The sequence below is a fragment of the Carlito syrichta genome, unplaced genomic scaffold (genome assembly GCF_000164805.1).
Source record: "Carlito syrichta isolate Samal-C Ts95f unplaced genomic scaffold, Tarsius_syrichta-2.0.1 Scaffold73648, whole genome shotgun sequence".
In the NCBI taxonomy this organism is placed as follows: domain Eukaryota; kingdom Metazoa; phylum Chordata; class Mammalia; order Primates; family Tarsiidae; genus Carlito; species Carlito syrichta.
Window position 1 is genome coordinate 76,173 of NW_007017744.1, and position 144,179 is coordinate 220,351.

Here is a 144,179-nt window from a genome sequence, read left to right on the forward strand (position 1 = left end):
ATTTCTGTACCAGTACCATGCTGTCTTGGTTACAGTAGCTTTGTATTAAAGTCTGAAAGTGTGATGCCTCCAGCATGTTCCTTTTGCTGAGGATCACTTTGGCTATTTGTACTCTTTTTTGCTTCCGTATGAATTTCTATATTGTTGTTTCTACATCTGTGAAGATGATGTTAGCAATTTGATAGGTATTTCACTGAGTCTGTAGATTGTCTTGGGTAGAATGGACATCCTGACTTTATTGATTCTTCCAATCAATAACATGGGATGTTTTTCTTTTTGTGTGTATCATTCTGGATTTCTTTGAGCAGAATTTTGTAGTTCTCACTGAAAAGTTTTATTTATTTTTTATTTTATTTTATTTTCAGCTTGGTGGTTTCCTCTTTAATAATGGTGCCTCCTACCATCCTCCCCCAATTTCAGACCCTCCCAGCTACCCCCAAAAAATAAGGTAGCAAAAGGAAAAGACTGCTAGGGTTCTGAGCCTCTTGGGCAGTTAGAAAGGGAACAGAAACCAAAACAACCACTGAGATGGACAATCACTGAGATGGACAATCAAGAAGTCTAAAGCAGAGTGGGAAAGGTAGGCATAGAAAGGGGGGGAAAGGAGAAAGGAAAGGTACAAAATGCCATCTCCACCTTTGCCCCTCCTGCTAAGAGGAGCTAGAGAGAAGTCTCAAATATTAAGAAGTGCAGGTCCTGAAGAAAGGCAGTGGTGTTTGAGCCTGAAGGAGGAGAAGGAGGAGGAGCTCAAAGAAGGGGACCACCTCTCTCTTGGCCACCTCGGGGGCAGCAGCTTCACATACCGTAGGCACTTTCATCACTGTAGGCAATGTATAGAAAGAAGTCTTCTTCGCGGTGTTCCTAGTATAGTTGACCCGTTGTGGCACTGGTAGGTGAAATGACATTGTTGACAAAGAAAAACAAGGCATCCTCAGTTTGCAGATGAATTCACTTCTGGACCAAGAAGTAGAACTGACCAAATGTAAGATCAGAAGGAACCAGGTATTTCTTTTTGTCCAGGTCTCCTATCTGATCTTTGGGAGGCTTTTCTACTATCACTGGGACCCAGTCTGGGTATTACTTTCAGATCCTCTCGCCCTCAGAGTGGCGTTTCTTGAATGGATGTTCCTTTTGGTACACGAACTTTATCTTCCTGGGAACTGGGCTGGACAGGATTAGGCAAGATCTATTTATTTTTAAAGGTCTATTGCTTTATTGCAGTGGGAGGATCGATTGAACTCAGGAGACTGAGGCTGCAATGGACTATGGTTGCACTATTGCACTCCAGCCTGGACAACAGAGAAGACCCTGTCTTTTAAAAAAACGTGTAAAAAGGCATCCACCTACCTGAATGAGTTGTGATATATAATCAAATTTTTTTTTACCTTAAAGGTGTGGAAATGATCCGGTTTTAACCAATCCCGATCTGATTTAAGTAGATTGTTCTTTTCCTTAAGCATAATGCCAACCAAATGAAAGAAGACTCTTCATCTACCTAATTGTAACTACCCAAATTTAGTAACATGGTCTTGAATTTGAGTCTTAATGCTTTATACTTTTCTTGACACCTAATTTTTACTGTACCAACTAAATTAACTAAGTTCATTAAGTGATTATATGACTCTTCAAAATAGATTAATTTTCAAAGGGCTTCTTTTTGGTTGCAAACCAAATTTATCAAATTATCCCCAGTATCTGTACTTTCTCAAAACTTTTCTATTTCCCCTTTTGGTGCCACCAGTCTCTCAGTTACTTAAGGAATTCCTTGTTTTGCCCCTTTTCTTGCATTACAAGAGCAATGAACTACCAAGTCCAACCAATAGTACTAATGAAAGAGATCTACATTGAGCTGCACCTCTTTCTTCTCACTGTCACAAAAATACATTAGACTTTCATCATCTTCTGACTTGTACCTTTCAAAACCTTTGCTAGAGATTCTGTTTTATTTCCAGATTCTCTGTCTTGTTCCACTGGTCTACACTACCTCCAGATTGCAATTCCTAAAACATAATACCAAATTAATCACTTTCTGCCCATTCATTCACTCAAAACACTTGAATGACACCAATCTGACTCCTCAAGACACTTAAATGACAGCTAAATAAAAATTTAAGGCCCACAGTTAGCCAAATTCACTCTATATTTCCAGACTTTTTTCCATACCACTGCTCTTTTCTCACCTTAAAGTTGAGTACAACCAATTGCCCCACATGGCAACACGGTGCTTTCTCTCCTTTGCACCTCTGCTCTTATTCCTCCTTTGTTCTTCACCTTCCCTCACTAATTGAAATTCTTGTCATGCTTTAAAATTCAGCATAAACACTACAAAGGATTATCTTGTCTCTGGAGTTAGAAATAACATTGTCTTCCTCTGAGCTTCCATACTACACTGAATTTTACTTTCCAGACTCAATCATTCATTACAGTTATTTATGTGTACATGTCTATATTTTCCCATTATACATAGATACATTCTTCAGGGTCAACATATGTCCATTGGGAGATAATTCTCCATAAAAGGATGCTTCTGCATATCTTCCAAGCAGAAGTTCTGACTACATTTGTTTCAGACCATTTTTTCACAGATGTCTATAAAACAATGCTGGAAGATAGAGGTAGTGTTTCCCTTCAGAGCATGGGCAGATTTGCTTATGGTTCAGAGCAAATAATAAAGGTAATATCTCTTCTCAGGGTGCAGGTTAGGCATACTTACTGCTTTTAATAATAGATTTAAACTTTTTAATCTCAGAGTTCTTTCCCTACCACACACCCCACTGTATGTACATTTATCATCTGGCCCACTTTATATCACACTTTGAGAATTAGGGCTCAAGAAACAGGCATAAATGCTGATAATCTGGTTACTGCTATTGCTGTGGATAATAAAGTCTTTTGTCTCTGACCCAAGAGTTTCATGTCTTCTGCCAGTACTTATAAAACTGGGCAGACTGGCAAACAGACTTTAAAGAGATTCCATGATTTCCACTACCTAGTATTCACACTCTGTGTGAGTCACCTTTCCTTGAGAATGAAAAGAACCTTGACTTGCCACAGATTACAGCAAAGGTGGTAGAATGTATGTGACTATGTGCACATGATTATAGATGGTTGTAACATATGTCTTAAGAGAAGACTTTCTCTCTTGCTAACCTTGAGGAAGCAAGTAGCTATATTGGGAAGGTCAATGTGACAAGGACCTGAAGGTAGTTCCCATCCAAGAGCTGGCAAGAAACTGAGGCAGCAATCCATAGCCTATAAGAAACGGAATTCTACCAGCAAGTATGTGAGCTTGGAAGCAGATCCTTCCCTAGTCAAGCCCTAAATAAGAATCTAGTCCTGACTAACACCTTGATGGAAGCCTTGTATAACACCCAGGAAAGCTATGCCTGAACTCCTGACTTACAGAGACTGTGAAATAATAACATGAGTGTTAGTTAAACTGCTAAATTTTTAGTAATATGGTTACTAAACAATACATAATTAATACAGAGGCTAACTTGGTCGCTTACAAGCAGGGTAAAATCTCACACTCTTTTTTGTGGTTTTGGCAACAAAGTTGGGATGCTGACAGAGACATGGCTATTAGGAAGAGGAAGAATTAGAGTCTTGTGGGCTAATTGATAGAATCTGAGGAAAATACATAGGAATCATCAGTAAAACATGTTGGCCAAGTGATATGATTAACTGGGCAATAAGTGGTCCTCCATTTTATTGCCTGTTAATGAGGGGGAATTTCTTCTGATTCTCCAACTTAATGGGTTCAGGACAAGTCCCAAGAAGCAGGTTCAAAGACTGCTTGCGGAATATTGCCCTGGTGGTTTTTAATTCTCCTCTAAAAAGGATGACTTTCTCACCAAACTGGCAGCCAGTCTCAGGTCTTCTCCATGCTAACAACTAACACTAGATTCATCCTGGAGGGGTCAGAAGGTGCTAATTTTTTCAGACAACAGTTATAGAAACACTCATTTATATTGTGTATATAGGGTGGAAAATTTTTAACCATCATGGACAAAAACATATAGCATTGTGATCATACTTGAAAAATGGCAGTTATCTCTTTGGGGAAAATGTTATTCTTCACTCCATGGCCTGAGGCAAAGTTGCTGCTGCCTGATAGGACTCTTCACCTGGGCCTGGGCCTGGCTCATAGACAGTAGAGCTAAATTGAAGCCCAGTGGCATCAATTGAACTGCCTCAATGCCAGCTATGCAAAACCAAAAATTCACATTTTCTCTGATCAGTGGGCAGAGCTCAAGTACATTCTCACAGTTCTGTCCACTATCCCCTTTAGTGAACTATATTATATGTTTACTGGCTCTTGGACTAGAGTCAATGGTCTAAATGTTTGGTCTGCCACTTGGAAAACTGCAGACCAGCAAATCAAAGATACATTTATTTTGCTCCATGAAATGTGAAAACATAGCATGGCTGCTAAAGGGATCATTTGGATTACTCATACAGGTGTCTAGGGTAAGGCCTTATTATCTGATAGAACTAACTGGAATCAAATTGCTGATTAAAAGTCTGTACCATACAGATTGCCACTGGTGCTGCCAGAATCAATCCTCATACCAGACATGGTAACATATGCACCATTTTATACTAGATAAAATGTAAAAGACCCCATGTTTTTCGACGCCAGATTTCTGACTCTTGCCAAAAGTCAACCTATTTGTCTTATAGTGAGAGAGGCAACATTGCACAGGATGTGGTTTCCATTCATTTACGGGAAATCAACTAAGTCAGGTCTTTCATCTTTTCTTGGAGTTATCAGTGGTGCCTCACTGCTACTGACATTTTTGGGGTTATGATGTTACCTTTCTAGTGTGATCAGCAGAATTTACCCACAGTATCATGGCTATTGATACTAAAAGAAGTCATGTTTTTGGTTCTCTGGCTTATTTGTATTCTGATGTTTTATCATCAATGCTACTCAGAGAGCTAATAGTCAAGATATACAGGGCATTGCTGAAAAGAATAAAGCAATCATCTACCAATTAGTAGCCCTTAACAGCTGGATGTGGCCAAAGAAAGAGATCCTAAAAGAGAGGCCCAAACCACTGTCAGCCCAGGGTAACTGTGGGCATATCTAAGGCTGTGTTCACTGAGGAACAAGATCAGAGAGGCAATACTGCAGAGAGAAATAGATTGCACAAAAAACAATTCAGCCACTTAAAAAGTGAGCAAGAAAGTAACAAAACAAGCCCAGAAGGAGGGAGGGGGAAAATGGAGGACCAAATGGAGTTACTATATTATCTGAAATATTCAATTCCAACAACAACAAACACAAAATATGTAGAGAAACAATAAAGTATGACCTGTATACCAGGGGGGAAAAACAGACAGAAACAACCCGTGAGAGAAATTACATAACAAATCTAAAAGAAAAAATCTTCAAGCTAGCCATTATAGATATGTTTAATCAAAAGACTAAGGAAAACCATCATTCAAGAATTTTAAAAAGGCATGATAATAATGGACAATGTTCAATGAAATTGAAACTACCATTAAAGAGATAGAAATTATTTTTTACAGAAGGAATCAAATGGAAATTCTGGAATTAAAAGTACAATAACTGAAATTTAAAAATTCACTACAGAAGCTTAAGAGTAGATTTGAGTGTTACAAGAAAATATTTTAAATATAAAGATAGATCAATAGATAGCATGAAATCCAAAGAATGGAGAGAAATAAGAACTAAGAAAATAGAGACTCAGAGAGCTACAAAACACTATTAAGCACATCAGCATATTCATATTGGGAGTACCAGAGGAGAGAGAGAAAAAGTAAGAGAAAAAAATAATTGGGAAACTAATGACTGAAAATTTCCTAAATATATTGAAAAGCAATAGTCTACACATCTAGAAAACTCAACAAACTCCAAGTTGGAGAAACACAAAGAGATCCATAAACAGTCTCATAGTAAAAATACTGAACATTAAAGACAGGGAGAAACTCTTGAAAGCAGTAAGAAAAAACAAGTTGTCACTTATAAAGAAATCCCAATAATATTCAAACTGATTCATTGACAGAAGCAATGGAAATCAGAAAGCAGTAGGATGTTATATTCAAAATGTTCAAAAAAAAGAAAGCTGTCAATCAAAAATCCTATATCCAGAAAAGCTACCCTTCAAAACAGAAAGAAAACTAAAAGCATTCCAAGATAAACATATTTTTATCTTATAAAAAAATATTAAAAGAAGTTCTTTACACTTCAGTGTGACCCTGTATGGTATTTCAAATTCATGCAAAAACCAAAGAGCACTTATGTTACTATAAAAGAACTTTAAATACATATTTATTCTACTTTCTTCTCTTAACTTATTTATTAAATAATTGCATAAAACTATATGCTATATAATGTATTGTTGGGCTTATACCATATAGAATTGCAATATATTTGCCAATAACAGCACAAAGTAGATGAATAGGAGTAAAGATGCATTGGGTTAAGAAAATTAATCTATTGGTGACTCAAATCCAGAATAACAAGTGAATAGAATCAGAAATGATAAATAGGTTAATATAATAAAGGCTGTAAATATATACTTGCTTTCCTCTTATAGCATCTTTGAAAGACAAAATTATATAAAGAAATCATTACAAAAATGTCCTTTTATATTTGTAACTTTTATGGATTTAGTAATTATAACAATATCACAAAAAGGTGGGAAAGGAAAATAGATTTAATATATATAACAATGAAACCATAAAAAGGAGGAAAAAAATAACATCTCTATATCTCACTTGAATTAATTTAGTATAAATATGAAGCTGTTAGCCGGGCTCGGTGGCTCAGCCTGTAATCCCGCGCCTTTGGGAGGCTGAGGTGAGTGGATTGCCTGAGCCCGCGGGTTCGAGATCCGCCTGGGCAGCGAGAACTCATCTCTGCAATAAATCAAAAAATCAGCTGGGCTTGGTAGCGCACACCTGTAATTCTGGCTACTCGGAAGGCTGAGGCGGAAGGATCACCGGAGCCCAGCAGGCGAGGCTGCGGTGGCCGGGAGCGGCCACTGCACTCCAGTCTGGGCGACCGAGTGAGACTCCAACTCAAAAAAAAAAAAAAAATGAAACTATTTGTGACTAGTTGAGATCTATATGGTAAGCAAAAGTAATCACTAGAGAAATTTACAAAAATATATAGTAAAAAATTATTAAAGAAGTTAAAATGTTACATTGGAAAATATTCACTTAATGCCAAAAAGCAGTAAGGAGAAATAAAGCAAAAAGACATAAAACATATTTTTAAAAATGTAAAGTGGCAGACATAAATCTAACTGCAATTAAAAATAACATTAAACAATTCAATCTCAAGACAGAGATTATCAGAAGGTTTAAAAAAACACACACACGATCTAACTATATGCTGTCTACAGGAGACGTACTTTAGATTCAAAGGCACAGAAAGTAAAAGGATAAAGAAAGACTTACCACACAAACAGAAAAAGTAAGAAAGTTGGAGTGGCTATACTAATTTCAGAAAAAATACACTGTAAAGCACAAAATGTTGCTAGAGATAAAGAGGGACAATTTACAATAATAAAATGGTCAATTTATCCAGAAGGCATACAAATTATAAATATATCTGCATCTAATTAAAAAAAAAACCAAAATATATAAAACCAAAACTGACTGAAATAGAGGGAGAAATAACAATTCAACAATAATAGAGACTTCAATAGTCTACATCCACTAATTGATAGAACAACTTAGCAGATCAACAAGGAACTAGAAGACTTAAACAACTGTATAAACATTATAAACTAGTGAACTATAAACTAGATCTAGAAGACATCTATAGAAAATTTCACTCAACACAAGCAGAATCTACATTATTCTTAAATACTCATGTAACATTCTCCAGAAGAGGCCATCTGTTAGGTCAGAAACAAATCTCAATAACTTTAAAAGAATAAAAATAATACAAAGTATTTTTTTCTGATGACAACAGAATTAAATTAGAAAGTAATAACAAGAAAAAAAAACTGAGAAACTCACAAATATGGCAAAATTGAACAATACATTCTTAAATAACAAGTCAAAGAAAAAATTAAAAGACAAATTACAAAAAAAATTGAGATGAATAAAAATAAAGACATAATATGCCAAATATATGGGACAGAACAAAATAGGACAACTTAGAAAAAAATTTGTAACTGCAAATGACTATACTTCTGAAGGAGAAAGATCTTAAATTATAAACTTAAACTTCAAGAATATGAAAAAGAAGAACAAACCAAACCTAAAGAAAGCAGAAACAAAAAAACTTTTTAAAAAAAGATTAGAGCAGAAATTAATGAAATCAAGAATATAAAAATAATAAAGTAATGAAATAAAAAGCTGATGCCTTAAAAAAAATCAACAAAATTGATAAATCTTCAGCTAAATTGATCAATAAAAAAAGAGAGAATTGGGCGCAGTGGCTCAAGTCTGGTAATCCCAGCACTTTAGGAGGCCAAGGTGAGAGGATTGCCTGAGCCCAGGGGTCCGAGACCAGCCTGAGTAACTTGGAGAGACCTCGTCTCTAAAATAATTTTTTTAAAAATTAGCTGGGTGTAGTAGCACGCACCTGTAGTTCCAGCTACTTGGAAGGCTGAGGCAGAAGGATCACCTGAGCCCAGCAGGTCAAGACTGCAGTGGCCATTAGCGTGCCATTGCACTCCAACCTGGCAACAAGACTGAGACTCTGACTCAAAAACAAAAAGAGAAAGAGAAAGTTCAGCTTACTATGATCAGAAATAAAGGAACAACACTACTGACCTTATACAAGTAAAAAGAATTATAAGAGAATACAATGAACAATGATACGCTAAATTAGATAACTTCAATGAAATGACAAATTTCTACGAAGACACAAACTACCAAAACTGACTCAAGGAAATACACAATCTGAATAGATCTATAAAAAAACAATTGAATTATAGTCATGCATTGCTTAGGGATGGTGATATGTTGTGAGAAATGTGTTGTTGGGCAATTTTGTTGTGCAAGTTTTGTAGAGTGTACTTACACAAACCTGGATGGTATAACCTAAACACACCTAGGCTGTGAGGAATAGCCCATTGCTCCTAGGATAGAAACCTGACAACGTGTTACTATATTCAATATTGTAGGCAATTGAAATACAATGCAAATGACGAAAATACAATAGCAAGTATTTGTGTATCTAAACATGTCTAAACAAAAATAAAGGTACAGTAAAAATATAATATTTTAATCTTAAGAGACCACCATCATATATGTGATCCATGATTGACCAAACATTACTATGTGGTATATGACTGTCGTAATAATAATTTTAAAAACTACCCACAAAGAAAAACCCAGACCCGGATGGATTCATCACTGAATTCTACCAAACATTTAAAGAAGAATTAACGCCAATCTTCACAGACTTTACCAAAAGGAAACACTTCCAAATCATTTTATTAGGCCAGTTTTATCCTGATACCAAAACTGAGAAAGACATTACAAAACAAGAAAACTACAGACCAATCTGAATACAAAAGCTTCAACAAAATACTAACAAACCAAATCCAATGACATACAAAAAGAGCTATACATTATGATAAGTGGAATTTGTCCCCAGAAATGCAAGCTTGCTTAGCACTTGAAAATTAATGTAATATGCCCTATCAATAGAATAAAAAACAAAAACTATATAATTATCTCAATAGATGCACAAAAACATCAAATGAAAATCTAATAGCCTTTTATGATTAAAAACACTTAACAAGTTAGGAGTAGAAGAAAACTTCCTCAGTCTAATAAAGAACATCTATGAAAAAAAAAAAACCTGACATCATATTTAATGGTGAAAGAGTAGATGTATTCTCCTAAATAACAAAAAAGACAAGAAGTTCACTCCCATCCCTTGTATTTGACATGGTACTGGTGGTCTAACCAACGCAATTATGCAAGAAAAAGAACTAAAAAGCATCCAGACTGGAGAGGAAGACGTAAAAGTATCTGTATTCACAGATCACATAATCTTATATATAAAAAATTCTACAGAATCATCTTTAAAAATTATTAGAACTAATAAATGAGTTCAGAAGGTTACAGAATACATCAATACACAAAAATAAATCGTACATTTATGTGATTACAATTCAAAAATAAAATAGATGGACATTTCGAAAATAAAATTGAGAAAACAATTATTTTTAAAGCATCAAAATATATATATTTAAAAATAAATTTAACAAAAGTTTAAAAAAAAACTTAGGCTTTGAAAGTGGCAACACGTTGTTAAAAGAGAATTAAAGAAAATCTAAATAAATGGAAAACATAGCATGATCATGAATTAGAAAACTTAATATTGTTGATATGACAATACTCTCCAAAGTGATCTACAAAACCAATACAATTCCAGCCAATTGTTTATAGAAGTTGACAAGCTGATTCAAGAATTTATATGAAATTGCAACAAACCCAGAATAGTCAAAACAATCTTCATGAAAGAGGAAAATAGAAGGACCCACACTTCCAAATTTTAAAATTTACCAAGGCAATGGTGATCAGGATAGTGTCGTACTGGCATAATGATAAGCATATAGGTGACTGGAATAGAATTAATAGTCCAGGCCAGGCATGGTGGCTCATGCCTTGAATATCACTTCTTTGGAAAATATAGGCAGGAGGATCACTTAAAGTCAGGAGTCTGAGACCAGCCTGGGCAACATAACCAGACTTTATCTCTTAAAAAATAATAATAGCCGGGTTCAGTGGCTCAGCCTGTAATCCTGCGTCTTTGGGAGGCTGAGGTGAGTGAATTGCCTGAGCCCGTGGGTTCGAGACCCGCCTGGGCAGCGAGACCTCATCTCTACAATAAATCAAAAAATCAGCCAGGCGTGGTAGCGCGTGCCTGTAATTCCGGCTACTCGGAAGACTGAGGCGGAAGGATCTCCGGAGCCCAGCATGCAAGGCTGCGGTGGCCGGGAACGGCCACTGCACTCCAGTCTGGGCGACCGAGTGAGATTCCAACTCAAAATAATAATAATAATAATAATAATTTTTCAGAAAACAAGAATTAATAGTCCAGAAATAAATACTTGCACATATACTCAATTGATTTTAAACAGGGTGCTAAGGTTATTCAATGAATAATCAATAGTTCTTTCAACAAATACAAGGGGACCCCCCAAAATAGAATTTATTTATTTAAAAATTGTGTATTTATTCTTACATTTTAAACTTGAGTCACCTTCAAAGTGCTCTTCATACTTTGAACATCTATCACCACGCTTTTCCACTGCTCAAATCAGTTTTTGAACTCATCAATTTCGATGCCTTTTAGTGCTTCTGCCGTTTTTTGTTTCATCTCTTCCACACTGGCAAACCATTTCTGTTTGAGGACTTTTTTCATCTGGGTAAACAACAACAAAATCGCATGGGGTGAGAACCAGTGAATAGGGAGGGTGAGGGATGGGGCTCTTGCCGTTTGGGGTCCACAACTGCTGAACACTCAGCATGGTGTGAGCAGGTACATGGTCATGGTGGAAGAACCAGTCACCTGTTTGCCACAACTTGAGACACAACATCCACAAATCATGACGCAACCTTCTCAAAACCTCCAGGTAAAATCTTTGGTTGACCATTTGATCCAGAGGAACCAATTCTGAATGTACTACAAGGGGTCTTCCCTCCAAAAGATAATCCCTTTTTGGGGAGTTACCCCCTCATAATGCTGGGACAGCAGTGCCTGTAACCTGATCATCTTTGTGTGCTCCATTCCATTTATATATCCTAAATGAGCAAATAAATGAATTTGTATTTGAGTCATGTACAAACACCCCAAAATAGGCAGCCTGTCCACAGGTCAACTCCAGGCCTCTTATGAGATATACAGGGCAGGTATAGTATAAGGCATTAAATACATGATTGAATATGATCTATCAGAGAACCAAATATCACTTCCAATCTATATTTACCAAGATAAGTTCAAAACAGAGCAGGTCTAGTCATTTCAGCTACCTTGAAAATTTCCCTAATCCTCACAGCCAAATTGATTGTGTCTTGATCTTTATTAATCTCTAACAGTGCTAAAAATTAATTCATTAATGTCCAGCCAGCACAGTTCATCTTCTACACATCAAAAATTCCCATTGTCATTTATTATCTATCTCTCCGTCTCTCCTTGTATCGCTCTATCTTTATCTTTCTTTGTCTCTCCTACATAAACACACACACACACACACACACACACACACACACACACACACACACACCTTAATAGTGAAAAGTTTTTATTTATATTGTTAAGATTCACTGCACACTAAGAAAAATAGTAATAATAATGCTTGGATCCTGAGTTGAAGGTGTATCAGAATAATTCCAACAATAACGTAATTGAACATATACTAAACAAGTCACATTAAGAGTAAAAACATATTTCTTTATCCCATGTAAATATTTGCTTCCTAAGATAAAATACTTGTTGACTTCAACATATAGAAGAATTAGAAAGGTAATATGTTGTCTATTTTTAAGAAAACTTTTTTAAAGCTTTCATTTAAAAAGCAGTTATTAGTGGACCAAAATAGATTTAGAAAGATTCACCTCAGTTAAGCATCAGTCAGATAAGCATACTCGCTCCTGCCCCAGATCTGTGTGTTATGATTCAGTGTGAAATTACTTGAGTTAGGCTGGGCTAAGGGTACATACAGTCCATTGGGATATATCTGAAGGAGAGTCAGCAGGAAGCCATCAGTATGGGCAATTCGATGGTAGGATTTTTCCTTCTGCATTGAGGCTCAGCATCATCTGGGGGACCATGCCACTAGCTGTTATGCTGGATTCCATTTGTTGAGAAGACTAAAATAGGACCAAGATCCTTCTTCCCCTTTGCTCATCAATAAACCTTCTGGGCTTGGGCTGAGAAGAGAGATGTCTCCATAGCCAAATCGCTTCACTCCCTAGAGAAGCAGCCTGCATTCCTTTGGACATTCAGAAGATGTGGCCTTTTCTCTCTTTTCCCCATTCCCTTTCCTTTTATACCCCAATTGTCTTTGTCAAGAACCTGATAGCCAGGGTGGTAGCGCACGCCTGTAGTTCCAGCTACTGGGAAGGCTGAGGCGGAAGGATCGCCGGAGCCCAGCGGGTCGAGGCTGCGGTGGCCGGGAGAGGCCACTGCACTCCAGTCTGGGCGACCGAGTGAGACTCCAACTCAAAAAAAAAAAGTACCTGAGAACTATTCGGAAGAGTGAGTAGGATTGAAGAGCTTTTGCATTTCTTCCCAGAAGTGCTGAAATTACCCCCTTATCTGTCCTGTGGGGACACTGTGAAGCTTCCTTAATTAACGTTTGTCAGACTCTTTCAAAGGAAAGTTGCCAGGTGGTGATTACAGCAGCTTATCTTACTCTCTTTGGTTTGTAAATCAGTTTAGAATGTTCTCATGAAACTTGGGGTACCAAGCAACTCTTCTTAAAAAGAACTAGTCCCATTTTCAATGACTTCAAATTCTATGGTCTTTAGGAAACAGTTGCAATGAATACTATTAAATTTCATTTAACAGCAAAATAATATTATTAAATTTCGTTACAATGACATCATTTTTCACACTACAAAATCAAATTCCTTAATTAGGACCTGAAAATCGTTCCCACTTTCCTCACTGTTGCATTGTTTTTATTTGGACTATTCCCATTGCCACGAGCAATCCTGGCTCAAAAGAAAAACATACGTTGTGATTTGGCTTTTCAGTTTCGCCTTTAGGACAGGTATGCAAATACCTTGTTCTCGTTGTTAAATTTGCCAGGGAGGGTACTTTTCTTGCACGTGTTGATTTTACTAATGTGCATGAGGGCGCCTGTGAAATCATCATTCCGGCACCAACCATTTGCTACCAGAAAACTAGTCATCAAATCAGCAAGCGAATCACTGAGCCCCAGAGGCTTCCTTACTCTGTTGGGATAAGGATCATATCTCAAGTCCTTCTGAACTTGATTACAACAAGCAAGGACCTGAAAAGGGCTGGGGCCTAAAAGTCACCCTGAATAACTTTAAGAGTTCAAGGTGGTTCAGCATGGCTACCAATATGTTGCTGTTAACTCAGCGAATGGAAAAGGAAATGGAAGTTCGAGATCCCTTAGACTTGCAGAAATCTATACAAATCAGGCAAAAGAGCTAAGAAAAGAAAAACTTCTTTAGTGGCTCTGATCTCTGGCTGGAAGTTTTCAGTCAATGTAGTTAAGAGCAAAGAACAAGTCTTGGGCCCATCTGACCCTGACAAAAATTGATTTTCTGTCCAGTAACTGCCTGAATCCTAGGTTAGTTCATGCCTTGTCTGGCAAAGCGCCTTCCCTAAGTACAGTACAGTAGCCCATAGGGACGTTTTTTTAAAGTTTTCCCAAGAGTGACTTTTTCTTCCCTTCTATCTTCCCCAGAGTTTTCTTTTGTTTGAAACTGCAACCTCAGTTTTTATAATTCCATGAATGAAAAACCATGAATATTTATTTTAGAAAACATTCAGGTTCTAGAAGTGGCCACATTTGTTGATTTCTTAAATAAAGCTGAAGTTCTCTCTCCGTTACTGTATGGTAAGCCCTAGGGCTCAATTCAGATAAGTGTGCTGTGTTTCACTGCCAAAAACAACATCCTTTTTTTTCTGCAGTCACCATAAACCAGCCACCCTAGAAAAACCTGCTTTGTAGTCCTGAAGGAATTGTTCAGAATATTTTACGTGTAAGTGAAACCTGAGTGTTCTTCTTCCTTCCTTTTATAATTTGTCATTAAGAACTTCCATTTTTATTTATTCTTCCACATTTAGCACCTGAATACTTATGGGATCTGCAAAAGTACATATTGAAATATGCAAATAGTATATAGCATGTGAGTGTCAGATGCATGGAAATTAAATCAAATACAGGGGGAAAAAAACCAGAGTGCATTAAAGCTAACTTTATGGCCCCAAGCTGTAGATAAATTGTGGTCTGTGGTAGTTACACAACAGCTGTTCGAATTTAAAATAAAATTATGATAAGGATCCCCAGAAGATAGCACTTCTTGAGGTAATAGCATTTGCTTCAACGCATCTGTTGGCAAACGGCACTGACAAGAGCCTCCATGTGAAAGTTTATTCTGATTTTCCCCCTATGTCCCATCACTCCCATATCTGGTGGATGGCAATTCTTACCGAGTGAAATTTATGTTTAGGTTCCCAGCATGACCCTTTCTTCTGTGTCTAGGCAGGTGAATTTATGCTTCAGCTTGTTGTGGGCCTTCAGGACAAAGGAATGTGACCAAGTAGACAACATATTGTTGTTGTGAAGAAAAGAAAACAGAAAGTGGCCACTCTTTTAGCCGAGGTTCACACATTCAAACTCAGTTATCCCTATACTCCTGGTGCATAGTAGTCCTTTAAGAGCTTGACACCCAATAAAATTTAAACTTTTATATATTATTTTCTTCATTTATTGCACAAGAGTTTTATTGCAGACATGTAGGAAACCACCCAGAAGGAATGTCTAAGAGTGGTGACCGCCATTTCCATCAGCACCTCAGTTCTGTCTGTGCTCAACCTGAAGTCTATTTGCTTATTTTCTCTCTCCTGACCGCTTCCATCTCTTGTTCTTGTGAGCTCTTGGTCGTTGTTCTCGCCCGTCACCCTCATCACTGTCACATCGACCAAAGGGTGTGTCCTTAGCAAATAGACTGTATGCCAACAGATAAATCTCTCCACCCATACATGCTTCAGTAAACAAAATTTGCCCAAGTCAAGAGAATGCATACATTCCTAAATAATTTATATCTTATTTGAAACATGATATTAATTCAGATACTTTAAGACTTTTTAAGAAACCAAGTATGGGCATAACCCATTTTGGGGTCCCTCTCTTTTTCTAGAGAGTTTTGTTGCTTGATAAGTTCCTTCTTTCACTCAAAAAAAAGAAAAAAGAAAGAAATCAAGTTTGAACTGAAAACTTTCCCATAAAACTATACGTATATAGTGAGATAAAATCTACATGTAAAAAGCCTCTTTGAATTGTTCCAGTGTCAAGAAAAAATCTTAATGGAGGGTTTTTCAAAACAAATTGAATTTTTAAACACTTCACATTTTTTTTGTTTTTGAGTTGGAGTCTCACTCTGTTGCCCAGACTGGAGTGCAGTGGCCGTTCCCGGCCACCGCAGCCTCGACCTGCTGGGCTCCGGCGAGCCTTCCACCTCAGCCTTCCGAGTAGCCGGAATTACAGGCATTCGCTATCACGCCCCGCTGATTTTTTGATTTAGAGTAGAGATGAGGTCTCACCAAGTTGCCCAGGCGGGTCTCGAACCCGCGGGCTCAGGCAATCCACTCACCTCAGCTTCCCAAAGGCACTGGATTACAGGCTGAGTCAACGAGTCCAGCAACACTTCACATTTTTAAAGTAACCTAAAAACAGGAGTTAATAAGGAAAGATTATTGCTGTTAAAAATAATAGTGAAATTTTAAAACAAAATTAGTTTTGTAAAATCTGTCAGTGAGTTGAAATATTACAGTTTGGGATATTTTATGATTTCAGCATGTTTAAAAATATAAAAATTGTCTGTCAAGAATCTTACTATTTGCTCTTTAAGAACCAATGAACTGTTTTTGAGCCAGAGGAAAGTCCATCTTATAATAGCAGATTGGGTAACTTAATTGAAAATGTATTCTGCAAGAAACTTAATAAGAAAAACACATAAATGTCTTTCTATTTAGCTAACTGGCTAAAGAAACAACATGGAAAACTAATGCTCACACAAAAACCTGCACATGATGTTTATAGCAGCTTCATTCATAATTGCCAAAACTTGGAAGCAACCAAGTTGTTCTTCAGTAGGTAAGTGGTCAAACTGACACATCTAGATGATGGAATATCATTCAGTGCTAAAAATAAAGGAGCTACCAAACCGTGAAAAGACATAGAGGAAACTTAAATACATATTGTTAAGTAAAAGAAGCCAATCTGAAGACACACAAATGGCAATAAGTCTATGAAAAAAATGCTAAACATCACTAATCATTAGAGAAATGCAAATTAAAACCATAGTGAGATATCCTACACCAATCAGAATGACTATTATTTTAAAAGTCAAAAAATAACTGACATTGGTGAAGATGCAGAGAAAAAGAAAAGCTACACACTTTTAGTAAGAATATAAATTAGTACAACCTCTAAGGAAAAACAGTATGGAGATTTCTCAAAGAACTAAAAATCAAATTACCATTTTATCCAGCAATCCCACTACTGAGTATCTACCCAAAAGGAAAGAAATCATTTTATAGAAAAAGTACCTGCACCCATATGTTTCATGTTTTTATCACAGCACTAGTCACAACAGCAAAGATATGGAATCAACCTAAGTGTCCATCAACATGTGAATGAATAAAGAAAATGTAGTGTACACACACACACACACACACACACACACACACACACACACACAGGGGACCCCCAAAAAACTGCAATTTATTTATTAAAAATTGTGTATTTCTTCTCACACGTTTAAACTTCAGTTACCTTCAAAGTACTCTTCGTTTGATGCAATATGCTTTTTCACTGCTCAAATTCGTTTTTAAGGTCATCAATTTGGACGCCTTTTTTAGTGCTTCTGCGTTTTTTTGTTTCACCTCTTTCACATCAGCAAAACATTTCCCTTTGAGGAATTTTTTTCATCTGGGGAAACAAAAAAAGTCACTTGGGGCAAGATCGGATGAGTAAGGAGGGTAAGGCACAAGGATCATGCTGTTTGGGGTCAAAATTGCTGAACACTCAGAGCAGTGTGACCAGGTATGCTTATAAATCACCCATCAGGAAATGAACAAGTATGTTGAAAGAATCTCCCCCAAAAAATATTTCTCTGAAGGTGAATTTAGCCTCTCACAACAACACTAGCTGGTACGTGGATGCTGATGGGTTTCTAAAACACTTACCTAGTGGGGAAAAGCCTGTATTACAAGAGACCTGCATATATATACATACATGGAATACTAGAGTATACTAGTTTCTCTCTCTCTCTCTCTATATATATATATATGTATATGTATATGTATACATACATATTACATATAGAGAGAGAGAAAGACTCTATATATATGTATATCACACAATGGAATATTAGTCAGCCATAAAAAAAAATCATGTCTTTTGCAGGAACTTGGATCGAACAGGAGGCCATTATCTTAAGTGAAACAACTCAGAAACAGAAAGTCAAATACCACATGTTCTCACTTATACGTGAAAGCTAATTAATGTGCACACGGACATGGAGTGTGAAATGATAGATAATGGAGGCTCTGAAGGTGGTAGGGTTGAGGGGGATGAGGAATAAGAGATTACTTAATGACTTAAAGTATAATGTACATTATTGGGGTGATGGTTATACTAAAAGACCATACCACACCACTATGCAATATACCCATGTGACAAAACTGCCCTGTACCCCTTAAATTTATACAATTTTTTAAAGAAGCCAATTTGAAAAGGCCGCCACAGAAAATACAGCATCAAAAGTGAACTCTAACATAAAACATCAACTGTGGACTACGATGATAATGATGTGTCAGCGTAGTTTCATCAGTTGTAAAAAATGGACCACCCTGATGGGGGATATTGACAATGGGGATCTACCTGTGTGGTTGGAAGATGTTTATGGGAAATCTCTATACTTGCCTCTCAATTACGCTGTGAAGCTAAACTGCTTTTTTAAAAATTAACTATTTTTTTAAATTGAGAAACAATGGGAACTAAATACAAAGCTCGATCTAATATAAATTAGAAATGCTATTAATTCACATGTATTCATTAACTAATTGTGAACCTGTTTAAAATACCATTGTGAACTGCAATGTGTTTTAGATTCAAATAAATCCTCAGAATTACTCACAGTAAATATTAGCTAAACAACTGAACAAATAATCATTTATATCATGCAGAAAATCAAGTCATCCTGGTCACTGCTAGAAAACATAAAGCATTTAATTCACAAAAGAAATGCAGTTGTACTTTCAGCATGGTACTGGTACAAAAGTATAACCATAAACCAATGGAACAGGACAGAGAATTTGGAAATAAAACCACAGACCTTCAACGAAGTCATCATTGACAAAGCCTACAAAAACAAACATTGGGGAAAGGAAATCATATTTAGCAAATGGTGCTGGGAAAACTGGCTTACCACATGCAGAAAAATGAAACTTGACCCTCATATACAAAAACTAACTCAAAATGGATCAAGGACTTAAATGTGAAACCTCAAAGTATAAGAATCATAGAAGAAAATTTAGGGAACACTCTCCTGGACATTGGCTTAAGCAATGAATTCATGTTAAGTCCTCAAAAACAAATGCAGCAAAATCTAAAATTGACAGGAAGGATCTTATGAAGCTAAAAAGTTTTTGCGCAGCGAAAGAAACCATCAAGTGAGTAAAGAGACAACATGCAAAATGAGGAAAAAATATTTTCAAGCTATGCATCCAACAAAGGTCTAACATTCAGGACCTATAAGGAACTAAAATGCATTGACAGAAGAAAAAAATAACCCAAGTAAAAGGTAGGCAAAGGACATGAGTAGATATTTCTCAAAGGAAGACATACAAGGAGCCAACAGACATATGAAAAAATGCTCAGCTTCACTAATCATCAGAGAAATGCAAATCAAACTATCATGAGATACCACCTCACACTAGTAAGGATGACTATCATTAAAATGTCAAAAGACAACAGGTGTTGGCAAGGCTATGGAGAAAAGGAAATGCTTTTACATTGCTGGTGGGAAAGTAAGCTAGTCCAGCCTTTGTGGAAAGCAGTGTGCATTTTCTCAAAGAGCTCAAAATTGAACCATCATGTGACCCAGAAATCCCACTTTTGGGTATATACACAGAGGAACATAAAAATCGCTCTACCAAAAACATAACTGCACATGTATGTTTATTGCAGCAGTATTTACAGTAGCAAAACATAGAACAACCCCAGATACCCACTGAAAGTGAACTGGATAAAGAATATGTGTTACATATACACGATGGCATACTATGCAGCCATAAAGAACAAAATCATGTCCTTTGCAGCAACATGGATGCAGCTGGAGACCATCGTGCTATTAGTGAGCTATTACGGAGACAAAAAACTGAATGCCAGATGTTCTCATGCATAAGTGGGCCATAAACATTGGGCATGAATGCACAAAGGAAGGAACAACAAATGCTAGGTGTTGCTAAAGGAGAGAGGGAAGGAGGAGGGATAAGGGGCACACAACCATCCATCAGGCTCCATCTTCACTGCCACTCACTGGAAGCCCAAGCCTCACCCTCATGCAACTCACTTATGTAGCAAATCTGCACATGTACCTCACAACCCTAAAGTTCAAAAAATTTTAAAAAGTGAAATCCAGTTGTCCTTTAAAACAATAGGAAGATCTTTTGAACTACAGTTAATATTAAAGATATACATGTCATCCTTAAAAATAGTTTTCTAATGGCCAAATTATGCTTACAATAATTGTTATCCAGAGTTTACAACAGTCTAAATATTAAAACAACCAAGACAACAATTAGTTGGTTTTAAAGACACCTGCCAATTTATATACTAGAAAATAAACATTTCCAAATGAATGTTTTGCTCAGAATTTAAAACAGTATACTAGATAGCCTGCATAATAGCACGAGGAAAACACAAGTTTTACATATCAAAAGACACGTGAAAAGAGAAACCACAAACCAGAATGAAGATACATACCAACCTAATGGTTTTATATCTACAATACATAAAGAACTCTTACGAACCAATAAGAAAAAGAGAACCAGCTCAATAGAAAAACATGAATAGAAAATCCATGAATGGGAAAATTCAAATGATCAAAAAAAATTTTAATCTCAAGAATAATTAGAGATGCAAATAAAAATCATGAAATTTCACACCCATTAAACTAATTAAGATTTTCCAATTCCGACAATACATTGTTTCAGCAAGCATATAAAGTAATAGGAACTTGCATACACAGCTGAAGGGAGTATAAATTAGTACATTCAATTTGGAGAAAATTTCGGGCTATGTATAGCAAAGTTTAAACTACTCACAGCCTATGTCTTCGCAACTCCAAGCCTGAAGAAATCCTTGTTGATGCACTCAAGAGACATATTTAAGAATAATAAAAAACTGAAAACATGCTACATAAGCCCCATTGGCAATATAATGTATGACTGTGATGTCGTCATAAAAATTTTAAAGTAGCAGTTAAAACATACAAATTAGACATCTATCTACCATCTATCTATGTCCCTTTTAAGGACTACACCTTTATATAGATGTAAAATACATGCAAAAGAGCACCATCAATTGCTTATTAATGCAAACATATATTATCTCGTGGGGAGGGAGGAGAATAGGGCAAGGGTGTGGGGCTTTCATTGGACCTACATGGGTTGTTGTTGTTTTTTAAGCTGGGTGGTGAGTACTTGTATTCATTATATCATTATATCTCCAAATACAGAGTCCTTAACTTACAATCATTCAAAGATGTAATTTTTTAACTTTACAATGGTGTGAAAGCAAATGCACATTCAGCAGAAACCAGACTTTGAGTACCCACACCACCATTCTGGTTTTCACTTTCAATACAATATTCGATAAATTAAATGAGATATTCAGCACTTTGTTATAAATTAGGCTTTGTGTCTGATGATTTGCACAACTGTAGGCTAAAGTAAATCTTACCTGTGTTTATGGTAGCTAGACCAAGTTATGATGTTTGGTTAGCTAAGCATACGGAATGCATTGTTGACTTGACAATTTTTTTTTTTTTTTTTTTTTTTACTTACAAAGGGTTTATTGGGATATAATCCCATCACAAGTCAAGAAGCATCTGTATAGTCTCATTCTGAAGTACTGGGGGTTGGGATTTCAGCATAAGAATTTGGGAGAGGTCACAGTTTAGCCCATAACAATATTAAAATCTAACATCAGTAGACAATTGATTCCTAAAATCTAGAAGAAAATGACACTTTAAGGGTAATGGAGCCGATCTGAGAATAAATAGTCTCTAACTTGCCCATGTTTCACCTCGGGAAAAGGAATAGTGCTGCCCTATTCCCATCCTCCAAAGGTGGTGGGAAGACAATTCACCTCCCCATTGCCCAGTCTTACCTGACAACCAAGGTTCAGCCTTAGTATTTCAACAGCAATTCAATTAAGAATACCAAACTACTTTCTAAGCTGTATTTTGTTACCTGAAATAAGTAATACTCTATCTTTCTCTGAAACTTCAAGTTGATCATCTTTCCCTCTTATTGTGCAATATCTTTTCATAAGCCTCCCATTGGTGTTTTTCTGTTTGCTCATTCTTGTTACAAGACAACCTGGTCAGACAGAAATAGGATCTCATTCTAGCCCCCAAAGTGTAGCCTCTTCTGAAGTGATGAAGCACACGAAAAACTCCATTTCCCAGAATGCACTGTACTGTGTAAGGACTTCACCTCCCAGGATGCAATGCACCTCAGCAGGTCGTCCCAAATGTCTACACCATTTTTGTTTTGTTTTATTTTTCAGTTACATTTGCTAAATGGAGTTGCAAAGTGTAAAGGCAGAAAATGTCATCTGCAATGAATAAAAAATAAGGCTGTCTTCAGATTTCTTTCCTTCAGCCCTAAGTGCCAGAATACAGTGAAAAATTGTTTACAGAATTTTGAGACAAAAACAAAGAACCCTTGACTGTATAACCAGCCAAGTTTTATTTGATGAGTATAAAGCAACTGAAAGAACTTTCTATCATAAGGCCAGTTTATTGTCTTTACTAATTAAACAAAACCATAACTTAGCTTTTTCAATATACATTTCAAAGATGCAGGACAAAGCATTACCCAAGAATGCTGTTTTTAAATTGATCAGACCACTGAGGACAGATTTTCTCCACAATGCCTCACTCAACTGCTTCTTTTCTGCTTTTGATGCTACGAATTTCCCAGCATCAGAAATGCTTCTTGGGACACATCCTTCACTCACTGTTCTAAATACTTGACTTCTTTGATGACTTCTTAAAACAAGAAATTATGCTGTTGGTGCCAGCATTTACTAACAATGGCCAGACTTCACAGGGCTGATACAAAAAGTGCTCATTTTGTCCTCCACAACAGCAGAACTGCTGAGGCCCACATAAAGGTCATTTTCATTGCCAAGTTTCTTGGTTATTGATTTTCTTCTGCATCTTTAAAATGTATATTGAGAAATCTAAGTATAGTTTTATATAATTAGCAAAGACCAGTAAACTACCATATGATATATTTTATCTGACACAAATCCCTTTCTATTACTATCTTCCTTCTAAGACTTGAGAGTATTTCTCTTTTATCATGTTTTTAAAACAGTATATGCAATGATATTTGTCAGATTTAAGTTGCAAAGAACAAAATTCACTCCAGTTATTTTAGCACAAGCTGGGTTATTACAAGTTTTAAATGGATTACTGGACTATTAAGAAGGCTGAGGAAACAGCCTGTAGGTTAGGTTTCAGGAATGACCCCTAAAGTCACAAAGCCCAGCCACTGAAGAGGCTTTTTGTGAATTGGATGCCCCTTGCCAAACAGGAAAGCTGTCACCTCCTGAACCTCAACATCATCCGCCCCAATCAAGAAGGCTGCTGTAATTTGTACCAGCAAAATGCCCCCTGTCCCGTGTGCACGCACATGCGCGTGTGCACAAACACACACACACAAGATTGATGTTGCAACTCAACAACTGTTAAGACTTCTACTGATGCTGCAGCAGACCATCCAAGTTCCTACCCAACCCTGCTTGTTAGGAAAATCAAGCAGCAGACAGTCTCTGCCTCACTTTCACCTGCCAAATCTTACATGAGTGTATCTAATTCATGTACTTTTTGGAACTATACTCAGAACCTTAGATAAAAGGAAATCTGAGAAATGTACAGTAGCGCACACTAGAAAAAGGTCAGGAAGAATATCGAATCAATCATATTCACACTAATACTATCCTAATCATATTCTTGAACAGGGAAAAAAGGTTAAGGACACATCATAATCTAATGATCCATTAGAAGCATCTGGGGTGCCTGTTGTAACTGCAGATAAGGTTACAATAATAATATTAATAATAATACTATTCGTCACTAACATTTGATTTCACACTGTGTGCCAACCAACATTCTATTCTATGTACTTCATGAACATTATGCCATTTAATCCTTATAACAGCCCTGAGGTGTGTACTCTTTTCATCCTTAATTTACACCTGAGAGAACTGCAGCATAAAGAGGCAAAATAATTTGCTCAAGGCCACATACTGTTAAGTGATGGAACCGAGATTCTAACCCAGACAGTCCGACCCCGGAGACTGCTTCTCTGCTGGATATTTAATTCAGTAGGTCTGAGGTGGGGTCCAGGACACTGTGCTTTTAATAAGCTCTCCAGGGTAATTCTCGTGGACACAAAAGTTTATCTCCAGGATCTTTCCATTTTAGACATTCATCACGTATTAGTTTTATTATAAGAAAAATGCTCTAAAAATCGCATGGTATATAATTCTGTATATGTCATATGATCATTAATAACAGACATACTTCAAAAGGACTGAAAGCAAATATACTAGGGATTGTCATTGTATAGTGGGACTGAGAATGACATTCTACTGTCTTCTACTGTTTGTATTTTCTAAGGATTTCAATAAATACGTCTACATGTGCTCATGTTTCATCTGTCAGTTTACAAATGGTTGATGTTGGCATCCAAGCCTTAGAGATGTAATCTTTCACTTGCATTTTCTTTCCTTTCTTTTTTTCCCTTTCCCAATGCAATTTTATAATATAAAATTAAAAACAAGAATACTTGCTTAAAATTTCCTACTCTGTGATCCAGGTTAAGGCAAGAAAAACAAAATATGTGTCCTATAAACTCAATAAATAAAATACGAGTATTTTATTTTTCTTTTATACATACATTATTATTTTTTCTTTTATACTTCATAAAACAGTGGTTTGAGGCGTCAGTTCTGAACTTGTATATCAATACCTGTTGATCACTCCTTATCTTTCTAGGTTCCCTCTTTTTCTTACTATGTCCACTCCTCCTTGACTGTAAGTCCAAAGGGGAACTTTCTGTACTGTGAGCTTTCTGCCTTCTCAGGAGACTGACAGCTCGCACTGTTCCCTATGCCGGTCCAGCTTCTGCTCAGATGCAAACTGACCACACACTTGGCATCTGCCGCTTCGACAGGCCTAGCTTGGCAACCCTAATCCATCATCCAAGCAAACATTAATATTTTACCTCAGTTATCAAGTGTGCTCGTTCAAACTTTTATCTAAAACATTCTTTATCATCTTTTCATTAAGTTCTCAAGAGCTAATGGTTTCTGAGTTCCCCGGGTAAGGATGATGTTCTGAATAATGAAAGCTCATTATTTCTCCACAGAATGCTTGTTAATTCAAATGATGATATTAAAACTATAGTAGCCTTTAGCGCTGGGGTGATTTCTAGCATACTTTATCATGTATCAATATATACTCTGTTTGTCAAAACTGCCCAGGGCTGGGGCTGACATTCTCTCTGGAGGAGTCTAGTGCTTCAAAAGGCACTGAATACACCAAGGTGACAACTTGCAGGGTTTGCGCCTCTAGGAAATGGAAAGATGAAACTTGAAGTGCCACTGTCTCCCTTGATTTCCTTATTAGTATTCATAAAGAAACAGAGCCCTCCTCTTTCTATTCCTCACGGGTCTCCCTTTCGACGGAATAAAAGAAAATCAATATTTTGAGAAAGAAGCACACATAGGGAGGTTCTACACATGAAACGTTATTTATTTCCATTTAACTGATCCCCAAATAATCTGCACAAGAAAAAAAGACGGGTTTAGTTATTGCTTAGACACACACACATACACACACAGCCTACATTCAACTCAATGCTTAAAATGGTTGATAATATTCTTGGAGAAAAACTATTGGTTGCCAGGGTTATTTTTAACAAAGCATTATCTGGTTCGCTGAATTTGAGGTGTCTTTAAATACTTCTTAGTCTTATCTCAGCCCAGTTTTTACCACCAAGCAGATTCCTGCCGTTGCCACATTGCTGGAAGTTTCTTGAATAAGTCCCCTCTTCTCCACTTTCGACAGCAGGATACTTCAAATGTTGTCATCCCCACACTCCTCCCTTCTTCCTCACCTTTCGATTAAAAGAGTTTAAACAATTAAGCATACTGCAAGGAGGATCCCACTTAAAGTGTCTCTGGCCTATGACCTATGGAAACTATTCCGCTCCCAGGCAAGGGACGTCTCGTTTCCTTTCTCTCCTACTTAAGTCTTCGCCCTCCTGTTATTGAAAAGCGTGGCACAAAAATCTAAATTGCCTCCTTCTGACAGCTTTTCAAATTCCTCTATGTGTCCAGCATTTTCGAAGCACCTGGAATTCCAGTATCTCAGGAGGTCTCCAAGGAGAGGGCAGTGCTTCTAAATTAGGTTTTCTACTCCCTTGAAATGGCATAGATCTGAAGAATTCAATCCATGCTTCTCTCTAAAACCTGGCAGGAATTGTAATTGTGAAAACCAAGCCATTCTCTATGTTGCTTCAAGCTACAAGGTCAACACACAGGAGCTTTTGTGTGTGCTACAATATGCATGTCTGCACCATGGTCTCTTAATTGTCTCTCTTGTGGAAGACTAGCTGGCCTTCTGCCACAGGCTCTATCATACTACTGTGTTGAACTTTCTGCATCATAGTTGCACTTTTAGAATTGTAACAATCCAAAAAAAGGATCTACCCGCATTACTATAATTATATTAATTACGCTATTCAATATTTTCCGCATTTTACATTAATCATGTTAGGCAATAGAATGATGCTTCTTTAAAAGAAATAAAAATCATTCTGTTAATCCAGTACATGAATGATAAGGAGCATCTGAGGTAATTCATTACAGAGGAGCAAATGCATCCCCAGAATATTTCAGTCATCAGGTCAATTTAAGAAAAATGTGGCTTAAGAAAAATATATAGGTCATTTCCCATTGCAATCATGGTTTTAAATATTCTGACCCAATATTAGACTATGTGCCAGAACACTTTCAGGGAATACAAACATCTGAATTTGGGGTTCTGAAAATACGGTCACCATAGTATGCGGGTAACTACTTAAAACTCCTTTCATAGTTCAAATGGTGCTCCAGTCCTAATACAGATAACAATGCAGTAGACTTAGAAGAAACGTATTAATTGATCATTCCATTGGTCTAGAAGCCTGCTAAGTGCCCTCTTCCATTTAAGACCCCAGAAGCAAAAACTATATTAATTTTGCTCACTATTTCAGACCACACACTCACCCATCAAATCTTAAACTGAAGTTTTTTTGAGGATGAGTAAATTTAGGATAAATCAAGCATAAAACATTTGGGAAATTGACTTCTTGGTTTCTAAGACAAGCAAATTTATTTTCAAGAGAAAATGGTGCTTACAGCAATTGATCAAAAAGAGAGAGAAAGAGAGATAGGGGACAGAAAACTAAAGTAAAAAAATATTCTAGGTAGATTCCACTTTCAGTTTGTAAAGGACAAAAATCAAATGTAAATGTTTGCATGATAAATCCATGAACATCAATAATGAAAATGTGAAGGTAAAATTAATTTGGCTACACGCCCCAAAAGTAAACATAACTGAATGATATACATATGAAAATATATGTTTTTAAGGGTTGAGTTTTGGATTTGGTTCTATTTTTTTCTTTTTTCTTTCTTTTTTTTTTTTAAGAATCTCACTGTTGCCCAGGCTGGAGTGCAGTGGCACGCTCCCCGCCACTGCTGCTTGGACCTCTTGGGCTCAGGTGATCCTTTCGCCTCAGCCTTCCAAGTAGCTGGAACCACAGGCATGTGCCACCATGCCCGGCTAATTTTTTTTATTTATTGTAGAGATGAGGTCTCGCCATGTTGCTCAGGCTGGTTCCCAAAGTGTTGGGATTACACCTCTGCTTCCCAAAGTGTTGGGATTACAAGTGTGAGCCACCATGCCAAGCTTGGATTTTGTTTTCAATGAATACAAAATTTTTTTGATGAATCACAAGTCGGATTATGCATGTCATAATTAATTATTCAGAATATATTGTATTAGCCATCAGAAAGAAACCTACTTTGATGTAAGGATAGCCAGTTAAAGTTCTATAGATTCTGTTCAGCTAAAAATCTTTGCTGATCTGTGTTCAATAAGAATATATTTCTCCGTGGTCTGCAGATTATTTTTAAGAAAAAAATTCTATAGTCCTCTTTTCACCCTTTTTAGCAGTTTGCTATCTATAGCATAAAAGGAATGGACAATTTTTTTTAAAGGATCAGAGAATAAACATTTTAAGATTTTCAGGTCATGCAGTTACAACTTTGCCATTGTAGCTCAAGATTAGTCATAAACAATACACAAATAAATGAGTATGACTGTGTTCCAATAAAACTTTATTTATGAAAATAAGCAACAGATCATATTTTAGGTTCACAGACCATAGTTTGCTGACTTCTATAAATAAAAGTCTTAAAACCATTGCTTTACACATAGACTATGATAATTATTAAAAACTATTATGAATAATAAAATTATATTGCTTAATCATTTGTTATGAAGTCACTTAAAACTTGAAACTGACCTAGTCTGTTTCTTCCAGCACATAAATTACTCACTGGATGATGACTTTATCTTTAAAAAGCCACATAAATCAATCTAATGTCTCATGATCAATTGAACTCTTGACCCTATTAAAAGTCAATCTTCACATTTAAAAAATTAAAGCATACAAGGAAGAAAAATTTGAATATAGATAAAATTTTTTAAATCAACCACTTATACTAGTTATTGCAATCATATAAGAAAAATCCTGGCTAGGCTTGGTGGCTCAGCCTATAATCACAGCACTTTGGGCAGCCGAGGTGAGTGGATTGCCTGAGCCCACAGGTTCAAGACCAGCCCAGGCAACTTGGCAAGACCTCATCTCTACAATAAAATAAAAAATTAGCCGAGCATGGTAGCACACATCTGCAGTTCCAGCTACTTGGAAGGCTGAGGCAGAAGGATCACTGAAGCCCAGAAGGTCACTGCTGGGGTGGCAGTTAGCATGCCATTGCACTGCAGCATGGGCGACAGACAGAGTGAGACTCCAACTCAAAAAAAAGAAAAAGGAAAAGGAAAAATCCTTTAGGCCACAACAAGGCCTTTATATAATGAAAATAATGTCTTGAATTATCTGCCTGTGAACTGTAAATATTAGAACAACTTCAGAAGTCCTGTGGCTTTCTTCAATGATGGCATGTGTTCCATGGGAGGTCTGCTTCATGTGAAGTAGGTTAGTTCCTCTTATAAGCTGTAAAAGACACTGAAGAACAAGGCATGATTCATTCAAAAATGAATGCACAGATGGAACATCAACTAACTCACGATTTTTCTGTTGAAGGGGCCTCAAAATTTATTTAAACTGGGTGTCTTAACTTTGGGCCTATGATAGGACTTCAGTTGGGTTCCAGCAATTGCCAAAAGTTATAGGCAAGATTTAAATGTTTGACTCTGAAGGTGTTCATTTAATTTTTGGGGGGTGAGGGTGAAAGTCTATTACATCCATCAAGTAATTCTTAAGGAGGACATTATCCCTGATAGTGATTTAATAACCTAAATTGTAAATTATTGCCTATAAATACTTACTGTGAGATTTCAGAGATAAACTGAAAAAAGCTCAGTGTTATGAACTCAAAGTTTCAGAAGAGTTCTGAAATGTTCTGGCCCAACCTCTATTTTGAACTCAAATTATTTCTATATTTCTCAAGTAGTCATATAGCTTAGCTTAAATATTTCTGCCGACAGGGATCTCACCACCTTACAAAACAGCTCATTCCACCTTTTGATAACTTCGATTATTGTAAAGTTCTTCTTTTTTTGTTGTTGTTTCCATTTTTTTAAATTGTGGGGTACAATTCAGGATTAGGTGTACAAATATTCATCGTGCAGATACCCTTGTTGATGAGGTGTGTCCCCCCTTTCCTCAGGCAGTTTCCCACTATTGCCAATCCTATCTCCCCACCCCCGCAGTTTCCCGCTACTGTCAATTCTCTTCTTATAGTATTACAATAATTGTTCAAGGTTTGCTTATGAGTGAGAACATGTGGTACTCAGTTCTTTGTTTCTGTGAGAAGATCACTCAGTATTATGTAGACTCTAAGTCCATCCAGGTTGCTGTGAGGTTCATGATTTTGTTCTTCTTTATGACTGCATAATATTCCATTGTGTATATATATGTACCACATTTTTTTTATCCAGTCCTCTTTTTTTTTTTTTTTGAGTTGGAGTCTCACTCCAGCACCCTCACTGGAGTGCAGTGGCACGCTCCTGGCCACCGCAGCCTCGACCTGCTGGGCTCCAGCAATCCTTCTGCTTCAGCCTTCCAAGAAGCCAGAACTACAGGTGTGCAGTACCATTCCCAGTTAATTTTTTATTTACTGTAGAGATGAGGTCTCTCCATTTTGCCCAGGGAATCTCGAACCCTGAGAGCTCAGGCAATCCACTCACCTCAGCCTCCCAAAGCGCTGGGATTACAGGCTGAGCCACCGAGCCCCGCCTATCCAGTCCTCTTTTGATGGGCAGCACGGTTGGTTCCATGTTCTTGCTATTGTGAGCAATTCTTTTTATGGAACGATTTGAGTTCTTCCAGGTATATTCACAGTAGGGTGATTATGGGGTCATATGGAAGGTCGATTTTTAGAACTTTTAGGAATCACCACGCTGTTTTCCACAGAGGTTGTACTAGTTTACGTTCCCACCAACAGTGTAGAAGTGTTCCCTTTTTGCCACATCCTCTCCAGCATCTGTTATTTTTTGAGTTATTGATGATGGCCATTCTAAATGGAGTTAGGTGGTATCTCAGTGTAGTTTTACAAAGTTCTTCTTTATATTGAATTAAAACTTATCTATCCTATAGTTTTTATTCATTATTTACTCATTTACCCATTCGTTTACCCAATAGTTCTAAACTCATATGGAAGGCAGAACAAGTCTATTTCATCTTTTCCATGCTGGCTTTTGACTACTGCGGGTGTCAACAAACCTTTTCTGTAAAGGGTCAGAGAGTAAATATTTTGGAGTTTTCAGCCATATAGTCTCTATTGCAACTGCCCAACTCTGCCACTGTAACACAAAAACAGTCGTAGACAACAGATAAATTAATGAGGTGGCTGTGACTCAATAAAATGTTGCTTACAGACACTGAAATTTGAATATCATGTAATCTTCTTTTGATTTTTTTCAACTGTTTAACAATGGGAAGGCCATTCTTATCTCCCAGACCACACAAAAGCAGGGAGTGGGCCAGATTCAGCCCCTGACCTACCTGATAACAGATTTAGTGCTTTCCTCAACCTGAGATTTTTCCTTCTCCAATCTATACATTCCTAGTACCTTCATCCACTTCTTATAAGACATGGTAACACCTTTTCATCGTTGTGGCCTAAAACTGCATTTTGTTGTCTTTTTTTCTGTTTGTAGCATTACACCTGTATTGAATTATTTACCTGACAGTATTCTAATTTGTTTGAGATTTATTACCACTTGTAGTACCCTCACACCAATCCTTACAAGAAGGGTGTTATCAATTTATTTCTTTCCTTGTTCTAGAAGCTAGTATTATCCCTGTTTTATACATGTGGCAACTGAGGCTAACAGATAGCATATGACTTGCCCCAAATATGTGACTTAAAAGGGCAAGAAGAGGATTGAAAGATGATCTCCAAATTCCTTTCTACTATACCGTGTCCCCTGTATCTAGAGGTTTTATAATTCTGTAGAAGTGGAATGAAGTTCTTCTGACATGACTCATGTTTGGTCATCACTCTGTATACTTTTCTGTCATTCTTTCAATAGACAGATCTAGAATCTTCCCCAGAATTAGAATAAAAATCAACAGTTTGTAGGTTGCAAAACATCCCCTTGCCTCCTTTGAAGATATTCATAATCCCAAAGAAAGTGAAATTTGAGCAGAGTCAGGTTTAGAGAGAGAAAAGAGGACATTGGAGGAAGGCAGGATGGGATTAACAAAGCTACATGTCCGCAACATGCCTGAGAAAACTGAGAAACCGTCATAGGAAACAATTGCAAAGAGGTGTTTCAGAAATGATTTGCACAACTGTGTCATTGAAGGAATAAGCGTGTATCTTCTTCCTCACAAAGTAACCCCTGCCTAGGAAACAACCTCATGTGGATGCATACATTCTGAAGAATTTGTATAAAAATCACTTGTACCACTTTATAATCTTTGGAATATTTTATCAAGAGATCTTTCCATCCACTTTTTAACCAGATTTCCATTTTAGTCAAAATTTTTAAGGTGAATCAGTGTCTTGATGACTGCAGAAAAGTATTAAAACATTACATTGGTCCTTTTCAGTTTTAATATTGTTTTAAGACTGCTGACATTTCTTTTTAGGAGTTAAAATACTATCTTTCAATGTGGGTTTCAAGTATGAATAAAAAATATTCTGGGTTTAATAGAGTCTATCAATAACCCTGCAATTCCTAGACCATACAGATAATGGGGATGGCTGCCTTCCCTCCCTTGTCAGAATTCCAACAAGAAAAGGCTTTCTCTGAGGCAACAGGCTCAAGAAGCATTAGTTTATGCACACTGGCTTGGTTTTCAAAAATGACAATTCACTGTTGGCAGAGTATATGCCAGAGCCTGTTGTCAGACTGGCTCTATTTCATAAACACCCAAGTCTGACCCCTCAAACCCTCACAAATAGTGCCTGGCTCCCAGCTATCATGCCTTTACTTATAATAGCATGGCCCAGTCAACACTTATAAGAAAGCTATTTTTTAAAAAAAGCTTTGATGGTCCTAATTATTTGTTATAGTGAGAATCAATAGATTCCATTTACAAGGTTTTATCCAAACAAGAATTGTTGCAAATTTTAAATGCCATAATAAGGACCTAAATACTTTAAATTTTTCATGACAACCATGTGAAGACTCTAAGTTATTGACAAAGGAGTGTGTACCTTTCTATTATAGTAAATGTTATGTTATACTGTATCATAATCAACTTTTTACAAACATACGTTTTTTATTACTTGTTTCCCCCACCTAGAGTTAAAGCTCCACAAGGGCAGGGATTTTTGTCTTCTTGTTCACGGATACATCCCAGGCATCTGGAGCAGGGCCTGGCATGTAGTAGGTACTTAATATAGATTTATTTAATGGCAGGGTATATAGACAGCTAGATGGATGAAATCATATTCCCTACTCGATTGTAAGCACTTCAAATTAAAATTATGAAAAAGTAACACATACACATTGTTAAATAAAATTCTAACAAACAACCTATAAAAAATTATGAGACTAATTAGAGAAATTTAAACACTAGCTATTTGGTAACGTTAATGCAATGTTGTTTGTTTAGGTGTAGAATGTATTATGATTTATATATTCATATATTTAAAGATATAATGATGACTGGAATTTACTTCGAAACAAGTGGGCAGTAGGGAGGACACTGAGGGACACTGAGTTGACCATTGTTTTGGAGTTTATTATACTGTTGTCTCACTTTTGCATATGGTTGTATTTTTTCATAATAAAAATTTAAATATTCAAGCCTTACAAAATGGCAGAGTTAAAAGTAAGACTTTTTCCCATCTCTGAATTCTAGCCCCTAGCTTCCTCACTTCCAGTTCATTAATTTAAAGAAAAAAAAAAATTAAACTACAAGCACCTAAAATATACCAAGCACTGTTGTAGTTACTGGAGCTACAGCTGTAAGCAAGCACTTTCGTGCCAGTGACAGAAATAAACAATAAATAAGTTAATAAATTCATAAGACAATTTTAGAGAATAATCAGTGGTTTAAGAAAGCAAAACCAGTTCTTCCCAAAAGTAACCAGTGTTACCAGGTAATCTAGGCATTTACTAGCACAAGCATGCGTATGCACATGCACTCATACATGTATCACATATCCTTTACTATTCAAAAAGAGAGTCCACATTGTTCTGTACTTTGCAGCTTTCCCTGAATAACACATTCTGGAAGGTCAGTCTATGCCCAAATTGTGAGCTCTAGAGAACAAAGGTCACATGGAATTCACTTAGCATCCCCAGTGAGGTCAGACCTACAGCAAACGCCTGATGAATTGAATATCTGATTGAAAGTCTTTCTAATCAAAAAGTGGTCCAGCTTCTCATCCTTCCTGTATCCTTGTCTCTCCTATGCCAAAGGTGGAATCCAAGGGAGGTTTGCAGAGCTACGTGGTGTCTGGCACATGAAGGGCCTTCAATAAATGTGTGCTAGAGGAATTTGGAATGAGATGAGAATCACAACAAAGCAGAGTCTGTCAGACAAACTTCTCCTTAATGAGAGCTGGGCATCGGGTGTGCTGTGCCAGGAAGAAAATGTGTGCCGGGTCCCCAGTGTGGACAGGTGTTCTCTGGCATTTGGAAGCAAAGCGAAAGCTCAGTTTACTGTGCATGCCACATACCACATGGCCTGGGTTGGCTTTGGTTTTTTGCTTTTTGTTTTTTTGTTTCTTTGACCTGGTCTAGTGGCTAGAGCCTTTTGACAATACTGTGTTTGGCTCCAAGAATCACTCTTAATTCTTAGCAGACTCCATAGAGCTGATCACAAAATCACTGGGAGATCATTGATATCACGGTTTGCTTCCTGAAGCGTATGGATCTTGTGGGATCCAATAATGTCATGTTAAATTTAAAAAGCATATTGTTAGCAATCATATTGATGCCATTGTTATTTTGCAGGACAGTGTTAATAGCAGAAAGGCCACATGAGTTAAGTGGTCACCAGACTATTTGGACCCTGAACCTTGCTTAATCTTGAATGGCCTAAGAAGGTTAGAGATATTTAAATATGTCCTTTAAAAATAACTGAGTTATTAATAAATACAAAAACTGAAGAGAAAAAAATTATTATAAATTGGAACTTATTTACATATTTCTCAGCATTACTCGTTTTGAGATAATATCATATTTGTGTAAACAGAGCAGAGGAATATGAGGATATTCTTACTGCTACTACACCGAAGTCACTACATTGTGCCCCCTTTGCTAATCATGTTTGTTTAAAAGATGAAAAGGTCATTCTAACAAGTAGCTCCAGAGACCTTTCCTTCACAGCCCAGGATACTTGTTGTACTCTGTCTTTAATATACTACTAAAAGGTCTCATTTGATATAGTATTCAGATTTAGGTTGAGTGGCGCTCAGTTCTTCCTAGGAAAGTTGTGTGGGCTAGATGAGCTATGCAGGGTTATATGAAAAGGAGGGAATGAACATGAACACACAAGAACATAGCAAAAAAGGCTGGAGAATGCGTGCAGGTTTGAAATAGGAAGGGAAGATACCAGAAACATTTTTCAAGTGAACCATCAAAATTGTCAAAGAAATGAAGACTGGTCAAAATGCTTAAGGTCTGCACAGGCAACACACAGGTCTGAATCAGTTGGGCCTGCTATAACAAAATCGCACAGACATTTACTTTCCAAGATCAGGATGCCAGCAGATTATGTTCTGATGAGGGCTGTCTTCCTGGTTTGAAGATAGTCACCTTCCCACTGTGTCCTAATGTGGCCTTTCCTCGGTGCCTACTCATGGAAGGGAAGGAAGAGGAGGGAAGATGGGGGAAAGGGGAGGAGAAAGAGAGATCCAGCTCATGTCTTCCTCTTCTTATAAGGGTACTAATACACTCATGAGGACCCTATCCCTATGGCTTCATCTAACCCTAATTACCTCCCAAAGGCCTTACCTTCTAATATTCTAATACCATCCCACAGGGGTTTAGGGCTTCAATGTATAAATTAGGGATGTGGGGGGGGAAGCGAACACAAACATTCATTTCAAAAGAACACGAGTCATTTTAGCACTTTGTACCTGTATTTCATTTGGTGGTTGTGAGAATCTATATATAGAAGGATGCCCTTTTATGAGTTTGCTTTGGGTTGATTATGCAGTTGACATTCAAGAAATATTTAATATCATTTACCCTGTGCCTGGTGCAGTCAAGGGCCTTGGGGGACACAGCAGGAAAAAACAGACAAAGTCCCTGTCCTCAAGGAATTCGCGGTTTCATGAGAGAAGGAGAGAGACAATGAATAAATAAACAAAGAAAAAAGCAAATAAAAATAAGTCAACCACTTGTGATTTGACTTTGAAGAACAAAAATGATGTAGTCTAGAGAAGAGGATGGGGACATGGTGGTTAGAAAAGGCCTCTTTGAGAAGGTGACATTTAGGCGGAAGCCTGACAGATAAAAAGCTTGCCATGTGGAAAAAGGAAGAGCGTTCCAGCAGATGGAACAGCAGATGTAAAGACCTCCAGGCAGAAGGAAGTCTTGCACATTCTAGGAATCAGAAGAGGCCCGTGCCTGGAACACAGTGTGTGAGGGGAAAGCATCACAACATGCTGTTGGTGGGGATGGCAGGGCATATTGGCATGAGCCTTGTAGGCAAGGAAAGGCATTCGTTCTAGTCCAAGGACCACGGAAGCTGTCATTGAGCTTTAAGGTGGAAAAGAGGTGACGGTCCCTGTGATTTGTTCTCTCTCATCTGAAGCCGTCAGCGGATAAAGGTCAGGGAGGCAGGAAGAGACAAAGACGAACAGTTTGGGATCATAGAGCCAGAACCAACTTAGATATTCTGAGTCCATCGGGATCCTTCCAGCCTTTGTGATTCTAGAAAATTATTTGCAGACCTGGTGGTGTTTGAAAATTACTTTTCAGGTGATGAGGGACTGTGCATCCAGCAGATGTTTGCTGGGTGTCTATGCAGGTGTGCTAGGTGGTGACACAATGATGGCTAAGACAAAAATCTTGGTCACCAAGCGCACTTGGGCTAGTCAAGGATGCTGACAAGTACACAAAAGATGGTCACAGAACATGCAAAGAGCTCTGAAAAGGGAAAGCTAGAAGGAGGAGGACACAGAAGATTAAGACCTGCTGGGAAGAGCAGGCGGCAGGAAAGGTCTTGTTCACAAAGCAAGTGACACATGAGCAGACTCCTTAAGGAATGAGGAGGAGTTTTCCCAAGTGGATGGAGTGGGAAAGGCAGCTTGAGCGGAGGAGACAGCACGTTACAAATGTTGAGATGTGTGAGCAGCGCGTGTGAAAGCCACCACCACAGTTATGTAGACAGAGGACTAAGCCCTGAAAGGGGGTGGAGGGTGACATGGAGGTTCTTATGTGCCAATAAGAAGAGGGGGAAAGAGAAGAAGGCTATGGTGGAGCTCTTTCTTTAGAAACAAGAAGTGTGAAGAACAGTTTGAAAAGAGAATAAAGGCAGACTGAATCTGATGCAATAGCCCAGGCAACTAAGACAAGTCACATCTGAGGCAAGATGATAAGCCTTGTAAAGGTAAGACTGTATCAGAGGCATTTATTGTATTTCCAGAGCATCTATCCATTACAACATCCAACACACAATATTTTTTTAAAATTGTTGTTAAATTGGATTGAGTAAATATAATTCTATACTCTAATATACAAAATGTCCAGTTCTAGATTCAGCATAAGATATTATATTGCCACAGAAAGACAAAGAGCTAGGTGCTATTTTTACATATTTATAAGACCCAGACAGGTTAATACATATTTTTGACATCACAGATTTATTTCTATGTTAATTTACTTTCAGAAAGCATGTATAACCATAATATACATGGTGAGAAAGTAATTTTATTCATATGTTTGGACATAAAAAATATCATTATGCAGTCTAATAATCCCAGTTGACAGTTAGAATCATTTAAAAAAAAAAAAAAGCAGATATGTTAAGAAAGAATTCAGGAAAAGCAACTAGCGTGCTCTGGTCTGACTTCTCTGTTTTGCTGGGTGGCACTGATTGATACCAGCAAATACAGTCATTTGCAAGACCATTTCATGAGCAATGCCTAGCCGACTTTGCTTTGATACAGCGTTATGAAAAGTTGTCTCAGCACTTGAATTTGTGCAAGCACGCCTACTAAACAACTCTGACTGCCAATAATTTGCAAGCGAGAAAGCAATTTATAACTTTTTTCCCATTTAGTTTACATTTGTTTCCACCTTATGAGGACAGCAGGGTATTGGTCCATGCACAGATGCCACTAATATATACCACTTAAAAATCTAAACGAGATTATTTTAGATATGGATTCAGATCTTTCCCAGAGTAGAAAAGGGCATTTTAAAAAATTTCTTTTGAATGATTCAAATCTTTCCCAGAATAACAAGGGCATTTTTATTCTCTTCAGATGACTTTGAAATTTTTCTAAATCAATTTAATGTATAAGGGATGAAAGTCAATCAGGGAATTATCTCTGCTGCGGGCTCGGTTCACCCATCGAGCTGTGAGTAAATGCTGCTTCTTTCCCGATAACTTCATTCCTACATCTCCTTCCACCTCCACTGAATGGAGAGAAAATGCTTCCACCATTGGTAACCACAGATAATTGAGAGAACTTTCTAAGCTAGTTCTTCCTTCCTTTTTTCAGCCTCACCTTCTCTCTCCACCTAAATTTTAAACAAATGATACATCTCTGGCTTTCCCTGCAGTCCCCCTCCTCACCCCCTCCTTTTAAATAAGCCTCTGCTTCATGGCCTGGCATGCCTGAGAAACTGGTTCTACACACCCAGAGGGAAAATGACAGCTTTTCACCACAAGGCTCTCAGCTTATAAACAGCAAGGGGAATCGTCCACACACGTCCAGACCTGCCTCTTTCAAAATGCCTGTACAACCAGCATGGCAGGGAAATCTTCAGGGAACATTAGCAGTTCTTTACATAACTTTCTGTAAAGTAGCTTAGTAATGTTGACAACCTAAGCAGCCCACAGGTGACAGCTCTGCCATTCTAATGCCTACAAGTGAATGACCAGCTCACCTGGGAAGTTCTTTTTTCTTCCAGAGTGGCTCTGGGAGGCGGAGGGAGGGAGGAAGGGAGGCAGGGACTGACGGAATTGAGCAGGGAGGAAAGTTAGCTTAGTAAAGAATGAAGTGTCCAAAAACCTGGCAGAGGGCCTATGATTTTATGCCTTGAGGTAAGAAAGTCAACTGCTTTTCCTGGAACTTGTTCTAAATTTCACACCCGTTTGTGCAAATGTCTGCTATATGGTGAGTTGTGTGAGCTCATGGTCCAGAGTGACAAAGTAGGTACACAGCTGATATAATTTATTTATAAATGCATGAGTGCTGAAAGGAGTTAAATTCACGCAGGGTTTGTTTAGCTGTTGTGTTGTCCATGGAAAGTGTACTGCATACCAACAAAACACCCCAGATGCACATCTAAATTCTTTTAAAGGCCATATTGAAACCTGGAAAATACAAGTGAGTGTCTAAGTTAATCACATCAGTTTGGGCTTTAAAAATTAATATGTTATTATTTCCTTATGAGACTATGAGAGAAAAGTAAATATTAAAATGAAAATATTATGCTGTTCTTTTATATTAAAAACTACCAGGAAAAAAATAAAGAGCACTGGGGAAGTATAGGAAAAGAAAAAAATTGATAATTTCAGATTACGATTTTATTTCACTTTAGTAAGATTTTTAGGTGGTTATTGTTTTGTTTGGTTTTGTTTTTTGCAAGTCCAATAGCATAGCAATAGGGTCTAAAGATCTTTGGGTTTGCCATCATATGAGAGGAGTTATTAAGGGTCCAACCTGTTTTACGTATCATTTTTAATATACATTTCACAGCATTTACTGCAGAAGTCTCTTTGGGGAAATTAACAATGGAACAATTTCTATATTTAAGAACCCCAAGCTCCCATGTATGTTGAATTAACCTATTGTGTAACCATAATCCTAGGAGCAAGAAAGAAAATTTCATTAAAATAGAGGTATTGTGCCTTTTAATTTTTCTTGACAGTCAGTAGAGTCTTGGAAAACTCTGCCATAACCTTAACTTTATTTTCAAGCACAAAGAGATTACATGCTTTTTATATACTGGTTTTGCTTTTATTGATAAATAGCTTTCCTATAAGGAATGAACCATGAAAATCAGAAATTAGATCACTATAAACAAATTGTTTTCACTATTTTATGTAAAACAAATTGTTTTTACTATTTTATGTAAACATGAATATGAAGATACTTAACACAAAAATAACAAGTTATATCTTCCATGTATCAACACAAAATCAGTCAGATGGAGCAATTTTTCAAAAGTAAGAAACTTCTTTTTTATAAGGTATAAATCTTAAAATCCCCTAGCAAATGTATAATTTCATATTTTGAACAACATTAATATTTTGTTGTCAAAAATATCTACTTATATTAGTATGGTGATTTACATACAAGTCACGTCAGAAACAAAATATTTTTATTTGTATAGCAATGAAAAAAACAGAATAAATATGGAATTAAAGCTATTAAAGTCTTTAAAACAATTAAATGAAAAATTAAAGCATTTCTTCATCTACTACATATATTTTATACACTATATAATGTCTAACTCTTACACAAGTTGAGATTTTTGCACAGATCAATACTCGAACGCTACTTTCTAGGTACTCTGCTACCTAACGATTGTCTTTCAATGTTGCACCCCCACCCCCACTATGGGTTAAGCATTTCTGAGATCTTGAGAAAAGAACTTCCTGCTTCCTCCAAAAAGTACAGAAAGCTAAACCAAAGATAAAGAAGAAATAAGCATAACAATCTAATAGGAAAAAATGTAGGAGGCATAGTCACTTTGTTTTCAAATGAAGAGATAAACAAACTAATACCTCCCAGGAAAATCCATGCCACTTCTTATGCAAAACCCAAACCACTACTTGGACTTTGAGTTAGTTCAGTGTAGACATTATGCCAGACATAATATATTTGATAAAGCTTCTGGCTTTTTATCTTCAGACTTGGTTTGCTATATTAATTCAAGGGTCTCAGGAATATGAGAAACAATGGCAATAATTCAAAATTTTTCATTATCTGTTCTTGGATGTGTCTTCATTTGTCATAACTGTTGGGCTGTAATAAAGGAGCTGCTTCTGTCTTCTCAGATAGATTTGGGTTTATTCTTTCTCAGTACTAGTTTCAGTCCTGGACTACCCTGGCCTAGGAGAGGATCTGGGTTTCTTCTCAGCCAGGTACCCTCAAACTAATGTATTTACCACTCTCCACACCAAGACTGCCTTGGTTTCTGATCTTTCCAGCATTAGGAATCATCTTTTTATCTCAACTAGAATCACACCAATAGTGAAACTATTAAAAATTAAAACTGATCACAAATTCATAAAAATTCAAGGGCCAGGATTATGAAAAGCATGGTTCACAATGGAAGTCATTCCTATAAAAGGAACAAAAATCCTGTAACAATATTCACTATAAGTTTTTATTTCCAGAATTTCTATCATTAGCCTCTTGTGAATTTGTGTCCCTCTTCTTCCTAAAACCAAGGGATATACTAATTAGGATTTTTTTTAAAGGCCATAATCTTATCAGTCTTTGAAGCCTTTGTCAGCAGACTAATGTACCAAAGCTACAATTTAAGAGTTAGTCAATATGAGCAAGAAAAAGTACTGTGTGTCTTATACATATTTCACTCAAAAGGATGCAAATGGTTACCCCTGCTGCCCCCATATCCATCAAGGGGAAAACTAGAGTAGATTTATTGATGGTGAGTTCAAGCCCTGGAATAAAGGTTTAAAAGACCAAATGAGCTATGAGAAGTATGAGACAGAGATCAGAGCAATAGACACAACACCCGAATACCCAGGGAGGTAGCATCTGAGTGAACAGGTAATTCAGGGGCTTTTGTCTTGGCTGCTTCTCTTTCTATGGAAAACTCTTACTTTCTTCAAGTCTTTGCTAAAATGTGAACATTTCATTTAGAGGTCTACCTTCATCATGCTATTTAAAATTGCAAACAACCCTCCACTCATCCACTCTGGAGTCCCGATTTCTTTCTTTTACCTACTTATCACCTCCTAACTATATGCTCTATTACATTTGCTTTTTTTTTGTTACGTTTTCACTTGTTGCCTGTCTCCCCCCATTCATAAGAGGGCAGAAGATTTTGGACTGTTTTGTTCACCCATGATTCCTGATTCTCTCAAGCACCTGGCATAGAGCCTATAAATACCAGTGTAGTTAGGGGTTTACATTTAGCTTACTGTCACCTCAAAAGAAAGGCACCATGACAATAACATGAACAGGTCAGCCCTCTATCTTTGAGTCTCTTAGCTCAGAGCTTTCATGTTTATTAGAGTTTCCTCAGTTTCTACATTGCCACCAATAAAGGAGGTTTCTTTTTTCAGTTTAGAACAGTTATTGCTAATAAGTATCACAGGTGAACTATGCCCTATCAAGAAACAAACTTTATTGAAAAAAAGAAAGCCTTAGAAAAACAAAAATAAAAAGTCATCTCATCATGAATTACTGCCACCACATCAACAAAATAATAGTAATGAGAAGAGGAGAAGAAGAAAGGAAAGGAGAGAAGGAAAGAACAGATGTGCATATATTAACCAGTTGCATTGGAAAATGATCTTCTTAATTGTCCTTACCAGCATATGTACTATTTCTGGAAACTGTCAAACCTCATTTTTTTAAATTCCAAAGAAAAAAATGTGAGATTAAAAAAAAATGAAAACACATTGTGAGACGTGGGGAATTTGCGTCCCCAAATTATCAAACAGAATGGTCATTTTAGCTCTCAAAAATTTAAGACACTTTTTTACTTCCCCATGGAAAACAGAAAAGCTATTTTTTAATGCCTCTGAAAGCTAGAAGACATAATTATAGGAATTTCTTCATTATTAATTCTCCCCGTTAAATGTTCAGTTTTAGACATCTTTCTATAAATGCCATCAATATACCTTCTAGTATTTTGTCTGACACAGATATATTTTGTTAAATTCATTATAAGATAGTCAAAAATATCAGACTGATTTTGACAACTCAGGTTCTCAGTGAGACTTTGAAATTCATAAAGAAAAAGCATTTCCAATATTCCATTGCAGACCATATAAGTATTAAAAATGGAGTTTAAAATCTCGTGTCTGCGAACCTAGCCTCTGACCCTGTATAAACCATTTGGATTGTCCTGGTTCTCCTAATTCTGTGTTTGTTTATAAATACAACTGAAAGACTATTAATGTCTTCAGGCACAGATGAAGAAGATGATAAAGCTTCATCTTTAGGGAACTAGGGCAAAAGACGACACGCTAGAGCTGATGTCAACTAAAGTGAAGAAGTAAGAAATACCATTTGCTATTTAGAACTTGTTTAATTATTAGTAGATATTGTATGTGTAACTAAGATTGCAGACACAGGGCTAGAGAAAAGATGCAGGAAATATTAGCCCTGCAGGCCAAGGCTCCACAGAATGCATTGAACAATAATCAGTGAATGATTGAATGAATGAATGAATGAATCAGTCCATGAGAGACACAATATGCAAATATAGAAAATCAAATAATAAATAACTCTTTGAGATAGCACCTTAAAGTTTAAATAATAAAGTTTTCCCTGAAAACTAAAGTTATAGGAAAGTGACAGAGGAAATGGGGCATATATCGATATTTAAAGGAGTGTTATGTGTTTATTGTGGCAATTTTTATAATAACCAAAAATAATAAAGATTAGTTAATCAGATTATTCATAGAATACTGCACATCTCTAAAAATAAATGTTTTAAAGCATAAGAAGATATTTTCAATACATTATTTACAAATGAGTACTATACACACACACACACACACACACACACACACACATAATATATATACACATATGCAATAGTTATTTTGTGAATAAAATATATAACATATATAAATGCATAAGTTTATACATAGTTGTTAACCATGATGTCTCCATTAATAATTCTATTACATATACTTATAATGAATGTATAAGTGTTTTAATAAGAAAAAAATGTGTGTGTATATATATTTATGTTGACGTTGATGAGAAGGTAGGCAAAACAACAATTCTCCAAAGATGTCCACATCCTAGTCCACAAAAGCTGTGAATGTGGTGTGTTACATAGCAAGGCATAATTAAGCTTGTGGGTAGGACTGGGGTTGTTGATCAGCTGACCTTAAAATAGAGAGTTTACTCTGGGTTGTCTGAATAGGCCCAGTGTAATCACATGAGTTCTTAAAAAGGGGAGCAGTGGACAGAGGAGAGCGTCAAAGAGATATGACATGAGAAGGATTCATCTCCCATTGCTAGATTTGAAGGCAGAAGAAAAACTCAAGCTAACAAATGCAGTAGCCTCTAAAAGCTACTAATGGCCCTTGTTTACAGCCTGCAAGGAAATTGAAATGGGAACCTCAGTCCTACAACCACAAGGATCTGAATTCTGAAAAAAAAAACCCCAAACAAACAAACAAACAAATAAGCAGCAGATTCTCCCCTAGAACCTCTAGAAAGGAGCACAGTGACACCTTGATTTTAGTCCAGTGAGACACATCTCAGACTTCTGACCTGTAGAGCTGAGATGATAAATTTGTATTGACTTAGTCCGCTACATCTGTGATAAGTTGTCATGACAACAAAAGATGACTAACATAGTTGAGATGGATTTGGAAATGCAGAGAGGACAAGGAGAATTAATTGTACACGTGAGAAAGACTGGAGTAGAAATATTTATGTTTGGGAGACCCAGTAAAATCAAAGGTGAATGAAGGAAAGAGACAAATGTGGAAAGATCCGGATTAGAGAAAGATGGAGGTACAAACCTGGGTGACAGGTAAGTCAGAAAAGATGGAGAAGTGCATGTCAGTTTTCTTCTACCTTAGAAAGGTGCACCAGCAGGAGGCCACCTTCAGAAAGTGGAAGGGAGGCTAGTGAGGAAGGAAAAACAGAGGAAGGAACTTTCTAAAAGGTTTAAAACCATCCCTCACGGAGACTGGTAGTCTAGAAGACTAAGGAAAAATGAATTAAAAAGTGGTCAGTTGGCAGCAAAGCCCTAATGAAAGAGATCTGCGCTAGGCTGAGCCAACAGCATGATTGGCCCAAGAACCACTTGATGGAGTGACTCTCATCAACTGATGGGACTTGGTAAAAAGCTATAGTAAAATCTACATGGAATCATGATCTTAGGGGAAAAAAATTGATAAGCTAGTCCTCATACAGCCTCAACCTTCCAGTTCAGGATTAAGCAACGAGGAACTACTAAAACTGTTAAATCATTCCTTCAGAATGAGAGCCTCTGTTCTTCAAATTTACTCAGCCATAACAGGCAGTATATGTGTAAACAGCAACTTACTGGTCTTGCATGTAGCCAAGTCTAAAGACAGTGAATGACTGTACTGAATTTTATTTTTTTCCTTGTTTGTTGCTTCATTACATGGAGCTTGGATCAAAGCCTACGTTTAATATAAATAAATGTTGATCTGCTAAAATATTATGAAAAAGATCATTAAACCCCAGAAAAGTAGCCATTCCTAAAACCTGAAATTTTCTGTTTTTCTGATCGACTGCCAGCAGCTCTTTGTTTAGATTAGACTTAAATGTCTGCCAAATTGGAAACTGTAAAACTCAATCTCAAAAATTTTGTTTTGTTTTGATTTTTATAAGTTGAATGTAAGATTTTAAACAGCTCTTCTCAAATATTCACTCTAGTAAAAATGAATATTAAAATTCTGTGAATTTATAAGCCAGCTACTTCCCACAAAGCTGAGGGGATAGATGAACAGAAGACAGGCCCAATATAATCTTATTTTCTGATACAATTCCAGAGACTCAGAGGGTTCTATAACAAGGTGCCTTGTGGGGTGATAAAATTAGAAGTGATGGAGTTGCTACTCAGCTCAAGTATGGATAAGACAATCAGCCCAGCATACCTTTTGTAGTACAATGGATAAGGGCTTATCTCTCCCCAACCATGTAGTCTAAAGTAAACCTTCTTCAGTCCCTGGTTCTGTTTTATTTTCTTCATTACATCTACCTCTATCTTGAATTATTGAGTGTACTTGCTTGCTTCTGAGTTCCCAGAGGATACTTTATAAATACATACCAAGTGAATGAATGAACTTGCCCCCAAGAACCCACAGCTGTTGGGCCTGGGCTCAAATTTGAATTCAGCTCTATTCAATTCCAAACATATCTACATATTTAAAGACTTATTATTTTAAAAGAATTACTTGTGTACTTACTGATGGAATGATATAATGTCTGGGATGTGCTTCAAAATAATACAGAGGGTCAGAGGTGCATGTAAAAACAAATTGACCATGAGTTGGTAATTATTGAGGACAGGTGATGGGTACAAGCAGGTTTATTGCCACATTCTCTCTACTTTTGTATATGCTAGAAATCTTCTATAATAAAAAGTGTAATTTAAAAAATAAAAAGAATTTTAATATTCATTTTCCTTTTCTGTTCTTTCTTCTCCTGCTGTAATCTTTGTACTCTCCTCATTCTGTGCTACTTAAGTAATTTCTATTTCCCTCATTACCTTTTCTTCTCCATTTCTCCAATTTATGTACAGTACATAAAAATTTTTATTTTTTCCCCAAACACTTTTGCAAAGCAGAAATTTAATTCTAAAACTGTATATGTGCAAATCAGTGAGTTTATGTACAAGTTTAGCACACTTAATGGTTTTAAATAAAATTTAAAATTCATGTATGTAAAAAAATTGCTACACATGACATATTTGACTCACTGCTATTTAAACTATTAAACATAACTTATATCATTATTTCTTAAGTGCTCTCCTGAGATAAGTAGGCAAGCAGTAACACTCAAGGCAATTATGGGAAATAAGACAGGCTTTAAACACCAAATAAGAGAGACATATTGTTTTTGCTTTTATCCTTCTGATGCCCACCACCTTTCTAGAATTTTCATGGGGGTAAGCATTACTGATTTATCAAACTATTTTCATTTTCTGTTTCTTCCTTGTCACCTGAACCCAAATGTTGAAGCCGCAGTGTGTCCAGCTCCAGGTGATGTTCACTCTTATGCCATCTCTTACATCTCAGGATAGCTTTGTAAAAACTAATCTGGCCAATCAGATATACATGAAAGTTTACTTGTGCTCTAAGAAAATTTTAGCATTTGCTTATGAAAGGAGACAGAAATAGTTAGTATGTCCTTCCGCCACCACCACCAAGCATACACACATACACACACACTTTTTTGCACTTTGAATGTAGATGTGATGACTAGAACTACAGCAACTATCTTGCAGCCATAAACATGAAATCAAAAAAACACAGAATGACAGAGTGGAAGGAGGTAAGAAGCTCTGTCATCTAAAGACAATACAGAATGCCATTGAGTCAATGTCAGCAACCATCTGCTTCTGATCATCTGTTTGTATTCTTCGTCATGGTTTTCAGTACCTGCACCCAAATACATTCCTAACTGATATAGTCATCTCTGCTGAAAATCTTTACCTGCAGATTAGTATTGATGCAATTTAGAGCAAATGAGACTTGAAGATGAAAAGAGATGGTGAAGCAGGTGAACCTTACAGACATAGAAGATCATAGTTTTATTCACCTTGTGGAATTTACTCAGTGGTTTCTGTGGGTGTTTAAACACACAAGCCCCCATTTACTCAAAGGATTGTTTCATTCAGTAAAATGAGTACTAAACCTAAACAGTGCATGATACAAGCCATTCTATATTTTTCCATAAATTAAATTACATTGTGAAATAAAAGGTGTACAAAAATTTTTCCATATCTTCTCTTTGCCTCACCATATGCCTTATCAGTTTCACGACCTCCAAAAGTAATTCCAGGCTGATGATCTTCCCCTCTTCCCCTAAAGTCACAATTCTTTTTTTTTTTTAAAGCTTACCTTCTAGCTTCTCACTCTAATTCCTACTTGATAACACTTCATCTCTAATTTCTGGTTTCTTTCCCTCCCAGAAATAATTGTTGGACTTATTTAGCATCCATTACATGCAGTGTGGGATGCTGGCAGTGTTCTGGTGGGGACTCCTCTCTGGAGAATCTAATGGTCTAGAGCACCACAGATTCTCTCTTAAATGGCATCTCAGTGTAACTATTCATGCATTTAATCTTATGTTTGCATGGCTGAAACTAATGCATGTGGAAAAAAAATCACAAATTTAAAACGTTCTAAAACTTGATATTCCAGACTTGCTATTGCAAATGAATATTTTACCAGTGATATTTAGATTCTTTAATTAAGTGACAAACCTACTAGCATGAGAATAAAAATGGTTCTGTCAGTTTTGATAGGTACCTAATAGAAAAAAGCATTTGCGGTTTTCTTTCCCCCTCCTCTCCCCTCCCCCTCCCCTTCACCTCCACTCTCTGAGTCTCACTTCCTCACCCAGGCTGGAGTGCGCCACCCCAACATCAACCTCCTGGGATCCAGTGATCTTTCCACCTCAGGATTCCAAATAACCGGAACTATAGGCGCGCGCTACCACACCTGGCTAATTTTTTGATTTATTGTAGAGACGAAGTCTCACCAATTTGCTCGGGCTAGTCTTAAACCTGCGGGCTCAGGCATCCACTCACCTCAGCCTCCCAAAGTGCTGGGGTTACAGGCTGAGCCCAGCCTGCATTACTTTCAAAGGGTATCAGCAACTTAGGAAATGCCAGTTCTGGACCACATTTACAAACACACATGTATGTACATATGCACATGACTTTCTTTAAAATTATAGAATCTTACATTTAAAGCAACCTCAAACTCAAAGCCTACCTTTTGACATATTAGGAAACTAGATCCCAAAAAGGTTCAGTGATTTAGTTAAGATTACAAAGTTAGCATATGCACTAGATTCAATTATTTCATTCAGAGAGGACACTTTCGACAGCAGAAGTTAATTCAATTAGATAGTCGAAAAGAAGTCACCAAATCACAAGTGAAAACTAACTCTTTAACACTCTGTTGGACAGAGACAATTTTTTAAAAAAGAAAATAGAACTCAATCTATTACTGAGGTAACAGACTGGTATGATAGTTGGTTGGATCCACCAGAAGAATGAAGTTGAACAGAGCTGGGGCAATTACTGACTTTAGAGTTAAAACATTTAAGGAAGAAATTTTCATACTTTTTCTGATAGTGGAACATACCATGTTTTAAAGCCCTAGTTTAAAGGCGGAAGATAAAATTCCACTGCAGCTGTGGTTAAATAATCTTTGAATCTAGGAAGCAAATCTAGCTGATTTGTAACTTTCATGTAAGAAAATATCAGAGGTTTTATGGGAAAAGTGAGTTAGAAGAGTTGAGGCTAAAAAAGAGTTTATCAGTTTGTTCCGAGGTGGCATTTCTTGAAATCGGTCTCCATGAAGTCATCACTGTTTTGCAATCTGAAAGATGCCATTTACGAAGTTTCTCAAAATGGCATTTGTAGGTCTTTGGGGGAGTGTGTGGATGTACCGATGTCTACTCTAGGGAGAGAGGGTCTATCATTTTCTCAGGTTCTCAAAGAAGTCTCTGACCCAGAAAAGTTAAGGATTCTATTAATAAACTTTGTGACTCTGCATTTATCTCATGAACAGAAACATGCCCAGAGGATAAAGAAGGCCAATGCATGACTGGGCTTCTCCCACTTTCTCTCTTAAGGTGACAATAACGTATGCCAAGCTGGTAGAAAAGAAATGCAAATTTCACTGATTTTATTACCTTTTCCTAAGGGTTCGATTTTGTATTTACTTGTAATAGAGCAAATGTGTCGACAAAACGTAGTATAGAAAGTGCAGATACAATCATTATTTTATCCAGTACCAGCAGACTCCTCACACTACAATTTCTTGGCCTGGCCACAGTTGCCTAGGGTAATGTGAGGATGTGTGCAAAACCATGATTAATGGTTCTTACTTATCTCCTATTAAAATGCCTAGCGGCCTTTGAATATAGGTGCCTGAATGTTTCAAATTTATTAATTTATTTTTATTAGAATCAGTGTATCCTAACGCTAAATTGCTTTAGTACTTTGCAAAAATTCTATGAAACTAATTTATGAAGTAAGTTTTTCTGGCTATGCATGGCCTGGGCCTTTCTTTATAAAAGATTCAAACAAAGTTGAATGAACTTTGCTTTTTATTCAGAGCTTTTGTTTTCCCATGTATATGAATTCTTTCCCAAACTGGCAATTTTCTTCTACCTTCCTCACTTCCACATTGTGCTTTTTAAATGTGCCATGGAATTGCTTGGCACTGTGTTGTCTGAAGTCCATTGGAAAAGGATATTTGACTTTAGGATGGACATTTCTGTTTAGTTTATGAGAGGGCAAACACATAGATACCGTGAACATTAAGTAAAATTGGTAACTCAACAAACATCTATCGTGTACCTACAAGGTACCAGGAACTGTGGATAATGATGATGATGATGATGATGATGCTATGATGATGATGCTATGATGATAATGCCAAGAACAAGTTTCTATCATGGGTGCTCTATGCTAAACTCCGTAGTCTATTCTTTACATTCCTCTCATCATACCCTTGGAGGCAGATACTACTTTTAAGCCTCATTATGCAGATGGGAAAATTGAGGTTAAATATATCGTCCTAAGTCTTGCAGCTAAAAATTGATGGAGCTGGGACCTAGGCTCAAGCAACCTCATCTAGAGCTTCCATCACTGTGCTGACCATCACTGTCTTACTCTAAAGATAGCACAGAAAACAAGACAAATGGAGCTAACACACACACACACACACACACACACACACAATTTCTTTTGTTGTTTTCTAGAGAATAGGATAGGCCAGTATTATGGAGAGAAGTTTAAGAAATATTATTGCTTCATATTTCTTATTTTTAAAAATAACATGGGAGGAAAGTGAATTATAAATGTTGAAATTTGTTTACACAGTATAGACTTCATACTATGCCCAAATCTGTATTAATAAATAATGTTTCAGAATTATATCTGGAATCGTGTTGATCATTCACATCAATCTGGTATGCTCCTTTTTAAGAGTGAGAAGGCAAGAAATCTAGTTAATGCATTCCCTACTGCCAAATTATCGAGAGTAGAAGAGAATTGAGAATATGAAAACTCCCAGGGAGATCTTTAAGAAAGAAGCACTACCACTAGAAAAAAAATTATTTTTTTACTCCTTCCTTTCCAGCTCGTCTGGATTTTCACCCAGGATATGGAGGGTGGTGGCAGGAGAGGTAAGCACGAGGGACACAGCATCTCTCGCGGTCTGTGCAGGGCAGCAAGGGTGGCACGTGTGCCTCTCACCACTTCTGAGTCCTGGCTGGGCGCCACTGGGAAGTACCAGGCCGCACCACGGCTACGGAAGGTGCTTGCCAGGTTGCCCAACTGATAAGAGGAGAGTAAACATCATCTAGTTCAGAAGGAAGCTTGTTGTGACACGTTTTTTGGCCCATATTCACCAAATGATGACGTTCAAAGAGACAAAAATTTTTTTTGGCATGAATTTTCATTCTCTTAGATTTTTCCAAACATGTGCTCTGAAGTTAGTCCATGATACACGCTAACAGGAACCAACCACATGCTCCAGCAGGACCAGATGATGCAAAGGTAGCAGAGGGCCTGGGTGATGGTTGGATTCCAGAAGCAGGGTCTCGGCTCACAGACACCTTCCTCACTGCCACAATCCAGGAATTCACGTTCCAGCAACCCTTCTTGTGCCCTGAAGCTTTACATCTTTGGGTCTCTTGGCTTAAATTCAAATATCCCTTAAGGCATTGTGAACCCTAGAACATAGTCCTGAACGATTGTTTATCCAAGAGTCTATAGGTAATTACAAAATTGTTTATAAAGAACTTTTAGTAATGATGACTCAATTTATTAATCATGGCATCATAATATGTTTAAAACACTTGCCGTACCTGTGAGTCAAAGAGTGGTGTTACCTGCCTGACGGCAAATCACAGTGGGTGATGTCATTTCAGACTAACCCAGATCAATAGTGATACAGTAGCATTGTCATAACTGACACATCAAAACAGAATCCACTGGGGGTTTCATCTGGTAAAAAAAAATCTCATACATTTCATGGAACAATTAGTATTGTTTCTGAGATTATGTTAAGAGGAAGAGACTACAGAGACATTTGAAAAGGACAAGTACAGCAAGAGTAGCAATGTAACACTGATGGACATTTTCACAAAGACCACTGCACCATTTGCGTGTATCATTCAAGATTCTTTTATAACTCAAATCCCCTTAAGCAAAAGGGAGAGGATTAATGTTTCAGCTGACGTAACTAAAAAGTCTTTGGGGTAGAAAGCTTCAGGCTTTCTAGATTTAGGTGCTCCGGTTCTGTTATCAGGAACCTGACTCTATTATTCTCAGCTGGCCTGTCCTTTTTTTGGATGCCTCTTTCCAGCAAGAAACTAGGGACTGGATCTCACTGGCTCATTTTGGGTTATGTGAACAACCCAAAGTCAATCACTAAGGTCATTGTCATTATCTTGTTCTCATTAACGATGTCTGTGTCACATAGTTAGCTACCCATGGACCCAGGCATTAGGGTCAACCTCACTTTAATCTTCTGTATTCATTTTTTAGGGCTGTCATAATAAGGTACCATAGACTGGGAGGTTTAAACAAATGCAAGCTATTTTTTCACAGTTCTGGAGGCTAGAAATCTGAGATCAAGGTGCTGGCAGGATTGGTTTCTCAGAAGCCTCTTTCCTTGACTTGCCGATAGCATCTTTTCTCTGTATCCTCATGTGGTCTTCCATCTGTATGTGACTGTGTTCTCATCTCCTCTTTTTATGAGGACACCAGTCATATTAGGGCCCACCCTAATGACCTCATTTTAACTTAATAACCTCTTTCAGTGCTCTATCTCCAATATGGTCACATTCTTTATTTTATTTTATTTATTTTACTTTTTAAAGACGTGGGGTACAATTCAGGGTTAGGTATACAAACGTTCATTATACCCTTGTTGATGAAGTGTGCCCCTCCCTCCCCTGGCAGTTTCCCCCAACTGCCAATCCCACCCCACCCCTGGCAGTTTCCCACTATTGACAATAGCTTTCTTAAAGTATTATGATAGTTTTTCAAGGTCCGCTTATGAGTGAGAACATATGGTACTCTGTTCTTTGTTTCTGTGATAGTTACTGAGTACGATAGAATCTAAATCCATTCAAGTAGCTACGAAGTTCATATGTTTGTTCTTTTTTATGGCTGTATAATATTCCATTGTGTATATGCACCATATTTTTTTTATTCAGTCTAGCTTCGATGGGCAGCATGGTTGGTTCCATGTTTTTGCCATTGTGCATAGAGCTGCAACAAACATGTGTGTGCAGGTATATTTTTTGTAGAATGATATGAGTTCCTCCGGGTGTATTCCCAATAGGGGGATTGCTGGGTCATATGGAAGGACAATTTCTAGTTCTTTCAGAAATTGCCACACTGTCTTCCAAAGAGGTTGCACTAGTCTGCATTCCCACCAGCAGTGTAAAAGCATTCCTTTTTCATCTGTTGTTTGTTTTCTTAATGATGGCCATTCTTACTGGGGTAAGGTAGTAAGTACCTCAGTGTGGTTTTGGCTTACATTTCTCTGATGATTAGTGAGACTGAGCACTTTTTCATGTGTCTGTTGGCTGCCTGTATATCTTCTCTCTTTTTTTTTTTTTTTTTTTTAGTTGGAGTCTCACTCTGTCGCCCAGACTGGAGTGCAGTGGCCACTCCCGGCCACCACAGCCTCGACCTGCTGGGCTCCAGCGATCCTTCTGCCTCAGCCTTCCGAGTAGCCAGAATTATAGGCATGCGCTACCATGCCCAGCTGATTTTTTGATTTATTGTAGAGATGAGGTCTCGTTGCCCAGGCAGGTATCGAACCCGCGGGCTCAGGCAATCCACTCACCTCAGCCTCCCAAAGGCGCGGGATTACAGGCTGAGCCACCGAGCCCAGCGGGGACCTGTATATCTTCTTTTGAGAAGTGTCTATTCATGTCTTTTGTCCACTTTTTAATGGGGCTATTTGTTTTTTTCCTTTTGATATGTTTAAATTCCTTGTAGATCCTAGATGTTAGACCTTTGTCAGATATACAGTTGACAAATATTTTTTCCCATTCTGTGACTATCTCCCTGCTCTCTTGACCATTTCTTTTGCTTTGCAGAAACGTGTCAGTGTGATGAGGTTCCACTTGCCCACTTGATGATATGGGCACTTGGGTTTTGATCAGGAATTGGTTGCCAGTGTCAATTTCCATAAGAGTGTCCCCTGCATTTTCTAAGATTCTTATAGTTTGAGGTTTTATGTTGAGATCTTTGATCCATTTAGAGTTGATTTTTGTGTATGGTGATAGGTAGGGGTCCTGTTTTAATCTTCTGTATTTGATCAACCAGTTTTCCCAGCACTATTTACTGAATAGGCTCTCCTCTTCCCAGTGATTGTTGTTGGAGGTTTTTTCAAAGATAAGTTGGTTGAGAAATGGAGGCTTTGCTTCCAGAATCTCTATCCTGTTCCATTGGTCCGTATGTCTATTCTTGTATGTCTATGGCTGTTTTGAATACTGTAATCTTATAGTAAAGTTTGAAGTCTGGAAGTGTGATACCTCTTGCTTTGTTTCTTTTGCTAAGGATCGTTTTGGCTATTCGTGGTCATTTATGTTTCCATATGAATTTCTGCACTGTCATTTCCAGGACTGAGAATAATGTTGGTAATTTAATGGGTATTGTGTTGAATCTATAGATCACCTTTGGTAGGATGGACATCTCAACAATGTTGAGTCTTCCTATCCATGAGCATGGAATATTTTTTCATTTATTTGTGTCTTCTTGAGCGGTGTTTTGTAGTCCTCATTGTAAAGGTCTTTCACTTCTCTCGTTAGGAAGATGCCGAGGTATTTCTCTCTCTCTCTTTTTTTTTTTGTAGCTATTGTGAATGGGATTGTGCTTTTTATTTGTTTCTCTGCCTGCTTGTTGTTGGTGTATAGGAATGCTTTTGCACACTGTCTTTTGCACATTTATTTTGTACCCCAAGACTTTGCCAATGTCCTTTATCAGTACAAGCAGGTTTTTGACAGATTCTTTCGGATTTTCAATGTATAGGATCATATCATCAGCAAAGAGGGATAACTTGACTTCCTCTTTTCCTGTTTGGACACCCCTGATTTCCTTCTCTTGTCTAATTGCCCGAGCTAGGACTTCTAACACAATATTGAACAAGAGGGGTGAGAGTGGCCAGACTTGTCTTGGTCCAATTTTCAGGAGAAATGTTTCCTGCTTCTGTCCATTTAGCAATACATTAGATGTGGGTTTATCATAGATGGCACTTACTATTTTGAGGTATGTTCCTTCTATATCTACGTGTTTGAGGGTTTTTATCAAGAAGCCATGCTGGATTTTATCAAAAGCTTTTTCTGTATCTAATGAGATAATCATGTGGTTCTTGTTTTTATATCTGTTGATGTATTTAATGACACTTATGGTCTTGTGAATATTGAACCAGCCCTGCATCCTGGGGATGAAGCCTACTTGGTCATGGTGGATGATTTTTGAGATGTGTTTCTGGATTGGTTTGCTAGAATCTTGTTGAGAATTTTTGCATCTGTATTCATGAAGGATATTGGCCTGTGGTTCTCTTTTACTGTTGGATCTTTACCCGGTTTGGGCAATATGGTCATATTCTAAGGTACTGGAGGTTAAGACTTCAACATATAAATTTTGAGAGAACATAGTTCAGCTTTATAAGTCCTATTTTTAAATAAAACTAGTAAGCTGTTTACAGAAGATGGGGAAGTTGATGTGGGGCAAGCAAAAACAACCAGCTCTGTCATACCTTTCCAGCTGCTACAGACTCTGTCACAGCAAATCCTGCAGTGAGTGTGCTATAGCCCTACTTGAGACACAATTTTCCGTCCCTCAGGGATGCTGGAATGTGGAAGGTTAGCACCCTCTGTCAGTACTACTGGAAAGGAATTTGCTTTCAAGCCATATTCCCTAAGTGTGTCCCATTAGATATTAGTTTCATTTGTGATTTAAATAGAGGCTACTGAAAAAAGATTATGTGGTAAAATGAATGTTTTCATTGCGCTTGGTTTCATTTTGGAAATGCTCAATTCAAATTAAACAAGTGTCTAGACCACGGGACTTTCCAGAGCCTCTGAATATGTTAATCATTATTGTGAATCCCCAGGAATGAGTGTGTCATCTGCAATACTCACCATTCCTCCAAATACCCATTAGGGAATGCTTCATTATAACATTGCCATGTACAGAATGGAGCATAAGTCTAAGTTTCTTCTTGGAAGGTGGAGGCAAGGCAGGGGAATGAGTAGACATCTGAAAACTGACCTTTGTCAGTTCTAGAGAGCTTTGGCCTAACCTGCTGTTATAGACTGAATGTTTGTGTCTCCCCCAAATTCATTATGCTGGATCTCCAATGTGTTGCTCTTTGAAGGTGGACCCTTTGGGAGAAGACTAGGGTTGTGAGGGAACCCTTCATGAATGGGACTCGTGTCCTTATAAAAGGGATCCCTGAGTACTCCCCTGCCTTTCCACTATGCCAGAACACAGCAAGAAGGTGCCATCATGAGCCGGAAAGCGGGCTCTCCCCAGACACTGTGTCTGTTGGAGTCTGGCTCCCAGGCTCTAGAACAGTGAGAAATAAATTTCTGTTATGTATATGTCACCCCTTCTGTGGTATTCTGTTATAGCAGCCTAAGTAGACCTAAGACATCTGCCACATTAACCAGCTCAACCTTAGGTGGCAGGCAGCAGGAGATTTAGAGCTGAAAGCCGGGCTCGGTGGCTCAGCCTATAATCCCGCACCTTTGAGAGGCTGAGGTGAGTGGATTGCCTGAGCCCGCGGGTTCGAGACCCACTTGGGCAACTTGACGAGACCTCATCTCTACAATAAATAAAAAATTAGCCAGATGTGGTAGCACGCGCCTGTAGTTCCAGCTACTTGGAAGGCTAAGGCAGAAGGATCGCTGGAGCCCAGCAGGTCGAGGCTGCGGTGGCCGGGAGCGGCCACTGCACTCCAGTCTGGGCGACAGAGTGAGACTCCAACTCAAAAAAAAAAAGAAAGAAAGAGGGTCCCCTAAAGCTGGCTGCAGAGAAGAATGAGGAAAAGTAATCAGGATAGAAGAGGGGAGAGTAGAAGCTGTGGTCAAAAACCCCAAATTAAAGAGGTTTAGCAAAATCTAGCATGAATTGCAGTGGCCCAGTCTAGAAGAAATCTATGTGATTATTTGGGGACCAGGAGGCCTATAGTGACATTTCCTTAACCTCACCTGAGTGTCTGGATTATGAACAAGGAGACCCATTTCAGCTGACGTGATGGATGTTAGAATCTGGCACAAATTCAGAAGGAAACAGCCTACGTACCTAGGTAAGGGGTCCAAATCCAAGATCCGATTCCAGAACTGGAGTGGGAGCTGGGAGTCAGTAAGACAACCTGGCCATGCCTAGTTTAATGTGGAGAGATAAGGGACTGAGACAGTTGTCAGAGGCCCATATTCATGTCCAGATCCATTAGGCAAGGAAGTAGCAGATTTCAACACCAAACTGACTAAAGGAGAAGACACTTCCATTCCACTGAGCTGACCCTCCCTTACCTTCTCAACCTTATCTCCTGCCTCTCCCCCTTGTCCCCCATGCTCCAACCAAGAGGCCTGTTGCTAACCCACACTGTGCGATTGCGTGGCCTCCTGTTGTTTCTCTCATTGTCTCCATTTGTGTATTACCTAGTTAACCCCAAATGATCATCTAAGGCCCAGTCCACACAAGTCCTCTTCTGGAAAGATGTTCCTGCCTTCCATGTGTTCTGTCCCTCTCCCATGCTGGGCAATAAGTACTTTCCCTCATACTTCCATCGAGCCTCCCATAACACTCCAGCGAGGTACCATGCTGTACGGAGAGTAGAAATACACGTCTCTCTTCCCATAGTGTAGGGGGAAACTGCAGTCAGTGTTTGCTCAACTCCACTGACCTGTGGCAGCAAGGTACACACAGAGTTAACTGACTGCCACGTAAAGTTAGAATTAAGCCTAGTGTCTTACAACATTTACTTTCCACTTGCAAATGCTGAAAGGGTGCCCTTTCACATATAATTCTCCTGCCATCTGACCTCTGAAATAAAATGGAACACACGGTGTCAAAGGAGCAAAGGCATCTTTCTAACACATGGTAATTACCCTTAAAAGTATGCTTCCCAATGAATCCCCTAAAAAACACCACAGCTCAGACTCTGGCACTGTCCATAAATCATCAGCTACAGACCCTCAGAAGTTTAGGAAGTTAGCAAAGACCCTTGACAGAATTACTGCTTTTATTAATGTTGTGGGCTTGGATTATTTATTTAAGATTACTAGGATCTGAAAACATGTACTCCAATAGAGCCTGCACCTAAATCACAAGGAATGGTGCTGGAGCCCCTCTCATGAGACACTTCTTGCTGTTTGCTGCTGCTGGGAAGACACTCTCCAAGGGATAAAAGGGGCTGGTAAAACTCCAGGAAGGATAAGGATGATTAAAAGTATCTTTTCTATTGCAAACACTAGAAATGTTAAACACATGTTTTGCAGTCCAATTGTTTTAACATATTTTCCAACATGACCTTAATAAATATTTGGATGTCCCTCCCACTCCAAGTAGTCGATGACCACGGGGTGGGGGCCCCTACAGAGGTCTAATGAGGAAGTGCCTCCAGTGCATGAACCGTGCCCCAAGACTAAGCCGGCCCCTGTAAGGATGTGTGTTACTCTCGCGGGTCACAAGGCTTCCAATTAGACTCTAATTGCTAGAACACTAAATTATTCAATGTGACTCAAACAGAAAATAAAGCTTCCTAAAGTTGGAGAGGCAGATGGAACCTCAGAACAGGAAAGGGCTTTCAACATCATCTAGTTCAAAGCTCTCCTCCTACAGATGAAGGAAATGAGGCGAAGAAAACTGGAGAGAGGAGCTCAGGTTTGTGGAGCAGTCCTCCCTCGCTAATCAGTTGAGTATGTCCTTCGAGACACCAACACATTTGGTTGATTTTCCTTTCCCCTCTTTCTCTCTGCCTCCACTGCTGTGTTCTCGTCTTCTGAAAGTAGGGTATCTTCAGTATCCATTTCTCATCCCTCTCCCATTCCAGCTCCACCTCCCAGCAAACCAAAGCACCACCACTCCCCAAGCCCAGAGCACACCCTGACCCCATGCCTTTGGATGTGCCCTTCCTCTGTCTGCAATGACCTCCCTTCCCTGGGAAGCGGATGGACGCCTACTCAACCTTTAACACCCAGCTAAAGACGGACCTCACTCTCCCTAGCCATTTTCTCTCCTGTGTCACCATAATCATGACCCACATAAATGGTAGTATAGCACTTGCAGCATTGAGTTCTAATTATTTGTGTACTTACTAGTCTCTTCGGTTTCATAGTGAGCCTTATTCCTGTCACATGGTACATTCTCAGGGACTTGACAATGCCCTATACTGCCACAGTTTTCACTTTAATTCTATCCCAGATTCATATCTCCTGCCTATTCCAATTCTGTGCTACATATTCCAATTCGATGCGGATGGTCCGCCAACATCTCAGACCCCACATTTTCAGCGCTGAAACCATTGCTCCCTTTGCCCATGCCTCCACCACTCCAAAATCTACTCCTGGTACTCCCCTATTCACTTCATTAGCACTATAGGGATCCTGTCGGCCATCCAGATTAAAAACCCAAGTTTTTCATCGACTCCTCTTTCACACCTGCCTCTGAATAATTGCTAAGCCTGTGCGTTCCACCTTGACCACATCTCCACCAACACTGCCCCTCCTCCCAACCTGAATCTAGCCCTCATTACCTCCTCACTAGTCTTTTCCAGGACCTTCCACTCTGTTCTCTTGAGCCCTGTCCTTGCTCCTCCAAACTACCCAACGCGAAGCTGCTAAAGTAAATATCCCCAAGGGCAGCTTGGTCACATCATTTTCTTGCTTGCAAATTTTCATTGACCCTTCTTGGTCCACAGTTCAAGTTCTTTAGCATTTTATTCAAGGTCCTCTACAATTCAGCTTCAACCACATTTCCATTCTTACCTTACACTATCCCAATTCCACATTCTAACTCTAACCACACCTTCTCATGACTGCATTTCCCTATTACACTTCCTATTAGTACTTGCAGTCCACAGGCTGTTCTCATTAACTATCACCTAAAATTCAACTCAATATATTATATTTCCATGAAGTTTAAGCAATAAGTCATTAACCCCAATTCATACAAGCACTTTGTTTATAACTTTATTTTACTATGATCCCATTTTCTCCTGGTTTTGTGTGTGTGTGTGTTGTGTGGTTTTGTTTGTTTGTTTCTTTGATCTGGGAGGAAACATCACACTATCAGGACAGAAGTTTCTGTAGCCCCCACAGTACCCACCATAGCAGGTGGACATAGTAGGCACTTAATACAGGCACATTGGATTAAATTAGATTATATAGGAAACACAAGACTACATAACTAGCATTTATAGATTCTAAGGCTGATGATTTTTCAGTTATCATTTCTGAACTCAGAATGCATCTTGCAATCAATAATGTCCTAACAATTGATTAACAGTATCTTTCTTTATGATACATGAAATAGCAATGCCTCTTGCAATGGATAATGTCTTACACTCAAGAAAACATGGTGTTTTCAGGGGGCCCAATATTAAGCTCACTTTGTGAACAAGCTTCTAAGAGGATATAATAATCAACGGTTGTATGAAAAACAAAATCGTTGCTACAATAGAATAAATAGAATTGACACTTAATTATAAGAAGCTAAAGGAAAGATCCTTCCTCCCGAGTAGCCCTCTGTCTGCTACACAATGTACTTCATTCTGTAACTGTAATCACATCTCGGGAGATACAAGATGCTTAAGGGGCAAGGCTGCCTTCAGCTCCTCTAATGAAGTTAGCACAGCACCTTACATACAGTAGGTATTCAATTAAATCTTTATTGATTAATTTACTTCTAATGCAGATCTGTTAAAATAATTTGATAACTAGAGGCTATAGAGAGCTGTTCCAAAGCACAATGAGAATTACGTTTAAGGTACCAAACAAAGATATTACAATTTTTTTTAATCTACACCATTATCTCTATCATCTACATAGTCACTGAGATCGTTGTGGTCTTATTATTAAAGTCAACATTACCCTGACTGACACGTATTGAGTATTTACTCTATCCAGACTACGTTGCGTTAAGCACTTTACCTGAGATATTTAACTCTATCTTCAAAAATTGGATTGTAATAGAGAGTCAAATTCTAGTTTTTGAAGTTTCATTTTAATGCTGTTGATATCCACCCCCTCTCATCCCCTTCTGCCTCATATTTGGACAAGTTGATAAAAAAGCCTTAGTGTTTCCTCCTTTGGCACCCGTGGGAGATTCAAACCACACAAGCCCCTGTCTACATGCAAGAACACTTACCCCAGCCTCACGTACCAACCACAGTAAAAAATCCCAAGCTAGTCTCCTCTTAACATTTTCTGTTCACTCAAGCCACTTCAGGCTTGTTTGGGAAGTCTACCCTCCTCTCTCCAGAAAACATCATTACGTAAGTAATAAATCTTTTCATACTTACTGTGTATGTCATATCCAAACTGGATTTTTGGTGGAGAGCCCCTCTTTTCTCTGAAGGGTGGTCAGAGAAAGGATAGGTGGTATTATTACCCCCTTTTTTAACCTATGAAGAAACTAGGGTTTACAGCTTGACCCAGGGCTACACAGGCAGTAAGTGGCGAAGCTGACTCCAAGCCTGTGCTCTGAACTGCACACTTCATTTTCTCCTGCCTGGATTCCTGTTAAGAGACTTCCACATGATCTCCTTGCCCCTAACTTCCCCTCCCTGCAATCCCTTCTGCAAGCAAAAAATCGCAGCAACTCATACCCAAGTAGGCCATTGATCTTTCTCCATGGCTGCTCATGGCTACATAGATGATTACTCCGGCCCAGTCTATTTTTCTAGACTGATATCAAACAGCACCACCTCTATGAATGTCTCCACAGGTTCCCAAACAACCAGTGCTCTGCACTATACTCTCACATGATCTTTTCCATACACTCTATTATAATAATCATATGCTGTAATGACTTCTTTGGTCACATATCTATCTCCCCAACTAAACTCTGTGTTTCTAGTACAGTGTCTGACACACATAGAGAAAAAAAATACGATAAATGAAAGAAGTCAGCAGAATGGTTTTATAGGAGCTTGAAGAAAATAGTTGGTTTTGTTCCAATCATTTCAGTAGCCACACTCATACAAAATCATTACATTGCATTTGCCCCACGGATTCACAAACATTATACGTTTCTCTATAATTGAAATATATCTTTCCCAAAATCTTTGGATTCTCATTTTGTACACTGGAATTTTGAAATCTCAATAACCTTTCAACTCTTCTCTTTGCCTCCAATTCCTCCTTCTTCCAATCCAAGTTATGAATTTTCACATAGGAAATCACTGTTTCTAGACAATTATCTATTATCCATGTGGAAGCAGAAGAGCATGAGTAAATTTAGTCTTCCATCCATTACCTCACTTAAGTCAGTAGAATCAATCTCCTCATCATGCTGCTAAAGGAGGTGGCTTCCTGTATAAGTGGCACCATAAGAAACAGACAAATGATGACTTTTCCATTGATTTACTTAGGCTAACTTGTTTCAAGAAAGTGAAAGGTTGTCGCTCCAATCTCTCTCTCTCTCTCTCTCTCTCTCGCTTTCTCTCTCTCTCTCTTTTTGAGTTGGAGTCTCACTCAACTCAACCTTCTGAGTTCGGGCGATCCTTCCCCCTCAGCCTTCTAAGTAGCTGGAACTACAGGCACCCATCACTATCCCCCCCTAATTTTTTAATTTATGGTAGAGATGAGGTCTTGCCAGGTTGCCCAGGCTGGTCTCGAACCCTGGGCTCAGGCAATCCTTTTGCCTCCTACCTCCCAAAGTGCTGGGATTACAGGTATGAGCCTCTGCACCTGGCCTGTCCCTTCTCTTAATATCATGGACACTCTTATCCCACATACACTTTCAGTACTATTCCTTTTTTTTTGTAGAAATAAGGTCTCACTGTGCTGTCCAGGCTGGTCTTGAACTCCCGGGCTCAAGCAATCCTCCTGCCTCAGCCTCCCAATGTGTTGGAATTGCAAGCATGAGCCACTGTGTCCAGTTAGTTCTATTACTCTTTTAGAGCATTGGATGAAGACTAAATTAAGTGGTTTGGAAAGGGTCCAAGCCCTCTTTCTTAGGAATGGAAGACTGGAATCTTCAGTCAGGAGATGTAAGCATTTTTATTGCCTTTGAAGCCTTTCCTCATTAAGCAGAATATTGTGCACCCGTACTAATCCTTGGAACTATGCACCAGTTATCAGTTCCAGGGAAGAACTCTGAATACCTCCTCGATACTGTGCACAAGTATCAATCCCAGAGGAGGACTCTAAATAACTTGACAATTTCTGTTTAGGTGCACCAGATCTGAGTGGCCGACCTGACAGGCAGCAAGCCGAGTGAGTTAAGATCTGATTCACCCTCCTTCCAAAGTAGGCCTGGGACATCTGACCCAAGTTGTAAGCAACCCTATCTGCCTGAGATGAGAGCAGAGGGGAGGGGCTAGAGATCAGAGCTGAAAGGATATTGGACTCAGAGGAATGACTTCGGAGCCAATCTGGTTACTTGTTTTTATTTTTATTTTTTTTTATTTTTTGACTGTTTGTTTTACTCATTTTTGTTTGCTTTTTGCTTCAGGTTTATGTTGTTGTTGTTGTTTTGATAAAGTTTTTGTACTTGCTTTGTTTCTCTTATTTTACTTATTTTTTTTCTTCTTTCTATTCTTTAGATTTCCTGTTTGTGTATGGGAAAAGTATATCAATAGTCAGGTTTATGTTGGACTGTGTGTTTGTTTGACTACCTGTATGTTTTAGGGGGTTTTTTGTTTGTGTGTGTGTGTGTGTGTGTGTGTGTGTGTGTGTGTGTGTGTGTATGTGTGTGTTTTCTTACTCTTTTCTGTCTTTGTGTCTCTTTTCATTTGTTAGTTGGTAAATCTGTCTGTTTTCTCTCTTACTTTTCTCTCTCTCCACATTCCTCTTGCCCCCCCCACCAGCCTCCTTCCTTCTTCCATTATTTTCCCTTGTCTTACCTCATTTTGCTTCCAGGAAGCAAACCTATACCCCACTGCATGGACAGATTGTAAGGCAGGGGGAAGTGGGTTCCAGGGTGCCCATATTCTTGTCAGTGGATACTGGGATCTTCAGACCAATTCTGAATCACAGCTCCCCCCTCAATTAAATCTCAAAAGTGCAAAAAGTACAACCCCCAACCCACAGTCCAGCTTCAGAAGTGAACAAAGCCAGAGGACACATAAGGAAGAATAGGAGATTGAGCAAACAGAAGTAAAAGCAATCTCATCATCCCTGAAGAGCAGAATTAAAGAAGAAGAGTGGGGAGGAAAGAAGACTTGTGGAAGGGGAGGGAAATCCACACAAATGAAGATAAACCAAAAGAAGAATATGGATCTCACACAGACATCTGGGAGGTCAGACATTGAGAAAATAGACTTCAGAACACAAAAAATGAAGAGCCCCCAGAATGACTGGTCTCAAACTACAAGCCCAGATATCAAGACATTAATAGAGAGATTAAAAAGAATTGAGGAGAGACAAGAGGAAAATAGAAAGGAGTTGATAATTGAGATAACAGCAGTAAAGAAACTGAGAATAAAATAAATAACAAACTGATGAGCATGAAAAGCAAAATTAGCCAAGTAGAAGAAAGAATCTCGGAGCTTGAGGACCAAAATATAGAACTAAGCCAAACTGTCAAAAACATAGACAAGAAGCTTAGAAAGACGGAACAAAACCTTCAAGAGATGAACAATTACTTGAAGAGCCAAACCTAAGAGTAATTGGACTTCCTGAGGCAGAAAGAGAGAGAGAGAGACCACCCTGGAACAAACATTCCATGAAATTGTTCAACAAAACTTTCTCATCTCATCAGTGATGAGACCATTCAAACACAAGAGATTCAGAGAACCCCTGCAAGACAACAAATGAGAAGACTAACTCCAAGACACATAGTAATTTGCCTAAACAAAGTAGGTATAAAAGAAAAAACCCTAAAAGCAACAAGAGAAAAAGGTCAGACTACCTAACAGGGAAGACCAAGTAGAATAGCAGCAGATTTATCTACAGAAACACTTCAGGCTCGGAGATCTTGAAGCCCAATCTTCAAAGTTCAAGGATAAACAATTTGAACCAAGAATAACCTACCCAGCTAAGCTAAGCTTCATCAGTGAGGGAGAATTAAAACCTTTCCCAGACATTCAATCCCTAAGAACTTACACTGCCTCTAGACCAGCTCTAAAAGAAACAAGAAAGTATTAAACACAAAAGAAAGGGAAAAAAGAATGACAATGTTCTTCACAAGAGTTCAGGAAAAAGATTGAAAACACACATGAATCAACCCAAAAGCTAAAAGAAAGACAACAAGCAAACAGGAACAACAACAACTCTAAAAGAACCTCATGAGAGGGATAAACACTCACATTTCAATAGTTAGCCTGAATGTGAATGGACTAAATGCACCACTGAAAAGACATAGAGGGGTAAAATGGATAAAATATCATGAGGCAACAATATATTGTCTCCAAGAGAATCATCTCACCAGAAAGGACACTTACAGACTCGAAGTAAGAGGATGGAAAACAAAATTTCAGGCGAACAGAACACAAAAGAAAGTAGGAGTTGTGATCTTAATTTCAGACAAAATACCTTTTAAGTTATCAAAAATTTAAAAAGATGAAGAAGGTCACTATATAATGATAAAAGGTTCAATCCATCAACAAGAAATATCCATCCTAAATATATATGCACCCAAAATAGGAGTACCAACTTTCATGAAGCAGCCTCTAGGCAAACGTAAAAAAGATATTAACTCTAACACTATCATAGCTGGGGACTTTAATAACCCACTCACAACCCTAGACAGATCATCAAGACAAAAAATCAGCAAGGAGATCCAGAACCTCAATGTGACTCTTGACCAAATGGACTTAATTGATACCTACAGAACATTCCACCCAATGACCACAGAATATACATTCTACTCATCACCACATGGAACATACTCCAAGATTGACCACATCCTTGGTCATAAATCAAGCATAAGCAAATTTCATAAGCTGGCAATTATGTCATGCACCTTCTCAGACCACAAATGAATAAAAATACATATCAACATCAACAAAGATCCCCCAAAACCCACAAAGACATGGACACAAAACTGCATGATGCTAAGCCAACTCCTGGGTCAACATGGAAGTCAAAGCAGAGATTAAAAAGTACCTGGAAGCAAATGAAAATGAAGAAATATTTTACCAAAACCTCTGGGATGCCAGGAAAGCAGTAGTAAGAGGGGAATTCATGTCTCTACAAACACACATGAAGAAAATGGAAAGATCACAAGTTAACAGACTAACAAGTCACCTAAGAAACCTGGAAAAGCAAGACCACCAAAACCCTAACTTCAGCAGAAGAATCCAGATCACCAAAATAAAAGCCCAAATTAGGGACATAGAAGACAAAAAAAAAAAAAAAAAAAAAAAAAGCAATGAAACAAAAAGCTGGTTCTTTGAAAGGATAAACAAGTTTGATGGTCCCCTAGCTAGACTGACTGAGAAAAAAAGAGAAAAACACCCAAATAAACTCAATTAGAAACACAAAAGGTGAAGTCACAATTGACACTGAAGAAATACAAGAGATTACTAGAGACTACTACACACTTGTATGGAAAAAATACACTTGTATAGAGACTACTGTGCACTTGTATGGAAAAAAACTTGAAAACCTAAAGGAAATGGAGGACTTTCTGATATCACAAAACCTCCCCAGGTTGAAACAAGAAGAAATCGAGACCCTAAATAGACCAATAACAATCAAGGAAATTGACTATGTCATAAGAAAACTACCTACAAAAAAAAAACCCTGGACCAGATGGCTTTCCAGCAGAATTCTACAAAACATACAAGGAGGAATTGATATGAATCCTATTGAAAGTATTCCAGGTTATTGAGAAAGAGGGAACTCTCCCCAAATCATTTTATGAACCTAACATCACATTGATACCCAAGCCAGGTAAGGATTCAACAAAGAAAGAACTACAGGTCAATATCCTTGATGAATATAGATGCTAAAATTCTCAACAAGATCCTAGCAAACCAAATTCAACATCACATATCAAAAATCATCCACCACAACCAAGTAGGCTTCATCCCTGGGACGCAAGACTGGTTCATCATTCGTTAGACCATAAGTGCAATTAAATACATCAACAGATGTAAAAACAAAAACCACATGATTATATCATTAGATGCAGAAGAAGATTTTGATAAAATCCAGTGCCCCTTATTGATAAAAACCCTCGAACAACTAGGCATAGATGGAACATATCTCAAAATAGTAAGAGCCATCTATGAGAAACCCACTGCCAGCATACTGCTAAACAGATTGAAATTGGAACCATATCCCCTGAAAACTGGAACAAGACAAGGATGCTCACTCTCACCCCTCATGTTCAACATAGTTTTGGAAGTTCTAACTACAGCACTCAGAGAAGAGAAGGCGATCAGGGGTATCCAAATAGGAAAAGAGGAAATCAAGTTATCTCTCTTTGTAGATGACATGATTCTATACCTCAAAAACCCAGGAGTATCTGCCAAAAACCTCCTTGTACTCAAAAAGGACTTTGGCCAAGTCACAGGGTATAAAAAAAATGTGCAAAAGACAATCGTATTTCTATATACCAATAATAAACAAACAGAAACTCAAATAAAAAGCACAATCCCATTCATAATAGCCACAAAAAAATGAAATACCTTAGCATCTTCCTAACCAGAGCATGAAAGACATTTACAACAAAAACTACAAAACACTGCTCAAAGAAATCAAAGATGACACAAACAAGTGGAAAAGTATTACATGCTCATAGATTGGAAGAATCAACATTGTTAAGATGTCCATTCTATCTAAGACAATCTACAGATTTAACACAATGCTCATCAAATTACCAGCAACATCATTCTTAGACCTAGAAACAACAATGCAGGAATTCATATGGAAACATAAATGACCACGAATATCCAAAATAATCCTCAGAAGAAAAAAAAAAAAAAAGCAGGAGGTATCACACTCCCAGACTTTAAACTTTATTATAAAGCTATGGTAATCAAAACAGCCTGGTATTGGGACTAGAACAGGCAGATAGACCAATGGAATAGAATTGAGATTCCAGAAGCAAAACCTCAGTTTCTCAACTAACTAATCTTCGACAAAGCCTCCACCACAAACCACTGGGGAGAGGAGAAACCTATTCAGTAAATGGTGCTGGAAAAGCTGGCTGACCACATGAAGAAGATTGAAACAGGGCCCCTACCTATCCCCATACACAAAAATCAACTCTAAATGGATCAGAGACCTAATTAAAACCTCAAACTATAAGAACCTTAGAAAATGCAGGAGACACTCTTATGGAAATTGGAATTGGCAACCAATTCCTCTTCAAAACCCAAAGTGCCCATGCCATAAGAGATAAGATAGACAAGTGGGACCTTGTCAAATTGACAAGCTTCTGCAAAGCCAAAGAAACCATCAACAGTTCAGGGAGACAACCCACTGAGTGGAAAAAATATTTTCCAACTCTATGTCTGACAAAGGCCTAACATCTAGGATCTACAAGGAACACAAACGTGCTGAAAATAAAAAACACAAACAGCCCCATTACAAAGTGGGCAAAAGATATGAATAGACAGTTCTCAAAAGAAAACACATGAGCAACCAACAGATACATGAAAAAATATTCAGCCTCACTAGTCATCAAAGAAATGCAAACTAAAACTATACTGAGATACCTCCTAACTCCAGTTAGAATGGCTATCATCAATAACTCAAAAAATAACAGATGCTGGAGAGGATGTGGCGAAAAGGGAACACTTCTACACTGTTGGTGGGAGTGTAAACAAGTACGGTCTCTGTAGAAAACAGTGTGGCAATTCCTAAAACTTCTAAAAATCGACCTTCCATATGACCCCGCAATCCCCCTACTAGGAATATACCTATAAGAACTCAAATCACTCTATAAAAAAGATATCCGCACACGTATATTTATCACAGCATTGTTCACAATAGCAAGAACGTGGAACCAACCGTGCTGCCCATCAAAAGAGGACTGAATTTTTTTTAAATGTGGTACATATACACAATGGAATATTACAGAGCCATAAAGAAGAACAAAATCATGAACTTCACAGCATCCTGAATGGACTTAGAGTCCATAATACTGAGTCATCTTCCACAGAAACAACGAACTGAGTATCACGTGTTCTCACTCATAAGTGGACCTTGAACAACTATCGTAATACTATCAGAAAAGGATTGACAATGGCAGGAAACTGCAGGGGCGGGGGCCATGGGGAGATAGGATCGGCAGTAGTGTGAAACTGCCTGGGGAAGGGCGTCGCACCTCATCAACAAGGGTACCTGCACAAAGAATATTTGTATACCTAGCCCTGAGCTGTACCCCACAATTTTAAAAAAAATTTAAATATAAAAAAAAAAGAAATGAGGTCTCACTGTGCTGTCCAGGCTGGTCTTGAACTCCCGGCTCAAGCAATCCTCCTGCATCAGCCTCCCAAAGTGTTGGAATTACAAACATGAGCCACTGTACTCAGTCAGTTCTATTACTCTTTTAAACATTGGATGAAAACTAAATTAAGTGGTTTGAAAAGGGTCCAAGCCCTCTTTCTCAGGAATGGAAGGACCTAACCAAATCCTCAGTCAGGAGACACAAACTTTCTTATTGCCTTTAAAACCTTTCCTCATTAAGCAGATTATTGTGCACCAGTACCAATCCTTGGAACTATGCACCAGTTATCAATTCCAGGGAAGAACTCTGAATACCTCCTCGATACTGTGCACAAGTATCAATTCCAGAGGAAGACTTTAAATACCTTGACAATTTCTGTTTAGGTTTCTGATCTGGCAGGAGGTTTTGCACAAACCCAGCTGCCAGATGTTTTGCATAAACCCAGCTGCTAGAGTATAAGTCCAATGAGATGGAGCACTTACACAATGAGTCGTGCAAAGCAATTTTATTGCCCACAAATAAGCAGCATGAATCAACAGAAGTCTAGGATTCATAGTAAGCTGATTCCCCAAGGCCCAAGAAAGCTGCCCAGGGCAGATGGAGTCTCATTGGGTTTTATACCCCAGGGGAACTGGGATCACTGGACTAAAGTGTTGGAGGACAACCTGTTCTAGGAAGGGCCAGGACAAAGCTCAGGCTGTTTTAGACAGTTTCTTCTTTCTCAGAATACTACACTCTCAGTATATTTTACAGTTATCCTGAGAACTACAAATAGGAGACCAATCCGGGTAGCCAAGACCATTCGGGGGCCCATTCTCCTGCATACCAGATTCATTTCTAATCAGATTCAGATGCTTCATTCCTCTCTAGTTTGTCATATTTTCCAGTGGGAAAAGAAGAAAACATAATCCATGGTGTCCTCTTCCCCAGCCCTCCACTCAGAGGGTCCATTCATCAGCCTCATCTGGCTGAACTAAAAGCTTCAATGTGTGAAAAATATCATATATAACATTAATATCTCCTCATAATGGTTAAGGACATTGAATTAGCCCACTGAAAAACACTATGGTTATTTTCTCTAAAATTACTAAACTCATGTTATTGGCCAAACTGTTGAAATAATTCAGTCAAATGACCATTTAAGTCTACCAAGCAACTGATTTAAACCACAAAATTTGCACGTATAAATTTGCTGATTATTTTAGCATTATATAAACAAGAACTATACCACTCAGTGCCAAGGCCACATAGTGGTGATAATGAAAATAGACACAGTTTGACCCATAACATCAGTGAACACAGGAGACTGCAGATTTGTCTTAAATAGTAAATCTCTCAGTTTATAGATAATTAAACTATTACTAATACCAGAGGTCAGTATTTTGCCTAAAATTATGAAATTATTCTTTTGCAAAGCTGGCATATCTTCCTGTTCTGTTGTCCATATAAGTCATTTAACTTTCAAAGAAGCTCTCTTTCTGGATCCTCATTGTTAATTTAAAACATGTATTGAGCTACGATGCATAAACTCATCTGAATATATTAACACTGCCCTCAAAGGACATCTAGTTAAAAAGTCTAGAAACTAGATTGGCTCGGGGGAGGAGATTGGGAGGTGGGGTCCTGGCTATTTAAAGATGGATTCTGCAAGCATGAATCAAAAGTCCATATCCATGGAACAACTGAAATATGAAATTGGATGGTGCTAAACTCCATTGGCTCAGTAGAACACAAAGGACAAAGCTTTGTAAATGTTGTTTTAGCATAAATGTACTTTTCAAAGGATCTACAACCAGCAAGGCATACAAATTCTCCATTAGTTCAGGTATTACTTAATTTACACATGGCAAATGTGGGTTGGGGAGTGTAGAAAAACAAATATAAAGAGAAATGAAAGTTTATGCTAAAAACTGTCTCCTCATTACCCATCTATTTTGGGGGGGTTCTAATTGGGTAAAAAAATAATAGTAATAATTTCTAACTACACCTAGAAATATCTACCTGGGAAACTGGTGTGTAAAGAAAATAAAATTATGTATGATGTAGCATTCTGAAGGTTTATTATCTGATGTAAGGCACAACAAAAGGTTAAGGATTATATGCTTCTTATGGTGACCAAAATACAAAGAAAAGATGAAAATGATATCTAGAAAGTGAGATTTTAGATTTGATTCAATTTCTGGAATTGCGTAGCCTTCCTACTCATAGTGTGTATCTGTACTCATTATGCAAGTTTTCTTATTTTAAATCTAAACATAAAGATAATCTTCTCAAGGACATACCAGAATAAAAATCACTTTAAGGACACCTAAAGAATGTATCTTAAGATAGTGAGACATATCTGTATCCCTAGTGACCTAAGAACACTTAAACAAAAAGCAGAATATTATTTCTATGCCAGGAAAAATATAACACTGATATTTATTAATAGGGATAGCTATATGTATACATATTTGTTGAGACTGCATCCTAGACTCTTTAGTTCATTGCCTTACATATGCAGAGCAATGCAGAAATTCAATGTACAATATCACAGAGATATGGAAATAATTTTTATCTTTGCCTATCCTAAAATATGATGCAGGTGAGTACTTTCTAAAACATGTTAGGATTTCTACTGAGATATAAAACAATTTTCCAAAGCGAGTTCATCAATTAGTATTTTTAATTTAAAAATATATTGTGAGAAAGCAGAAGTTCCTTTGACATCATGTGTGGATGAATGCAGATTATGGTCTTTGTCTCTTTTTCTCTTTACAGAGGCCACACTTGAACCCCAGTGAGACAGTTGTGCCGAGTTTAATTCTCCACTTCAGTCTGGAACTATAAATAATCAAGGAGTCTATTAGCATTTTCAAGGTAACTATGATTATTCTAAATCATCCAAACTAATTCAGATTTTGAGGCTGCAGCATCTATTAGATATCTCATAAGTAGAAGAACTTTTAGTGATTCAGGGACCCTAAAGAGTAATCCCCATCCTTCCATGATAATTAGAAAGAAGACTGATCCGTTATGCCCAAGTACTTTTCGGAAACTGTGGGAATCATCTCATAGACAAAAAAATCATAAAACTGAAAGACACCATAGCAATTGTTGAGTCCAATCTTCCAAAAGATGCATGAATTCCCTAGACAACATTTCCAACCAAGTGTTCTGGAATCTGCAACAACCATTTCCACCAATGATTTACTTAATATACATTTTAATTGTCAGAAGGAGAATTGCAATACCTTCATGGAAAAATACATCTCAAAGTGTTATCTGCAGACCCTGAAGCCCCTTTGGGGATCTTGGTGTTCAAAACTATTTTCATAATAAAGTTAAGATGTTATTTGCCTTTTTTACTGTGTTGACATTTGCATTGCACTGATGGCGCAAAAGCAACTAGTGAAGCTGTTGACCCTTTAGCACAAAACAAGGAAAAGCATCAAACCTCACTAGCAATCATTGTACAAGCAGGGGACCCCTAAAACCCAGAATTATCGGGTAGGTTCCTTATAGTTCAAGTTTCCCTCGCTAGGCAAGCGTTCTAGAATCCCATTGGCTTCAGTGTTTCCGCTAGTATTGTTGTGAAAGGCTCTGTTGTGGAAGAAATGTCCCGAGCTGTGGCAAACAGATAACTGGTTCTTCTACCACCACAATGCTTCTGCCCACACCACACTGTGTTCAGCAGCCTTTGACCAAAAACAATATGCCCCCCCATGCCCCACCCTTCCTATTCACCTGATCTCACCCAGAGGGGCATTTTTTTGTTTGTTTCCCTAGATGAACAAGTCCTCAAAAGGAAACGTTTTGCTGATGCGGAAGAGGTGAAACAGAAAATGGCACTAAAAGGCATCAAAATTGACTAGTTCAAACACTGTTTTGAGCAGTGTAAAAAGCATCTCACCCAAAAATGTGTGTTTTGGATCAAATGGAGAGTACTTTGGAGGTGACTGAAGTTTCAACATATAAGAATAAACACACAACATTTTATAAATAAATTCCAAGTTTTCTGAGGGGTCACCTCTCGTATTCTTTACTACCAACCTAAAAGGGGTAAAAGTAAACATACTAAATCTGAATGCTTGCATGCAAATTTTTAAAATACTGTGTTCCATTTGAAAAAATGAGAGCCACCCGGGCTTGGTGGCTCAGCCTGTAATCCCGCGCTTTGGGAGGCTGAGGTGAGTAGATCGCCTGAGTCTGCGGGTTCGAGACCCATCTGGGCAACTTGGCGAGATCTCATCTCTACAATAAATCAAAAAATTAGCCGGGCATGGCAGCGCGCACCTGTAGTTCCAGCTACTTGGAAGGCTGAGGCGGAAGGATCGCCAGAGCCCAGCGGGTCGAGGCTGCGGTGGCCGGGAGTGGCCTCTGCACTCCAGTCTGGGTGACAGAGTGAGACTCCAACACAAAAAAAGAAAGAGAAAAAATGAGAGCCACACATAAAGTACTTAGGCTGTATATCAAAAAAACTGTTTGCCTTTTGTGATGACTTGGGTTGCAATCAGTCACTGTCTTCATGGAAGAAATGACTTCATGGAAGTCCTTCATTGGAAGGATTGATAGACTAACTACGGTTATTAAGATTTCATTACTTTGCAGACTTTCTTCAAAATATCAACTAAACGAATCTGTCAAGGTAAACAATTAATAACTTGTTGCCAATGATACAATTCAAGAAAGAAAATTGTACTTTAGAACTAATGGCAATGACTATACTTGTGAATACCATGAATCCCAGTTACAAAATTTGCTACCAGAAGCTTCTTTACCAAATGTGGACTTGCCCAGAGCTTACAGATTATTGCAGGATATTTTGCATTCTGCTCTGCTACTAGCAAGGTAATTTCCCTGCTGCAGATGACATGAGTTGTGAGTCTCCAATTTTCTGGGCCTAATCAGAGTCCCATTTGGTGTTGCCAGAGGTGTATCCATCACAGTTCTGCAGAACCTTCCTTATTCCCAGCCAGAGATGCCCTAACAGGTGACCCTCCCCAAAGCTGAGCTGCTCTGGCTCACTGGAAAGAAAACAGGAGACCCCCGGCCTTATTTCATTAACCATCCTGGCCACCATCAAAGACTCATGGTTGAGAGTGCAAAAACTTTTTCTGTAGTTGGATTTTCCTGGAAGATTTGTCAATCTATACCAAGGATATTAAATTTTATTTCCATGTTGGTTTCAATGTGCAGGAAATAAGATAGGAAAGAAATCAAGAGGAGAGAGATCTCTTTAATCGAAAAAATGTGAGCACCAGGAAATATAGCAGGTTTTGTATTGTTTGTATTGTTTGGGTTTTTTAATGTGTTTATTTCATGTATTTTTGTTTTATTTTAATATTCTGGCTATTAAAGGAAAAAATAGAGAATTACATTAAAGTTAAGAGAATTTTAGAGACTCTTCATGAACAAGGACTGAATAATAATTGATAGGGTAATTTAAAACAATTTAATAATAACCTGAGGGTCTAGGTCACCAGTGTCCTATAACACAAGTCACATACATAATTTTAGATATTCTGGTAGCCATGTTTTTAAAAAGTGAAATGAAATAAGTAAAATTAATTTTAATCATATATTTTATTAAACCCAATGTAACCAAAATATTATTTCAACATGCAATCAATATAAAAATATTAATTAGATATTTTGCATTATGTGTTCATACTATAGAGTAGTTTTCTAGGGCTACTAAACAAAATACCATACACTGAGTGGCTTAAACAACAGAAATGTATTCTTTCAATTTTGGAAACTGAAAGTCCCAGATCAAGGTGCCAAAGTGTCGAGTTCTGGTGAGCGTTCTCTTCCTGGCTTGCAGACCACTCACTATCTCTTCCTGTGTGTTTATATGACAGAGAGAGAGAGAGTGCATGTGAGAGCTCACTGGAGTCTCTTCTTATGACGACATAAGTCCTATCAGAATCCTACCATTATGACCTTATTTAACCTAAATTTTTAAAAAATATTCTAAAAATTTTCCCATTAGGAGTTAGGGCTGCAAAATATGAATTGGAGGTGAGAAGGATACAATTCAATTTATAGCATAATAAGTCTTTAAAACCCAGCATATATTTTATACTTGCAGCACATCTCAGTTTGGACTAACCACATTTCAAATGCTCGGTAGTTACACGTTGATGCTGTCTACTGTCCTAGATAATGCGGATCTCAATAAATGGTTATTAGCTTAGAAGCCAGAGTAACATTGAAAGTGAGAACTTCAGAGCTAGAGCCAAGAACCTGGTCTTGGTAGAAGGCAGTTACCTCAGGAAAAAGCCTGGTCAGTGGCCAGCGTACCACCGCCAGAAACCAAGATTCACCCCAGGGGCAGCAGGAGAAACTGATGACACACTGCATAGGAAAAAAATAATTAGTCTTGAGAACCCAACTGTCCAAAAGTTTCTTGAAGGTTTCCTAGCCATCCAAGGCCTAATGAAACATATTTCCTCAGCTAGGAAAACAATAGCAGGATTTTTGGATGTGACTCCCTACAAGGTGTATGCAAGTTTGCCCACCTCCTGGCTCAGTCCGCCGGAGACTCCCCGAGGACTCCAGTCACAAACAAGGGCTTGGGATGGGGGAGGATTCTCTGGTGACTTGGCTCTAGGAGGGGATTGGTATGACTGGCATTCCTCCCCAGCAAGCATAAACAACATAACAAGCACACCAAATCCAACCAGATTACATTCTGTTCACTTAAACTGCAGGCAAACTGAAAACAAATATACAAAAAAAATGAATAAGGAAATAATGACTTAAGAAAAAAAATTATTTTCACTTTTACATGGCAGCAACAAACAATGAAATAATAAATAAATAAACAACCTTCTAGAGTAAAAACTCATGTCCTTTTTAATATAAAGCCACACCTGCAGCAAGAACAACACAGTCTGTACATGTAACTCTCAGATACCAAAAATCCTAAAGAATCAAGAAAAAAAGTTTTATTTCATTGAGAATGTTGTCGCAGTGCATTGAACAGAAGATAAATTCTGTAGAAAACTTTCCATTTACTTGGTAAATTTTTTTTAGAGATAGTGTCTCACTCTGTCACCTAGGCTAGAGTGCAGTGGCGTGATCATAGCTCACAGTAGCTGGGACTACAGCATGTGCCACCATGCCCAGCTTTTTTTTTTTCCTTTTAGAGACCAGGTTCTGCTATGTTGCCCAGGCTGGTCTCAAACTCCTGGCCTTCTTCCAACTTGGCCTCCCAAAGTGCTGGAATTACAGGTATGAGCCATCATGCCCACCCCTTTGCTTGATAATTTTTAATTCTATTTGTGGAATTTTGTGGGTGTCCTATTCCCATGGTTATAATAGGAGCTCTCAGAGCCTCACCCTGGCTTTGACCTGTCAGATGTAAAATCGTGACATGGGCCTTTGGCAACTCCACCCTCTCCTTCTGGCTCCCCTTTCACACTTCTTAGCAGGTCTCAACAGCTTTCTAGGCCCTTGGGCTCCACCGTCCCAGAAGCACAATCCAATAAGGCACTTTTGTCCACAAATGTTAAAAGCTGCAGTAGAGTCTGTTATTTTGCCTGCCCTGTGTCCCTTCTCCTTTCTTCAGATAACAGCTGCTTGCTCTGCCTATGGTTGAGGCAGTATTGACTCCACTCCCAGAGTCCAGGGGGACCCATGACCAAGTGCCTTGAGCCACATGCTCCTTCTGTGGGCCACAATGACCTGTGAGGAAAAAGCGTGAAAATAAAGGCAGCCTGGTGAGCAGTTCCCTCCAGGATTTTCCCAAGGGCCATAAGGAAAGCACTATTCTCCTTCCACTAGTGTTGCTGAGAGAACCATCTTGCTACCATTTGTGGACAAGACTGCTTCAATGAAGTGAACAGAGAGACAAATAGATTCAAGAGGTAAAGAGATGTGTCTTATGACATCACTTCAGCACCTGGTTCCAATGATCCAGGTTTTTGATTAAGCCTGTTTGAACTGTTTTCTGTCACTTGCCACCAACAATCTTGACAAATTGAGCATTGTACTAACTGACCCTCTTAGGAATAGACATCCCTCCCCACCACCCATGACCAACACCTCCACCACCACTACCAGAAGAGGACAGTGCAAACCACAAAGGAAGAGAACACCAGTGAAGGTATTTCAGGCATCTTCAGAAAATTAATGACCTGATAGTTACAGACAGGAACTTTCCCCAGCATTCATATAGGTTCTAAAAAGTCACATAGATAACAGCCTACACTGTCTCTGGGTAAAGCCAATTTTGCTGTTTTGTCTCCTCAGTCTCCTGAGTTTTCCTTTAGTTATTTGAGCCCAGAGTAGAAAATATCTTAATAAGCCAGATGCCTTTCATTAGAACAGGCCAGGGCTGAGATCTCACAACCATGAGATGAACCAGCCATATGGCTTTCCTACTGAATTATCCTCCCAGTCACTGAAACTAATTGATTTCAACCTCCCCTCCATCCAAGTATCCTTAGGACAGAGCCACCTTCCTCTAACATTTATCTGCATATTTTATTTTCCTGCTCAAAACCCTTTGATGGAATCAGAATAATATTTAAAGTCCTTAGCATTGTTATCTCTCTGGGAACCCTCCCTAGACAGTTCCTCTTCCCCACCACAGGATTAATATCTCTTTGGGTGGATCCTGTATTTTATATGTTAATCTTTAGTAATAGCTATTTTTGTGTCTATATTTTCTATACCTGGTTCCACATCATATATTTCTTGAGATTGGGGACTTGGTCTTATGTGTCTTTAAATTCGAAATGCCCAGCAGAGAAAAAAACAAAAGTACAGACATAAAGATGGATATGGAATGCTTTGATTGCCACAAAATGGCACCATCTTACATTTCCACCGCTCTACATACCCATCATTGTTCCTCTGTTCTAGTCGTAAATGAAAGCTTAGTTGGGCTCTTTTGGGGTTTACCTCAGGCCAATGTACATAATTACAACTAGCATCTGGCCTCTGCATTCTATTATATACACTTTTCCCCACAACACAGTTTGTGATTTGTAGTAACCTCAACTTCTTCATAGTATCTCTTACTTGTCATTTTCTTTTCTACATTGTGGTTTCTCCTGGTGCACATATCCTCTCGGCTTCACTTTTCAAACCTAATTGCCGAATCTCTCTTTATGTCGCCATATAATTTCCCAGGATCAAGACCCTGACCAGTCCCATTCTTCCCTGTTTATGCAGAGGTTCTGAGAACCTGGACACAGGTCAGCTATGGGTTGACTGATTTCAGATCAGCTACCCCTCTCTGGTCCAACCACTCTGGCCAGGAGGGGCAGGGTCACATGGCACACACATGTCTACCTAGGGCCTCCCATCATCATGAATATATCGGTCATCCTTAGCTGAGGCTGGATTAGGTCAGGCACCTTCAAACTGCCCAACATGCCCAACAGTATATGTGCCCCAAATACTATACCCACTGACTCAGTCAGAAATGCCCTTCTATCCATTTTCTCCATTTGAAAACTCATCCTTTGAAAGATCCAATTCAAATACTATGTACCCTATGAAAGCTTGTTATATCTCCTAGTTGATATCAAACTCTCCTTTATCTGCAATCTCTAACCACTTGGTGCTTTTAATTTAGTATTCATCACACTCTGCCCCAGATGGCAAGCATATGTTTAATTTTTTTCTAGATTGTAGATTTCTTAAAGGCCAGGACCATAGCATTCATGTTTTGTTTCCCACAGTGAACCTCATATAAAGCCTTGAAAAAAGTGATGTTCAATAAAATGTGAAATAAAATTGAATTCTAAGTGGTTATTAAATTGTAAGAACAATTTTAGAGATGCAATATAGTTGGCTGCTGTCCCTGACTTCTTTTCACTGAGCACAGATTGTCCCCAAAAATATATCTTATTTCTATTGTGTTGTGTGTTCCATCGTGGGTTTCAAGTCACTCTGCTTCCTCCAGGTCTCAGTCAGCTCCTTCCCAAATCCCTCAGGTTATTCTCCTGAGATCCAGGAGTAAAGACCTCACTCTCTAAGCCTCGACCTCAGGTTGTCGAGATCTCCAGGGCCTAGAGATCAGCTTTTAACTGCAGCCTTCATACTAATTTCTTTAGCAACTCCACTGAGACTCTGCTTTCAGCGTTCCTAAGTTTGGACATTTTGTTGAGAATTTTAAAAACTTATAAATGTGATTTGCCAGAGATGCAAATTTCAAAATAAAATGGACTTTTGCCTTTTGAAGAAAATGTGAAAGTGGCTTAAATTAGCTTGGAAATGAGTAAATAGTTCTGTTTCTTATATGATGAAACATCTAGCACTTTGCATGACTAATTAAACAATCTGGATTTTGCTTTGAAGGCTAAGCCATTCTTAAATTCTAAATTGCTAAGCTGGAAAATAATAATCCCAATTGTTAAGAAATCTTAAAAGAGCCTCAACCAATAGACAGAGCTTTCAAACAACAGTATAAATGTCTACCAGCCTTCTGGATCTAGAAATACCCACAATTCTTGACTATTCAAGAAACTATTAACTAATTTATGAATTTCTTGGTCTTCAACTTCCTAGTCTTTCTTCATGCTTGCTTTCCCCCTTTGTGACCTTTCTGGCAAAAGCAGAGTGGAACAGAGACTGAAGGTAAAAATTTAAATAAAATGTTATTTTATTGTATTTTGAAATTTGTAGAGACAAGGTCTTGCTGTGTTGCCCAGGCTGGTCTCAAACACCTGAACTCAAGCAATCCTCCCACCGCTGCCTCCCAAAGTTCTAGGAATATAGGCAAGAGCCACCGTGCCCAGCTAAAATTTTAAAATATACTTTGTTATAGTCATCAGTTTCATTACAGAACACCTTGGCACTTTTTCATTCAAAAGTGTTTTCCACATAGTATTTCCTACTGTGATCATGCTGTTTCATCAGGACACACTATTTTCTCAGCCTACTCTGCTGAATCCCTGTCTCAGTAACTCCATTCCCAAGGCTCAAGTCAAGCATTGTTTGTTTTTTAAGTAAAGTGGATAAGAAAGTGATTTGAACCAAATGGCTAATAAAACGCTACCAAAAATGTATGCCTTTGTTTTCCAGGCTGTAGTTACTTTGGAAAATAGATCCATTCATTTGCAAAGCAAAGTCCATGCAGAAGAATGCAATGATAAGTTCAAATACCTGGAAACACCTACTTGAGTATTATTTTTTGAGACCTGCCACCTGTATATGCAGCAATTCTCAAACTTTTTCTTAATGTCAGCATCCCTTTATACTCTTAACATTTAGAGAGTATCCCAAAAATCTTTTGCTTGCAGAGATTATACCTATGGATATTTGCCATGTTAGACATTAAAATAGGAAATTGTAAATTGTGTATCTATTAAATCACTTTGAATAACTATAACAAATTCATTAGATAGTAACACAAATAACATAAATTTTATCTTTAAAAAAACTCAATTTTTCAAAACCAAAAAAATATACAGAGAAAAGAGTTGCCGTTTTACTTTTTTTTTTTGCAAATCTTATATGATGTACTTATTTAACATCTTGCTTAAGAGAAGACAGCTGGATTTTCATATCTGTTTCTGTATTAATCTGTTGTGATGTGTTGTTTTAGTTGCCATATCTTAAGAAAATTCGACTTTATGCAGATGTAGCTGGAACAAAGAGGACCTTGCAGATGTCCTAGAAGGCACACTGAGAACCGCTGCCCTGGTGATATACCTAAGCTACTGCTCTTGTTGTGTACTTCTAATCCAGGTTTTCATGCTCTCACTTCAACAGAGCATTGCTGATAGGCTTTGAAGCAGGCAATCTTGAATTTGAAAGTCATCTCCTGCTTAAAAAGGTATTAAGCACAGAAGAAAGAAAAAAAAAAGAATGACCACACACTTCCCAAGAGAACAGCAGAACACAGAATCAACAGAGAATACATCACAACACCAAACTTGAAAACACACATATACATTAATCTAAAAGCTAAAAGAAAACAAGGAAAAAACTTTATAAAAACTTTATGACAGGGTTAAACAATCACATTTGAATAATCAGCCTGAATGTGAATGGACTAAATGCACCACTGAAAAGACACAGGATGGCAAACTGGATAAAAAGTCATGACTCAATTATTTGCTACATACAGGAAACTCATCTCACCAAAAGGGAAGCACATAGACTCAAAGTTAGAGGATGGAAAACAAGTTTTCAGGCAAATGGAGCACAAAAGAAGACAGGACAAAACAACCTTTAAACTATCAAAAATGTAACAAGATACAAAAGGACACTGCATAATGATAAAAGGTTCAATCCATCAACAAGAAATATCCATCCTAAACATATATGCACTCAACACAGGAGCACAAGAATTTATAAAGTAACTACTAAGTAAACTAAAAAGAAGATATTGACTCTAACACTATTATAACTGGGAACTTAAATACCCCACTAACAGCCGTAGATCATCAAGGCAAAAAATCAACAAAGAGATCCAGAAACTCAAATTGATGCTTAACTAAATGGACTTAATAGATACCTACAGAATATTCCACTCAACAACCACAAAATATACATTCTACTCACCACCACATGGAACATACTCCAAGATCAATCACATCTTCAGTCATAAATCAAGTATAAACAAATTCCATAAGATCAAAATACTGCCATGCACCTTCTCAGACCATAGTGGAATAAAAATAAATATCAACACCAACAAAATTCCCCCAAAATCCACAAAGACATAGATACTAAACAACATGATGCTGAACTGGGTCAACACTGAAATCAAAAGAGAAATTAGAAGATTCCTGGAAATAAATAAAAATGAAGAAACATCTTATCAGAACTTCTGGGATGCCAAGAAAACAGTTCTAAGAGGAAACTTATATCTCTACAAACACACATCAAGAAAATGGAAAGATCACAAGTTAACAACCTAATAAATCACTTAAGGGAAGTGGAAAGAGAAGACCACTGAAACCCCAACTTTTGCAGAAGAATCCAGATCACCAAAGTAAAAGCACAAATACAGGACATAGAAGACAAAAATGTCACAGAAAACATCAACAAAACACAAAACTCGTTCTTTGAAAGAATAAACAAGATTGATGGACTCCCTAGCTACAATGACCAAGAAAAAAGCCTAAATAAGCGCAATCAGAAGTGCAAAAGATCAAATCACAACTCCCTCGAAGAAGTACAGAAGATTATCAGAGCTTACTCTGCATACCTGTATGGAAACAAACTTGACCGCCTAAATGAAATGGAGGACTTTCTTACATCACACAAGCTCCAAGTTTGAAACAAGAAGACACTGAGACACTAAATAGATGAATCACAACCCAGGAAATCGACTCTATCACAAGAAAACTACCTATAAAAAAAGCCCTGAACCAGACAACTTTCCAACAGAATTCTACAAAATGTACAAGGAGGGACAGATACCAATCCAACTGAAAGTACTGCAGGCAATTGAGAAAGATAGAATTCTCCCAAGTAATTTTACAAAGCTAACATCACACTGCTACCCAAATCAGATAAAGTTAAAAAAAAAAAAAACTACAGCTCAACATCCCTAATGGACAGAGATGCAAAAATTCTCAACAAGATTCTAGCAAATCAGATCCAACAACATGCTTCAACACTCATCCACCATAACCAAGTAGTCTTTTTCCCCGGGATGCAGGGCTGGTTCAACATCCACAAGACCATAAATGTATCAACAGATGTAAAAACAAGAACCACATGATTATATCATTAGATGAAGAAAAAGCTTTTGATAAAATCCAGTCTTCCTTCTTGATACAAATCTTCAAACACCTAGGCATAGAAAGAACATACCTCAAAATAGTAAACACCATCTACAATAAACCCACAGCTAGCATATCGCTAACTGGACAAAAACTGGAAACATTTCCCCTGAGAACTGGAACAAAACAAGGCTGGCCACTCTCACCCCTCTTGTTCAACATTGTGTTGAAAGTCCTAGCTCGAGCAATTCGACAAGAGATGGAAATCAGGGATATCCAAATAGGAAAAGAGGAAGTTAAGTTATCCCTCTTTGCTGACTATATGATACTATATCTCAAAAATCCAAGAGAATCTGTCAAAAACCTATTTTCACTGATAAAGGACTTTGGCAAAGTCTCAGGATACAAAATAAATGTGCAAAAGACAGTCACATTCTTATACACCAACAACAGACAGGTAGAGAACCAAATACAAAGCACACATTCACAATAGCCACACACAAAAATGAAATACCTCAGCATCCTCTTAGCCAGAGAAGTGAAAGACCTTTACAATAAAAACTACAAAACACAGCTCAAAGAAATCCAAGAAGACACAAACAAATGGAAAAATATTCTATCTTCACAAACAGGAAGAATCAACATTGTTAAGAGGTCCATCCTACCAAAGGTAATCTACATATCCAACAAAATACCCATTAAGTTAGCAACACCATTCTTCTCAGACCTGGAAATGACAATACAGAAATTCATATGAAAACATAAATGACTATGAATAGCCAAAACAATCCTTAGCAAAAGAAACAAAGCTGGAGGTATTAACTTCCAGACTTCAAAGCTTCAGGCTATAATAGTCAAAGCAACCTGGTATTGGTACAAGAATAGACATACAGACCAATGGAACAGGATACAGATTCCGGAAGCAAAACCTCAATTCTCAACCAACTCATCTTCGACAAAGTCTCCACCAACAACCACTGTGGAGAGAAAAATTTATTCAGTAAATGGTGCTGAGAAAACTGGCTGACCACATGCAAAAGATTGAAACAGGACCCCTACCTATCACCATACACAAAAATCAACTCTAAACGGATCAAAGATCTAAATGTAAAACCTCAAACTATAAGAATCTTAGAAAATGCAGAAGACACCCTTATGGAAATTGGAATTGGCAACCAATTCTTGATCAAAACACCAAGTGCGCATGCCATAAGAGATAAGATAGACAAGTGGGACCTCATTAAACTGAAAAGCTTCTGCAAAGCAAAAGAAACCATCAAGAAAGCATGGAGACAGCCCATTTTTTCCAAATGGGAAAAAATATTTGCCAACTGTATACCTGGCAAAGGCCTAACATCCAGGATCTACAAGGAACTTAATGTGCTGAAAGGAAAAAAACAAACAGCTCCATTAAAAAGTGGGCAAAAGACATGAGTAGACACTTCTCAAGAGAAGACATATGGGCGGCCAACAGACACATGAAAAAGTACTAAGCCTCTCTCATCATCAGAGAAATGCAAATCATAACCACCATCGAGATACCACCTAACCCCAGTAAGAATGGCCATCATTAATAAAACAACAGATGCTGGCGAGGATAAGGAGAAAAGGGTATTCTTCTACTCCACTGGTGGGAATGCAAACTAGTGCAACCTCTTTGGAAAACAGTGTGGCAATTTCTTAAAGAACTAGACATTGACTTTCCATATGACCCAGCAATCCCCCCTACTGGGAATATACCCGGAGGAACTCAAATCATTCTACAAAAAAGATAACTGCACACGAATGTTTGTTGCAGTTCTATTCACAATAGCAAAACATGGAACCAACCATGCAGTCCCTAGAAACTGGACTGGATTTTTAAAATGTGGTACATATACATAATGGAATATTACACAGTCATAAAAAAGGACAATCATATGGACTTTGCAGAAACTTGGATGGATTTAGAGTCTATCGTACTCAGTGATCTATCACAGAAACAAAGAACAGAGTACCACATGTTCCCACTCATAAGTGGACCCTGAACATTTACCATAATACTGTAAGAAAGGGATTGGCAGTAGCAGGACACTGCCAGGGGGCGGGGGCACAACATCAATAAGGGCACCTGATCTCAAAGCAGGTAAGGTAGGGACAAAAGGGAGGCCCAAACTTTATCTGTGCAATGACCACTTGTATCGCTAATCCTGAATTGCACCCCACATCTTTAAAATTAGTATATATATAAAACCTAAAAAGAATAATAAGAAAAGAATGCCATCTCTATCACGTCTGGCTATGTGCTCTTGGATATGATACTTCATCTCTGAGATGTCAGTAGAGTTGTTGGAAGGATTTAAGAATGCCTGACCATGCATAGGTGATAGAGTACACCCTTTTTAAATGCTGATTTTCTTCCTTTTGCTCTTCCCCCTTTGGATGATAGATTTTATATTAATGTGACTAGACCATAGGATGCCCAGAATCTGGTTAAACATTATTCTGGGTGTATCTGTGAGGATGTTCCTGGGAGAGATTAACATTTGAACTGGTGGACAGAGCGAAGCAGTTAGCTCTCCCCAGTATGGGTGGGCTTTGTCCAATCCATGAGGGCACAGATAGATCAAAAATGCAGAGAAAGGAGGAATTCTCTCTCTGTGCTAGACTGCTTAAGCTGAGACATTGGTCTTCTCCTGCCCTTAGTCTGATATGTAAACCATCAATACTCCTGATCCTCACGCCTTCAGGCTTGGACTGGAATTACATTGCTGGCTTTCCTGCATCTCCAGCTTGCAAACAGCAGACAGTGGGACTTCTCAGTATTCTGTGAGCCTAACTCTTATAACAAATCTCCTTCTAGAGATAGATGGATAGATAGATAGATAGATAGATAGATAGATAGATAGATAGATAGATAGATAGATAGATAAAGTATGGATACTATTGGTTCTGTTTCTCTGCAGAACCCTGACTAATACACCTTTTCTTTGCCTTCTTTCCTCTGCTAATGTTCTGATCACTAACGAAACATGAGTCTTGCCATGGGCATTTGTTTATAGCAGGGATTTGTGGTTTGCTGTCCACTATCCATGCCCTCTCCTTATGGTTACAGAACCTTGTTTCAATTGGGTGATTTGGGTGACATTGTCTCCAGGGTTGGGCTCTGTTTCAGCACTAGACCATGACAGTCTTACTTTAGTTGAGGTAAGCCATCTGCCTGGCAAAATGATTCATTCAAGGATAACATGAACTCAGCTGAAGAAAAGTGACCACTCTTCTTCTGGACTTAATAATGGGAGGATATGTGGAGTAGGTTGCTGCAGCCATCTTGCCCCTGTGAAAGGAGTCAGATGGTGAAAGCAGCTGGCACCCACAGAGAGCATGGTCAAGGAAGGAAGCATCTAGACATGGTTAGAAGTTTAAAGCAAGCTGTACTGAAAACTAAAACTTCCATGGGCTTCCAGCTATATAAGCCAATACACTCAGTTTCTGTTGAGCCTGGTTTGAAGTGGGTTTTCTGTAACTTTCATTATGCAGAATCCTAACTGATACACTTTCCAATACGAAATTCTTTCGAATTGCTTCGGCAGCATTTCCTAAACTCAGAGCCTCAATGAGAAAATTTAAGCTAGGGATGTGGTAGTCAGACAGTCACTACCAACACCCCCACATAAAAAAGGCCGTGACATGCAGTAGGGAGAATCCTGTCCTAGCGACACTGTTTGAGCTGCTAAGTTCATCTACATCTGCTGCCCTACACTCCTTCATTTTGCAACCTAATAAATTACTTTTATGCATAAGTTGATTTGAGTTCATTTTCCTGTCACTTGTAACCAAACAATTCGTAACCAAGATACTGGCAATGCCGGGAACTCTCGTGTGGTAGCAGATGATTTGCACAACCACCTCAAGCACTGTGTAAAAATACCCTGAATTGTTGTCTTAAAAATCTTAATATTTGACTTTACCATGGGTAGTTTACCTACAGAAATGTTTTTTGCTCAGCCTGACTTAATGCAAAACCGACTGCCCTTACTTCTATATGTGCCCTGGCTGTTATCATACTACATCACAGGCATGGAGCCTAATGATTTTGCAGACTCTAATACATGCACTGATATACTTTGCCCCTTTTCCAATTTTCTAGCAAGTCCCCTAAGAATTTTTTTTTCAAATGACTGGAATTTTCTGAAAGAAATGTGTTCTCTCAGCCTCACTGTATGCGAGGATGCATTTGGAAAATTCTGATGCATAGAAGGTATTTCTGAAACTTGTAATCTACCAAGAGAAAATATTCTACCACATTTCAGCTAAGCTACTTCCCCAGGGCCAGGATCAACTAAATGCAGAGAATTGCCACTTTACATTTCCAACTTAAACGATTCTGCTTGGTCCTCAGCTTTAAGCATGTTTCCCGAAAATACAGAAGAAGGAAGCTCCTTGGGAGCTCCTTCTAGCTCTCCCTGGTGTGGACAGCCTCCTGGCTTCAACAGAAACCCGGTCTATAGAAGTGGAAATGGAGTTAACCCTAGTAATAGCAAATTGGGCCACAGAGATAAATTAAGACTGAACTGGACATTGCATCTGAAATTTTTGACTTGGCCCACACTTACCAGATAATTGTCAGTTTTCTGGATCCTTTTGTACTAGGATTTCTCAGGCCCCCCATACCACTCTCTCCATCTCTGACTTATCACCCTTCTACCAACTGTGGGAGGTTTCTGGTTTTGTAGGGCCTGAAATTTGCACCATGTGAGGTCTCTCTTTCCAAATACAAAAGTAAAAACGAAGTTTGGGAAGTGTCCTATACAAGTGAGGTGCCCTGATATTTGAGTTTCATTACCTCCATGGAAAATCCAATGCTGCCCCTATCCAAGAAGGGCTGGGAACCTAAGGCATAGAGAACTTACTCATGTAGGTACTTCATATATGCCTGGGATTACCAAGAAATAGAACTTTCTCTACATTCCTGCAAGTTTCTTTCTGTTCTATCTTGGCTTTTGCATAGAAGAGAAAATGATTCTGCTTCTCTTAAAAACCAACAATTAGAAAATTCTCAAAACTTGCAGCAAAAGTAAAGTGATTTTAGAATATTCTACATTAAAGAAATATTAACCACTAGATTATCAAAACTTCCCATTTTCTTGAAAAAGAAACAAAGCTAAAAATGGCCAAAGGTTGTGTAACTCACAGAACATCGAGTCTAGAGGACTTAGAACTCAGGACTTTGCTTGAGACACATGCAGGAGTCAGAGCCCACACACACACATCCCCCATCTTCTATATCCATCAAGATCCAGCCTGATTTCCAAAAATGACAATGAAAGAGTAACTGTCACTTACACATCTTGAGGAAATGATTTCTGCAAAGCCACCCTTTGAGAGAGAAATAAGAAGTATTATAACTAGTTGAATATCAGCCTAGCTATTTGCTAGCTGTGTAAAGTTGGTATCAGTTGCTTAATCATATTGATTTATTTGGGTCTCCATCTGTGAAATAAAAATGATGTATCTGGCCATTGCTTTGTTAATCTCCTTGAGCAACAGTCACCTGTTTCCTAGCTTTGGCCCCCTCCTACCTTAGGAAGGTTAATCAATCTCTCTCTCTCTCTAATTTACTTTCTAAATATATCATATTTTCCAACACCCCCCCCCAAAAAAAAATGATGAACCTGCTTGTCAAGTTTGCACTTTGGAATGTCAAACATTTTCTGTAGTACTTCCCACTCAAAATGCAGATCATGCATATGGATCTACCTCAGGTCTCTCCCAAGGGCCCCTGAATAAAAATGTAGAGGTACAAAAAGGAATCCATCATAAATGTGAAGCAAAAAGGATGTCACCAATAGATAAGAGATTTCTATCAATTTCATCACATTTCTGGAACATGGAACATGAATAGGGACAGGTAGACAGAAGAAAGAGGTCCAGGAAGCTACTAACTTTAAGGGAAGAGAAAAGGACTAGGATGAAGTCTACCCAAAAAAACCACAAGACCTAAAGAGGACTCTGGGCTAAAAATCAGCAGATTCTACCCATGAAGGATAAGTGGGGGATTAATGGGATATCACTAAACTGTACACACACATCAATCAAATCTCCCTCCTCTTCCCACTCTCATCTTCAGAGAGTTAGTTTTCTTTGGAAAATATCAGCACTTGTGTAAAACCACTGAACCAATTGCCTGAGGAAAGCTAATGCTTCTACTGTGGGAATTGACTGATGCCCTTGAGTAAAACCTTCCTTTAAGTGCAGTATTACCACCTTTCCAATGGGAAGCCATGACACGTCCACATGATGAAGCAAGCCCAAACCAACTGCCCAAAGCTTTTTCCTCAAATACAAACTTACAACCAAGGACCACAAGGTCTAGAAAGAATATATAGCAGGACACATACACATACACACACAAAAAAACAAGATAACTAAGAAAAATAATGAATGAATAATCCAGAAGAAACAGAAAATTTCAAAAGCAGAAAAGATACCTTTGAGACAATTAGATTTTTATAAAGAGGGATTAAGAAGCTATTGCATCTATAAAATAAAGACAAGAAGCTGTGAAAAAGGAATCGATTTTTAAAAATTAAAAGTATAGTTGCCTAGAAAAAGAGAAATTTAAGATTCCTAAAATAAAGTTGAGGAACTCTCTCAGGATGTACACATGATAAGACAAATAAGATAAGAGACTAGAAAGTACTTCAGGAAATCTAACATTTAACTAATAAAATTCTGAAAAAACTACCAATGGGAGAACAGAAAAGAGAAATATTTTAATAGATCCTATCAGGGAGAAGGAATGAAGAAAGGAAGCAAAGGAGAAGGTTGCTATATCGAGCATCTTAGGTATCAAGCTCTTAGATACCATTTAGATTATTAGCATAGACACATATTACAATTGACTCGTAAACAATGTGGGAGTTAGGGGCACTAATCCCCCACACAGCCAAATATACACATGCAACTTTTGACTTCCCCAATAGCCCAAAGTTGACCAGAAGGCTTACAGAAACAGTTGATTAACATGTGTTTTGTATATGTATTATACATGCACTATATTCTTATTATATATTATAGATATACTGTATATTATATACTATATTCTTACCATAAAGTAAGTTAGCGAAAAAAGTGTTAAGAAAATCATAACAGAGAGGAAGTACATTTACTCTTCATTAAGTAAAAGTGGATCATCATAAAGGCCTTCGTGGTCTTCTTGTTTCGCAGGCTGAGGAGGAGGAGAAGGAGGGGTTGGTCTTGCTATCTCAGGGAGCCGATGTGGAAGAAAATCCACGTACAAAAGGAAACTCACAGTTCAAACCTGGGCTGTTCAAGGGTCAGCTGTACTTTGACACAGGTACACCGAACATTCCCAATAACTGAAATATATTATTTGTACATTTTCACTCTCAAAAGATGTTAGGACCACTAACAATAAGATGCCTCTTGGAGGCTTGGAATTCCCATCATCACAAGGGTACCGGCATAATGAACATTTGTATAACTAACCCTGAATTGTACCCCACATATTCAAAATAAATAAATAAACGAATCATCATTATCTTTGTCAGTCTCCCACCCCTCTCCCAAATAAACATATACTCAAGTCAAATTATCCTGAAAGCAACTTTAAGAAAAGCCCTCAATTTCTCACTCCCATTTATAATTATATTGCTGTCCCATGATCCTTGCACATGGAAATTGTGGAATCATCTGTGCCCTGGCTTCCTAGCTGCCTTCAGTCCCTTTGATCCAGCTGTTCAGGGGGCACTTACTAGCCTTCTCATTCTCCACTCAAACTCAACCACCTCAAACAGTTTATCTGACTTGTTTTCAATTTCCCTCTATTCATACAAAGCCAATAGGCAAATATTCCTTCATCAGAAGCCAGTTCCCTCTACCAAGATCTTAATTATACCAAGAGTTTCCTCTCTTAATGGTTTATTTTATGCTAGGTACTTTCTGTGTGTTTGCCCTAATCACCACTGCCCTATAGACAGATATTATTTTATCCCCAACTTAAAAATAATAAAACTGAGGCTTCAGGGAGTTAAATAATTTGTCCAAGGACAATAAGTAAGCGAGAAGCAAGAATTTTTGCCCAAGGTTATTTATCTGACTTCAAAGTCCATGCTTTTTACATTCACCACGGTATTAGCCTTATGTTTGTGTTATATTTCATAAGTAAATTTACTTATTAGCCGGGCTCGGTGGCTCAGCCTATAATCCCGCGCCTTTGGGAGCTGAGGTGAGTGGATTGCCTGAGCCCGCGGGTTCGAGACCCGCCTGGGCAACTTGGCGAGACCTCATCTCTACAATAAATCAAAAAATCAGCCGGTCGTGGTAGCGCGCACCTGTAATTCCAGCTACTCGGAAGGCTGAGGCGGAAGGATCGTTGGAGCCCAGCAGGCGAGGCTGCGGTGGCCGGGAGCGGCCACTGCACTCCAGTCTGGGTAACAGAGTGAGACTCCAACTCAAAAAAAAAAATTTACTTATTAATCCAGTATTTTTTTTCAACAACTCTATGATATGAGCTATCAACGCCATTTTACAGGTGAGAATACTGACCCACAGAAGTTAATGATTTGCTATTGATCACATGATAAATTCAGTGCTCATTGATTCTTATAACCACAAGCACCTGTTTTTAATGTCACTTTTCTGCTCAGTTTTCATCATTTGACAAACATTGTACCTTAGGGTATATCAGGTGTCACTACAACTGTGACTTGGGTTTTTTTGTCAAGTGTTTCATGCCCAAAATCTTCATTCTACCACTTAACACCATCCTGAATTCAGCCACAACACACACCCTTCACCCCTGCCAGGCCGTGCACCCATACTTGCTATCCTTGTCCTCATCTTTAAACCTGTGCCTAGGCTCTACCCCTTTCTGGAATAACCTGTTTCTTCTCTTTCTGCCCAAATTGTCTCCATTATTTCAACATCCATCTCAGATCCAGAGTGAGCATCTATGTCTCTTATCCCTGATGGCCCACAGTATATATTTTTACTTCCCTACATGCTGGGCATTTATGGGTTTCAATCAGACCCCTTCTTCATGTTTACTTATCCCCCATGAGGGCTTTGTGCTTTCAAACCTGTATAAGCTTTGTAAAATCAAGAATAAAAACATTTTTAAAAACCTTCCCGAGCCTAGCACTTTGCACTTACAAGGGGCATACCTCCTAGAAAATGCTGACCAAAACCTTGAGGACCTGAATCTATAGTCTTTGAGTTGTTTGTGCCCAAGTCAAGCATCTCTCTTCCCCTGTTATTCAGCTTCTCTCGGAAGCTTGCCAGGTCCTCGTGACTTTCCTTTGAGTCATTTGCTTCTCTCCCCCACATTTTCCGGGCATATTTTTTCCACTGGCCTGGTGTTCTGATGTGCCCCGTGCATATTCTTCATTTGTCTTTACTTTCTGCTCTTTCACAAAGCAAAATGTGAAATGATCCATGCTTTCATTGGCAAAGTTCAATCTTGGGTTTTTTTCCCTCTCCTAACTAAACCATTCATGTGGAGGAAGCTTTTGATCCAGGATTCAGATATTCAGTCACATTTTACATAACCAGAAACCATGCTAGGTGGTTATGTAAACTCTGGTTTTGACTTGAATAGCCAGACAACAGTCTTTACAATTTAGGTTAAAGCATGTTGTCAGCTTCCATTCATTGCTGACAGTCTGAGTGTCAACGTTATTCCACAACAGTGCTGTCAAAGAGACTCATGGGTGTGTCATGGGAGAATATTTGAAGACAAAAAAAATATTTTCTAGAACTTTCTCTTGTAAGAAAGATGTTGTTATCATATAAAAAATGCCTAAGAAGAGATCAAGCTTGCTCGTGTTATAGGTAGAAAAGTTTAGTGAACAACAGCTAAAAAAGAGAAAACATAGACAAAGCATCCCGCGGCAAAGCAAGGTCAACATTCAGTGAAAGTGCCTTCGTTTCTATTAAAATGGCCAGATGAGTAGTCACCTCTTTGGACACTGATGAAATAAGTAAATTTTTTCTGTTATAAATAATCTTTCGTTTTGGCAAATACTGCTTTCCAACATACACTATCACCTACCAGTGAAAATTCAGAAAAATTTCTGGAAGGAAATGACAGTTAGACGGAGAAGCACAGAGAAACTGAGGAACCAAAACACAAACTATCCCAAGTCATACAATATTGGTGGGCCACTGCAAATTTCTAACAAAATTTCCTGTCTTTAGTTTCTGGATTCTTCAACTTACCTTGTCCCTAGAGTTTTGCTCTTTAATATTATACTTTGGGTCCTCTAAAGAACTTGATGCACATGCTGACTTACTTGACCTCTTGTCAACAGGCTTCTACCTGAAACAGCTGGCCCATCCATCTTTCTCCTAGAACCCTACAAACATCACCTGCAACAGTTCTGTGATCAAACCACCATGAAGGAGACATGCCACACGGTTTTTATCCTAATCTGACCTTGTAGAGGTCAATGTAGCCTCAATCAGAGTTTACCTATGCTGGCGACAACATTTGCCCAGTGATTTGTGAAAGGAACCTATATTTTTTGTACTTGGAAAGGGCTAAGGCTAAATAAACTGCCATCCCAAAAATTCTGCCTGGTGATGTGAAATTCTGAGACATCTTCCAGCCTGATTAATGGAGTGAGTTCACTCATACTTCCTGGTTAGTCACCTTAGTCAGTAAAAGTTATCTTCCAAAATTAAAGAATGCCACTTCCTATAGCATCATTGAAAAGATTTTAAAAGCTAACAATACAGATTGATGTTAATCATCTTCCCATCTGAAGTAATTTTAAAAGCTAACTTTAAAAGCAATGGCAACATTAGCAAAGCAAAAGATGGACAGATTTGACAACAGAATATTTCAACTTTTTAATATAAAGCTAAAAAATAGTTATAATTTCACAAACGAGAAAAAAACATTTGGATCTACTATGTCAGACAGATATCTAATAATTCTACCATATGAAGAGTTTATACAAGTCAATAAGAACAATGCTAAGGCACCAATAAGTAGGTGAGGATAGAAATAATTTTACAAAAGAGACAGTTTGGCAATAGTAAGCATAAAAATTATTAACATCACAAACTATTTGAGGAATTTAAATTTAAAATATACGCCATTTTCTCTTATCACATACCTCTTTTAAACAATAATGCTTAGAGTTTGCTAAAACAGGGGATGTCATGTATTTCTGACCTGAAAACATCTTATAGCTGCTTTGGGAAGAATTTCAGCAGAAATTATCAAGAATCTAGGAATTTTATTTCTGAGAATTTATCCCAAGGAAATAAATTATAGTTGGGAAGGGTGGATTATCTACACACATGTTTAGCAAAGTGTTCTTTGAAGGACTGACAAATTGTATACTTGTAATTGTAGCACTTACTCTGTGCCTGAAACTGTCCTAAAAGTTTATGTAATTAAATCATTTATCCTCATAGAAATCCTTTTAGGTGGATGTACTGTTATTATCCAGTTTTACAGATGAGGAAACTAAGGCACAGAGGTTCAATAACTTACTCAAGTTTAAACAGTAAGTGGTAGGCCCAAAACTGGGCTCCAGGAACTATTAATCTATGTGCCCTCTCTCACTGCACAACATTCTCATTGTAAAGAACTTCAAAAATACAGGAAAACATAACAAAAAATGTAAATATACTCATAATAATCAGAGATAATCAGTAGTAAGTTCCTTTCTATCATTTTGATATACATGCATAAAATCCCATTATGTAATTCCATCTCATACTATTTTTATTCAACAAAATATTGTGAGAATTTTTCCATTCTCTTTTACAATGTAATTACTTTATTAGTGATATGTTAAACATCTTTATAATCTCTGTTTGAACTTATTCCTGAAAAAGTTAGAAGTTCAGTATGATATGTAAGACCAAGCAATACATATATAAAAAATACTGGAAGAAAATAAACTGCTAACATGATGAATTTTTAGTAGTGGGTCTTTGTTTTTGGTTTTTAGTTTTTAGTTTGGGTTTTTTGGTAGAGGAGTAGTATCTTCCAAGTTTTTGATAGTTAGCAATCACTACTATTTTAACCAGGAAAAAAAAAAGCAATAAACTTGAAGAAGGAAGAGAAGGGAAAAAAAGGTACTCTAAGAGAATCAAAAAAAGGATAGAAGAAAACAAACCTTCCATACAGGGTTCAACTTTGCTACACTGTATGAGAGCTTCCCTAAGAAACTGCTTCTCACACTTGACTATGTTGCTCCAGAGAGTAGGGGAGGCACAGACAATGTCTTCCCTCAGCTTTTCCGGTTCTCATCCCAGATGGCCTGGACCCAGTATAGTCACAGACTAGAGGGGCCTATGGGACCCCAAAACACAAGAGGGATAAACTTGAGTTCCAAGACTTGGAGACTCTTAACTCCTGGCTGAGGACAGTTGGACCAGCAGCTGGAGGGCAGCCTCGTTGCCCTGCCTCACTGACCTGGATGAGTTGGAGGGAGTAGGGGTAAGAGCTGCTGATGCACATAGACTTCAGCCAGCTGTCAGCCGCTCAGCTGCAAAAAAAACAGAGAAAGATCCAGGCAGGCTGGTTAACGCGACTGTACAAAGAGAGTCACTTATCGCCATTCCAGTGAGTTTTTCCATTTTTTTCCCCCCAGAATATCTTTACCTTCTCAGGGTATTATTGCCCCTTTGGGAGATGAGGACCACAGGTTTGTATCATGATAACCCCAAGCATCCTTTTAAAAACTTTACTGTTGAACTCAAAGCATTTCTCCAAAAATCATGATGCTCCTCAAAGGGAGGGAAAGGAATTAAAAACAAATTTTAATCACCACGTTACTGGGCATGGCCCTGTGGCTGCACATCAGAATCACCTGATAAACTTTACAAATAGTGATACATGGAGCAGGGGCGTGGGGGGGGGGTGTTAAAAAGCACAGGGATTCTAATGTGCAGCCAAAGTTGAGAATCTCTAGGCAAAAATGATGAGTTACAGCAACTGAGACAAAGATCATTAAATCCAAATGAAGAGTCTGAGAAACAGGCCTGGGACCTCTGGTGGAGCTGGAATATCTATAATTGTATAATTCAATTCAAGGGTCTAGGACCTTTCTGTCACTTCATCTTGCATTATCTTCATTTTGCATCTCTATGAACAATCATCTTCCTCATTTTCAAAGGCAGCAAAGAAAGGGTTAAAATATCTTGCCCAATGTCCCCTCACAAATACAGGATGAGGCACAGATAGATTGAATAATAAAATGGAAGCCTAAGGCCATAAGCCACAGCCCTAACATCCTTACTATTAATAGAACACTGTTTACATTGAAGTGGAAGAGCTTTTTAATGGAATCGGCGTATGTGCAGAATAGTGTTAAATCAGTGGAAAATTGAGAAAATATTAGGCGGAAATTTGTTGCTACTCTCATTATTAATTTCTAATGGGTCTTAATATAGCAACAAATGAAAACATCTTTGACTACCTGTTAAGCCAAAAGAAATAACAAGAGAAAATCAGTATAGTAAACACCATTTTAGAGACAATTACTAGACATGGATTTAGTACTGAAAATTCTATCAGAAACGAACCCCCCCAAAATTCTAACTTTAGCCAAGTATATGGTCTGATGTTAAAAATGTTGTTAGATCCAAAAGAAAGTTATAATGATGTAAATATGAGATGTTTATCAGTGAATAAATAGAAAGCAATTGATTCAGTGATTTAAAGCTTAATTAGCAATTTATTTTATTTACAATTTTATAAATAGAAAAGAAAAAACTACATGAGAAGAAACAAGAATGGAGAATTTGGTGATTTAGATGTCTATTTACATGGGAAAATGTTTCAGATCCTCTGGGATGTAAAACATCTCTTGAAAGAAACATAAAAGGGAGATGATGAGAAACTTAATAAACCCAAGTAACAGAATGTGTTTCTTTCCATTCTACAATTTCATTGTGATTACTTACCCTAGATAAAGAAAGATAAAGAAATACAATAGAAAAAGTTTAGTCCTCTTGCTGAAAAATATCTTGTAAATGGGCAGTAGCATTTATTTTTAAGTGGTTGCCCTCCTTTGCGTGCATTCATATTTTGTTAACATAAAAGAACAGACATGTACAGCTAAGGAAACAAACATATAATTAGAGTGGTAACTAGAATCGGGAGTGGGTGGGCAGAGAACAACTGTGGAGTGGGCTTGTTCTATCTTCTGTTCACAAAACTATAGTTAAGCAACAGGTTGAGAGAAGAAAACTCTTGTTCTGCAGCTGGAGACAAGTTCAACAGGTTTCTGGTCCGAAGAGTGAACTCACGGAAATGCCGATCTATCCACAGTCAACTATTAGTAAAATAGAGTAGATGACAGATCTGGAAGGACCCACTGAAAGCCTGGTTGAAATATTTAGTTGCAAAAGAACATCAACAGAACAATACAGCTGGGGGATAATGAGCCTTGGTCCTTCCCCCAAACGGGCCCACTGAGTAAATCTCAGAAATGATGCCGGTATAAACTAAGGGAGCATGCAGATCAGCCAGTTGAGTCTTCCTCCCGGGTCATGATCACCACAAAATGGAGCCTTCCCACAGCTGCTTGGACCAGCTTGTGGCACATTGTTGTGTCTGTTAAATATAATTAAGAACTGCTTGCTCTAGGGGAAATGAAGGATTTGATTAAGGGGGAGTGTTTCTTCTTCCTTTCTTCTTTCTTGTTTTTGTTCAACCTTATCCAAATTTTTTAAGCTGTTTTTTAAATAATGTCACGTTCTGGGGCAATTTTCACTTTTTGTTATAGGCAACCAAATGCTAAAGGCACGTATTTATAGGGCGTGTGTGTGTGTGTGTGTGTGTGTGTGTGTGTGTGTGCACGCCCATTCACGCGTGTGCGCGCACGAGCACACATTAAAATGAAATAAAGGAGGTTTAGAGAAGAAAACACATCTCAAACTCATTTATTTTAAATGCCCCCCCAAAAAAATTCATAAAACCTAAAACTGACTGAAGCAGATTATGAAGAACTCCAAGCAAATGCCAAGCGGCGTGTTGCCCGGGCTCGGAATGGCATTAGCACTCTGAAGCTATAATTTCTTTGTTAACAAGTAAATCCTCCCAGTTTTCTGTGGCTTCTGATGTGTTGCTATTATATACCACTATGGAACGACCGCAGAGGGTGGGCTGGGGAGGGAGGGAACATGACACCAGCCATCAATTTTTCACAAACCACAAGTTCTAAAAGAGCACAGGATTTATGGGCAAACAAGTCCAGAGAGCCTCAGCCAAAGAGTGAAAAAAATCATAGGGTTGGCATGACGATGAACATTTCAGAACTAAAAAAGGAGAGAAAGATGGTACAACAAAATGGGTCCTTCCGGCAGACAAATGATTCTAATTGCCATCAAACCTGATTTTGAGAGCATTTTACAACTCTTTTTTTTTTCTCTCCTTTAAAAAATCAATTCCTGGAGAAGGCATAGAGTCAGTTACCTTCCCAATAAGGAAATGTATATTGACTTGATTCTTAGTGGGGTTCAACTGTGTATCTGAGAGATCTGCTTTGTGGAATGTATAGGGCCTTGAAGTCAGTAGGCAGTCAGTAAATGTGAGTGCATCGAATTAGTGGCATTCTAGATAACTGAAGTTAAACACCACCATCCCTTTTCTTCTCTGTTGTCTCATCAATTATCAAATACCAACCAGTCATGATGGCTCCACCTGTAATCCCAGTAATTTGGGAGGTAAAGGTGAGAGGATTGCTTGAGTCCAGGGGTTCAAGATCAGCCTGGGCAACTTGGTGAGCCCTCATCTCTACAGTAAATAATTAAATAAATAATAGCCAGTCATGGCAGTGTGTGCCTGTAGTTCCAGCTGCTTGGAGGGCTGAGGCCAAGGATTGATTGCCTGAGCCCAGCAGGTCGAGGCTGCTGTGGCCATGAGCGTGTCACTGCACTCCAGCCTGGGCGACAGAGTGAGACTCCAACTCAAAAAAAAAAAAAGTATCACATAGCCTTGGTATATCCTCCAAGATGTTTTTTAATCAATTGTCTTTCCCATTCCCAGAACTGCATCCTTTCCAACAATTATCATGCAATGCCTTAAATATCACTACATACTGAGCCAGTCTCCTGTTCTAGCTTATCAAATTACATTTCCTAAGCATTTATCAGCTCGAAAGCTTTTATTCGCTTTATTTTCTTTGATTTTTGTTTGTTTGCTTTGTTTTGTCTTTAGAGACAGGATCTCACTCTGTCACCAGGCTGGACTGCGATGATTACAGCTCACTGCAGGTTTGAACTCCTGTACTGAAGCCATCTTCCCACCTCAGCCTTCCAAGTAGCTGGTAATTTTTTGGACACAGGATCTTGCTATGTTACCCAGGCTGGTCTCAAACTCCTGGCCTCAAGTGATCCTCCCACTTCAGCCTCCCAAAGTGCTGGGATTGCAGGCATGAGTCACCGCACCCAGCTTCAATCACTTTCTAGTCCCTTTGAGATAAAACTCAAATCTCTTTGCTGGCCTTTCAGGCTCATCACAATTCAGTCTCTCCTTGCCTCTCCAAATTTTCAACAAATCTCAAAAGGAAGTCTATACTGGCATCAAGTCAATGTCCTTTCTGGCCTTCGTAGCAACCTGTGCCTTTCTGCCACTATAGCTTTGTTTTTTTCTGTTCACCCACCCTACCCCACCTAGAATGGTTCTCATACTCCCTCCCTCCTCCTTCCATTCTTCTGTGCTTCAAGGTGAAGTTTCACCTTTTTCATGAACCTGACACTTCTCTTTGTCCTGAGGGAGACTCTCAGTGTTCCAGGGTCTCGGTACTTTGTTTCACTATCACCACCCATTCCAGGCTATTAGTAGGGCTTCCTCTCTCAAACCTCGCCTTGCCATCTTGATCTGCTCTCCATTTATTCATTAATCCATGCCTTCATTCAGCAGTCATGCACTGACTACCTATTCTGTGCCGGGTACCATTCAAGAACTCATGTACAGAAGATAAATGAGAAAGAGTCAATTGTAAAGACTTTTGAAATCAAAGTGTAGAAAATTATAAGGCATATTATTATTTATTTCAGTAAAATATATTTACATTATGCATATCGTCTTTCTGATTGTCAGAATCTGAAGTTCCCTGAGGCCAGAGACTACCAAGACTTCCTTTGTGGTCTCTATTAAGCTTACTGAGCATGTAACTAGGTTTTTAAAACATACTCACTTAGTGTCATTAAATGTTTCAATAGCAGATTCATACTCAAACATTGTCTCAGTGTTTTTTTCATTCTGCCAGGAAAAATATTCAGGTCTAAAAATATTATATAGAATATCTCAAGAAAAAAAATGAGTTGGCTAATAGATGGGGTGAGGATACTTTTCTGCGTACACATTTCTGTACTTTTGAATTTCGTGCCATGTGAATGAATAACATTGAAAAATTAAATTAAATGATACATTCAATACAGTTTCAATGAATCAATGGGTACAAAACCGTAGGTGCCAAATTTTTCTTTTTTTTTTTTCTTTTGTCCTCTTGAGGATAAAACAGTAACTTAGATCATCTTTGTCGTAGATACAAATGAAAAAAAATTATAGGAAGAATATGGGAGATTGCACAGTGATATTTCAAAATAATTCTTGCTCCCTCTATCTGATGGATGTTTACTTTTCTTCCTGCATTTTCTTCTAGGCTCGTTTTAAGTTTGAGGTCAGAAAAAGAAAAACAAAACTCAGGCTTGTCATCAGCAACCTCTGGCTTGACTGGGCCAGACGCTTTCTTGCCTGACATGACCAACAGCAGTCTGTGAGGAGTCCTGGAAGTCTTCTGGCCTTTGCCAAGGCCGCCTGCCCTACAGAACTCAGCACAGTCAGCCCGAACTATCAGCTGAACCCTTCTCCACGCCACGTCCCTCCTCTGTGTTCCTCTGGATCTGTTCCTCACTTTTTTTTTTTGAGTTGAAGTCTCACTCCAACACCCGGCTGGAGTGCAGTGGCACATTCATGACTCACTGTAGCCTCGGCCTCCTGAGCTCAGGCAATCCTCTCATCTCAGCCTCCCAAGTAGTTGGACTACAGGCGTTTGCCACCATGCCTGGCTAATTATTATTTTTTTTTTTATTGAAACAAGGTCTCACTATGTTGCCTAGGTTGGTCTTGAACTCCTGGGCTCAAGCAATTTTCTCACCTTGGCCTCTCAAAGTGCTGGGATTACAGGTGTGAGCCACCACACCCAGTCTGTTCCCCTTTTTATCCCGTGAAGAAGAGGCTGCTTTTAAGGTGCTGACACTGATAGTAAGAGGGCCAAATGACAAGCCCTTAGGTTAATGATGTGAGAAGGATAACACCCTTCTACCTATACACACCCAGTAGCTGGTAATCTTACTTTGTCAAGAAACAAAAACATTTTAAAATGAGTGCTCTCTGTGTAACAAATATCACAGAATGGAAAATTTGTCCATGGCAATCTTTTTAACTAAGCACCATGTATTTGGATTATATCGAGTTCGGCACCACACTCCCAGAGTTGTTCATGAAAATTAAGAATGATCCAAACTATTGAACATCTATTAGTTGTCTGTTTCTCTCCCCCACCCCCTTGTGCAAACCATATTCAACCCATTTGTGATAATGTTCTCACTGGCATGCCTGGAAACTATTAAAAACAGATGTCCAGACCACACTGCAGACATCTGGGGATGGAGCAACTCGGGTCGAGTCATAAACATGTCTCTCTGTGTGGAGGATAAGCTCCCTTCAGGTGTCTTTTTTGGTCTTCTTATAATACCAAATATATAACTTCCAAATGATAAACTAGAGGCAGCTTGTATTTGCATTTACTTTGGCATCTTTTTTCTTTTTTAAGTTTGCCTTAACTGATTGTGAAATGTAAACTCTTATCTTGAGCTGCTGAGGCCTTCATAAAGACTTCAGTGAGACCACACATTTATACACTGAAACTAGAGATTTGACTTGTGTATGTTATCCACCCTGGAAACACCGGATCCTACTTTGTTTCCTCTAATAAATGCTCTATTATTAAGGAAAGAAAGAGGGGAAGAAGGGGACAACTATATTTAAACCAAGTTTTATTTGCTTTTGCTGTTACTATGAGTTGTTCCTCTGGTTTTTGCACAGTCCCTGAAATTATTTAAACCAAAGCAATGTTTGTCCCAACTTTTTTTGGTAATGAGGAAAACATGTCTGGTCTTATTCATACCATCAGAACACAAGAGTAGGCTTTGGGCACGAACAAAGGGTAATGATTGGAGAATTCCAAAGAATTTACTTCTCTAAAAAAAAAGATTTGAAATTAAGTTAACTACGCCACCCTTTACTGCTGAGTTGTTGACTTTTGAGAATTGTGTCTACGTTGATGGTTTGTTTCTTGCACTACAGTGTTGGGGAAGGATTTGAACCCAACCCCTTTAGGAAGGAATGGGTTTAAACTAGCAAGTGTTGAGATTTCCAGAGCAAGCATATACATGCAAGATGGAATTCATGACTTTTTCTTCTGCTTCTCTCTCCATCCATCCCACCCCCACCCAGCACCTCACTCCTAGATACCTATGTGCTATGAAGGCTTCTGTCTGCTCCTCTCAAGCAGCAGATCTGGAAAGGAATGTACTAAAGGAAATCGATTCTGGAGAGGGGTTTTGAGCTTTCAGAAGGCTATTGGGAGCTTACTGAGAGCCACAGCTTCCCCTAGAATTCATGTGTGTCGAAGCAGTACTGAAGTTCTGAGGCTAAAAACAGCCTAGAGGAACCACAAGGGGTTAAGCTATGACTCTTTCATGGTAACTCTCTAGGCTGTCATCAGAGAGCTGCATCACAGTATAAAAAGAGCACTTAGTCTTGGTCTTCTTTTCTTACAGTCTAAGAAGTAACATATTTAGTAGTTTTGTGACCTGTAAGCAGAAAATCAAATCATCATCTCCAAAAGAAATTGAAATGCTTTGCTTTTGTTCTGCTTTGGGAAGATTCAAGGTTTCATTTTTTTAACTTTGTCAATTTTCTTTTCTTAAAATTTTTTATTTTAAATATGAGGGGTACAATTCAGGGTCAGGTATACAAATGTTCATTATGTAGGTACCATTGTTGATGAGGTGTGCCCCCCCTCCCGTAGTTTCCCACTACTGCCAATCCCTTTTTTATGGCAGTATGATAATTGTTCAAGGTCTGCTTATGAGTGAGACATGTGGTACTCAGTTCTTTGTTTCTGTGATAGATCACTCAGTATGATGGACTCTAAATCCATCCAAGTTGCTGCAGAGGCCATAATTTTGTCCTTCTTTATGGCTGTGTAATATTCCATTGTGTATATGTGCCACATCTTTTTAATCCAGTCCTCTTTTGATGGTCAGCATGGTTTGTTCCATGTTTTTGTTATTGTGAAAAATGCTGCAATCTTTTTCATAGAATGATTTGAGTTCCTCCAGGTATATTCCCAGTAGGGGGGATTGTGGGGTCATCTGAGAGGTCGAGTTTTAGCTTGTATAGGAATCACCAAAATGTTTTTCATAGAGACTGTACTAGTTTACACTCCCAAAGTTTTGTCAATTTTCTAACGCACAGTTGATCATACAGCTTGTTCTTTATATCTTTATGATATTTCTAGTTTGTTTTTTTTTTACTAAGACTATGATTTCTTCATATACCCTGTGATATAAAAAATCACAGATGAATAAGAACAATCCTTTGTAGTTATTTCACAAACTGGAAAAAGTAAACAAAGAATAATAATTATAAACAAACATTTATTTTGAGGCCATGCAAAGAGGGACAGCAGCTAAAGAAATAAATTGCCCCTTAGCAGGATGAAAACACAAAATATTTTTATGAGAATTTTTTTTAAATACATATGTTTAGAGTCTTGTGGCTAAATATTTTTAAGCCACTGTGATTCAGAGAGGACCTTTGTCACCATATTTCCTTTACACCAGTTTCCTTTGAGCTTCCCTACCCTCATTTCTGAACATTCATCAAGTCAGAAGCACCCACTGCCTCCTGGAATATCAGGATTATCAAACTGCAAAGAGAAAGAAAATGATCATACCCAGGTTTGAGTTTAAAGATAGATCTGTAAGACTCATAACACAGGTAATACACAGACGTGCCAAAGGCTTGGTTTTAAGAGCTGGGTTTTTTGAGTTTCAGTTGAAGCATATAATGTTTATAACATAAGTAATAGATTGGAAACAGTACAGCTGAAAACCAAATTACAGCTTCATTGTCCAGTGTAGGAAATTAGGAAAAGGGAACAACAAAGATAATGATGCAGGCCAGCAAAAAAATTCTCAATACCCTGCCCTGGGACCACTCCCCAGGGTTAGCTCTGGAAGGAGGGGAACTGGTAGAGATTCCAGATAAGAATCTGAGAGCAGGGAAGACTGGGATTCCAAAGAGAAGTTGGGAAGTCGAGAAACATCAAGGAGAAGTCACCTTAGCCAGCATGATGTGGCTGCTACAAAAGTGAAATGGTGATAGGTCTGAGGCAGCTCCCTGAGTCTCAGCGCCAGAGAGGAATAAGAGAGCATCCAACACTGTCTCATGCCCTCCTACTTCCAATGAGGGAGCAAAAGGGATGATAAACCCTGGGAGCCAGAAGGAGCCTCAAAATCAGAATTGAACTCAGTGTATGGACCACAACCAGAGACAATGGTGTGAACACACTCAGTTCAAGGGATTCTTTGAGAACAGTCAATAGACAGAGATCAGAGGCCCCTCCTCTCCAATTCACTGGCATTGCATAGTCCTTCCCTACACCTCAGAGACAACCCAGGGAGAATATACCCCTAATTGACTGAGGATTAGTACACATCACTAGTATAATAAGGACTCAATTTAGAAACTAGGTGGAGTTATGTCTTCAAGTTTTTAAAGTTATGCTCTTTGTGCACTCAAGTTCATGGAAAGTGAATATATACTATACACACTACACTGTACTATATACACACTACATACTATACACACACACACTACACTATACTAACAGAAAAATTTTATAATGATGTATAATGGCCACTTGTAAGAAATGTTAAAAAAAAAAAAAAAAAAACACTTAGTACCCCGATAAGCCAGGATGAATCGTTTTTGGTAGGTCACTCTCAGTGTTGCTTGAGAAACAAGCTCAAAAAAAATTTAAGCAAGCATGTAGACATCTCCAAATAATTATTTGGTTTTTGTGTGTTTATTTAATGATCAGGTCTTTGTTAAAATAAAATGACTCTGGTCTGAAAGCCACAGATGAAAACAGATAGAAACATAGAAAGTTTGATCCGGGCATGGTCCCAGCACTTTGGGGGGCTGAGGCAGAAGGATCCTTTAAGCCCAGTTGTTCGAGGCTGCAGTGAGTTGTGATTATTCCACTGCACTCACTTCAACCTGGGTGACAGAGAAAGGAAAGAAAAAATGAACATCTCCACAATGGTGTTGAGGAATTGATACATAGTGAGCACTTGATACATTTTTAGGGTATATTGAAAGTTACCTATGATTTTCTTTTTTCATTCCTCCCCTTCTTCCATGAAAAGAAGGCAACATTTGAGTCTTTAATGATCACTTCGTGTTCTATGTTCTCAATTTGTCAATTTTTATACACAGACTAATTATTCAACTTATTCATTCCTCTACGCAACATCTATGTAGTGAATGCTTGGTATGTGCAAAGCACTGTCCCGGGTTCTGAGACTCTATCAGTGAACAAAATAGAGAAATTGTCCTATCTAAGAAGCTAGTAGGAGTGCCAAACATTAAACAAAATTACTATGCTGGAATATAAGTGCTATGGAGAGCACTTATAGGGAAGGGAATAGAGAATGTTGGAGGGAGAAGTAATCATCTGAAATGTAGTGATCTGAACATACCTCACTGAGATGGTGACATTTGAGCAGACACCTGAAGGAGATGAGGAAGGGAGCTATGCAGAAATCTGGGAGAAGAGCGTTCCTGGTAGAGTAAACCTAAGTGCAAAGGCCTTGGAGAGGACGCATGCCTGGTGTGTTCAAGGAATGGCAAGGAGACCAGTGTGGCTGAAGCAGAGAGAATTTAGGGGACAGTAAAAGGAAATGAGGTCAGATTGTAGGGCCTCAAGACCATTATAAAGACTTTGTCTTTTACCCTGGAGGTCTGAAAGCAGAGGAGTGGCATTATCTGAATGACATCCTAGCCGAACCACCACAACTGCTGGGGGTGGGAATAGACTGAAGTGGGCAATGGCAGAGATAGGCCAGAGCATTTAGAACTATTAAAGTAATCCAGGTGAGAGGTTATAGTAGCAAGGATAAGCCTAGTTGCCATGGATGTGAAAAAAAATGGTCAGATTCTGGACATAGTCTGAAGATAAAACTGGTAAGATTTATTTATGAAGTAAACATGGGGAGGGGAAAAAAGGAGTCAAAGATGACTTCGAACTGGAAGAACTAGAAGGATGCAGTTGTTGTTAACTAAAAAGAGAAAAATGAAGACGAAATCAATTTGTGGGGCAAGTCAAGTAAGGAGTTCAATGTAGGTTCGGGTTAAAGATATAAATGGAGAATAATCACTGTGTTAATGGATTTGGACTTAGGAGTTTAGACAAAGTCATCAAGGGAATAAACACAGATTTAAAAAAAGAATTCTAAGAACTGAGACTCAGGGAACTCCAAAGATAAAAGGTCTAAAAGATGTGAAGGAACAAACAGGCTTTGTTTGAGGTAGGAGTAAAGTTAGAATTGGGGATAATCTTGGAACTATCAGAAGAAAACTTATAATCACCGAGGGCATTCATTGATACTACTGCCCTTAGAGCATCTTCTGCTTTTTAATGACTTGGAGCTTTTATTTAAATAATCATGAGAGATACGAGGAACAAAAGATGAAACACAGGACCTGACTAAAGAGGTTAAGTTGAAAGCAGACCCTTCATAAAAAATGACAGTCCAAAGAATTTTTAAGCCAAGAATTTATTTTTAAAGGGTCACAGCTTGGTAATGACCCCACCTTCCTGACAAAAGCAAATTCATCTCTGGAAGAGTGCTACTTCACCCAGGTTGTTAAGGATTCCTATAGATAAAATTCCATTGAATTTGACCTCACAGTCAAACATTATTGAGTACATGAGAAGACAAGGTACCATGAGCAAAAACCAGAAGAAATAACAGATAGCAGAATCAGACCTGCAGAGACTTCAGTAGATATATTTTGAAAATACAGGGCCAGGTTCAGTGGTTCAGCCTGTAATCCCAGCATTTTGGGAGGCAGAGGTGAGTGGATTGCCTGAGCCTGTTCAAGACCAGTCAGGACAACTTGGTGACACCACGTCTCTACAAAAAAAAAAAAAAGAAAGAAAGAAAGAAAATATATATATATGGTTAAAGAAAGCAGTATGGTTTGCAAATGTTTCATTACCATGTTTAAAGTAGTTAAAAGAAACATTGAAATTATGAGCAAGAGAAAAGAAGACAACGAAAATGACCACGTAGTTTTGAAAAAGACATAAATAAGCCGGGCTCGGTGGCTCAGCCTGTAATCCCGCGCCTTTGGGAGGCTGAGGTGAGTGGATTGCCTGAGCCCACGGGTTCGAGATCCACCTGGGCAGCAAGACCTCATCTCTACAATAAATCAAAAAATCAGCCGGGCGTGGTAGTGCACGCCTGTAATTCCGGCTACTGGGAAGGCTGAGGTGGAAGGATTGCCAGAGCCCAGCAGGTCGAAGCTGTGGTGGCCGGGAGCAGCCACTGCACTCCAGTCTCGGCGACAGAGTGAGACTCCAACTCAAAAAAAAAAAAAAAGAAAAAGACATAAATAGAATAGAATTGAAAGATGATAATAATTGAAGTTTTAAAATGGATTACATAGAAGATTAGACACATCTGAAAGGTGCGTTCATATCAAAAGATAGAGTTAAAATTATCACCCAGATGCAGCACAGAAAGACAACGAGATGGGAGATAGGAAAGACAAGGGATAAAGGTTGAAGAATACCAACACACATTTAATCAGTACTCCAGAAAAGCATAAGAGAAGAGGAGAGAAACAATATCTGGAGATAAAATGACTGAAAATTTTTCAGCTCTGATGGACAAGACTGAGATCCAGAAATTAGCACAATATTTTAGCACAACTCTACCAGTAATTGTTAAATCAATCCTAAATAAATAAATAAATAAGGCATCTTAACAACCCAATTTGCAAATTGTATTTATGTATCATCCAACAACTGAAGAATATATATTCATTTTCAGATATCCAGCATATTTTTTGAATGGACCCCATGCTCCACCATAAGACAAGTCTCAACACATTTCAAAGAATTCATATCATATGAATAAGTTCTTTCACAACAATGAAACAAGTTTATAGGTCAAAAACAAAAAGAAAATGAAATTTTAAAAAATGTATTTGGAATTTAACCTATGCTCCCAAACAGCATATGAGTAAGAAAGAAATTATGATAGAAATCAGAAGAGATTCAAAATGAAAAAATGATGAAAACACACATATAGAAACATGGGCTGCCACTGAAACATTTACAGAAATATTTTTAGCTTTCAGTCCTTATATTTGAAAAAAAAAGGAGGTAGAAAATGCACAAAGCATCCAACTTCAGAAGTTAGATAAAAGGCAAGAAAATTAAACTTAAGAAAGTAGGCAAAAAAACAAAACAAAAAACAAAAAAAGAACAGAAATCAATAAAACAGAAAACAAATACACAATTGATATCAACAAAGCCAAAAGTTGGTTCTTAGGAAAGACTAGTTAAATTAACAATCTCCTGTAAGATTAACCAAGAGAAAAAAAAGAAAGATATATTTTTTAAAAATAATTATTAGGAGTGTATACAGAAGCACTACAGTTACTACAAAGATCTTAAAATATAACCATAAAAAGTCAATAAATTGGCAAAATAGAGAAATTCACAGAAGAAAATGTAACTTACCAAAATTGACTCAGAAAGAACCAGAAAGTCAAATTAATTTTATGACCATTAATGTAGCCAAAATTTTTTCACAAAGGCAACATGCCCAGATTTTATGGCAAGTTAAACAAACTTTTAAAGAACTTATCATTCCAGCATTATCCAATCTTCCAGGAAAGAGAAAAAGTGGAAATACTCTTCAATTCATTTTATGATGTATGATACCAATATCAGACAGGAACTACATAAGAAAGGAATATTACAGTCAAATTTCACACATACATTTAGATGTAAATAAAACATTAGGAAAACAAATATGCTTTTGAAGGATAATACATACAGACCAAATTGAGTTTAGCTGTGGAATGCATGTTGGTTTATTGTTAGAAAATTGATTAATTTAATTCACCACTTTCATTGATAAAAAGCGAAAAACATTTGATTATCTCAAGATTTGCAGGGGAATAGAGCATTTAAAAAAACACATTTTGTAAACTAAAACTTGGCAGGAACATTCTTAACCTCATAAAGAGAATTTAAACAAACTAATGCAAATACCATACTTAATAGGGAAATGTTAAAAGCATTGGCTTAAAAATCAGAAAAAAAAAACCACATATGACTATTTTATTTACAACTATACTGGAAAGTCTAACAATAAGAAAGCAAAACAAAAGATTCAAAAAGGGTATGAATTAAAAAAAAATCATTATTTTTCTTTATTCCAAACCCCATAGAAACCTATAATAAATTATTGGCATAAACATTTGGCAAAGTTGCCAAAAACAAAATAACTAAAAATATTTATTGAGTTTCTATACGCCAGCAACAAATAATTAGAAAACACAATTTCAAAATGATATACTTGCAGTAGCAAAAATGATGGGGAAAAGGGTAAGTAAGTGGGTGAGGCACTGACTGCCTCAAGGAAGATGAGACACTCAGGAGAGTAATGGGCAGAATGGTAACAATAAAAGGTTGTGGTCAAAGAAAGTGGCTGAATTTCAGATTCCAGACATGAAGTCATTCTGGGTGATGACAAGGGCTACAGGGTGGCATAAAAGCAGATGATTAAAAGGAAGCGGTGGCACCAGCCACTTCACGATTTCCTTCTAAGAGGTATTCAATGGCGGAATTTGATTGTAAGAGGAGTGGAGAAGAAGCCATAGGGCTTGTCAAGAGATTGTCTTTGTATGTTTTCATTTAAATCGACAAATATAGCAAAGATACTTTTATTTCCATTTTATTTTTTTAATTTAATTTTATTTTATTTTTTGAGTCAGGGTCTCACTTGGTCACCCCGGCTGGAGTGCAGTGGCACGATCACAGCTCATCGCAGCCTCTGCCTTCTGGGTTCAAGCAATCCTTCTGCTTCAGTCTCCCAAATAACTGAGACAATGGGCACACGCCACTATGCCAGGCTAATTTTTAAATTTTTGTGGAGAAGAGGCCTCACAATGATGCCCAGGCTGATCTCAAACTCCTGAGCTCAAGCAGTCCTCCCGCCTCAGCTTCTCAAAGTGCTGGGATTACAGGCATGAGTCACTGCACCCAGACCCCACTTTCTTATAACAAATAAAATATAGTTTGTTCATTTTCATGTATTATAGTCTGGCTTGGGAGCCTGGCAGATAGTGCGTGCAATTTCTAGACACACCCACTCAGTGAACATCACTGGGGAAAAAAATCTAGAATATTTACTTTCAAAATTCACAATTTTTATAACAAAGAAATATATCAGGTACAAACATGTTTTTATGTGTTTGTTTGCCTTGTGGTGAAACACTTTGAATCAGACTATATGAAACTGCCATTTTTTAAGTCAGATAAGTCAATGTCACAATTTCATATGATGAACCCTAATATGTTCTGGGTCTGCTATATGAAAATTACTGTGCAAACTGAAAAGGTTGGTTTTACAAATAATCAGGATGCGGTGTTACACACTACTTCATGCTTTTATAGAGAAAACAAAAACTAGCACAGCTCTCTCTGTGTCAATTATATTTTGCTGTTATTGCCAAGAAGATTCTATTAACTATTCTGAGAAGCTATAAAGTAAAATATTTTGCTGGTTACTTCTTCAGTCAACTTGGGTCGGTATTATCTCTTGCTTAATGAATAAAGGTTCATTTGATTATAAAATGCAGTCGTATTTTAGTGTGGCTTTGATACACATTTTATGTTGTACAATATCTAACTGGCATAGATTCTAATTCCAACGCTTTTATGTAGGCTTTGCTTCTCTATTAAAATTGGAAGTGTTAATTTGCCAGTAATCACTTCACTTTCTCCTATCGTCTAGCGAAAAGGACAGGCCCTTACTGCCTGGATAAAATGTAGTAATGCATTTAGTGCTAGGCCATGATTTTAGACCTCCAGCTGTTTTACTGGTTGTGTAACTAAAAATAAGATAATGTTATGCTGGGTAACCACGGCTTTTGCAGGCATTCACATTTTACAAATCACTGCACAGTATGCAAACCATTATATTTTTTAAATGCTTAAATCCAGCCTAGAAGTCTACCACTTTCATTATTAAAGAAGAGCTTGCGAGACTGTGAAGTGGGATGAATCCTGAACAGGGAAGCTGGTGGGCTGAGTTCACATCTTTCAAACAATCCCCCCACAATACCCAGGCCTGCAACCCAGTGTGGAACAAGCATTCCTCACTGGCAATGATGTATAGCAGAATCTAGAAAGGTTGGTGGGTTATTTTTGTTTTAAAATTTTTATTTGATCTCTAAATCTCCTGTTTCTTCAAGTAATGCAAACCAGAGAACAGTATATTGAGTCAGGACAGTGGCGAGAAATAGTATGCTTCTCTAAACAGGTTTGTATTAAAAATGAAGGGTCAGAGGAAAGAACCTTGCTGGTTCACATCACACAAACACGTAAAAGCCCTGTGATATTTATACTTCTGTGATCTAATCAGAAGCTCAAAGCGTGCTATCTTTAACTGAATATTTGTTTTGCATGAAAGTGTTGATAAATAAGTGGAGCTATCCTAAGCTACGTTTTTACAATAGCATCTGCTTTCAGAAGTACCAGTCATTCAGAACAAAGCCTCCAGGACCATATTGCTCCATGTCAACACAAATATTGCCAAGGACTTGGTGAGGCTTTGTATAGTACCTGAAATTGCTTTCAAAGTTCTATGGGCTATTTACATTTAAAAACAAAAAGCAACTGAGACAAGCAATAGTTTCTCTAAATATTTAATCCCATATAGAAACCCGAGCTTATGTTAAGGCATCTAAAGCTCATATAAATGTGTCTACACAGTCAATCCCCAAACAGGAAAGACAGAGATCCCTGGGAATCTAAATGATTCAGGCGTCAGTCGATCAAGATAGGCCAAATACAAAGCAAAATGTCAGTAATTAGAAGTGCCTAAATGTCAAGCAACGTTAACTGATTCTTAGAAACAGATTTTAACTAATTCACTTGTAGTCACTGAGTGAGTCGTTGGGAGGCTGATCACAGGGGTGAGAGAGAGGTAACAGACTCAAGTCTGTGGTTTCTAACTATTAAAATGTGGTCAAGGGGCCAGAAAGGACAAAAGGAATTTGGGGTTTGGGGGTGTAGAGTTGAAGATGAGACTTAATACAGGAAGTGAAATCAGAAACCACTTCATGTGTGAGCTTTTAAGACTGGATTTCTATGTGGGATTGGTAGAGATAGAAGGTTGAGATTTTTGATTCTGTGAGAAAAAGTGAAGCTTCAAAAAAATCAGTCAAAAATAGAGTATTCCTGGGAATTCAGAGAAATTAAAACCTCTATAAAACCTGTTTTTTAAACAAATCCTTTGTGTTATTCAAGAGTGAAAACTAGAACCTTGACTGGGCTTGGTGGCTCGGCCTGTAATCCCAGCACTTTGGGAGACCGAGGCAAGTGGATTGCCAGAGCCCGCGGGTTCGAGACCCATCCAGGCAACTTGGCAAGACTTCATCTCTACAATAAATCAAAAGTTAGCCGGGCGTGGTAGCACGTGCCTATAATTCCAGCTACTGGAAGGCTGAACAGAAGGATTGCCGGAGTCCAGCAGGTCAAGGCTGCGGTGGCCAGGAGCAGCCACTGCACTCCAGTCTGGGCGACAGAGTAAGACTCCAACTCAGGAAAAAGAAAAAAGAAAAAGAAAAGGAAGAAAACTAGAACCCTTTCCTTTCCCAATCTTTGCCTCCTGCGCAGGAGGTATTTGTTACTCTTAAGGATGCAAAACTGGATTTTCTGTTAAGGAATGGGCAGACCTAATGTTGGTCTAAAATGTATCTTCTGTTGGGCTTGCGTAGGGATCTTTAGCGCTAGAGGGAAATTTAGAACCCATCTGGTGCAAACCTCTAATTTCATACACCAGGATCTGTAACAAAGAGAAGTTAAGTGACTTGCCTTAGGTTACACAGCTAATAAGTTGTGAATTAAGCCAAATTTTTCTGAGCCTAAGTGGTGTGTTCAAGTTACTTGTAGCAGACTATCTGTACTTTCTATTCTTTCCACTTCAAAAGGGCAAAGAAGAATAAATGGAACAAATTTTTCAAAATTGTACATAATCCTTTCACAATGAACAAAATTAATTGTCAGAGGAAAAAATGGTATAAGCCATGCTGTGGCATGGATAGCAAACAAAAAGTCTTAGTGCCTATCTAAGTGGACAAGAGGCTGTGGCCAAGGATGACCAGTGACGTGTAGGGTGTGGATAGAGGCCTTGCCTCAGAGAGCCAGGCAGCAAGTGCAACCTCTTCTCTTTGAGTCACTGAATCACTGAGTCATACTTTTTATTTCTGGCTGAAGGGTGGAGTGAATACTCCCAGCCCTAAACTAGAGACTTCGCCTCACATGTTTTCTTAGGGAAAGTGAAAGGACCCAAGAAATTTAGCTTGGGGTTTGGTATGTCCTTTCGAAGCTTTACAATATCTACATCTCAGGCCCAATTTCCATTATATGATAAAGTTAGTTTTTGCTTTGTGTTTTTGTTTTATGTTTTTGTTTTTAATGTGCTAAAGAAGTTCGAGGGACTTTTCAAGCGTGGTCAGTCATGCCAAGTTCTTCAGATGATCCTTCTAAGCCCGACACGTTCCAGGTCATTTGGCCCACAATGTCTTCATAGTTAAGCACAGGACTCTCACTTTAGACAGATTAAGCAGATACATGACATGAAGTCATCTGAATGCGTTGATGCAATGTCCACCAGACCCACAAGTCCCACAAGTCTGGCCCCTCCACTCTCAGCCAATACAGACTCTAGGATTCAGTGTTCTGAAACCTGAGCTCTTGTGATCAATTCATTGAAAGTGTGTTACATCTGCACTGTGCCCTAACCCCAGCTTCCTGGCTGTCCCATCTCTCACTATAATGACATGACATCATATTCATGTATTTACTTTGTCAGTCCTATTGTTGCTGGGAAAGTACTACAAAAAAGCAGATAACTTCTTGAAGAAGGTACCAACTCCTTCTCTGTAGCCCAGTGGCAATCTGAAGTCACCCGGCCCATCTGCAATCCGGTTCTCCTTCCTGGAAGGTGCCCAGCTGCTTTGAGGCCTTTCCTAGCATTCCTCCTTAACGATGCCCTATTCTGAAAACCTGAAAGGCAAGAATGGCATCTCATCATTCTCCAAATCACTTCCCCCCAGATCTTACATTCCTTAGAGAGAGAAGCCTTTGACAAAGAAACTCTTCAATAAACAAATAAAGCATGCTCTTTAAAAAACAAACAAACAAAAAAAAAAACCAAAAAACTCTCAAGTCATTAAGGAGCATATATGGCATTCAAAATGTGGTGAGAAATCAGGCTCTCCAGCTCCCTTCCCCATCACTGTACTGAAAGCCATTAGTAGTTGCAAATGGATTTGGCTAAATTGTATCATCACATTTCCTGGGCCACAATCTTGGAAACAAAAAGTTGAGGGTTAAGGACTGAGGGCAGATGACCCTGGAGGAGAATTTCTGCCCACTCAACTGGCAGGATTTTCCTACAGAAAAGAGGCAGCTCGGTGAGATTCTCAGAAGGGGCACCTGGCCCCAGGGTTTTGCACAAACCTGTGTATAACTAGCACCTTTGTTTTTGCTCATTATATAAACCTGTTAGCTGTTATTGTTTCTTAACCATTTATTTAGCCAGTATCCCCCACTCTGTCAAATTTAAAAAAAAAAAACAATGGAATGACGTTTTTGTGTCAATCTTCTCTGAAGATAATGTGGAGATGTGGCCCCTCAATAATATGTTTTATAGCTGTGGAGACACCCTCCTTGGTCTCCAAGATTTTGGCTCTTAAGATCACTGTTACTCCTCCATATTTTAATATTTTATTATTGTTTATACACAAATTCCTTAAATTGTAAATACCTAAATGTTACTGATCATTTGCTGAATCCACAAGAAACTGGCATGTTTTCTTATTTCTGCTTCAGTGCCAAGGAAATAAAAAATTAGGTGGCAAACAGGATTAATATTCTTCCTGAGTCCCATTTCACACCACAGAGAGGGAAGAACATAACTTCTCTTTTTTTAACAACAGGCACTCTTGGGTCCCAGTCCAGGCTTGCTCAACTTTTCACTAGCTGTGTAACCTTGGACAAGTTACCTAACTCTTCTGAGCCTCAGTGACTTCCTCAAAGTACCTTGTGAAAGTTCAATAAGATAAATTGTGGGGGAAAATTCGCATTATATTAGTTGGTGGCAGCAATTATTACTAGGCCCAAAAGAGTCACAAAGGCAGAGCTTCCATGTACAACTGGTTCAGTCATTCTGTTGGAATTGCCCAAACTCCCATGCTAAGTGACATAAAAAGTTGAAGTCTCATCTACTTTTAGTTCAACCATTTAGAAAGTTAATTTTGACCCCATTCAAAGGCATCCCCCATCATCCTATATTAAAGTAGAAAAATAAAAGGCAACACATCTGGGCTATAACATTATATTTACGCAGTAAAATAAACTAATTTGCTTTTGTAATGGACATTGTCAGTTTTCTTCAAAGCATCCATCTTATCTCATCTCAATTTCAGTCAGAGATTGAGACTCACCCTGCCCCATCTCCAGGGTTGACCCTTATAGTCTGTGATGGTCAGTTTAACTTTAGGTTCAAGAGTAAGCATGTAACCCAAGCGAAATTTCTCACAGGGATGTCCAGATTGTGTGTAGTGGTTGAGGGAAGAGTGATTCCTTTTTCCTCAGGGAAGGTGTAATTTACACACAGAAAGCCTAGAGCGACTTCAGCTACTTGCTGCTGTGAGGGAATCCAAACTGAGGATAAATCAACCACTGGAAGAAGGAAAAGCCAAAATAATCCCCAAAAAACAGAACTGAGGAGCCAACCAAAGCATTGCTGAGGCTTCCCAGAATGTTGGACTTTTCCATTTCTTGAGCCAATAAATTATTTTAAGCCCATTTAGAATTGGCTTATATACACGATCCACAATAACAAAAACATGGAACCAACCATGCTGCCCATTGAAACAGGACTGATTTTTTAAATGTGGTAAATATACGTAATGGACTATTATGCAGTCATAAAGAAGGGCAAACATAAGGACTTTGTAGCAACTTGGATGGATTTAGAGTCTATCATACTCAGTGATGTATCACAGAAACAAAGAACAGAGTACCTCGTTCTCACTCATAAGCAGACCCTGAACATTTATCATAATACTATAAGAAAGGGATTGGCAGTAGCAGGATACTGCTGGAGGGGTGGGGGGGGGGAACAACATCCATAAGGGTATCTGATCTCAAACCAGGCAAAGTGGGGACCAAAGGGAGGCCCGTTGTACTTTATCTGTACTCATATACCTAACTCTGAATTGTACCCCACATCTCTAAAATAAAAATTTTTTTAAAAAAAGAATTGGCTTACATGATATGTGAGGCCGAATGTACCCTAACTATATAGGTTTATTGTGATTCACTATCATACCACCACCCTTTAGCAAGGGTTGATGTGGAAAACCCCACTGTATATGTTTCTGCATCTTCTGGAAAATAGTCTTAAAGACATTATGTTATTATTATCTTTTAAGCGTGAATCCAGCCAAGTACAGTAGCTCACACCTGTAATCCCAGCTGCTTGAGAGACTGAGATGAGAGGATCACTTGAGGCCAGGAGTTTGAGACCATCCTGGGCAATACACAGGATACCATCTCTAAAAATAAATAAATGGCAAAAATCAATTTAAAAATTTAGAAAAACATAAATCCACATGGAGAATTTACTCTTTGAGTTTAATGTTAGAGGGGACAAAGCTTGCTTCTAGAGAATCTACCTGCTGTCATTTTTCCAAATTATATCTATATACCTCATCATTTCCTTTTTTCCTTAACTGTCTAGAAAGCAGAGATACATAATGTTGGCAGGTTTTTATCATGAACACTACAGGAACACAGTTATTAGGGTCTCCAACCCCAAATGGACATCAAGGAGAGAAGCACAGGCCCAGAACACGCTTGGAAGGACAGAAGGTTCAGACAGGGACTGAGTGCACTCAAAGGTTTAAAAAATCTTGGACAGGATTGGGCTCATGGTAGGCCCTTAATAAATAGCAGGTCTCTTCTAGGCAGCATTTCTAAAAGTGAGCACGAGAGTCACCCACATCAGATCCATCCAAAGAGTACAGAGGAATGATTGAGAATGCAGATTCCTAGGTCTCAACCTAAACCTGCTGAATCTGATTCTGGGTGGCCTCAGGAAATCTGTACATCCAGCTAGTTTCCCAACTGAATCTGATGTGTTCTAAATTTCCTAAACTTGCTTGACCATAAGACTGATCCAAAGCACTTTTTAATATATTGACCATAGTTCCCCATCCCAGAACTCATAAATCAGAATCTCCAGATGAAGAGTCTAGGTATAATCATATTTAATAGGCACCCCAGAAAATTCTTATAATCAAGTCTGTTTAAAGAATGTTTCCAGCCGGGCTCGGTGGCTCAGCCTGTAATCCCGCGCTTGGGAGGCTGAGGTGAGTGAATTGCCTGAGCCCGCGGGTTCGAGACCCGTCTGGGCAACTTGACAAGACCTCATCCCTACAATTAAAAAAAAAAAAAAAATTAGCCGGGTGTGGTAGCGCTCACCTGTAGTTCCAGCTACTCGGAAGGCTGAGGCAGAAGGATCGCTGGAGCCCAGCAGGTCGAGGCTGCGGTGGCCGGGAGCGGCCACCGCACTCCAGTCGGCGACAGAGCGAGACTCCAACTCAAGAAAAAAAAAATGCTTCCAACCTTAGTTCGGGCTGCTATAACAAATATTATAGGCTGGGAAGCTTATTTATAAACAAGAAAAATTTATTTCTCACAGGTCTGGAGGCTAGAAGTTGGCAGTCAGAATGTCAGCATGGTAGGGTTCTATCAAGGGCCCTCAAGTGGGCTGCAAACTACCACCTTCTAGCTGTATCCTCACATGATGGAGAGAAGGCAAGAGCGCTTGATAAACCCATTTATGAGATGAGGGCTCCACCCTCATGGCCTAATCACTTCCCAAAGACCCCACCTCCTAATACCCATCACTTTAGGAGTAAGAATTTCCACATATGAATTAGGAGGGAGGACATATTCAGTCTATAACATTTCTCTAGAGTGCTAGAAATCTATTGGCACTAGAGTTCAAGGGCTCCCCCGTCCCAGGTCTACTGGTCAGTAGAGTACAGGAGGACCACATGGCATTGGAAGATATAGCTAGGTCATCAGATTCAAGACCTGGGGACCCTGACTTCCTTCAATGTCCTTCAACATGTTGAACTTGAGGCTAGCCATCCATACACTTCCCACACCTGCCAGTTGCAAGCCTGTGTCTACTAATGCTACCCAACAGTGGGACCAGATGTTCAAAGCTGGGCAAACCAAAGCCAGGGGATGGAAGGCACTTGCCTGAGTGGCCCTCAACTCTGCTCTCTTATTACTGCATCTCAAACATGGCTACTTTAAGTCACCTGAGGAGTTTTAATAAAATCAATGCAGGGGCCCCACTCCAAACTAATTAAAATCGAATGGCAGGAGCAGAAGGAATGGCCTTGTTTCTTACTACCTCCATCTCCCATCTTGGTGGTTGTCATGTGTATGGGCAGCCATGATTGAGAAACACAGCCAGTTGTTTTCATTCTCTCTCCCTGCGCTCTACTCTCAACTGCCCTATCTCAGCATTTTTATTCACAAAGAACCTCTTTAACTGTTGTTGCAAATCGGTATGGAAATACCTTAAAACATTTTAATTGACTCATTAATTCAGGCAAACAACTAGTGAGTTCATTTCTTAAATAGCCAACATACAGATGAGCAGGCCTTTAAAACAAAATGCTTCTTCAGTGATGGAATATAAATCATAAAAAAAATCTGAATCCAGAATGAGGAATGTGTTTGCCTCTTTAGAATTCAGTATTTATCACTTCTTTAGGAATCAAAAACCAATCTACATCAACACTAAGAAGTCAATCGCAGGCCTCGCTCCTGACTGGTGACTTTGCCCTCCACAGACTTTGGTCACATCCATAAGAAGCCATACTTGCTTAGTAAGTGCTCCAGGCATCCTGGGCTGTACAAGAGGAGAATGCACTTGAGAGGGTTTGTAATCACCTTTCCCCCCGACAATAAAATATATTTTTGGACAGAAACAGTGAGCAAAGAGCCCTATAGGCAAAAGTTTCTCATCACAACATGGGTCATTAGGAGCAAAACTAAATCAGCACCACTGAGATCCCAGTGTTTACAAAAGTATCACTCTAAGGTCCTTACTACTGGGACACACTCACTGTGAGCCTACTTTTTCACCAACTGGCTCCTCAGCCTCTCCACATGGCAGCCCAAGCACTGAGAGTTCGGTGAGTCAAATGGAAGGATTTGGAAAGGTTTGGTTGGGGTGTGGGGATTCATAAATTAATGAAACCAACCCAACTACGATTTAAAAAAAAAAAACTCTCAGGAGGTAGAGCAGAAAATTACTTAGATGATCATGTATGTTATAAATTGTTTATGGGCGTGAGCTTGGATACGGTGGAAAGAACAATGGAATTAGTAACCTCAGCTCCCATCCCAGCCATAACGTGTACTGGCTTTGTAACCTCAGGCAAGCCTCTGAATCCTTCTGAGTCTCAGTTTCCCCATCCAAAAATGGGGGATGCTAGTACCTACCTCACTAGAGTATAATGTAGATCAAAAGAAATAACGTGTAAGAAGGTCCTTTGAAAATTACCTTTGCTGGAAAATAGGGCATCTAGAAATAATATAATTATATTCCATGTTGTGAAAATTTTTAGTTCAGAATCGTGAGCAATTAGGTGCTCCGTAGCAAAATGAAGGACATGGAGAACTTGGAGGAGGTTCAGAAGAGAGCCACAGAGATGATTAAAGAGATGGAAAATCAAAACCATGCTTGGGAAAGGTTAAAAGAACCGAGTTCATCCTGCTTGGAGAAGACAAGTCTACAGGGTAATTTAATCATTGTTTACAAGCCCACGCAGCCTGGTGGCCAGCTGTTCCTTCCAACTGACAGAAGAGAAGAAAGTATCATAGACCCTCATCATTGGCAGATTTGACATGTGAGGTTTCAGATCACGGTGCAGGACTCTAAAGGTTCATGACATGTCATAAGCTGTGTTTTTTTCTAAGCCATGAATTCTAACCACAGGTGTATGAAGATAACCCATTAGCTGGTCAGTGAGTGAGTCTCTCCAACCAGCCAACGTAGAAATTTCAATGGGAATGTGTTGTACTCCACTAACTGTCGCTCACACAGTCATTTTCAGAAATAGCAATAACAACAGACACCAGAAATAGCAGTAACAACAGTGTTTCCTGTGTACCAAGCAAGGTGTGCTAAGAGCGTTAGGGGCAACATTTCATTTCATGGAGAAAGGAAGTGAAGCATAAACGGATGAAGTAACTTGCTCAAAGATCACCCAACTAGTTAGCAAAGGAATTAAAATTTTAACTCCAGTCTAATTCAGACCCCAAGTTTTTGTTGTTGTTATTTTTTTGTTTTGTTTTTGGAGTCAGGATCTCACTCTGTTGCCCAAGCTGGAGTACAGTAGCATCATCACAACTCAGTACAGCCTCAACCTCCTGGGTTCAAGCAATCCTTCCGCCTCAGACTCCCAAGTAGCTGGGTATGCAGAGGCGTAACACCATGCTCAGCTAATTATTATTACTTTTTTTTTTTGTAGACACAACATCTTGCTATGTTGCCCAGGCTGGTGTCAAACTCTTGAACTCTAATCCTCTCACCTTGGTCCTCCCAAAGTGCTGGAATTACAGGTGTGAGCCACCACATCCAGCCAGAACCCAAGTTCTTAATAGCTGTAACAAACTTTTCTTTGTGAAAAGATGACTCCCAAAGTGAAGTCACTAGCCAGTGCTGATGAGAGCCATGAAAGCAAACCAAAGAATTCAAGTATTGATGGTTCTTATCGGAAGCCAAAATTTCGTTGAATTTGAATATAGCTGATATTTATGACACAAACAAGGCCACCTCAGAATTTGACATTCCAGTTGCTATTATATTGGCACATTGGAGGTTTTTCTAGATGTGTAGTCTTTATCCAACCTTCCTGGTCCAATTCAAGTTGGACTCTGATTACCTTCCTGCCAATTCTTGTCTAGGATGCTCTCTCCCTTTTCTGCAATCATCTGTATTTTCTGTCTACACAACAAAATTAACTCAATATCACATACCATCCTGTTTTCTGTTTAAAGTGTATCTTCCCATAGTCTCCTTGTTCTCTATAAACTTATTACAGTACATGTGCTTTCTGAGTAAATTATTCAGCTCTTTTCCACAGAACCTGAGATAAATCAGACCTGAGTGTTGGTCTGAGTTGGGGCCGAAATAAGAATGAAAAGACTTATTAGGTTGGATTATTGCCCAAATTAGTTAGAATTAGGCCCACTGGAAGGGCAGGTTAAAAGTCAGACCCAAGAGAAAGTCAAGTCCAAGACAAGAAACACAATATCCAGATTCATGAGAAGTCACCATTAGAAAATATACATGAGAAGTCACCATTGGAAAATGAAGCAAGAAACCAAGCAAAAGAATGGAAGTGGGCAAGAAAGTAATAAGAGTCATGACGTAGACCTCAACAAAACAAGTCACTATGACAAGACTCACCCATACTGGAACACATGGCACAGAGGCAGTTTTGTCAATTTAGGAATAAGGATTGGGCCGGATTTATGTTTTTATGCTCTGTCTAGAAAGAATAACCATCATGTGAGCCATAGCAGTGCAATATGGTCATCTACTACAGCGGTAAACACAGATGTGCTGTGGAAGCAAAAAGAAACACCCCTCAGAGGAGTCTTGTTGGAGAAGATGATGTATAAACTGAATCTCAAAAAAGAGCTAAGTGTTCTCAGGCAAAGACTCCCACCATCAGTTATAAAGGGAACTTAGAGAAGCCAACGGTCAATGTGGCAGGAGTTTTTAGAGATAAGTCTGAGATTAGAAGATCAGGGCTAAAAGTCTAAGCAAAGGAACAGAGGCAAGAGTGAGTGGAATTTGACTAACAGCCAAAATCATCCTGGCATCAGGAGAATGTCCTGAATGCTGAGATGCTGAAACGAGGCCATAAGCTAGAGGGAGCCAGTGAAGAGAGGCGAGTTCATCAGGTGAGCAGGTGCACAGCAGATGACGAGGGAGATGCTGTTAGCAAAGAGGCCTGTGAGGAAATCAATCGCCCAGTCGAGAATCAGAGCAGAGGGGAAAAACAAGACTTATTGAAGGCCACTGGATGAAAAACTAAAAACATCCAAACCACAAAAGGACCTGAGAAGAGTTTGCAAGGAGTAAGTAAAATTAAGAGTCAACAAAATCAGGAGTAATCCCTGAGCTCCTAGGATTGGATACAACTACTCCTAAGGGCAAAGTACAGTGCCCTTTTGCCTTCTGATGGGGAATGAGAGAACTGGAAAAGAAATTATATGTGTTCCCCAACCTGGAATGCCAGCTTAGGCTGCCCCAGACAATCAATGATTTTCCCAGGGGCCTGTGTGGTCATCTGCACACTTGGTTGCTGCCTAAGATATTATTTGAAATTATATTAATAGCCTATATTACTTATTAAGTTACATATGCTATATTATATTATAATACATACCTATACACTATGCAGATTTAATATGTTGATATCTTTAGAAATGATATTATTATTAGATAATATAATTAAATTATCTAATTATCATTAAAATAGCAAGAGGCAGACAAGTACAGTGCCGGAACTCACATTTTGAAACCACAACCCCAGGTTCAAGTGCAGGCCTTGAAAATACTAGCTGAGTTATTTGACTAAGTGCCAGTCTCCTCAGTCATCAAATATAGATAAAAACATCACAGACCGTTGCTGTGAGGTTCAGACCTCACAGAGGTCCGACAATCAGGTTGCAATCAAGTTGTGGTGGTGGCTGGTATCTGCCCCTGGACTAGAATTTCAGGCAGGATGAAAGCCAAGCAAGCAGACCAGAAACACTGAGCCAGTGAGAGAACTCCATGTAGCTTCAATTCAGGCACTCATGTGTGAGGGCTTCTGGAGCAGGCAAAGTTTTATTTCTGTAGACTAATATTTGAATAGAAAGATCTACAAGCATCAGGGAAACTCTACAAAGAAACAAGCAGAGAGGACAAAAAGTGCTTCAGAAAAATCTTACTGGTCACAATGAAATTGGTTTACTCAAGAAAAAATTTATTTGCTTTTTCTGGCATAAAATACTTAAGGATCAAATGAGTTTTACAGACACATGGAAATACAGCTGACCCTCGAACAACTCAGGGATTGGGTTGGGGGTGCCAATCCCTCACACAGTCAAAAATCTGTGTATAAATTTTGACTACCCAAAAACTTAACTACTAATAACCTACTATTGACTGGAGACCTTACCAATAATGTTGATTAACATATATTTGATGCCATGTGTATTATATACTGTGTAAGAATATAGCTTATTGTAAAATTAATAAAGTCAGCTAGGAAAAAAGAAAATGTTATTAAGAAAATCATAAAAAGGAAAATGTGCGTTAACTATATTGTACTATATTTATCGATACTGTAAGTTGATGTCATCTGTTTGCAAGAGGAGTCATCTGTCTGAAGTGGCAGCGACTGCAACTGCAGCCCTCAATCTACAATCCATATCAAGCAATTCAACTTTGTCTTGTAACTTTACAACTTTTCTCTGATTCTTGGGAGCACTTCCAGCATCATTAGTGGCACTTCATACGGGTCCCATGGTGTCATTCAGGATTTCTGGTATTGCACTAAACACAATGGAAAATACACGAGAACTTGGAGCGATCACTTTTTACAGCAATATAGAATTTACTGCCCAGATGGAGATGATCAGCATCCCACGTGTTTTAAGGATATGCTCACAACCCTTGAGCTCATCACAATAACAACAGGAGATGACTACAAAATTTATTACAGTAATACAGTATGGACTACAGTTAATTCCAGGCAGTTGAGATTTAACCCTGTATCTTTATGTTTGTTTACATTCCACTCCACTGTGAATGGTATCATTTATGGTCTGTAAAAGTTTGTGTGCATAACTTGGATAAATTTTAACTCTTTATAATAGATTTGTGTAAGTTGTATGGTAGGAAATAAAAAAATAGACTAATATCTACATATATTTTGTTCATTTGTAAAATATCTAATTTTTCTTAATTCTGTAATATTTCTAGGCTACCCAGTTCATGTTCAAGTTTTCTCAAATTGTCGCAAATCTCCAAAATATTTTCCAATATATTTATTAAAAAAGATCAATAAATAAGTGGGCCCATGCAGTTCAAACCCATGTGGTTCAAGGACATTGTACCTGTTTTAGAGACAAGTTAGAACATGATTAAGATTTCTTACTTAGAACACATTTTTCTTTCCTAATAGTAAAAACAGTATTTGCCTAAAGTTGAATTCATTTGTTTAAGTATCAACGTGTGTCGTAAAATTATTCTTGCCCCTAGAAAGAAACGTTGAATAGTCCATCTCCTCTCAGTTACAGAAAAGTCCAGGAAAAGAGCCCAAGCAAGTCCCCACCTCACTGATCCACTCAGGGATTATCTACTATAAGATCTCTCCCTCCTGCTAAAACTACTGAGATACTTCCTGCCACCAAGCACGTGTGTCACATTGAGAAATACCAACCCATTTTAACACATTTAACAAAATCTAATTAAAAAGTGCAAAAGTTTTTCCTAAAAATTAGTTGCTGTCTTCCAAGGTTAAATCGAAATCATTACTTAATATCTTTTCTTTGGACGACTCTCTTCCACCAGTGTGTATAATTTAGAACCCATCAGAATTCTTCTGCATTTTCAACAGAAAAGGTGACATTTTTACTTAAATTTCCCTCTCTGCTCTCTATACAGTAGGCCCAAAATATTGCCCTACTCCTTTAATTAATTTATATTTTCAAACACCGTATTCAGACAAATGGAAACTCTTTAGCACACAGTGTCTTGCACCTACTAGGGGTTCCATAAATTATCTTCGAGTGACTGAATGATTGAGGAGTACCCTGGACTCCTCTACCTCTCTAGTCTCATCTGTTTCCTCTCTCCCTTTTATGCACTCCCCTCTGGTTACACTGGCCTGTTGTTTATTTAATCAGTTTTCCTACCTCTGGGCCTTTGTATATTCTGTTCCTTTGTTCTCAATATCTTTTCCTATGATGTTCATATGGTTCATTCCCTGAGCTGCTTCAGGGCTCTTGGCATCTGACAACTTAACAGTGAATTTTTCCCCTCCTACTGGATTCAACACAGCATCCCCCAACCAGTCCACATCTCTGCAGCTACCTAACTACTTTCCCCGCTTTATGGTTCTCCATGTGTTTATTGCCAGATTCTTCCATATAAATTCCATGACAGCAAGCGTTTTTGCTTATTTTGTTTGCTGTGGTACCCACAATACCTCGGACAATGCATGGTACATAGGGACACTAAACTAATATTTGAGTGAATGAATAAATGTTGGAATGAGAAGAAAACTCTGTTTCAGAGTGAAACGCACAAGAAATTACTAAAGTGTCTTGGTTAGAGTTTTTGGAGGGAATGCCCTCTTTCCTGGGACCTGGCATGTGCATGCCCACAACCACGTAAATGCTATTGTAGAATTAGACTTTCTTTCTTAGGTCTCCAGGATGTCCCACAAAGTATTTGAAATGCTGGGCCTTTAGCAATAAAGCTTACTGATGCAACTTGATTGTAATATCACAGTATGAATTTCAGCACCAGTGATATGCTTGCAATGCAACTATGTGGTTGATTTCTGAAGGATTAGTTGGTGGCATGGTGAAATAACTGGTTGCCCGATATGATAAGGCCACCAACCCCTGTGATGTAACCTTCTTGATAAGAATGAGAATTCCACCTGAGGGCTTCTTTTAGGGAGGCCCTCTGGCAAGCTCCCTACCAGAGATTCAGGCAACCGTACAAGCAGCCACCCTTGCAGCTGCCCCGACTGCTCCTGGAAATGCCATTTCTCCTTTCCCTGAACAATGAAGAGCTCCACTTACTCCAGGATCTGCCTGCACCTAATCCTTATCTAGAGCTGGAAGAAATCATAACTCTTAACTCCTCTAGGGATCGCAACACCTCCCCACCCTTGCCCCATGAGTCTCAAAAAGACAAATTTGTTTTATTCTGAGAGACTATGCAAAAGGTCTGTTCTCTCTCCCCCAAAAAGAAAGTGTTGGCTTTAGTTTTGCTTCATCAAACTCATATGCAAAGGGAAGAAGCCACACTTGCCGTGACCTCAAAGTAACATCAACAAATACTTACTGGGTGTAAGGCACGGTGCTAGCTGCCACGAGAGAAGAGTGGATCACCTGCCAAAGATCTTAAAAGACATGTATTCAGTATCTGTTTTTAAAAAAATTAATTGCCAATAGCATCCAGTTGAGCTCATTCTCCAAGCCAAAATTGTGCCACTGCACTCCAGCCTGGGTGAGTTTGAAAAGAAAAGAAAAGATCTCAATTGAAAGTTTCTAATGATTCCACCAGAAATATTTCTTCCAGTTTTATTCAAAATTATAGGGTGGGAATACCATATGTGGAGACTTTTATATCTGTGTTTACCACAAATATAGTATGAAAAAAAATTTTAAAGACATGAACTTACAATGACTTTCAGGTCAATATATAAGGATGTGGTTTTTTGCCGGGGTGGGGTCTTTATTCCATCCTAAAACAGGTAAAAAAAACTAAATCTGTAAGATAAATCAGGTCATAGGGAAAACAGCTATCCCCAAAATTGGAGAGACTGACAAGCAGATACAGAAAATCACAACTTATCAGAGCAGAAAACCACAAGCAGAAACCTCCTCAGGAACCCGTGGTATGGTAGGTAAACCTGAACTGAAATCAGTAAGTTGCCAGTGGCTCAACGAGGACAAGTCTAAGAATCAAAAACTCCAAGGGACTCAGTCATAAGGGGCCCCTACTCTTTAAGTTTTATCTCCAAGAAACTCACCTGGTCCTCCCAATGAATGTCAGAGAAAAATTTCCTCACACCTCCAGCAAGGGGAAGAAGAAAGAAACCATTCTGAAATACTCCAGAGTACTCTGTTCTTCTTAAAAAGGCCTGCCCTCGGGAAAAACTATTTTACAAGAGTCTAACCTGCTGGAGTCTTATCAGAACTAACCTACCTGGAGGAAGGGAAATACCCAACTTCAGCTGCCTCCAGCCTTCTTAATTCATTCTATGAGACAAGCATGACAATAATACCAAAACCAAACACAAGCATCAAGCAGAGAAAAGTACAGACTATGAACATATTTTAAAAATCTCAACAAAAAAATCAAATCCAACAATATATAAAAAGAATTACACATCATGACCAAGTGAAATTTATCCCAGATATGCAAAGCTGATTTAACATTCACAAATCTATTAATATAATTCATCACATCAACAGGCTAAAGAAAAGTTACATAATAATGTCAATAGATACAGAAAAAACATTTGACAAAATTCAACACCCATTCCTGATTTAAAAAAAAAAAAAACTCTCAGAAATAGAAATAGAAGAGAACTTCCTTAACTTGATAAAGAATATCTACAAAACACCTACAGCTAACATCATACTTAATGGTGAAAAACTTGAAAATTTCCCACTAAGATCAGGAACAAGGTAAAAATGTTCCCTCTTGCCACTTGTTTTTAACATTGTACTGGAAGTCCTAGCCAATGTAATAAAACAAGAAAAAATATATATACAAATTGTGAAGAAAAAAAACTGTCTTTGCTTGCAAATGAAAAGACCATCTATGCAGGAAATCAGAAAAAAATCAACAACAAAATCAAAAAAACCTCTGGAACTAATCAGCAATTATAACAAGATTGCAGGATACAATGTTAGTACACAAATCCAATCATTTTACTAAATACCAGCAATGAACAAGTGGAATTTGAAATTAAAAACAAATTCCGTTTACATTAGCACCTCCAAAAAGGAAATACTTAGGTACAATCTAACAAAACATTTGCGAGATCTATATATATATGGAAAACAACAGATCTCTAATTCAAGATATCAAAAAATAATTAAATAAGTGAAGAGACGGTCTATGTTAATGGATAGGAGCACTCAGTATTGTCAGGATATCAGCTTTTTAACCTTAATCTGTAGATTCAATGTAATCCCAATCAAAATCCCAGCAAGCAATTCTGTGGATATTTGACATACTGATTCTAAAGCATATAAGAAAATACCAAAGACTCAGAATGGTCAGCTTAATATTGAAGAACAAAATCAGTGAACCAATACTACACAACTTCAAGACTTACCAGAAAAATACAGTAATCAAGACAGTGATATTGACAAAATAATAAACAAATAGACTAATGGAGCAGAATAGGGAGCTCAGTTATAAACTCACACAAATATAGTCAACTGATCTTTCATAAAGGAGCAAATGCCATGCTATGAAGCAAAAACAATCTTTTCAACAAATGGTCCTGAAACAAGAGGTAATCCACATGAAAAAAAATGAACTCATGATTCTACACCTCAAAAACCCAAACAAATCTGTCTAAAACCTCCTTGCACTGATAAAAGACCTTGGCAAAGCCTCAGGATATACAACCAATGTGCAAAAAACAGTTGCATTTCTATACACCAACAACAAAGAAACAGAAAACCAAATAAAAAGCACATTCCCATTCACAATAGCTAGAAAAAAATCACATACCTTGGCATCTTCCTAACCAGAGACATGAAAGACCTTTACAATGAGAACTATAAAACACTGCTCAAGGAAATCAAAGATGACACAAACAAGTGGAAAAATATCCCATGCTCATGGATTGGAAGAATCAACATTGTTAAGATTTCCATCCTACCCAAGGCTATCTAAGATTTAATACAATACCCATTAAATTGCCAGCATTCTTCTCAGACTTGGAAATCACAATATAGGAATTCATATGGAAATATAAATGACCACGAATCACCAAAACAATCCTCAGAGAAAAAAAAAAAGCAGAGCAGGAGATATCACACTCCCAGACTTTAAACTCTATTACAAAGCTACAATAATTAAAGCAGCCTGGTATTGGTACAAAAACAGGCATATAAGCCGGGCTCGGTGGCTCAGCCTGTAATCCCGTGCCTTTGGGAGGCTGAGGTGAGTGGATTGCCTGAGCCCGCGGGTTCGAGACCCGCCTGGGCAGCGAGACCTCATCTCTACAATAAATCAAAAAATCAGCCGGGCGTGGTAGCGCATGCCTGTAATTCCGGCTACTTGGAAGGCTGAGGCGGAAGGATCGCCGGAGCCCAGCAGGTCGAGGCTGCGGTGGCCAGGAGCGGCCACTGCACTCCAGTCTGGGTGACAGAGTGAGACTCCAACTCAAAAAAAAAAAGAACAGGCATATAGACCAATGGAACAGAATAGATTTCCAGAACCAAAACCTCAATTTCTCAACCAACTCATCTTCGACAAAGCCTCCATCGCCAATGACTGGGGAGAGGAGAACCTATTCAGTAAATGGTGCTGGGAAAACTGGCTGACCACATGCAGAAGATTAAAACAAGATCCCTACCTATCACCATACACAAAAATCTAAACCTAAATGTAAAACCTCAAACTATAAGAACCTTAGAGAATGCAGGAGACATCTTTATGAAAATTGGAACTGGCAACCAATTCCTGATCAAAACCCCAAGTACCCATGCCATAAGAGATAAGATAGACTAATGGGACCTCATCAAACTGACAAGCTTCTGCAAAGCCAAAGAAACCATCAAGAGAGTGGAGAGACAGCCCACAGAATGGCAAAAAATATTTTCCAACAGTATGTCTGACTAAGGCCTAACATCTAAGATCTACAAGGAACTCAAACATGCCGAAAAGAAAAAAACAAACAGCCCCATTACAAAGTGAGCAAAAAATATGAATAGATAGTTCTCAAAAGAAGACATACAAGCAGCCAACAGATACATGAAAAAAATACTCAACCTCACTAGTCATCAAAGAAATGCAAATTAAAACTACATTGAGATACCACCTAACTCCAGTCAGGATGGCTATCATCAATAATTCAAAAAACAACAGATGCTGAAGAGAATGCAACAAAAAGGGAACACTCTTACACTGTTGGTGGGAGTGTAAACTAGTACAGCCTCTGTGGAAAACAGTGTGGCAATTCCTAAAAGATCTAAAAATCGTCCTTCCGTACGACCCCACAATCCCCCTACTGGGAATATACCCAGAAGAACTAAAATCACTCTATAAAAAAGATAGCTGCACATGTATGTTTATCACAACATTGTTCACAGAAGCAAGAACGTGGAACCAACTGTGCTACCCATCGAGAGAGGACTAGATTTTTTAAATGTGCTACATATACACGATGAAATATTACACACCCATAAAGAACCAAATCATGAGCGTCACAGCAACCGGGATGGACTTAGAGTCTATAATACTGAGTGATCTTTCACAGAAACAAAGAACTGAGTATCTCATGTTCTCACTCATAAGCAGACCTTAAACAATTATCGTAATACCATAAGAAAAGGATTGGCAGTAGCAGGAAACTGCCAGGAGGGGAGCAGGGAAGTGGGATTGGCAGTAGTGGGAATCTGCCTGGGGAAGGAGGGACACACCTCATTCAACAAGGGTACCTGCATAATGAACATTTGTATACCTAACCCTGAATTGTACTCCACATCTTTAAAATAAAATTAAAAAATAAACCTAGACCCAGACTTTACATCCATCACAAAAATTAGCTCAAAATGAACAGACCTAATGCAAAATGCAAAATTCCTAGAGGATAACACAGGAGAAAACATAGACAACTTTAGTATGGTGATAACTTATTAGATATAGCACCAGAGCAGGATTTGTGAAAGATATAATTGGTCAGTTGCACTTCTTTAAAATTAAAATTTTATTTAAAAAAATAAAAATTTCTGTGCCATAAAAGACAAAATGTCAAGAAAATGAGAAGACGAGCCACAGACTGGTAGAAAATATTTGCAAAAGACACATTTGACAATTAAAATTCAACAGTAAGAAAATGAACAATCCAACTTAAAAATGAGCAAAAGACTTGAACAAAACATCACCAAAGAAGATATACAGATGTCAGGTAAGCATATTGAAAGATGCTTATATTTATGAAGACATCATATGTCATTAGGGAACTGCAAACTAAAACAACAATGAGCTACTACTATATATCTACTAGATTGGCAGGAATCCAGAGCACTGACAACACCAAATGCTGATGAGAATGTGGAGCAACAGGAACTCTCATTCATTGTTGATGAGAGTGCAAAATGGAACTGTCACACTGGAAGACATCTTGGCAATTTTTTACAAAACTAAACGTACTCTAAATAATCCAGCAGTCATGCTCATTGGTATCTACCTAGATGAACTGAAAACTTATGTTCACATAAAAAACCTGTACAAGAGCCAGGCATGATGGCATGGGCCAGCAGCCCTAGCTGCTCAGAATGCTGCAGCAGAAAGATTGCCTGAGCCCGGGAGATCAAGGCTGCAGTGAACTGTGACTGTGCCACTGCACCCCAGCCTGGGCGATAGAGTGAGACCCCAACTCAAGAAAAAACTGCACATGAATATTTATAGCAGCTTTATAATTGCAAAAACTTGGAAGAAACCAAAATGTCCTTCAATAGGTTAATGGGTAAATAGTCTGTGGTACATCAGACGGTGGAATATTATTCAGCACTGAAAAAAAGAGATATCAAGCTATAAATACGCATGGAGGAAACTTAAATGCTAAGTGAATTGCTAAGTAAATTACTAAGTGAAAGAGGCAACCTAAAAAGGCGGTATACTATATGATTTCAACTATATGACATTCTGGATAACGTAAAAGTTTGAAAACAGTAAAAAGATTAATAGTTTCCAGGGGTTAGGGAAGGTGGAAGAATTAATAGACAGAATACAGAGGATTTTAGAGAAGTGAAAATATTCAGTAAATACTACAATGGCAGATATATATATATATATCAAAGCTCATAGAACATCCAGTACTAAGAGTGATCCCTAATGTAAACTGTAGACTTTGGGTGATAATTATGTGTCAGTGTAGGTTCATGAATTGTAACAAAGGTTACAGTGAAGGATGTGATGGCAAGAAAAGTTTGGGGTGAATCAAGGGTCTATAGAAACTCTCTTACTTTTACTTGGTTTCCACTTAGTTTTTCTGTGGACCTAAAACTGTTCTTAAAAAGTCCATAAGGCTGGGCTTAGTGGCTTACACCTATAATCCCGGCACTTTGGAAGGCTGAGGTGAGAGGATTGCCTGAGCCCACGGGTTTGAGACCAGTCCAGGCAACCTGGCGAGACCTCATCTCTACAATAAGTCAAAAAATTAGCTGGGTGTAGTGGCTCATACCTGTAGTTTCAGCAACTTGAAAGACTGAGGTGGGAAGGATCACCTGAGCCCAGCAGATCGAGGCTGCGGTGGCCATGAGCATGCCACTGCACTCCAGCCTGGGCAACAGGGTGAGACTCCAACACACAAACACACACACACGCGCGCGCACACACACACACACACGCACACACACACGCAAAGTTAACAAACTGCTGGGGGGTGGGGCACACCTCATCAACAAGGGTACCCACATAATGAACATTTGCATACTAACCCTGAATTGTACCCCACATATTTGAAATTTTAAAATTTTTTTTAAAGTTAACAAATATGAGCCAACATAAACCCTTAAAGGAATCTTTTAAGGAAACCAAAAAGCCTCCTCAATATGAACATCCAATGAAAGCATACTCAGCAAGCCATGTATCTTGATGGCCAGAAAGTTGCATTAAGGGAAATATGCACCCCAAATTATTTTTCAAGGTATGGTTTTTCTCAAGTTCTGAATATTGTTTAAACTAGAGGGAAAACGACACTTTGAATTGATTTAACCTGTTTAGAAGAAGGATTATCTTGGCTCGGTTTGCAGGAGGCTTCCAGGTAATGCTCTTGCCTCTGAACTTGAGGTAACAGCCAAAGTTGAGACAGGCACAAAAGTTGTATCTTTGCATAGTTCATCAAACCTTTTCTTGCTCCAACGCTCTCTGAGAAGAAAGGTCACTCATTTTAGAGTTCTATGTTTTCTACTGGAACTCTGGCTACATTTCATGCCAGAAATACACCATCGTATCTAGAAAAACTTTCTAAATTTATGGTGTCAGATTCATGGAAATACATTAGGCCACTTCTGCATTTGAGGACCTAGATTATAATGTGAGGAAACTATCCTGCCTATCTTGTGTCTGCAAGGGTGAAGCTTTGAAAGGCAATGAGAGGACAGAATTTTAGAGTTGGAAGAGTCGAGTGTTGATCCTGGTTCTGTTCCCAGGACTGCTGTGGTGCTGATCCGCATTTGCTTCCTATCAGCACTGGTAAGAGTTGCCCTATGTACCTCACAAAATTATTGTGAAGATGAGGTAATAAAAATAAAAATAAGCCGGGCTCGGTGGCTCAGCCTGTAATCCCGCGCCTTTGGGAGGCCGAGGTGAGTGGATTGCCCGAGCCTGCGGGTTCGAGACCCGCCTGGGCAGCGAGACCTCATCTCTACAATAAATCAAAAAATCAGCCGGGCGTGGTAGCGCGTGCTTGTAATTCCGGCTACTCGGAAGGCGGAGGCGGAAGGATCGCCGGAGCCCAGCAGGTCGAGGCTGCGGTGGCCGGGAGCGGCCACTACACTCCAGTCTGGGCGACAGAGTGAGACTCCAACTCAAAAAAATAAATAAATAAAAATACACTGAGAAAACACAAAGGTAGTACAAACATGTCACACCTAAGTTTATGCAGGATGGCCCGACACAAAATAATGATATAGGTGACATTTGCCTGAGCATGTCTACTTTCTTCGTAGTATCTCTTTGAGAGACAGCCCTCTTTGGTCAAATAGCACAGAACCCTTCCCAATCATATTCTCCTTCTCTCCTGCTATTGTTTTACTCATCACTCCATGACTACGGAATCCAATTCATTCCTTCAAGGCAGAACCCTGAAGATTTCCAACTCTCTGTGGAAACCATTAGCCAGATGACCATCTCATGTCCTTATAGTAATGGAAAAGGCAAAAGAAGACATTCCTTCTCACACTCTTTCAGTGATCCCATATTGAAAATTTTTTATAGTGTTCCCAATTTTGTCATGTATCCCAAAGGGGCAATTATAAGGGTAAAATACTTCAGTTCAAAAAGTTTAAAGTAATGACAACATGGTGACAAGATGAGGGTGGCACTTTAGAAGAGCCAATGCCTAACAAGTGTCTCAATTCATTCTACAGAAATGTTTTGTCCACTCTGCCATCTTACTACCCCGATCCTGTAGTTACACCATGAAAAGAACTTTTCAGAACCACATGAGAATCCCTAGAGCAGACTCAAAGCCAGGAACTGCCTTCTCACATATCCTCTTTGAGGCCAGGGGCCCCGGGTGTGCCAGAACAGCAGTGTGAAAGAGTTGTTTCCTTCACGGAGACAAAGTGATTTGTCCCATGTGTCCCATAGACTGCTTACAAGGACAGGAGGTACTCTCCACATTCTTACACACTTGCATTAGTCTTCTCCTTCATTACTCTCCAGAGAACCAATCACATGTTAGGACTTTAAGACTAGAAGAAATGTGGAGAGCATCTCATTCAAATTTGAGACTGAATCTCAACAGAAGTTGAACGACTTGCCCAAGACCACACAGCTCCTCAACGGCAAAAGAAACAGCAATTTTCTGTGATATGAGCTTTGATTTGGGTGAATTAAGAAAGCACTACAATCATTATTATCTTGATTGCTAAGATTCATTACACATTTACTACAATATTTCATGGAATCTAAGACCCATTAATCAAAAAGCTCAACATTATTTTGTGAACCATTAAGAGAGAAAGAAAATGCTACTAGTTAATCATGACATCACTGATGGTAAGATTTCAAAGATGTTAAGTGTGAGTCTCAGAGTCATTGAAAAATAGCACATACCAAGCACTCTAAGTACCTAGTTGTATTTAATTTTTACACAAACTTCTGAGGCAGGTGCTATTTATTTGACTCATTTATTTCAGATGAGGAAATGAAAGCTTAAATTTTTCCCCGGTGACAGAGCACAGTCAACTCCATCATGCCTATCTATCTCCAGGGTCTGAACCTGTAACCACCATGCCTCTTGGAAGTATCTTGGAACAGAACAAAAAACAAAATTCATGGAACAGGATCCAAGTCTGTCTCAAATATGTCAAATCTTTCACAACAACAAGTGCAATGATCTTTGTTCCCCATCATAAATTATAGCAAGAATGCACTTCTCTTTGCTTATGTCCTATATGTGTGAGCAAATTCCAGCATACAGAACTTAATTCAAATTGACCTACTGCCTTCCTCTTAAAACAAGTATAATATTCAGAGAAAAGCAAATTTTCTGGGACTTAGAGGTTTATTGTTTTATTTGCTCCGCTTTTTTATGTTTACACCTCTTTATAATAAAGTTTGTTTGTTTATTTTTAATCAGGCATGGTGGCATGCTCCTGGTAGTACCAACTACCCAGGAGGCTGAGATGTAAGGATCACTTGAGTCCAGCCCAGGCATCATAGTGAGACGCCTTTTCTAAAAATAAAATAAATAAGTGATAATGTTATATGGTAATAGCGTTTATTAAACATTTGCTGTTTACCAAAGCACTAATCTTTGTGCATTATGATCATATACCTAAAAAATGGCCCAGTCCTAAAGTGCATCTGCAAGGCACTATGCATTCACAGTAGACAGAGTAGGTTACTCCTTCTGAGGCTTCATAGAAGGAAAACTTTGATCAAAGTCTTGAGGGGAAATAAGTGGCTCAGTATTAAGATGAGATGAGAAATAAAACTACATGTACAAAGACACAAAGTAGGAGTCTTTAGAGAAAGACTTTAAGAAACAAGTAGCAATTCCTAAGCCATATTCCACACATATTCCACTCATGACGGAAGGCCAGTGTTACTCCGAGTACTTCACCTTTTTAATCCTTGAACTCTCTTGAGCTCTCTTGAGACTCAGAACTGACTCATTTGTATTCACACAGAATGAGCACGTTGTCCTATCCACATTTGGAGTGGTTTTCTGGGAAAACTGTGTATGCATGTCTTCACAAACCTGCTCAGAAAGCAAATGAATCAGACCTCGTGGAATTTCTTTCCCTCTCAGCAGTCAGGGAGAGCTTGGGGCTTCACATGTCTATCACAGACAAACTGCTCCCTCAAAAAAATGTTTTGTGGTTTAGCATTTTAATAAGGGCTAAACATTTTTAATTATTGTGCTTTTTAAAAAAAAATGGGGGGGAGTCTGATTACTGCTAAAACAGTAGAATCTAGATTTTTCCACAGGAATGAGAAAATGATTGAGCTGAGGTCCATTCAGCCTGGAGTTCACATGCTGAGGCCTCTCTCAGGTGGCTGAACCCTGACTGGCAGCAGACCGGACAGCTGAGCAGGTAGCAGGGCAGAGACGGGAAAGGGAATGAAACAGGGAGGGAAGGAGAAAGGAGAACGAAGATGGTGAAACTGGACTCAGGAAAGAGTGACTATGCACTGAAATCGACAGATCGGCAGTCCCTTATGATGGCTAAAGAATTAAAGAACAAAGGTCAGTTGAAAAATTAATGCTGCAAGGGTCCCTGCATAATCAACATTTGTATACCTAACCCTGAATTGTACTCCACATCTTTATAATAAAAATCCAATAAATAAGAAAAAATAATGCTGAATTCTCCAAATGAATGCTCAGTTCATAGAAACCTGGACACAACCTCCCTAAAAATATTTTTTTAAATATTACATTGAAACAGTGCTGAATGAATCATGTTATTTTCAGGACATTTGACTTTATTTTTCACAGGTGTTCATAATTCTCTCCCCAAATCACTTTCCCCACCCCACCCCACCCGCCACCCGTCTCCACCTCCACACATCACCATGGTAATAACTTAGGGAAGTCAAGCAGTCAACAGGTACATCTAAAATACAAAGTTGATGAGAAGGGTGGAGTTTGCAAATGGAAGTAAACTCATTAGTCAAAAGCAGAGAAGAAGAAAACTCAGCCAATAGTTCATTAGAGTAGAGAAGGTCTTTCTCTTTTTTTTGAGTTGGAGTCTCACTTTGTTGTCCAGGTTGGAGTGCAGTGGCACACTCACGGCCACCGCAGCCTCACCCTGCTGGGCTCAGGCGATCCTTCTGCCTCAGCCGTCCAAGTAGGTGGAACCCCAGGTGTGCACCACCATGCCCAGTTAATTTTTTAACGATGTCTCTCCATGTTGCCCAGACTGGTCTTGAACCCATGGGCTCAGTCAATCCTCTCACCTCCACCTCCCAAAATACTAGGATAATATCCTTGTCAAGAAGGCACTAATATAGAAATTGATTTCAAATTCTTGCATGTCATAATATATCATATCCTGCATATTTTCAGTAGTTCCTTTGATTTATCTGTCTACACTTGGTTTGTGTATTTCTTCATTGTCTGAACTCCTGATGGAAGTCTACAAACCATGGAGTATAGGGGCACTTTTTTTTCCCTCTAGACTGATAAAGTTTCCCTCTAGGCTGGAGTCGCTGTAGTTTTTAAATGTTCCAGATATACATTCCTTCAGACTCAGAAACTAGATCTTCACTCTTAGACTTTGAGAAATGTTTGCTCCTCTGGAGAATCTGTTTTGCAGCTTTGTCCCACTCAGTCCACGAGTAGGCTAATGAGCACATGAGAAGCCGCCCATGACGAACTGGCACTTCCCATTCAATCTGGTTCATTTATTTCTTTTGTTCACTCATTACTCCTAAAACCATCATCCCCAGCTCCTTGCTGCAAAAATCGCTGAGTCATGAGAGTTAAGTCATACAATGTTGGAAGTTGGATTCTTCTGGCTTCCTAGGTGTGTCTGCTTGCAGACACAGCATTAAAGAAAGTTTAACCACATGCCACGTCTCTGACCTCCTACTCCCAGGTTGTGAGCCCTCCAGATTTGCCCAGCTCTAATCTGACAACCAAACTTGTTTTCCCAGGCACTTCTGAATGAGGAGACCTAGGGAGGAAGAGAAAGAAAAAGTCTGCATGCACAGGCGCACAAACACAAAATCCAGCTTCCACAGAGGCTAGCAGCCTGTGCACAGTGGGGACCAAGAGATACAAGGCCGCCCATGTAACAGATGCAAGTTTCCTGTGCTCCAGTTCAGCTGGGACCGCAGACTGGAAAGCAGAAATAAATCACATGGAACTTGCTGTCATCTCTCTACCTTCTTGCTAAACCCTTCGACGCTGCCGCTTGACTGGCTGGAATCGCTGTAGTTTTTAAATGAAGGCTGGAAACTGGAATTGGCAGCACTGCCTAATTTTTAGCTAATACCTCTGTGGGTTCTGCGTTCGCATCTGGCCAGTGCCATCATGCTGGGTATGATTATAATAGGCTGCTGCTCTTTCCCAAGCAGGAAGCTGGAGTCCTGTAACCGACAGCCTAAACAGAGGCTTGTTCCAAACACAACAGCACATCACAGCCAGGGAAGGGTCTGCGGTGCGGGACTTCTCCCAAGGCATAAAAAAAAGAGAGAGAGAGAGAAATGTGTTAACTGTGCTAACAGTGCCAAGTAATATGCTTCGTTAAAAATTTAATCACCTACAAGTGCAAAACAAGTGCAAAGCAATCATGTTGTAATTAGCACAGCAATTAACACCTCCCTTTTCGATAGCACATGCATCCTAGGAAGGGCAGGATTGCAAGTGTTTATGCTGCTGACGGGCTTGGTTCCTATAGAGAGGGAAAAAATTGCTTAAAGATAATTTTTTGGTTTCTGGCATTTGGGCTGTTGTATGTTCATGAAACCCCAGAACCAGCTGCCATCTTGGTTTTGTGTGAAAGTTGTTCGGCTCTGTGGTGAAACTAACCAACTTCCCCATTTTGTGTGTTTGCTAAAGCTTCTTGCTAGCATTACTTTCCCCTTTTCTGACATTAAAATATATGTAAGTCAGCATCAGGACCAAATTTGTCAGGCACAGCAACACAATTTGGCTGCTAAATGGTGCTTCCTATCAAAGGAAAAAAAAAATTGACTTCCCCAGTCCTTTATCAGAAACAAACAATACTCAATACCAGAATAAATAACTATTGGAAAAACTGCCCAAAGTATTTATTTCAAAAAAATAAATTAAATTAAATTAAATTAAAGTATTTCTTCTATCACTTCAAAAAACTTAGGTCTCTTCTATGCTAGAAAAACCAGGCTTAGGGACTAAGCATCAGTTCTTTAAGGAAGTTAGGGAGGGAAGGAATGTGGATAGTCTATCCTTCTATACCAGCCCAGATCAAGCCCAAGTCCAATGACTAGTCTAGATAGAATGTGGCACCACAGCTGTGTAGTATTGTCTGGGAAGCACTTTTTCTAGCAAGTCCTGCCTACTAACCTGAAATATGGGTATCCCAGAGCGCATCTCAATACATAGATATTTGTGGGCAAAACAACTGGGATGATAGAGCAAGTAGTCTTCACTTCCCCATTGGAGAAAGAGCATTAAGGTGTCTTTAACTTTCCAGTCTATCTCATGCTTCTACCCTCAACAGATGAAAACATGTCCGAGGATACAGTCTGAGATGGCACTGATTGGAAATTCATCCAAGTTCCCAAAGTCCTTGGCACGGTTTTAGAAATGACTCACTATGAGAATGGAACCTAGCTAAAAGAAATAAATCAAAAAAACTTACAAAACATCCAAGGATTTAAGAACTTTAAAAAAAAAAACTATGAAGGAAAAGCAAATTAAATCTTCAAAATGAATTTTCTTTCTTCTCATTGGCCATTGATAATGGAATGAATGTGTTCTAAGGAGCAGAAGAAACATTTGGAGTGTGATGTCTGAGTAACACAAAAGCAATTGCCTGAGTTTCACATTTCTGTATTTGACTTTGTAACAACATTGCTGAGAAATGAGCAATGGAAAGCAAGAGTCCATAAGAACTGGCTCTACAGAAAGTGAGGCCATTCATAGAAGCTATTCACTTTCCTAGTTTGCTGCTTCATTTTCCCAGCAATTCTTTTGTTCAAGCTTAGAAACCTATCTCAAAAAGCTAAGAAAAGAAACCTCGGTGAGATAGAAGACACACTTTATAAGTGGGGCAAACTGTAATGAAAAAATCACACTGGAAAGCTCAGCAGGCAGTAAAATGAAACCCCTGTCTCAAATACAAAGAGGACAAATGTCCCATTATGCTAAAAAGCCTCAAATTAAGTGTTTTGAGCTACTTGGAATAGACAGTTCTCATAGTTGCAGTTTGTATTCATTCTTACAAAAAGTCTTTTGAGACCAATGTTTTTTAAACATTGCTATCATTTGTAAAATGGATTAAAAATGTCTACAGAATTATAGCATTTAGACAAAGACCCAGAAGATATATTCCTGCCTTTGCACTTATTCTAATAAATATTTGGTCTTTTCTACTCAGTGTTTATTTTCTCCCTCATCAGAAAGATTTAAAAGTATGTCAGAAAGTTTAAATGCAAGTCGTTGTGCAATTTTAGTAATCTTATTATCTCACATACTTGCTAATTCATTTGTTCATCTCATAAGGAATACTTACTCTGTACCATGAATTTATATAGGACCAGGCACTCTTCAAAGTACACAAACTGACTAACAGCAACAGCAAATGAGAGCCCCAAAGCTCTAAGCTCCACGAGAAGCTTTATTTTTAAAACCATGCCTCTATTCCTCCTAACATGCCTTAGAAGTCTGTAAAATGAGTGAATGAATCAATCAGTCAATGATCAACCAACACTACCCTAAGCTGACAGTCTAAAAGAAAAGTCAGTATAAGAATATATCTAATACAAATTCTAAATTGATGAGTACCCTAAGAAAGAGACACATCAAGTGCCAGAGGAGAATGGATAGATACTTCCATTTTAAGTGCTGGAGGAAGAGGATAGAGTTGGAATAACAAAAACAGTATTTCAATTTAGCAGGCGCATGGTGTCCCTTTGTGGGAACAATGTTAAAGCAATGGTGGAAAGGTAGGTGGAGGCAGATCACAGAAGCCTTGAATGCCTTTTAAAAAAAAATAATAATTAGGTTCAGAAAGAGAAGCCAGTAAGGAGAGATTAATCTGGTTACAACGTGTAAAATGGATTAGACTGAAAATAGGTTGACAGTAGGAAGATCAATTAGGGAGCTATTGGGATAGTTCAAGCAAACATTAAATGTTACCAGAGCTGGGTAAAGACAGTATGAATGAAAAGGGAGGAAAAGTCAGAAATCGGTGAATTTCTAGCAAAAGTTGACAAATGAGAGCCAGACCAAGTCAAAAAACACACTGAGGTTTCAGTGCTTGGTGGCGGGGAAGGTACTGATTCCACTTTAAAAAAAAAAAAAAAAAAAAAACTGGGAACACAGAAATGAGCATTTGGGGAAGATAAGATGAAAATTTTTATTTTGGATGTGCTACTTTTAAAGGGATGGCTTGATATTTGGCGACAAATGAAAGGCATCTGGAAATATCATGCTAAGACTCAAAAAAGAAGACAAAATGGAGGTAAAAACAAAAATTTAGAGTCTATTTTGAATTCTTATCCAACATGAAGTTTTCGGCTGGGCTCGGTGGCTCAGCCTGTCATTCCAGCATTTTGGGCAGCCGAGGAGAGTGGATTGCCCAAGTCAGCAGACTCAAGACCATCCAGGACAACGTGGCAAGCCCTCATCTCTACAATAAATCAAAAATTAACTGGGTGTGGTAGCGCGCACCTATAGTTCCAGCTACTTGGAAGGCTGAGGCAGAAGGATCACCAGAGCCCAGCAGGTCAACAATGAGGTGGCAGTGAGTGTGCCACTGCACTCCAGTCTGGGTGATGAAGTGAGACTCTAACTCAAAAAAAAAAAAATTAGGTTTTGGATAAGAAACTTTATTTCTCCTGCCATGAAATTGAATAAGGCAGAAAAGAAAAATGAGGCTATAACCCTGAAGCCTAGCTAAATGTAGAAGGAAGACAGAAAGTCAGAAAGGGAAGTAGATAATTCAGAGCCGTGAAATCCAAGAAGAAGAGAATTTCCAAAAGCTTATGGTGCCAAATGCTGCTAAGAGATGAAAGTAGATGTGAACTGAGAAAAGGCCATTGGATCTGACTACCAAGAAGTGATTGGTGACCTTTGAGAATGTGATTTCAATAGACTGGTGAAGTCAACAGACTGACTGCAGGGAATTAAGGGTGAAGAGAATGGTAAATCAGTGGAAGCAGAGAATACAGATAATGCTTTCAGGAAGACTGGCATTTGGGGGAAAGAAAAAAATAGAAGACTATCTTAGGAAAGAATAGGTCAAAGGTCAGTTTCTTTAAGACAAACGTGCCTCAAACTGAAAGAGGGTATTTATCAAATAAGACTGAAGATACAAATAGGAAGGGATAATTGGTGGAGCAAGTTTTCAGAGTAAACAAGAGGAAATGCGATGGCCTGGGAAGCACAAGGGGCAACTATAATCCCAGAGAACGAACATAGAATTTCTTCTGCTGAGGCAGTAGGAAATGAAGACACACTTAATGAAGAGAATACTAAAGTGAAAAATGAAAAAGTTTAAAGCACTTGACATTCTCCTTAAAACAGGAGGAGCCAATTAGAACTTCTACTTCAGGAAAAATAAAGAAGTAGACATACTTTTTCCTATTCTTCCTGCTAAGTACAACTAAAGACCCTGGGCATGATATATAAAACAAGCATAAGTAGACTCTGAAAGATGGAGAGGAGAAAGCAGAATAGCTAGAAACTTCAGGCCCTCCGCAATGATATGGTGTTGAGTTCCATGAGTTTTCTTTTTGCCTCATATATCCCAGATTTGGAGCAAAAAGGCAACCCAGAAATTCCAACAATCACAGACAAATAAAAAACCTTGAACACCAAGAAAGAAGCAGTCTAACAAGACAGAAAAATTTTCAGACAGCAAACATTCTACTCCAGTGAAACACTGCAACATATCTAAAACCCTACCACACCCACACCAGCAAAAACCAAGTGGAAGGCTAGACTTTCACCCTCACAAGTCTTTATCAAGGTGCCCAAACATGCCCACAAGGATGGTAGGCCTCAGAGAAGGCCAAATACAGAGCTGGAACTTTTCATCCCCAGCAAGAGGTGCTGTCAGCAGAGACCACAAAAGCAACAGTAATAAGGCACTGTTATGCTCCTAGTTATATAGCTATCAGTGAAGGCTGGTGGGAAGCTGAAACTCCTAGTCTCTCAGCACTAATGAGGACCCCTGAACTTCCACCCTTATCTGGCAGTAATGAGGAATTACTCCCTCTTCCGCTGTCATGAAGTGTCAGGAGAAGCCAGTTAAAACAGAAGGTTTAAGTAAGATTCAGAGTCTCATACCATAATATAAAAAATGTCCAGGTTTCAACTGAAAATCACTCATCATACCACGAACTAGGAAGATTTCACACTGAATTTCGAAAAAGATCCTCAATAGTTATCAACATCAAGGTGACAGAGATGTTAGAATTACCTGACAAAGATTTTAAAGTAGCCATCATAAAAATGTCCTAATAAGCAATTACAACATACTTTGAACAGATGAAAATGTAGAAAATCTCAGATGAGAATAGAAATGCTCGGCCAAACAAACAGAAAATATAAAGAAAACCAATAGGGAAGTTTTAGAACTGAAAACATAATAACCCAAATAGAAAACTCATTGCATCAACTCAATAACAAAAAGAAGGGAACAAAGGAAAGAATCCAAGAACTGAAATAGA

General features: G+C 38.5%; 1 pseudogene; it reads right to left on the minus strand.

Annotated features, from left to right (window-relative positions):
* Positions 1-795: 795 nt before the first annotated feature.
* LOC110595168 lies at positions 796-92,441 on the minus strand (annotated as a pseudogene).
* Positions 92,442-144,179: the final 51,738 nt, after the last annotated feature.